Raw genomic sequence first — 144,179 nt, 5'->3', positions numbered from 1 at the left:
CTCCCACATCCCAAAAACATGCTTGGTAGGCCAATTGAGCACTTCAAATTGTTCCTAGGTGTGAGTGCAAGTGCTTTTGTGGGTTGTTTGTCTCGGTGTGTCCTGCGATCGGCTGGCAACCGGTTCAGGGTGCCCCCCACCTACTGCCCGATGACTGCTGGGATAGGCTCCAGCACGCCGGTGACCCCCGTGAGGACAAGCGGTATAGAAAATGGATGGATGGAATTCTTATTCCACAAACATGATCCAGCTGAAGCTTACTTACTTCAATTCTATGCAACTTCCTGTCGAACGCAGTTTCGTCATGGACCCCAACATTTTTCATTGTAAATACATTTTCAAGTGTTATTTTAAATGGATGGCGGCATGCTGGAGCACTGGTTAGCACGTCCGCTTCACAGTTCAAAGATTATGGGTTCGATTCCACCTCCGGCCCACCTTTTATTGAGTTTGCATGTTCTCTCCATGCCTGTGTCGGTTTCCCCCGGGAACTCCAGTTTCCTTCCACATCCCAAAAACATGCTTGGCAGGCCGAGCACTCTAAATTGCGAGTGTGGATGTTTGTTCGTCTCTGTGTTGTCTGTGGTTGGCTGGCAACCAGTTCAGGGTGTCCCCCGCCTACTGCCCAATCACTGTTGGGATAGGCTACAGCACAACTGTTGGAATAATTAGATGGTCGGCCTGACCAAAGGCCTCATTATTTACGAGTTGGGAGTCCTTTGCTTCAACAAAGGACTCTGTTTAGCCCCAGAGAATTATTTTACCTCCCTTCCTTTTTTATCTCACTAGTTCTTTGTTTAATTCATAAGAACTTCTCTCCCTTTAAGCCAACTCTGTAGCTTTTATCTATGGGTTGTTGTTGATTGAGACTGTTTGTCTTTAAGTGTTACGGAAAAAACATATATGTTGAAGTAGTTGCATATACAGTATCCCATATTTACTGGATATTAGTATTGTGTGAAACTTAGCAAGAAAGTTGCATTGTTTCACAGGAAAATGACACAACACACTTCGAGATATCTACACCAACGATTTCTCCGCAAGTGACTCTTCCGTGAAGCTCCTGAAGTATGCAGACGACACCACTCTCATCGGACTGATCCAGAACGGTGATGAGACTGCGTACAGACAGGAGGTGGAGCGGCTGGTCCACTGGTGCAGCCAAAACCACCTGGACCTGAACCCGCTCAAAACCGTGGAGATGACAGTGGACTTCAGGCGAGGCCCTTCACCACTTTCACCCCTCACTATCCGCAGTAATACTATTCTCTCCACAGACACCTTCAAGTTCCTGGGAACCACAATCTCTCGGGACCTGAAATGGACCGGCCACATAGACTCTGTCCGGAAGAAGGCCCAGCAGAGGCTGTACTTCCTGAGACAGCTCAAGAAGTTCAACCTGCCACGGGAGCTGCTGAAGACCTTCTACACTGCCATCATCCAGTCTGTCCTCTGCACCTCCATCACTGTCTGGTTTGGATCGGCCTCCAAACAAGACAAGCACAGGCTGCAACGGACAATAAGGACTGCAGAAAAGATAATTGGAATCAACCTCCCATCTATCCAAGACTTGTACCTGTCCAGGACCAGGAAACGTGCAAGTAACATCTCAACAGACCCTTCGCACCCAGGTTGCAGCCTGTTTGAACTACTCCCCTCCGGACGCCGTTATAGAGCTCTGTACACTAAAACCAGCAGACACAGAGACAGCTTCTTCCCCCAGGCTGTCGCTCTGATGAACTCACACCACTCTTAGAGTCTCAGAGTCATTACTGTGCAATAACATCCCGCTTGCCACACCTTTTTTGTCTACACTGTTTGTACTATGTGTCCTCTCTGCATCCATTGCAGCCTGGTCATCCTAGAAGAGGGACCCTCCCATCTGTGGTCTCTTCTCAAGGTTTCTCATTTCCCCTAGCTGGAGTTTTGAGTTTTTCCTTGCCCTCTTGGGAGTTTAAGATCAGGGGGTGTTTGAGAATATCTTTCGTTCTTCACATGTCCTGAGTGTTGTTGTTAGTCACCTAAATGTTGAACAGAGGCTGTGATTTACCGAAGTCAAATTCCTTGTTTGGCACGCTCAAACATGGCGAATAAAAAACTCTTGAATCTTGAATCTTGAATCTTGAATCAAGGATGAGTCAGCCAACCGGCTGCCAACCAGCTGAGGAGTAACAGGACAGACTCTGCATTGCTGGAGTCATGAATCGGCCAAGGCCTCGCACCACATAACATTCGTTAGCTAATCAGCGTTGCTACAGCCACAATCTCCCTTTAGTGTAGCAACGCCTTTTGTAACCAGGGCAACCCAAAATGAAGAGAAGATAGCGGAAGAGGAGCTCAGAAATCGTGGACCGTAACTGGGCCTTCTACATAATTCTCCTCGCAAGTAAAATGAATGCTGGTTGTCTTCTCCTCTTTGGTATAGTGTGTAAAATAATGTCTGATGGTAATTCGACCTGACAACAACCGTGACCCCAGTGGGGACAAGTGGTGTGGTATGGTATGGTATGGTATGGTATGGTATGGTATGGTATGGTATGGTATGGTATGGTATGGTATGGTATGGTATGGTATGGTATGGTATGGACGAATGGATATTTTAAATGGACAATATAAGGACCGTATAAAGCAGAATGAAATGAAATTTAATAAATAAATTTAATATCTGTGACCAATTTAAAGGCGTTTGATCTGAAGTACTGGGGCTGTTTGATCTTTGACCGTTTTCTACAGTGTTGCGGGTAGCCAGGACTGTATATGGGTTCAGAAAAGAGGACGTTTGCCGGTGCACCTCATTTACACAATCACAAGTCAGAGAGCGTGGGCGGACACAGTATAGTGGGTCCTTTAATCTCTCATCCATCCAATTCACAGAGCATCAAAATGACTTACTCAGTCTGCCTTATATTGTCATCTGCATATTGCTTCTCTTTCCAAGTAAAATCGAGCTTTAGCTGTAATGTGTTTAGACTACCAACTGTGGCATAGAACAGGGGTTTCCAACTCCCGGTCTGCGGGTCACTTGGTTGCCGCCAAGCCGCACAGGAAAAAAAAAAAATTATTGACGATCAATTCATTCTGGTCAAGACGCTCGTCCCGGTAACGTGACATGTTTTCCCAGTCGAGCCCGCAAAGCTAGCAAAAATGAGTGAGAATGTATTTTGAAAAATATAAAAACAATTGACAATTCTCTCCCAATTACATCCGTCGCTGTGTCGCTTGACACAAGACGCTCGTCTCGGTCACGTGAAATGTCACGCCAGTCGAGCCCGCGAGGCAAGCAAAAATAATCAAGAAACAGATGTTTGGAAAGCTTCTTCGGAAAGGGAAAAAAGCCCAATGAGGAGACTGACGAAGAAGAGGCTACCACTTCTAAGAAAAGGAAAGCTGCATTTAAAAGAACATTTCTGGAGTCCTACTTAAAATATGCATATATTGCCACAGGTGACTCATGTGGTGACAGGCTAGCTAACATGGCAGTGAAGCCTTCGGCACATGGGGACCAAGCATCCTGCATTAAAAGACAAACATTAACCACTCCGGGTGTCATTGTTTCCGATTACGCCTAGATGGGACCGTTTCTGAGAAACAAGCTCGGTGCTCCCAATAATTCAACGTAATATTTTTAGGTGGTTTATATTTGTTTTTATGCCAGTTGTATCATTTTATTTCCATCCATCCATCCATCCATCCATCCATCCATCCATCCATCCATCCATCCATCCATCCATCCATCCATCCATCCATCCATCCATCCATCCATCCATCCATCCATCCATCCATTTTCTGAACCGCTTAGTCCCGGGGGTCGCGGGTGTGCTAGAGCCTAACCCAGCCGTCAACGGGCAGTAGGCGGGGGACACCCTGAGCCGGTTGCCAGCCAATCGCAGGGCACACAGAGACAACCAACCATTTGCACTCGCATTTACACCTAGGGACAATTTGGAGTGCTCAATCGGCAATCATTTTATTTCATCGTATTTAAATATCTATTACAAATGTATTATTTATTTATATAAATGTATTATTTATTCATATAAAGACTGGTCCGCAAAAATATTTCTGACGCATAACTGGTCCGTGGCGCAAAAAAGGTTGGGGACCACTGGCATAGAATATTTTATTGCAAAGATTTTTTTGTTGCCTTTTCCTTTGAATGTTTAGTTAGTAGTAGTTTATCTTGTTAATAGTCTGATAAACTGCTGCTGGTATGAGCACAAAAGAGTTCTTTCTCCTCTTCCATTGATGAAGTCACAGGTTCCACTGCAAGTTCACACAATCTGTGATATTCATGAAAAATGCATTTCAACTCATTGCAAATGATTCAATTGACTTTATTAAATTGGAAAGATTAAGACACTGTGTTTTTATTTCCCCCCGTGTCTCTACAGTGGGTCTAAGCTGTGTTGGGAGGTTTCGCTGTGGCTTTTCATCTCAGTGCATCAGAAACTCAGCACAGTGTGATGGAGAAGTGCAATGTGACAATGGAGAGGACGAACTTGGCTGTGGTGAGACACACAATCAGTAGTAGGACTGCCTCAAAGGTCCCATGACTGAAGGAGTTAAATCTAACGGCACTGAAATGATGCAGCTGAGAGATTTTTTTTAACGGTACCACACATATACACCGAGACATATTGGGCCTGACTTGACATTTTTCCATTAGCCCCCAAAAAACCCCACACCACACTACTTTGCGTGGCATTTCACGGCCTTCATTGCTTTTTTCATTACAACAGGTGGTCAAATGAACTGTGCAAGCCTGCTCTGCACAACAAATATGTTTGACCATTTTCTGCATTTCCCCCAATACATTGTCGGCAGACTTCTTGAAAGGCTAGCCCCGACTATTTGCAATGGCAACATAATCATACGATCAAGGTAATCTGGAAACCCTAACAGGCGCCATGTGCGTAAACATTCCGACAGGAGTGTATGGAGGTAATGAACCTTGTCATCCATATTGTGAACAAAATAATTGCAAAAGCAATAAACCACTGCCAGTTCCGTGAATTGCTAGCTGAAGTTGACAGCGTATATGCCAATCTCCTGCTGCACAACAAAGTCCGCTGGCTATCCAGGGGGGACATTTTGTTGCTTGCATTTGTAGCCTACTTAATTATTTTAATAGTAGGCATACAGCTCATGTATTGACAGTCTATGTAGTTGGGTTGCCGACCCCTGGTATAGGGGTACATTCTCCTGGCGTGTGTGGGCAGCGGGAAATCGATTCCCTCTCAGTGGCGGTGTGCATGTGAGTGTGGCTGATTGTTTGTCCGATATGTACCCTGTGACTGGGTGGCGACCAGTTCAGGGTCTGCCCATTGCCCAATTTAAGATGGGATAGGCTCCAGCGCCCCTGCAGGATAGGCGGTATTGAAAATGAGTGAACAAATGAATGAGTCAATGAATTAATTAATGAACACCAGAATCATGCCATTCAAATGATTAACAAAAATGCGAATTGTGTGGCGATTTCAATATTGATTTGTTATTACCAAATTGACTCAGAAAACAAGTAATTTCATCAATACAATGTATAGTTATGCTATTTTGCCTGTAATTATGAAACCACGTAGAATAACACTCTCAACTGTTATTCTACAAGGTTTCATTATTACAAACCGGATTCAGTTGAAGTTGGGAAATTGTGGAAAATGTAAATAAAACCAAAATACATCCATCCATCCATCCATCCATCCATCTTCTTCCGCTTATCCGGGGTCGGGTCGCGGGGGCAGCAGCTTTAGGAGGGACTCTGTTAGGTTCAGATTCAGCAAAAGGATATAATATTTGGAGTACTGTGTTGGTCTACATAGGTCATGGGCCTAGTTTATTTGGTTTTGATTGTGGTTTGGGTTTATTTTTTTTATTGTTATTCTCTTATCCCCTGCATTGCAAATGTCTTCTTGATGCAGATAGGTTAACAGCCAGATCAGGCTGGGACTTTAGTGAGGAGATAATTTGTCGATTGATGGGGGTTAGTAATTGTCCAAATTCTAGTCACATGTTTTGAGGGACCACAGCAACAACATTATATTTAATTTCCAGGCCATTATTTAGTATGATATGACGGTGTCTAGCTAAGTAGACTGTTCTATCAAAAAGAGGCTGTGTTCTTTGCTAAACGAGTGACTTTGAAAAATCAGGGCAAAAGCCTCCTTTTGTCTCTTACACTCGCTGATGGTCAAATTCTTCCTCCAAATGCCACCTTGTTTAACACTTCTTGTTGGGGTTTTCAACTGTGGGCTTGGTCCTCTGGAATCGATCCTCGCTTTCCTATTGCTATTTGCCTTAATAAAACAATGTCGATCGCTGACCGTCCCGTTACAAATGATTACACCCTGTCAGCAGGAGCATAAATCACAAGTATGCTCCTCACTGATGTAGACGGCTATTTTGTAGCCTCCACAGGAATAAGCGGTCAAACCAACAACTGGCTTCTTCTGGCTGAGCGGGCCGCGAAGATGGCTAACACCAGTTGCATTGCATGCATGGGTCGAAGACCTCTTTTGAAAATCATACCTGCAAATATAGTTCCTAAGTGTGCTGTTGCTTTAATGTAAAACTCATCCATTTCACCCACTCATGATTGTTTTAAATGTGATAAGGTTTACCCTGTTCCCTCTATGACAAAGTATAAACCCCTTTTTTTCGTTCTATGTAGCTAAGGGTAATTTTGCTTGCATTAGATTACCTGGTACCGGTGAGAAGCTCGGCGCTCGACCTGCTCCATGGTGTGGGTCCATGACCGATGTCACTGCCCCTTTTTTGCCCATTGCTCGTAGTGATATTTGGTTTTGGTGTAATAGTAACAAACTTTATGATAGGTTGCCTTTCAACAGCTCCAGAGTTTGCGATTTGGTAACCCTATTGCTACCTGTTCATTTGATACCGATGTCCTCTTATGATCTAACATCTTTTGCTAAGTCCGTGGTTCCCGTATTCTGGCCGAGAACGAAACGAGACGCCGAGTGGCGGGGCGCGGCTAATCAAACTTACATTGACGCCATTGGTGTTCCTAGAGGAGTACCGGATGAGTATAAGCTGGTGAATCAGATAGCAGCTGGTTTTGAATCCGCCCTGTGTTGGTGGTGTACTATTAACAAAAATGTTGACAGGATTAACTACGTCCATTACAACGTGCAGAGGCTTGGAAACTGGTCCGAGGCGGGTTTCAAGGCGGTCCACTCCCAACTGGCCGCTACTTCCCTCATGGCTTTCCAGAATCGAATGGCCCTTGACATGCTACTCTCAAAAGAGGGCGGTGTCTGCGCCATGTTCGGTGAGCAATGTTGCACGTTTATTCCGAATAATACTGCAGCCGGCGGAAGCCTGTCCCAGGCCCTTGAGGGCCTGCGGACCTTGAACGGGAAGATGAAGGAGCACAGTGGGGTGAACACTGAGGTTTGGACCGACTGGTTGAACGTGTTCGGAAAGTACCGCACCCTGGTTTCCTCTGCCCTGGTCTCCATTGCCGTTGTCTCTGCCATTTTGACCTTGTGTGGATGTTGTTGCATTCCTTGTCTCCGATCCCTAATTAACAGGCTAATTACAACTGCTATCTCTCCACCAGCTGAGACTTTCCCGTTGCTCCAAAGGGATGACCTTTCGATCGACGCGGGTTCCTTCTCTAGTGACGACCCGGTCGGCGACTCTATTGTGGTAAACCTGTCCGGTTTGTTTCTTGACCCTAGCTTTGCCGATTATGACTCAGTTTCCTCCTGAGTGTAAGTTAGTTCTTGCGAAATGTGATCCCTTGGCTGAAAATCTTTTTGAAGTGGCCATATGGGTGATGGGTTGTTCCCCGGGAACTTATGATAAAACGGGGGAATTGTTAGATAAATTGTATATATATGTTATCATGCGTTCCCTAATGAGTACATATTAATAAAGTTATTGCGCAGAATGCTTGCTGTTTCTTCTTGCAGACATCACCCAGTCCACAACAAGTCAAACGATGCTGTCTGGAGCTTCCTGACCTTCTACACATCTGGGAATCCAAGAAATATAGAACCAAATATCACTACGAGCAACGGGCAAAAAAGGGGCAGTGACATTGGTCATGGACCCACACCATGGAGCAGGTCGAGCGCCGAGCTTCTCACCGGTACCAGGTAATCTAATGCAAGCAAAATTACCCTTAGCTACATAGAACGAAAAAAAGGGGTTTATACTTTGTCATAGAGGGAACAGGGTAAACCTTATCACATTTAAAACAATCATGAGTGGGTGAAATGGATGAGTTTTACATTAAAGCAACAGCACACTTAGGAACTATATTTGCAGGTATGATTTTCAAAAGAGGTCTTCGACCCATGCATGCAATGCAACTGGTGTTAGCCATCTTCGCGGCCCGCTCAGCCAGAAGAAGCCAGTCGTTGGTTTGACCGCTGATTCCTGTGGAGGCTACAAAATAGCCGTCTACATCAGTGAGGAGCATACTTGTGATTTATGCTCCTGCTGACAGGGTGTAATCATTTGTAACGTGACGGTCAGCGATCGACATTGTTTTATTAAGGCAAATAGCAATAGGAAAGCGAGGATCGATTTCAGAGGACCAAGCCCACAGTTGAAAACCCCAACAAGAAGTGTTAAACAAGGTGGCATTTGGAGGAAGAATTTGACCATCAGCGAGTGTAAGAGACAAAAGGAGGCTTTTGCCCTGATTTTTCAAAGTCACTCGTTTAGCAAAGAACACAGCCTCTTCACTGGAACCAGAGAGCGGGGTGACCATTTCGAAACCTTTCAAACTCTTCATAGGTAAAATAATAGAAGAAGATGTATTAGGAGCCACAGTAAACATTAATGACTTATTGTAAGTCCAAGACAAAAGCCATGGTACGCAAGTTGGAACGCAGATGGTTCCTGGAATACAAACAACCTGATCAAAAGGGGATTTAGTGTCGCGGCTATGTCTAGCAATGTTTCCCCCATGAGCCATATCAATTAGAATTAGCGTTGGTAGCTGCCTGAGAAAAGAATGTTCGAGGCTCATGGTACTCTATCCCTCCAAATAAAATAACCCCCGAAAAAAACACAATGGTAACACAAACCAGCAAAAGCAACCAAAAACACATGGCAGACTTAGCGCAGGCCACAGCCTGATTAAAGCACACACCAAATGACTCTCTAATGCTCATGTTTTTTGGATCTCCTCAGAGTCAACACCCTGAGCTTCGGGTTGGTGTCTTGGAAATTGGCTTCTGCTAGCTTTCGTGTCAACCCTGGATCTTGGCACCAGGATCAGGCACTATTACCAGACTTTGCTCACCTTCCGTACTTTAGGTTGGGTCTGCAGAGATCACCTTTTTACAATGAGATAAATGAATCCACGTGTTGCGTTCGGCTATTTTCAAAGCATTAGGTGTCGTGAGTAGTACCAAAAAAGGACCTTCCCTCTTGGGTGAATGCCAATTCTTCCTCTTGATACTCTTGATCAAAACCCAGTCTCCCGGTACCACTTTGGGGTCTTCCTGCGGAGAAATGGGTTCACCCTCAGTGTTATTGGTTAGATTCTTTTGACGTTCTAACATTTTTCTCATGTAATCAGCTAACGTGGCTTCCTCGGGGATCTCCCATGTGGTCTTGAACTGAGGAAGCCTGTAAGGCCTTCCAAACATTGTTTCATAGGGAGTTAGCCCTGTTGTACTTGTAATATTTATGTACATTTTGACCAGGTCTAAGCACTGAGTCCATGGTCGTTTGGTTTCTTCCATACATTTCTTTAATCTGTTTTTTATAGTTGCGTTAGATCTCTCAACAACTGATTGTGAACGATAGGAACAATGGTTCTTTAGATTTATGTGGAACATTCTCCCAATGTGATCTGATTTACAAAATGTGGACCATTGTCGCTGTAAATTTTTCTGGAATACCGTATCTTGGAATGATGTCTTTGCATAAGGCTTTTGCCACTGTGAGTGCATCAGCATGTTTGGTAGGAAATGTTTCTACCCATTTAGAAAATGCGTCTATTATGACCAAACAATATTCTTTCCCTTCACATTTATGTAATTGGATATAATCCATATGTATTGTCTGAAATGGATACAATGGAGTCGGGAATTTCCCTCTCTGAGGTCTTAAATTGCCTTGTGGGTTATGTTTAGCACAGATCAAACACGCTCTGCAAAATTGTTTTGAAAAAGCTGCAAAGCCGTACGTTGTATAAATAGCTTCAACTTGACGTTGTATAAATAGCTTCAACTTGTTTCACCATACCCCCCGTCGAGACATGGGTGACCCCATGACTCGAAATAGCAGCCCATTTGAACAAGTTACGAGGCAAGACAGGTTTGCCCAAAGGTCACACAAAATGACCAACAGTGTTTTTAGTTGCACTCCGTTACCCCAAGAGAGCCGTTCCTGGGAGGGGCTCTGAGACTGCATGTCAAGCAACACATCAGGGGAGATGTGTGACATCGAATCATGAGCTGTGAGAGACGAGAGGACACGGAGCAGGCCTTCGCAGCGGCCTTCGCGGATTTGTCAGCAAAAGCATTACCGAGAGAAACAGGATCAGAGCACGCAGTGTGAGCAGCACACTTGCAAACCGCTACCTTTAAAGGTAGCTGGACAGCGTCCAAAAATTGAGTCAGTAATGTGGAATGGGCGACGGGCTTCCCTGCAGAAGTTATCATGCCACGGTTGCTCCACTGCTGAGCAAACACGTGTACTGTAGCAAAAGCATACTGACTATCAGTCCAGATAGTGACGGATTTGTTTACAAACAATTTGCAGGCCCCAGTCAAAGCAATGAGCTCAGCGGCCTGTGCAGACATATTGGATGGCAGTTTAGCAGCCTCCAAAACCATGTCGGCAGTAACAATGGCATACCCAGTAAGGGTCACACCAGATTCATTTTTCTTAGAAGACCCATCAACAAAAAACACATGACCATCTGGCAGAGGCGTATCTTCAAAATCAGGCCGAGCCTTTGCAATTTGTTGGGCAGCATCGACACAATCATGGAATTCGCCATCGCCAGGAAGGGGAATGAGAGTGGCAGGATTGAGTGTCGTGCATCTTTCAACGGTCAGATGTGGCTGAGACAGCAACGTAGCCATGCAAGAAAGATGACGCGCAGGCGACAGAAAAGTCACTTACTCACTCACTCACTCACTCACTCACTCACTCACTCGCTCGCTCGCTCGCTCGCTCAATCAATCAATCAACCAATCAATCAATCAATCACACAGGTGTTAATTAAATCGCAATTAAATTGCAAGCAATTTAAACTCTAATGGAATATGTGGATGTCCATAACCGTTTCATCAAATTCCAATCCAACTTTACCTTTGTATAAGGCACAGGTGTCAAATTGTGCTTCATATACATGCGCCATCACTCGAATCGCAAATTATCTTCACTTTTAGTAATATGTTAAATTTCAAATATCAGACCAGTTTTTACTTGTCTGATTTGAAAGCGAGGTACTCGTCAGCTTGTTCCGCAGCCCCCACAATATGAGGCGCTCACACATCTACTCGGGTATGACAGTCATACCGGCCCTCCAAAAGAAGCCATGACTAAACCTCGGCCCGCGAACAAATGAGTTTGACACCCCTGGCACAAGGGTCTTCCCATTGATCAACCGCGTATCTTAAATCATGCTTTTCCTCCTTTGAAGCGACTATGTACTTCAAACCCAAACGGCACCATTTTATAGGGAAAAAATTGTCGAATTTATTCGTTGTCGACATAATACTGGTCGCAAATTTGCATGTAGAGCATTTTTGAGTTGTTGATCATAGACATCAGTTGAACACTCTTTCTGGTCTGTGTCTAAAGTCTTCAAACAACTTATCTTGTTTTTGTTTAGTCCGGCCAATGTCTGTGTAATTTGCTCTACGTTGAAATATTATTTCTATCCTGCAATAGTTGGTCAATTTGTATTTGTAATGGCGCCTCGTTATAGTCCAATGGACGGCCCTGGAGATCAAAAGGACTCCAGGTGTCTTTAACGCTTGCCCAATGTTTGGTTAAGGATGCCATGAAAACCTGTTGTATTTCATCACCTCTCAAATTATAGGAAGCAATGAGTTGTTTAATTTGGGGTACAAAGACGGAAAGGATGGTTCGCTTTGCCGTGCCACAACATCTGTCTCTGTAATTTGATCATTTTTCTCATTTTCATTCATCACATTCTCAGCTGCGGGTCTTAAGCGAGCTCGCGCTGACACTGTGTCATCATCTTCCTGTCTGTGCAACAGCAAGTTCTTTCTTATCTTTTCTTTGTCTTCCTTATCTTTAGATTTTCCTCTCATCTGGGAAAATGAGAATGTAATTTTGCTTTTTAATTTTTAATTTTAAGTCTTGCAAAATTTCTATATCCTTACTGCACCGAGATAAACTGTTAAACATATCTTAAAAAAAAAAAAAAAAAAACAATCTATGCTCTTCAAAAATGGGACCCAAATGTCAGATTACAAATCAAACCTCCTCCTTCACTCTCACATTTTTTGATAGAACAGTCTACTTAGCTAGGCACCGTCATATCATACTAAATAATGGCCTGGAAATTAAATATAATGTTGTTGCTGTGGTCCCTCAAAACATGTGACTAGAATTTGGACAATTACTAACCCCCATCAATCGACAAATTATCTCCTCACAAAAGTCCCAGCCTGTTAACCTATCTGCATCAAGAAGACATTTGCAATGCAGGGGATAAGAGAATAACAAGGGACACCTTAACAATAAACAAAATAAACCCAAACCACAAACAAAACCAGACTTCCCTCTTCCCAGCCACTTCATCCAGCTCATCCCGGGGGATCCCAAGGCGTTCCCAGGCCAGCTGAGAGACATAGTCTCTCCAGCGCGTCCTGGGTCGTCCCCGGGGTCTCCTACCGGTAAATAAAACCAAAATACAACGATTTTGAAAATCCTTCTCAACCCCTATTCAACTGAATACACTACAAAGAGAACATATTTATTGTTCAAACTGATAAACTGATAAATTGTTTTTTGCCAAATAATAATTAACTTCGAATTTAATGGTTGTAACACTTCCAGTAGAAGTTGGGAAAGGTGCCAAAAAATACAGAGAAACTTGAGAAAAGCTCATCAAACTCCTATTTGGAACATCACACATGTGATCAGGCTAATTGGGTACCATGATTGGGTATAAAAGGAGTCTCCCCAAACATGCTCAGTCATTCACAAGCAAGGATGGGGCGAGGTTCACCACTTAGTCCACAACTGCGTGAGAAAATATTTCTCAAAGCAAAATTGCAAGGAATTTAGGGTTTTCAACATCTACGGTCCATAATATCATCAAAAGGTTCAGAGAATCTGGTGAAATCACTGTATGTAAGCGCCACGGCTGGAAACCAGGACTGAATGACCGTGACCTTCGATCCTTCAGAAGGCACTGCCTTAAAAACCGACATTAGTGTGTAAAGGATATCACCAAATGGGCTCAGGAAAACTTCAGAAAACCACTGTCAGTAAATACAGTTCATCACTACATCAGTAATTGCGGGTTAAAACTCTACCATGCAAAGCAAAAGCCGTTTATGAACAACATCCAGAAACGCCGCCGGGTTCTCTGGGCTCGAGCTCATGTAAAATGGACTGATGCACAATGAAAAATTGTTTTGTGGTCTGATGAGTCCACTTTTCAAATTGTTTTTGGAAACACTGGATGTTGTGTCCTCCGGACCAAAGAGGAAGCGGACCATCCGGACTGTTATCAACGCAAAGTTTAAAAGCCAACATCTGTGATAGTATGGGGGTGCATTAGTTCCCATGGCATAGGTGACTTACATTTCTGTGAAGGCAACATAAATGCTGAAAAGTACATACAGATTTTGGAACAACATAGGCTGCCGTCCAAGCGACGTCTTTTTCATGGTCGCCGGTGCTTATTTCAGCAAGATAATGCCAAGCCACATTCTGCACGTGTTACAACAGCGTGGCTTCGAAGTAAAAGAGTCCAGGTTCTCCCCTGGCCCGCTTGCAGTCCAGACCTGTCTCCCATTGAAAACGTGAGGCGCATTATGAAGCGTAAAATACAACAGGGAAGACCCCGGACTGTTGAACAACTGATGCGGTTCATCAAGCAAGAGTGGGAAAGAATTCCACATGAGAAGCGAAGAGAATTAGTCTCCTGTCTTCCAAAACGTCATTTGAGTGTTATTAAAAGGAAAGGTGATGTAACGAAGTGGTAAACATGCCCTTTCCCAACTTCTACTGCACGTGTTGCAGCCATGAAATTCCAAGTTAATTATTATTTGAAAAATAAAATAAAGTTTATGAGTTTGAGCATTAAATATGTTGTCTTTGTAGTGTATTCAGTTGAATATAGGTTGAAAAGGATTTTCAAATCATTGTATTTTGTTTTTATTTACATTTTACACAATTTCGTAACTTCATCTGAATCTGGTTTGTAGATAACACATTCATAAATAAGATCGATCATGAAATAGAAACCGTTTAAAAAAAAGGCGAACAACTGACATACAAGAAATAAAACTAAGAACAAAATGTTCTACTACTACTTTTAAGTTGGTCGGAGAAAACCAAAACTGGTCTGAGGTCTGTTCAAATGAAGACTCAAATATTCGGTGTCATGCTTTTAGTCAACCATAATCTCTTCATACAACGCACATTAAGTAAAGTCACTAGGAAGTATACAAATTTGAATAAGTCATGGATGACGAAAGGGATAGATGTAAAAAGAATAACATTTCATATAAAAATTTACAAAACGATGCTGGAATAAAATATAAGACCAACAAAAATAAATTTGTAAATATTCTAAAGAAGCAATAGAGATCATATTCATGCATTATTAGAGCACAACGAAAGCAACACTGAAGAAATATGGAAAATAAATTATGTAGGGTCGTTTTTTATTTATTTTTTATTTTTTTAAGCGTGTTATTAATTTGGATCTCCATTAGCAACACCATGTATGTTGTTATCTTTCCGCGGGTCCAGAAAAGTTGTCACGTGTCGGCGCCACATGCATCCCAGCCGGTAAATTTCATTTACGCAACTCATTCTCAGCCACGCCCACATAATTTCTTAGTTGGCATATGAATTTCAGAAATATTACATTACTATTATCTTCTACATAGAACGAGACATGCAAAAACCCACTTAAATGCTCATGCTGGGGAAAAGTAGAGGCAAAGAGGTCTTCATTTTCAGTATGAGATATTTGTGGAGACGAATGTGAAGAGGACATACGATACAGGGTGGCTGATTTTAAGGGGTCGAGGTCATGCCAGAAGAGGCCTGTTTAGCTTATGAGGTAGGTGGCGACTCCTCATCTTAAAGCACCTAATGAGCAGGGGAGGCGGGTGGCTTATCCTGACCAGTACCAGAGGATGCTCCAAAATATTTTAGAAAAGCCCCTGTAACGAGAACAGATGGACAGGGCGACGAAATTCGGAAAAACTGTTTATTGGGGAAAGGCATAGAGCTCAATGGGCAAGACAGTCGTGGTCAGTGATTGTGCATTCGGTCAAGGCTGGCGGCGTTCAGGCTTGGTCGGTCAGTACACGGAAACAGGTCGGCAACTGGAAGGCAACAAGATCAAAAAGCAAGGGCACGGATGGGGAGCATACTGTTAGAGATTTGCTCACTCCAACTTATTTTGCAAGAACCACACAGGAGACAAGGCAAGTTCTTTTAGACACCTGCAGGTGGAGAGATCACTCGCTACAGGAATGAAATCTGGAGCCTCTCCCAACTGCAAAGGCATATTTATTAAGAGAAAGAGTGGGGGTATGAGTGGGCTGAATAGAGAGCCCTTGTCCTCTAGTCTAAACATCTCAGGGGATGTTTTACGATCTTGTGATAAGGAGGACAAGGTAAGGTATTTATTACCTGTTGCATTCCAACATAATCCTATGATAAAGATAACCTGGAAAACCCTAACATCTCCCTCCTGTTTTATCATATGATTATGCTACCCCAAATAACAAAGACAAGTAAGAAAAAAAACACATATATATGTATAATGAAGAAAGAAGAATAGGAAAAATAAAAACAACAAACAATGATAGCAACACTTTCCAGTGAAGATGAGGCATTACCTTAATACCCCAGATCAAACTTATTGTGTAAGCGAAAAACCTGCTGGCCAGATGTTATTAGCAGGAAAATTCTTACACGGTCCCTTTGCCTTAAGGCGACCAGAATGCTATCAATAAAAACAAAAAGAAAAACAAAGAAACAGTACATCAGCGTATCCATTACTTGTGAAGCATTTTCGATGGTCAAATCAACAAGTTTCCGTAATACATGCTCAACAGAACAGCATCTACGCAATCCACATCTCATCTCACATCTGTCACGTCTAAGAAGTTGTATATGTGCTTGTGTTTTCGTCAGCTGATGATGTTCTAGTCTGTAGGTGAGGTCTGTCACACACACTGGCGCACACACTCGTGTCCAATTGGCAGGCAGCATCGGACAACTCTTGTGACCACAAAACCATGATCCGTACTGAACAGGCACGTGCACCCATAGGATGCAGGTGAGGCAGTGCCTCTGAACTTCTGGATGAAGTAGGTCCCGTCCGATGGTGCAGCCATGTTGGTAGTAGAGCCCTTACACCTTGAAAACGGCTCTCTCATCCTGGCACACAGCGGTGATGTCCAAAGCTCCCATCCAGTTTCCTCCTGGAGAGCAGTCGTCGTTAATGCATTTGTGGGTCCTGCAACCTTGGATGCAACATGTGAGACATGTGTCTCCAAATGTAGCTGCTTCCATCAATTTGCTGGTAACGTTTGTTTACCAAACTTCAAATTCTTCTAATAACAGCGGTCTCGTTTTTATATCGTAAATCCTGCAACTCATCCTATTTTTTTTTTTTTAGCTACATTTTATTTATAGTTCCAATTTAATCGGACAGTATGTTATCTTCAGTATCATTATTGAAAATCAACTCATCGAGGTCTGCTTTCCACATCAAGCCCTGATCTGTATGTCTTGACCTCTCACATGTTATTGTCATGCTTGCTCAAAAATGTGACTTAGAGTATGGTGCTGTGAATTCTCAATCTCCCCAATGAAATTGGATCCCACCTCGTAGTTCTTATCGTTCTCATGTTCCTGTTAGCCTGCAATTGTCCAAATCAAAAATGTTTTCTTTTAACTGTCTTTCTTTTGAACCTCTAAATCTCTCGTGTTGCTAACCTATCTACACCAGAACAAAAAATTTACCACAATGTAACACCAAATGTATTCGAAAATTCATTGTCATAAAGTGTTGTATTATTTCTATCTTCCACTATCTGTCCTACTCACTCCCCCCTTTTTGAGGCTTGGCAACGCCCATGCCTCACACCTTGACAAACTTTTTGGGAGAATGCGTTCTTTACTACATATGATTCCATCATCATTTAATTTGACTTTCTTTCCAAAACGCTTCTCAATTTCTCAGTTCACACATCTTCTACATGTGTTACTGGTTCTCCCGTTTTTTTCTCTAGTTAATTATCAATCCAAAAGCTGCGTGTTTCTTTCTAACATTCAACCTGCTCAAAATCACTCTTTCATCAAAATCGCTCTACTAATTTTCCATAGTAGTCGCCAACAACTTCAACCATTCAACCTGTAATTTCTTTTCATTCAGGCTATCATTCATCAATGTTCATTTGCATCTCACACACAGTCTCCAAAAAGGAGTCTTTCTATCACATTGGTCCCAATTCATCCAAGCTCACCACACAACATTCATATATCATTTTCAACTCAGGTTTCCTGGTAGAACAATCCACCAATTCAAAAAAAACTTAACTACAACAAACAATTGGCAAATTAATCTGAATTTTTTTTCTTTGTTTTTAAATTTGAAGAACTCAATCTCTCAGATTTAGCTTGCATTTAGAATTTTGTATAATCTTATAACACAACCAATCAATTATTCCTATTAAATGTAGCATTGCAAAATCTTAAATTCACAATTTAGCTTCTCCCAATTCTTGAAAGCATGTTCTGTCGTTGTTTTTTTTTTTCTTCGAATTTCTCATGTGGGCTCGACACTTTACATGCATTAGTGTGGATTAGTTTCTGCTCGCAAACAGACTTCTCTCTTTTTCCTCTCATTTTTATCTTTCAAAATCATTTCTGTTCTGCGGTGCAAATTGGATAGACCACAGTCTAAAACTTTAGCCAATGTTCATCATTTTAACATATACGCACACACATGCACAGCTCTCGCATGCAAAAGGTAGTTCCCAGCACCAATGATTCGTCACAGGCTGGCCATTTCCTGTGGTCGATCATGAGCTGGTCCCTCCCATGCACACGAGGACAGCACATTCTAATTTTATTTATTTATCTTCTAGAAGCAAGTTGCATTCCTTTACCACTTGATTTGCATATTTTAACTTCAGTGTAACACAATTTGAGCTCTAGTCATTTGTAATTTGGGCATACAAACAGCATTGTCATACTTCTTGGATGGACAGGACTTCTAATAATCTAAAAGAAATTCTAATAATCTGACAATGACATGTTTTGCTGTCATATGGGCATCTATTCTTTCTTTCTCTGTATGAGCATAAGCGGTCAAAGAGGAGGAAGCTTGTCATGCCAAAAATATGGCTTTTCCTCTGCTCCTTCCTCCACCCTTTGATTGATATTGTTTTGCAAAACGACACTCTCGTGTGAAGTGTCCTCGTCTCCCACAGTTCCAACAGTTGTCAGAATCTCGTGGGGGTTTTGAATTATATGGCGGCCTGCGACCTTGTTGGCCTCTACCTCTTCCTCCGCCTTGCTGGGACCCTTGGAAGAAGACTGTTGTATCTTCATTTAGTTCATCATCATCATTATCTAGATGAAATACATCAGAACTTTTGCCTTTTTTGATCACTTTTTCAGCATGTCTGGCCCATTGCATAGTTGTTGTCACACTTGCAACATCCACTTCCACCAAATGTTTCCTCACCCAGTTGCCTATTTCAGGGCGGAAATTAGTGAGGAGCGCATTTTTAAGCTGTTGTTGATAAGCACTCTCAGCTGTATCATTGAATGGGATGCCACTATGCACCCTGAATTCTTTTTCAAATCTCAATTGAATGGCGGCCTCATCACTTTTCAACTTTCTATCTTTTGTCTTTTGGATTTGTTCTCTTCTTTCTTGTGAAGCTTTCAACCACATTTTAGCACAATCCAATTCACTCTCTTTTCTTTTCTTTTTCAGTCCATTTTTCTTTCTATCCACACTCTCTTCTAAAACATCAACTACTATCTTCCACACTTCAACTCTCAACTTCCCTTCTACTCCATACTTTTTCTTCCACTTCGGCATATATTGCATACAATTAAGAAATCTACTCACCATGTACTTCTCATCTCCGTCAAGAGGTAGAGATTTACCGTTTTTATTCCCCATATTAATTCTAGTAGTTTTAGGTTATGCAATTTCTTTTTCTCAAAAATATTATTATTATTACTTATTTATTTATTTAACTATGTCTTTGAGGATCCTCAATGCAGGTTTAAATTGACCTTTCAACAAATTACTAGACTGTATCAATGCTAGAACTGCTATTTAGTCAATTTATCCTACCAGTCACACTCTCAATCACACAAACTCCAGCACTTTTTTTTTTTTTTTTTTTTTTATTTAGGCCTCATAGCTCGGACAAACCAAAGCCGTATCTCATAGCTCGGACAAACCAAAGCCGTATCCCATAGCTCGGACAAACCAAAGCCGTATCTCATGGCTCGGAGAAACCAAAGCCGTATCTCATGGCTTGGACAAACCAAAGCCGTATCTCATAGCTCGGACAAACCAAAGCCGTATCTCATGGCTCGGACAAACCAAAGCCGTATCTCATAGCTCGGACAAACCAAAGCCGTATCTCATAGCTCGGACAAACCAAAGCCGTATCTCTCGTGCACCTGTGTTTTGTTTTTTTTTTTTTTATATACGCCTTTCACAAACAACAACACAATCACACAACTTCAGGCCTTTAACTTACTTGTCCCCTGGTTCGTTGCACTGCCGGGTCCCGTCAATCCACCTCTGTCAGACGAAGGCAGACCTAAGATGCTGGCCCAGCGAAGAATTACCTTCCCAGGTCTTTCTTTACCAGGTCCGGCTAGTGGACGCTGGCCCGTCGACGGTGTACAGCGCGTCGTCCTCCGTCAGCCAGATGATGGGTATGAGAGGTCCCGGGTTTCGGCACCAAAATGTTAGAGATTTGCTCACTCCAACTTATTTTGCAAGAACCACACAGGAGACAAGGCAAGTTCTTTTAGACACCTGCAGGTGGAGAGATCACTCGCTACAGGAATGAAATCTGGAGCCTCTCCCAACTGCAAAGGCATATTTATTAAGAGAAAGAGTGGGGGTATGAGTGGGCTGAATAGAGAGCCCTTGTCCTCTAGTCTAAACATCTCAGGGGATGTTTTACGATCTTGTGATAAGGAGGACAAGGTAAGGTATTTATTACCTGTTGCATTCCAACATAATCCTATGATAAAGATAACCTGGAAAACCCTAACACATACTGGGATGAACTGACAAGGGAGTGACTGGTGTGTGGCGTTTAAATAGTGGACCGGTGACACACAAGAACAGGTGTGGGCGATTGACTTAATAGAAGGGGCGTGGGTGTGAATGTGTCCATGGTGACTGAGTGACAAAGAGTTACCGGTTGATGACAGGTGGCATGGCTTGATATTGTCACGTGCCAATCAGTTGAATCACCCACACCTGTCACCTGTTAGCCTCTCTATTTGAATCCTGTCATCCGGTCACTCCCTGTCAGTCTGTCTTGTGATGCCACTAGTTCGCGCACCGGTCCTCGTACATCTGACTCCGCTTGCCTATTTGGCACGTTCCTTGTTCCGTCTGCCTCGATCACCCGCTTGCGTGGTCGATCGTTTTACTTGTGTTCCAGCACGCAGCCAGCCTGTCCCACGGAGGAGCGCAGCTGAACGCTGCTCCACCTGGTCCGTCATCCAGCCACTCTCCCGTAATGACAACCCTCCCGTCCGATCGCTGCTCCAGCACTCCACTGCTCCCTTCCTTCCCCACAATAAAGTCTGTGTCGCTCTGCATTTGGCTGTACTGCCTGCTCCTTCACAGTACATACTGACCATCACAATGCAGCCAACGAGCGACCAGACGGCATTGTGCCGACTGGAGGGGACGGAGACCGCAGTTAGCAGTCTGTCAGCAGACATCCGAACTCTGATTGAGGTGGGTCAGCAACAGCAGCATCAGCTGCAGCAACAGCAACAGCAGCAGCAAATTGAGCAGCAGCAACAGGAGATGGCCCTAGCCCTCGGCGCCCTCCGTGTGCTGTCAGCGAGCCTCGCTACTCCAGCTGCTGCTGCGTCCACCACCACACCCACACCCTGCCCCGTCGTGGAGGCCAGGAGGCTCGTGGACATTCCAAAACCCCGTATCGGAAATCTGGATAAATTCAACGGAGAGCCCAACCACGTCAGAGCAATTGTGACAAATTGCTGCATCATGTTCGCCCTCTAACCTGTCATGTTTGCCACTGAACCGGCCAAGGTGGGGTTTGCCTTGACCCACCTCACGGGCGAGGCACGGCGGTGGGGAATGGTCGAATATGAGAGGCGGACCCTGGCCTGTGCCTCGTTTGATGCTCTTGCGAACAAACTATTATGCCTGTTTGAGTTGGGCTCCGCCGCCGAGGATGCCAGCGAGGAACTGGTGACTCTACGTCAGGGCAACCGATCGGTAGCAGAGTACACCCTGAAGTTCCAGACGTTGAACGGCAGCAGTGAGTGGAACACCCCGGCGCTGGTGAGCACCTTCCTCCACGGGCTCTCCGACTATATTAAGGACAAAATGGTGTCCTATGAGCATCCACGGACCTTGGAGGATGCGATGGACCTGGCGGTCCAAGTGCACCGACGGATCCGAATCCGGCGGCCTGATCGTGAACGGAGATCACTACGGGACTCGTTCAGCCACCCTCTCCCACCTGTCCAAGATCCGCCAACTGAACCCAGCTGCGGCAAGCTCACCTTCCCAGCAAGGAGCGCATTTAACGCCTCACACAAGGCCTGTGCCTGTATTGTGGAGGGGAGGGACATCGGGCAGCAAAGTATCTTTTAAAGGGCCAGAGCCCCCGCGGTGTCGGGGGATTCCGCGTGAGCTCGACCGGCACCAGCTTCCCCAGTCCCAGCGCATTCACGCTGCAGGCTCGTGCCCAACTTGCGGCTGGCGAGCGGAATGTGGCAGCCCTGGTGGACTCCGGGGCGGAGGGCAACCTCATTTACATCGGTCTGGGCCATCAGTGGGGTATCAAGTTCTTGCCTCTGAGCACCTCTATTCCGGCCCGTGCCATTGATGGTCGGCTGATCGGTGAAGTGACCTCCATCACTGAACAGGTCAGGTTACTCCTTTCTGGTAATCACAATGAATTTATTCAATTTCATCTCCTGTCCCTTCCAGAGTGGCAGCTCATTCTGGGGCACCCCTGGCTGTGAGAGCACATTCACGTTCTGGACTGGGAGGTGGGAGCCGTGTGGCAATGAAGCGAATGCTGCCATCGTCAGTGCCTGAAGGCAGCAACCAGCCCGCTCAGGAGATCCGCTCCCAGCTCAAACCCGGACATCTCCAATGTTCCTGCGCAATATCCTGAACTCAAGGACGTTTTCAGTAAGGCCAAGGCCACTTCTCTTCCCCCACACCGATCTTACGATTGCACCATTGACCTGTTACCTGGCACCTCACCTCCCAAGGGTCGCATATACTCCCTGTCTGCTCCTGAGTGCAAGGCCATGGAGGAGTACATCCAGGACTCTCTTGCTGCCGGTATCATTCGGCCATCCTCCTTGCCCGCGGGAACCGGGGTTTTTTTTCGTCGGAAAGAAGGATGGCACGCTCCGCCTGTGCATTGACTACCGGGTAATAAATGAAATCAATCAAGAAACGCGACCCCCTGCCTCTCCTTTCTTCCAACTTCAAGAGTTTCCAGGGAGCCACCATCTTCACTAAGTTGGACCTCCGAAACGCCTACCACTTGGTGCGCATTTGGGAGGGGGACGAGTGGAAACGGCGTTCAACACCCTGAGCGGGCCTTATGAATACTTGGCGGTCTCGTTTAGACTCACCAACGCCCCCGCAGTTTTTCAAACACTCGTCAATGAAGTACTTAGAGACATGCTGAAGAGGTTCGTATTTGTCTACTTAAACGACATCCTCATCTTCTCCCACTCGCTCCCGGAACACATCAAACATGTCTGGGCGGTGCTGCGCCGCCTCCTGGAGAATTCCCTGTACGTGAAGAAGGAGAAATGAGAGTTCCACACCCCATCGGTCAAGTTCCCCGGGTACATGGTATGGGAGGGCTCCATCGAAATGGATCCTGAAAAGGTGAGGGCGGTCACATCATGGCCCGCCCCCGAGACGCGCAAGCGACTGCAACAATTTTTGGGCTTTGCGAACCTTTTATCGCTGCTTCATTTGCGGTTACAGTACGGTGGCTGCTTCCCTCACCGCCCTTACCAGCCCCGCCTCCCCGTACAGAGCAGGTAGAACAAGCATTTCTTGAACTAAAGAAAAGATTCACATCCACCCCTGTCCTGCGAATGCTCAACGCCCAAAGGCAGTTCGTGGTCGAGGTGGATGCCTCAAACTTGGGAGTCGGGGCAGTGCTGTCACAGCGAAGCAGCCACGACTCCACCCGTGTGCCTTCTTCTCTCGCCGCCTTGTCGTCCGCTGAACGAAATTACGACATAGGCAATCGGAAACTCCTTACAGCTAAGCTGGCCCCGGAGGATTGGAGACAGGGGCCACCACACCGTTCATCGTCTGGACGGACCATCGAAACTTGGAGTACCTGTAAACAGCTAAAAGCAAGGCAAGCTAGGTGGTGTCTCTTTATTGATCAGTTTAATTTCTCACTCTCCTACAGACCGGCTTACCGCAATGCGAAAGCGGACACTCTGTTGCGTGTATTTTCTGGAGGGGAGGAGGAGCGGGGGCCGGCTTCCACGATCCTCCCAAGCTCAGTTCGGGTTGCTGCCCTTTCATGGGACATTGAGCGCCAGGTGAAGGCAGCCTCACACGACCAACCCAGCCCCAGCAACTGCCCGTAGGGTCTCCTGTTCGTACCGGAGGACTTTCGGGCATCCGTCCTGCAGTGGGCACACAACTCCCATCTTGCCTGTCATCCTGGGGGTACCCGCACGAGGTATGTGGTGGCCCGACATTTTTGGTGGCCCACCTGGTAGGAGGACACTCGCAATTACGTCTGTGCCTGCCCCATCTGTAACCGCTTTAAATCATCTAACCATCCTCTGCTTGGCTGCTCCAACCCTTGTTGGCGTCCCTGGTCCTATTTGTCTGTCGACTTTATCACAGGTCTCCCACCCACAGAAGGGAACACAGTAGTCCTCACGGTCGTGGACCGTTTTAGCAAGATGGCATATTTTATTCCCTTGCCTAAGCTCCCCTCCGCGAAGCAAACAGCGTCAATTTTGCTGCGGGAGGTGTTTCGGGACCACGGTCTCCTGCAGGACATTGTCTCGGACCGCGGTCTGCAATTCGTTTCCGCCTTCTGAGCGGAGTTCTGTCTTTCACCCGCAGTCGGGCAAGGTCCTCTACGGCCGGTCGTGTACGGCACCCTCCGCCAGCATCATCCACTCCTGCACCTTCTGCACCAGCTTCCGACATCGAGGAATTGGACGCTTCGACAGAGTATTGAGCCTCCCCACCCGTCCGTTCGGTGTTGGGGGGGCATTTCTTGGGGACGTCAGGAGCCGTCCCTAGTGGGGGGGGGGGGTTCTGTCACGTGCCTGCCTCAACTGCCACTTGGCCATGCCCCCAATCAGTGGAATCACCCACAGCTGTCACCTGTTAGCCTCTCTATTTAAACCCTGTCATCCGGTCACTTCCTGTCAGTCTGTCTCGTGACGCCACTAGTTCGCTCACCAGTCCTCGTACATCTGACTCCCATTGTCTATTTGGAACGTTCCTTGTTCCGTCTGCCTCGATCGCTCGCTTGCGTGGTCGATCGTCTTACTTGTGTTCCAGTCAGCAGCCAGCCGTCCCACAGAGGAGCGCAGCTGAACGCGACTCCGCCTGGTCCATCATCCAGCAACTCTCCTGTGACGAAAACCCTCCCGTCCGATTGCTGCTCCAGCGCTCCACTGCTCCCTTCCTTCCCCGCAATAAAGTCTGTCGCTCTGCATTTGGCTGATCCTTCACAGTATACCACAATATAAATATTTTACAAAGGTTCTCTCCGTGAATTATAAATCCAAATAAACATGCATTCACGTGCTAAATGTCACTAATGTAACTATTATTATAATGTAAGAAATAATAATAATAATAATAATATATTATCATTATTTCCATTAGGGCGGCACAGTGGGCCACTGGTTTGCATGTCTGCCTCGCAGTTCGGAGGGTGTGGAGTCGCCTCCACCTCTGGCCCCCCTTGTGTGGATTATGCATGTTCTCTGTGTGGGTTTTCTCCAGGCACTTGGGTTTTCTCCCACATGCCAAAAACATGCATGGTAGGCTGATTGAGCACTCCGAATTGTCCTTAGGTGTGAATTCGAATTGTCTTTATTGTAACCTGCCATTGGCTGGCAACCGGTTCAGGGTGTCCCCCGTCTATTGCCCGATGACTTCTGGGATAGGCTCCAGCACGCCAGCGACCCCTGTGGGGACAAGCAGTACAGATATTGGATGGATAATTTTATCCCAAATCAATTACTCCAATCAATGAGCTAGGAAAGGTTAATTAGAACACCCCCCTCTGGCGTTAGCTCGATTATTTTGTTCCTCCCCTACAAGTTGTCAAGTTGTATATCTGTATGCTTCTCTTTGTTTCTTATTTTATTCATTTATTCATTCATTTATTCATTCATTCATTCATGCATTCATTCATTATACAAAAAGTTCCTGATTCTGTCACATCGTCCAACACTCATCCTTCATTCATGCATTCATCTGTGGAGGCACATCTCCTGCCAAGCATCATTGATATTTCATCTGGCTAAAAGTAGGCAGCTTCCTACCTAAACTTACACTACGGCTGTAAAGAGTTTCTGCCTAAATTTTCCATTACTGCATCATATAATTCCATCATTTCTTAGCCATTACAGTCACGCTTATATCAAAATTTGAAAACCCTAACCTTCTTCATAAACCTTCTTCCCTTAAGTATCCTTCAAAGATCCTTTTAGAAATCTTAATCCCTTAGCAAATGTTTCCATAATCAGCCACTTGAATCCGTTGTGTTAACATTACAGTGTCAATAGATTTGTTATTTAAAGCCCTATCGCATTTTTATCTTGTTAACTGTCGCCCTGTGTGACTTTTATGTATAATTATTTAAGATTCCGGAGTTCTTACGGCTGTTACTTCTTTAAGCTTGAACAAGCCTCATACAACTTAATTGCCGTTGAGGTGAAATTAATTTCTGTCGTATTGATTGAGACAAGTTGAGCAAGGTAGTAATCCAGCCTTCTCCTGAATCCCTGACTGAATCCCAAAGTTCAATGTTAAATCCCAAAATTCCAAGTTTCTCATTATTAAATTTCTACCTATTAAGATTCATTGAGCACAAATATCTGACCCCGCTGTTTATTATCTACTGCAGGGGTGCGCAATATGTCGATCGCGATCGACCGGTCGATCGCCAAGCCACTATTGGTCGATCGCGTGACATTAAAATGTTTTGGGGGCTTTTTCGCACTTGACGCGTGCGCAAACAACGGCGCTAACAACACAACACTAACGCTCGCGGGTTCCCTCCAATTGTCAGATCCCTGTTTTTTCTCTTAAACTTAAGAAAGGGTATAAAAAGGGCAGCTGGACATAGTAAAATCTTTTTAAAAAAGTATCACTTTCATAGGGAATGGGAGGACTTTTTTTTCACGTTGACATATATATATATACGTATATAAAATTTTTAAAACAATGTGAGTAGATCTTTGTGACTTGGTCATTTCAAAAGTAGCTCGCGAGCTGAAAATGTTTGGGCACCCCTGATCTACTGTATTAGTAGCGTAATTTCTGGACTATAAGCCGGACCCGATTATAAACTGCACCAGCTAAAACTAGGGGGAAATCCTGTTTTGTTCATATATAAGCCACACTGGACTATAAATTGCAGATGTTTTGATGTTTATTTTCCTTATACAGTCAAACCTCGGTTTTCGACCACAATCCGTTCCAGAAGGCGGTTCGGGAAATGAATCGGTCGAATTCCGAATCTATTTTTCCATTACAAATAATGGAAAAACATTTACTCTGTTCCAAGACAAAAAAAAAACGCCTTTTTTAAGCATTTTTTCATTTGCACGTTTTTGTCCGATCACGCAACTGCAGCACACCGCCGAACGCGCAACCGTAGCGCACCGCCGACCGCGCAACTGCACCGCGCTGGCCGCATTATTGTGACAGGTGATTAGGTCCATGGTGGGTTTCTTGTAGGCAGAGAACGTCACACTGAGGATTGTATTAACCCCTAATCATGCCCCATGACCACATGAGAAACACGGAAGCATCATGCTAGCAAAAAATGGGACAATCATCGAATCAACGTCAAAAAGCGATGAAAATGACATTGAAGTCTTAACAACTGAGCTAAGAGGAATTACCATCACCTCAGTATACAAACCACCTCCTATACCTTTTGCCATGCCAGAAATACCATCATCTGGAAAACCGAAGATTGTGACTGGAGACGTCAACAGTCACAGTACACAATGGGGATGCTCTAAAAACAATGAAGACGGACATGCAGTGAAAACATGGGCCGAATCTGATCCACAATGCCAAACAGCCAAAGTCCTTCAACAGTGGGCGTTGGAAAACAAGCTATAACCCTGATATTGTCTTTGTCAGTCATAACATCAGTGGACTGAGCAAGAAGCTGGTGCTGGAGCCACTGCCAAAAACCCAACACCGTCCCATTGGCATTACAGTCAATGCTGCAATTACCCCAGCGACAGTTCCATTCAGAAGAAGATTCAACTTTGGTAAAACGAACTGGCCTGGTTTCCAAGAACACCTGGAAAGAAAGATTGCTCATCTCCCGTCGGACCCCAAAAACTATGACATCTTCACCAAGCTCGTGCACCAGGCAGCTCCGAAGAATATCCCAAGAGGCCGCCGCACATGATACATACCAAGGAAATGATTGTTGACTTCCGGAAGGGTCACACAACACACCTGCCGCTGATCATCGACGGTGCTGTGGTGGAGAGGGTGAGCTGCACCAAGTTCCTGGGGGTGCACATCAGTGAGGACCTCTCCTGGTCCGAAAACACCTCGTCACTGGCAAAGAAAGCTCAGCGCCGCTTGTACTTCCTGCGGAAGCTCAGGCGTGCATGTGCTCCTCAGGCAGTCCTGTCTACATTTTACCGTGGCACCATTGAGAGCGTCCTCACCAGTTGCATCGCTGTCTGGGGTGGTAACTGCACTGAACAGAACTTGAAGGCCCTGCAGCGCATAGTGAATACGGCTGGTAAGATTATTGGTGCTTCGCTACCCTCCCTGAAGGACATTTACACCTCCCATGTCGCCCGCAAGGCAACCTCGATTGCCAGAGATGTGAGTCACCCGGCTCACTCTTTGTTTGACCTTCTGCCCTCTGGGAAGAGGTACAGGAGCCTGCGCTCCCGCACCACCAGACTCGCCAACAGCTTCTTTCTCCAGGCTGTTAGGGCCCTGAACTCGCTACCCCCTTCTGCGTAGCGTGCGGCACTGTTGCACTATTTTCGAGAATGTCTGCTGTACGCGCACTTGCTCCTTTTTTTTCTGCTCCTCCTATTTATTTATTTATTTATTTATTTATTGTTGTGTTATTTATTCATTATTTATTCAGCACGCTTTTGTTATACTTGTTTACTTGTTTGTCTGTTGTGAGCCATGTCTTGTCACCGTGGGATAGGGGGGAACGAAATTTCGGTTTCTTTGTGTGTCTTTGGCATGTGGAGAAATTGACAATAAAGCTGACTTTGACTTTGACTTTGATACCTGGACTTGATGCTCAAAGCAGCAAACTATATGAGCAATGCCAACAGCTCTATGAATCCCACCCCTTTGCTGAAAGTACCATCGAAGTAGGCGAGAGGCTCATGACCTCCCTATCAGAATGTCACCAACGGAAATGGTAAGATCTTCTTGAAGACAACTGATATGACGAAAAACAGCAAAAAGGCATGGCGCCTAATCCGAAGAATCCGACCTCTGTATAACATCACAAGAGACTACGTTTGAAACAGTAGAAACAAACCTCACCTCAGCCCTAGATGAGCAACTCCTCTACTACAAGCGCAACCACCTACAGTGTAGGTGGTCTGGAACACCACTTGAGAACTGCACCAACCCCGTCTACCTTGGTGTAACCCTGGACCGCACCCTCTCCTACAGAGAACATATCCAGAACACCAAACTGAAAGTCAGCTCCCGAAACAACATCCTACAGAAGCTGGCTAACTCAAAGTGGGGAGCCACAGCACATACATTAAGTGATGTCTGTGCTATTCCTCTGCGGAGTATGCATGTCCTGTTTGGGGGAGATCAACCCAGGCTAAGAAACTGGACTTAGCGTTGAACAACACCTGCCGCTTGATAACTGATTGCTTAAAGCCTACCAACGTGAACAATCCGCATCTCCTCGCTGGCATCGCTCCTCCAGATGTGAGAAGGGAGGTCACCAGTCCAGTAGAGAGGACAAAATCTTCCAGCGATGAACGCCACATCCTTCATGGATGCGAACCCCGGCTCAATGACTGAAGTCAAGGAGAAGCTTCCTCAGCTTCCATGTCCAGCCCCTCACAACATCTCAGGAAGAAACAAGACTCCGGCTATGGATGTGCCTCTGATGCGCTTCGAGACTGCTTTGGCACTACTGACTGGGACATATTTAAGCGGGTGGCCACTTGCAACGGTCAGACAGACATAGAGGAGTATACTGACTCTGTTTCCTCTTACATCACAAAGTGCATTGATGATGTGACTCACTCGAAGTCCATCGTCACTCGGGCTAACTGGAAGCCATGGCTGACCGGGGCTGTCCTCAGGCTGCTGAGGGCCAGGGACAAAGTCTTCAGAGCGGGGGATGAGGCTGGCTTGAAGGCAGCGAGGGCCGACCTGTCCCGGGGCATCAAGGAAGCGAAAAGGGCGTTCTCTTGCAAGATTACCGCCCACTTCAAGGACAGCAGGGACGCACGGAGCCTTTGGCAAGGCATTCAGACCATCACGGACTACAAGCCCGCGCCGCAGAGCTGTGAGGGCGACGTCCGTCTGCTAAACAATCTTAACCGCTTCTTTGCTTGCTTTGACGCTCAGAACAGCACTTGCCCACTCCCCGTCCACACGAGCAGCCCCTGTGCCTTTCTGGCGACAGCGTGAGGAGGGCGCTTGCCGCTATCAACACCCGTAAGGCGGCGGGCCCTGACAACATCCCCGGTTGAGCGCTGAAGGACTGCGCTGGGGAGCTGACGGGTGTCTTCACGGACATCTTTAACATTTCCCTGCAGTAGGCCATCGGCCCTTCGTGTTTCAAGGCTGTGCCGAAGAGGCCTGCTCCGTCCTGCTTCAATGACTACCGCCCCATGGCACTGACGCCCATCATCATGAAGTGCTTTGAGCGGCTTGTCATGGAGCACACCCCAGGTATATTTTTACTGACCCAATCTATTCGTTTACCGTTTTTGATGCCCAATTTCTTTAACAATAAGCATTGTTCCCTTTTTATCAAGACACTTTAGTTACTATGTCTAACTCATTTTGTATCTTGTAAGTTCCACAAACTCATCATATTATCAATCTACGTTTTTTTTTCAAATGCTTTCTTTTCCCCTTCTGAGAAATTCAACAATCCAATTAAAGGCATTACAGACAATCCTTTCGACAGCGCTGAACGCATTTTTTTAATAATGCGCATGCGCAGGGACCAGGGATCCCCCTCTCCACCCTTCCGTGTTGTTTTTAGGAAACGCTTCCACACTCATGCATGAACGCCATATTTGAAGTTGGCTTTGCAAAGACGTCAAAAACAGACTTTCTTTTGCAACTGTCATCATCACGACGTTCATCAGCCATTTTAACTCAAAAGTCAAGCAGGGAATGCTACAACAAAGCCAGAGTGGCCAAAATTCGCTGAGTTTTAATCACTTTACGCACATGCGCAGTACTTGGCGCAATCATGTCAGCCAGCACGGATATCGACAATTAAATAAAATATGGAAAACAGATTGATTGACAAGTTAACTGACCAATGTTGCCATCATTTATGTCGACAATGATTGGTTGAGGTTTTTCCGGTCCCACTGAGCGCGTGGTTTATATATATTAATACGTATATTTTAAGATGACCTATTTAACAGTTTAAGATCAGGGGATGTTTGAGAACATTTGTCATTTTTCACATGTCCTGAGTGTTGTTAGTCACCTAAATGTTGAACAGAGGCTGTGATGTACCGAAGTCAAATTCCTTGTTTGGCACGCTCAAACATGGCGAATGAAAACTCTTGAATCTTGAACAGTGGTATGTGGGGAGAAAGTTGATAAATATTACAAAATAAATTTAAAATAAGATCCTCTCTTGTTTGAAATCACTTTTTCTTCAAACTTAGAAAAGTACAAAATTTTAATTGTATTCTGCATCAAATTCTCATATACAACTTGCATTTTCTTGTCATCCTTGCCACATTTGCTTCTCGCAGACAGCCTCCCCACAGGGGGCTCCAAGCGTCATTTTACGTTTTATTCTCCACTTACATTCCCCATCCTTTTCACGTATTTCCCACTTCCAGCCACTTTAATAAATAAAGATTAAAGTTTCAAAATCCTTTGTTAAAAATATAGGGTCCGGCAAAATGATTTGACACATTTGTACGTTTAATAAAATGCAAATAAATTAAAGAAACAAAAACGTTTTTTTTTTTTTTCGAAAAGTACATATAATGCCATTTTGTTTTTGTTTCGTTTCATTTCATTTCCGTTTTGTTTTTGAATAATGTTATTTTGTTTTGTTTCAGTTGCTAACTGGACCGGTGAATATCAAGCTTTCATTGCAGAAACGTTTATCAAGAACGAATCTGTAACTGCAACACAACGAGTATTCCGTTTGCGCTTCAGACTTGGTAGACATGATCCCGTACCTGCTCGTAGCACGATCTTGTTATGGGTTACTAACTTTAGAGCCAGTGGATCAGCATTGAAACGAAAATCAACCCGCCGACCTCGCACTGCCCGAACTCTAGAAAATGTGGCAGCGGGAAGACTAAAATAACATTATTCGAAAACGAAATGAAAACGAAATGAAAATGAAATGAAACGAAAACACCAAAATCGCGACAATAAAATAACTTTTTTGTCTCTTTAAGTTATTTGCATTTTACTAAACCTACAAATGTGTCAGATCACTTTGCCGGACCCTGTATAATGAAATTTACCAGTCAACCAATAGGTTTTTGTGTCTTTAGTATCATTGTTCAGTATTAAATCATTCAGTCTGTGTTCCAAACGAAGCCTTCATTAATGTTTTGACCTCTTAAATGTTATTATTATTGTCAGCAGTGCTTAAATTTCCATCCATCTTGTCACAGCCCCGCGATAACTCCTCCTCAATTGAGATCCGCTCGTTCAGACTAATTTCGCACAACTTTATCCAAAACCCATTTTATTACCAGCTGCGTATTAGACTAGCGGAGTCGAATCGAACCTATCGTAATATGTTACTACCGTTAAGCAGCAGTGACACTTGTGTCTATACTCGCCCAGTCGTTCTTACAGCAAGAGTGCATTAGCCAAACTAATGTCATAACGCGGTTCACTCATCCGTTTGGCACTCTTCAATCCAAACAGCCGAACATTTGCACACACTGACGTCATCTCTTTTCGTCATCTTCATCTCATTCAAACCAGCTAAAATTCACATCTTCGCCAGGATCTATGTTCATTGAATTTCTTTTCATGACCGTATAGGCAGTCCGTTTCAAACTGCTTGATAATACGCAAACACGTCTTGCACCCGGCAGTTTCAGGGTCCCCTTCAAGCGACCTCCAAGATTCGTGATCCATTTAAAGTCACAGTTTTACTTCAGACATTCTAGTTTTACCGCATTCACACTATGTCCAGTTTTTCAAGACTTCATTTCTTTTCTAATTTCTGATATCATCACATTCAAACCAGACATGTCTTTCTCTCATCACCTTGTGCACATTCCCCATTCAAACTCATCCATCCATCCATCCATCCATTAGCTGGCCCACTTGTCCCCACGGGGGTCGCGGGCGTGCTGGAGCCTATCCCAGCTGTCATCGGGCAGTAGGCTGGGGACACCCTGAACTGGTTGCCAGCAAATCGCAGGCCACACAGGGACGAACAACCATACTTGCAGTCACACTTATGGGCAATTTGCCGTCCTAAATCCTACTAAGCATTTTTGGGGATGTGGGAGGAAACCGGAGTGCCAGGAGAAAACCCACACAGGCACGGGGAGAACATGCAAACTCCACACAGGGAGTGCCGTAGGTGGAATTGAGCTCGCACTCTCTGAACTGTGAGGCAGTCATGCTAACCAATGTGTCACCATGCCACCCTATTCAAACTCATATCCCTATTTATTCTATTTTTATTTTTATTCTATTTTATTCATCGTTTATGATATATATATTTCGTCTTTTCGTTTATATCTCGGGGCCTCACCCCTCTTATTATTTAGATCTATTGTAAAACCTAAGTTAGGGAACACATTCCCATGGCGAACTAGCTAGCAGACCCACGTAGAGAAGTTCCTTTTAACTACATCCAAGCTAGGCTACGCAACACAGTAACACGGGCATACCAAATCCGACGTGAGGAAGTAACTTAACTTAGGCAACACATTCCCATGACGAACCAGCTAGCAGGCCCACGTACACAGGTTCCTTTTCAACTACCTCCAAGCTTGGCTACGCAACACAGGAACACCGGCATAGCAAACGTGACATAAGAAAGCAGCGAGCAGCAACAAGCTTATCCACCGGATCGAGAATAGAGTGGACTGGAGGAACATGACCGTCGATGCCTGCACCAGGTCTGACACTGGAAGAAGAAGAATACGCATAACATTTTTCAGTATTACTAATTACTCAATGTCACCTGGAAGACATTGTGGCCAGAAGTGTTCCACGACTACAAATGATTTACCTTTGAAGAAATTCATCATTCTGCTGTCAGTAACGTAGTGAAGCTGGGAAGGCTAGTCAAAGGAGAAGGCTTTTCTGATATGAATGCGGTGTTAAAGGGCTCCTCAATTGCCACAGAGAATTGCTAACGGATTCTGGCTGAGATGACAAAGTCAGCGAGTGACGACGAAGTAGAAGTCAAACAAGATGATTCAGAGGAAGTCAGTCTAACAATTGAACGCCTGGCAACCATAATGCAAATGATATAATAATGATCGGCAAACAAACTTAAGAAGATGGTGGTTGAATGTGACCCAGAAATGATTCGTGTGTTGCAGTTCAGAAATGCAATCGATGTAGCCCTGCACGTGTATAAAAGCATCTTAAATCAGGAGAAGAAAAAAAAGAAAAGCAATGCCAGCAGCAGCCTATCACTATGTTCCTGAAAGAGCCTGTTGCAATTGAGATTCCGAAGAGTGTCGACCTTATGTTAGTAATATATAAGATTGTTTCTTGTCACGACTTGTCTCCGGTCGTCCTATTATGCGTCTATGTTGTCATGGTTTCTGTTCGCGTCTCTTTGTACTTGCCTCTCCCCTCCTGTATCTACTCATAATCAATGTAATCACAGTCACCTGCTTCTTGTTACCTGTTGTGTATTTAAGTCCTGTCTGCGTGTCACTCCCGTCGGATTGTTGTAGTCTCTTTGTCTTTGTCTCTCTGTTAGTTTCTGTTAGTCTGTTTCTGTTCATCCGTCGGTTCCCCCTGTCACTCTGCCTCCACAAGTCATGTTAGTTTGTCGGTTCCTGTTTCTCTGTTCCCCTCATCCTACCCTCCAACACCCTTTTCCCTCAATAAACCCTGGTCCAAGCTGCATTTGGTCACCCTGCTCCATTCTCATCTGTGACAGTTTCTAATAGTCAATTGAACTTTAAAATGTTTAAAAGTTGTTTAAAAATACTAATAAGTGTTTAAAAAAAAGGGTATAAAAGTCTTATCGGAGCTCATTAAATTATTGATCCCACATCGTGGATTTTGGCCTACCGCGGACCCAATTATCCGCAATAAACGAAGGTTACAGTATTCCCCCTTGAATGAAGCAATGCCAGCCAACACCACCCCATCAACCCATTTTCCATACCGCCTCTCCCCACTGGGATCGCGGCCGTGCTGGAGCCTATCCCAGCTGTCATCGGGCAGTAGGCGGAGGACACCATGAATCGGTTGCCAGCCAATCGCAGATCACACAGAGACGAAGAACCATCCGTCCTCGCACTCACACCTACAGACAAGTTGAAGTGCCCAGTCGGCCTACCAAGCATGTCCAACACGATCCCTTCCCACTAAAATGTAAATATTATTTTGGAAAATTATTTGAAAATCAACCGTTAATTGTTTTCATTTCAGTGCGTCTCAGTGGGCGGAGTTCAGTCCTGCAAGTCCAGAAAGGCGGTGTGTGGAGGACAGTCTGCTCAGATGACTGGAATAACTGGCTGGGACTCTCGGCATGCAAGCAGTTGGGATATACCAGGTTTTTCCTTCAATTAAGAGATATTGTTGTGGATGCGCCGTGATGATGCATGACCTTCCGTTAAATGTACTTCTGAAAACTTGCAATGTGTGTGTGTGTGTGTGTGTGTGTGTGTGTGTGTGTGTGTGTGTGTGTGTGTGTGTGTGTGTGTGTGCGTGCGCGCACGCGCGCGCGCGTGTGTGTTCGTGCGTGCGTGCGTGCATGTGTGAGCGCGCATGTGTGTGGGTGTATGCGGGTGGGTGGCGCATGTGATCAATGCCTGCATGCGACATTCTGATAGCATTGTTTGCAATAATACTTGCATGGCAACACATTTCAGCTGAAAACTGGACATAAAAAACAAACATCAATGCCTGCATGCGACATTCTGATAGCATTGTTTGCAATAATACTTGCATGGCAACACATTTCAGCTGAAAACTGGACTGAAAAAACAAACACACAAATTACTTGTACCGTTTTGGCCCGAATACAAGACGATGTTTTTTTTTTTTTTTTTTTTTGCATTGAAATAAGCCGTCTTACATTCGGGGTCTAGACATTATACCCATTTTCACTTGTGCGCAGCGGTAAGTTAAAGGTTGCTGGCATCGACTGAGTATGTTGCTGTGATCGTGTGCGTCTTTGACACAACGTGAGTATATACATTTCATTGTTACTACTGTCCACTGTTGTGCCGTTTGTCCGATCGCGGTTTGTTTCGTGTGCGCGCCGTTTGATTGACAGCTCCGGCGCACTCCTTTAAGTTTGCCTCGCATCGTACGAGTAGCCGTTACGCAGCGGCACTGCGACTAACGGTATCCAGCAAATGTATTTTGTTGTCTCGATCGATGACTTATGTTTGGTATGTTGCCGAAAGTATTTCATTTATGGTTTGTTGTTTTATTTTATTTTATTTTTTTTGCCAATAATTCAGTAAAGCAATCAGTTTAAGATCAGGGGGTGTTTGAGAATATCTTTCGTTCTTCACATGTCCTGAGTGTTGTTGTTAGTCACCTAAATGTTGAACAGAGGCTGTGATTTACCGAAGTCAAATTCCTTGTTTGGCACGCTCAAACATGGCGAATAAAAAACTCTTGAATCTCTTGAATCTTGAATCTTGAAAACTGTTCTGACCGACACCCGGGGGCAAAAAGAGCATAACCATCCAGGCCAGCCCCCTAATACCAGGGGTCGGCAAACCAAAATGTCCCAAGAGCCAAAAAAAACATACTTGCCTGGAGCCGCAAAAATCTAAAAGGCAGCATAGACTGTCAATACATAAGCTGTATGCCTACTATTAAAATAATTAAGTAGGCTACAAATACAAAGCAACAAAGCGACGCAAAATGTCGCCCCTGGATAGCCAGCGGACTTTGTTGTGCAGCAGGAGATTGGCATATTCGCTGTGAACTTCATCTAGCAATTCACGGAACTGGCAGTGGTTTAATGCTTTTGTGATTATTTTGTTCACAACATAGATGACAAAGTTCATTACCTCCATACACTCCAGTGGGAATTTTTACGCACACAGCACCTCTTGGTACAATATGCAATGGAATGCAAGCAAATTTCGATCCAATGCTTTCTGTTGTACAGTCACAAACTTTTCCGACCCTCTCATACTCGGTGACCCGTCTGTAGCGACTGAAATTAGGTGGCCAGTGTGTATCTCTGTCATTTAAACACTGCAGCAGAGCCTCGCAGATGTCCTCCCCCATGCTTGGCCTTTTAGTGGTATCAATTTCTACTTGCAGCCCATTAGAGTTCACGTACCTGCATGGCAGAGCTGTCTGTTCGATATCGGTCGCACGACTCATCACAAGCAATTGAGAAAGCTGGAGCTGAATTGATGTCCTTGATTTGCTGATCGGTGATATTGTTTGCCATTAAAATGACCATTTCCTTCACTGTTTTTGCGGAGAGAGGCATGTCTTTAATTTTCGCATGATCTCAGTTTTGTTTTTGAAGTCCGAAAATAGGCACTCTGATGTTTGAACGAATGAATCCTTCATGTACTCGCCATTGGTGAATGGTTTTCCGCGCTTTATTATCTCCCAGGCTGCAACAAAACTTGCAGTAGTAGTAGAGTTTGGAGATGCAATCCATTTCTTGAAACTGTTTTTTCGTTCCTCAAATTGCACCTTTCCTCTCAGTTCCAACTGGGTGATCGGCAGCAAATTTAGCATGCTTTAGCTAAATATGTCGCTCCAAATTGCTCTTCTTGTTATATTTGACAACTTCTCATTGCAAATCACACATTCAGGCAATCCTTCAGCATTGGCAATGAAAGCAAATAGTTGAATCCATTCTTTCTTAAACCCTCTCTTCTCATCAGCAATCTTTCTCTTTTTGCCTTCTGAATCCATGGCCCGTCACTCACACACCTGTTTGTTTACAAATCGTCTGTGCTGTGTCGCTTGCTATTGCGCAATTTTGCCCCATCCTGAAATTCTGTACTTTTAATATATTTACAACTACATACATTTTCTACAGAATAAGAATGTTTGTGTCATGATTACCATCTAAAAAACATATTTAAGAAAAACAAAACAAAACAAAAAAACAACAACATATTTTTCCATTTCCACGCATTTTTGCAAGAGCTCCAGCGAGCTGCTAGTGGTGTGCTAAAGAGCCACATGCGGCTCTGGAGCCTGCCCTATACAGTCAGGCTCCCCAACAATAGCAACATCGTTTTATTGCAATGTTTTTCCTTATTCAGATTTGTTTCAAAACTACAGTTACAGTTAGAATTCACTTTGATGGTTAATGCAGTTATTGCAATTTTGTTGCTTTATCACAGCATGTATTTACATTTCAAAGACCAGAAGCCATTAATTTACAAATGTGATTGCACTTTAGTTTACATATTTAAATGTTTAGATATTAAGATGTAAAGTTTTTGCATGATTTGAATGAGGCAAAATAACATGCTTTTTCTCTCGAATATATTGTTATAATCTTTTGTTTCAGATGTAATTATTTTCTGTATGAAAATTAAATTTGGTGTTCAAAAAGTCTTTTTTCAAACTTGAGCCTTGAAAAAGATGGGGTCGTCTTATATCCGGGCCAACATGGTACTTTGCACAAACATGAGGGCTGATGAAATCATCAATATGTTATTAGTTTTATGGTACGATTTAAAAATAAAATGGCTCAGTGAAGCTGCCTGAATTTGTTTAATGAAGCAGCCCCAGTTGTACGTTCCACATTGATCTATGAAATTTTGGTCATATAGTACGTACCAGTCCAAGACCTACAAAAAAGTATATTGTGAATCTAACAGGAAGTCAGCCATTTTTAGATGTACTTTAAAATTCAGCATTGCACTGAATACAGGCTGTTTTAACCTGACCCACATGATGATAGCTTGTCAAAATGTTACCCAATTGATGAGAGTCTCATCCTAAAGACATCTACAAACTTGTTTTTGTTTGTTGTAGTAGTAGTGCCACCTACATCTAAAATAAATATGTTTTATTCTTTGATGTTTTTCCTCCAGTGCATTAACCAGTTTCACCTAATATGTGTTCAGAAAAGTGTTTACAGCTTGATGAAGATAAAACACAAAGATAGTGAGTATTTGCAAAACCCTGTTGCCGTGGTAAGATTCTGTTCACCAAGAAAACAATGCTATTTTTGAGGGTCTAAACATGTATGAATGTCAGGCGCAGAGCAGGGAGAGGACTCGAATGCAGAGAGTTCAATGTCCAAAAAGGCTTTTATTGTCGCCACTGACAGTCGAACAAAAAACGCCTCACTAGGAGGGAAAAAAGGGAAAACAAAGGCGCCTCGAACCGAGGGAGAAAAAGGGGAAATCAAAGCGCCTCGAACCGAGGGAAATACAAAAACAAGGTAGCGATGTAACCGAGTTAACATCGGTGATCAAGGTTGCTCAAACAAGGCTTCTACGTGGAACTCGAGGGTTTCGTGATCGCTAGTGTTCTGACAAGGCAAGACGCACTGGCACTGGATACGGGGAAAGACGCGGGTTATATGGACACAGGAGGGGAACACAGGTGAAGACAGTTGGTCATTGGCGCAGGTGCACACACTTGGAATCAGGGGTTCACGTGACCGGACGCACAGGGGAAGGACACACCGACTGGAACGAGAGGAAAATCACACAATAAAACAGGAAGTGATCCGGACGACACATGACAGCATGACAATGAAACTGCAAATCCATCAAACCTGGCAAAATCATTAATATTTGATTAGGTTTTTGTAAGTTTTTTAATGGCTCAGTAGCACCCCTAAATATTTTTAACGATGCAGCTCCGGTTGTACATTTTACAGTTAGGAGGTAAAGTGGAGCCTCGGTTTTCGAACGTCCCGGTTCTCGAACAAATTGGTATTCGAACAAAAAATTCGAGATTTTTTTGCTTCGGATGTCGGACGAAATTCGGTTGTCGAACCTTGCGAGATGAGCCGAGAGGACCCGCATGCCAACTGACTCCATTCATTATTATATTCTCGTTACGCTGAGGATTGCATCAACTCTAATCATGCTTCGAAAGGAGTGGGAGCAGTAAAGCCATCCTAAAACACAAAGACGCTCTTAAAACAATGCGACAGTGAGCGCCCGGAACACTGCGGTTGCGCGATTGGACCAAATTAAGTTCCCTGTGCACGGATGTCCACTTAAATTTTGGAAAGTACATCAGGACTTTAAAAATATTTTCTAAATGTCAGCGACGGCTCTGTCACAATAATGCGACCAGCGCGGTGCAGTTGTGCGGTCGCCGACGCGCTACAGTTGCGCGTTCGGCGGTGCGCTGCAGTTGCGCGATCGGACAAAAATGCACAAATGAAAAAATGCTTTAAAAAGGCGTTTTTTTTTTTTTTTTTTTGCTTGGAACGGATTGTTTTTTTCCCATTATCTGTCCTTATCCTTATCTTGGTTTACTCTCAGCGAAAGGGAGAGCGGGGAACAGGTTATATTAGACACACCACGACCTGTCACGAAGAACAACTGATGTTTTTTTTTTTGTTTTTTTTTTCTGTCATTACTGCAGAGCTTGGGCTCCATGCTATGCTGAACTTGCTAAGTAGCACAACCTCATAGAAAGAAAAATTAAAACCAGACAAACACCCTTCAAAACTAATGAAAGATGGCTGTGAAATGTATCGAAGCGCACCCTTACGGAAACAGTGCTAACGAAAGGTCTGAATTTCGCCATTACACCCAAAAAAATACCCAAAGAAGAATACATACTCGCCACAGAAATAGCATAAAATACAAGACCAGGGATAGAAAGCAGAACTCCGGAACACAGTAGCAGATATCCTAAAATCATCCAAACTTCCACACAGCAACATTACAAAGCAAGAAGAAAAGACAATAAACACACTCAAACGGGACACAACAATCACCATCCTACCGGCAGACACAAGCAGAACCACAGTTAGTATATTGGACACTGAACTCTACGAAAAACAAATGGAACATATATGTTGAATGACGAAGATACATACCAAATACTGAAAAAAAGACCCCACAGAAGTAAAGAAAAGAACACTAAAACAGTATTGAAACCCTTATTAGAAAGCAAGAAAATAACAGGGGAAGACTACGACCACCTCATATACACCGCTAACGGCTGGATATACTATGGTACACCAAAAATACATAAAAAATACATCCCTCTCTGTCACATACAATTTATCAAAAGCACTAGTAGAAATACTCAAACCCCTCCTCGGCACAACAGAACACCACTGCAAGAATTCAAAACAACTGTCACAAGAACTCTACAATATAACAGTACAGAAAGAAAATCCTCATTTTCCATGATATCATTTCAATATTCACTAAAACCCCCGTTGACGTCACATTGCACATTGTACAAAACCGCCTCAAGGAAGACCAGACCCTCAAAAAACACATACCGGACAGTGAGTCACATCAGCACATTATTAAATTTCGTTTCCAAATCCACCTATTTCAAATTCAAAAATACAATATACAAACAGACAGAAGGATTTGCAATGGGAGACCCATATTTGGCAGCATACAATTCACACACGAAGAGGAAATGAACCGGACCATATCTTTCCTGGACATGAACGTCCACCACAAAGACAACAGCAGCATCAAGATCACAGTGTAGAGAAAACCCACTCACGCGGACCAGTACCTCCTCTGGACATCAGAACACCCTACAGTGCACAAACTATCTGTAGTCAGAACATTATACGACAGGACCATGATCATAACCGAAGAGAAAGATAGACAGGAGGAGGAAAGACACATTGAACAAGCACTCACACTCTGCCAGTATCCAAGATGGGCCATAAACAAAGGAAAACAAGTCAAAAACAAAGCGGACAAGACAAGGGAAAGGAAAACAAAATGCACACACACACACACACACCAGACACTGTAATCTTGCCATACATTCGAGGGATAACTGAACCAATACAATGGGCGATGAAAAAGCAACCAGCTCAGTGGGCTAGTAGTAGAGTGTCCGCCCTGAGACTGGAAGGTTGTGGGTTCAAACCCCGGCCGGGTCATACCAAAGACTATAAAAATGGGACCCATTGCCTCCCTGCTTGGCACTCAGCATTAAGGGTTGGAATTGGGGGGTTAGATCACCAAATGATTCCCGAGCGCGGCACCGCTGCTGCTCACTGCTCCCCTCTCCCCCAGGGGATAGATCAAAATCACATGGGGATGGGTTAAATGCAGAGGACAAATTTCACCACACCCAGATGTGTGACGATGATCATTGGGACTTCAACTTTAACTTTATCAACACAGCCATCAAACCATACAGCAAACTCCAACAACTACTCGTACATCCCAAAGATAACACCGGAACAAAAATGCAACATCATCTACGAAATACGAAGACTATTAAGAACCTTTTTTGAAGTGTAAACGTGTCTGCTCTTGCGTGCTGGCCGACTGACACGCCCCGGCGGCTCAGCGCGAGACTTTTATAATTTTATTTTTAAACACTTTATTTTATTTTTAAACATTTGAAAGTGTTAATGTGTCACGGCTTCACTCCGCTCTGCTCTGGCGGTGCTGACCGGCTAACGCACCCCGACACCCCAGTGCAAGGGCACCCGCAAAAGACTTTTATCTTTTTAATTTTATACACTTTATTGTACTTTTAAATACGTTATTGTATTATGTGCTGGCCGATTGACGCACCCCTGCGGCACAGCGCGAGCGCATCCGCACAATACTATTATGATTTTCTTTCTAAACACTTTATTGTATTTTTAATCATTTAAACATTTTAAAGTGTAAATGTGTCACGGCTCCGCTTTGCTCTTGCGGTGCTGACCAGCTGACGCATCCTGGCAGCGCGAGGGCATCCACACATTGCTCAGAGGCACGCCCTGCGCTTAGTGCTCATAACAGGTGTTGTCGCAAACAGGACGATCCGATCGGGAGTGACAAGCAAGCAGACACGCAGTTCTACTTCGCTTGGCAGTTAAGGAGCAGAGACGTGATAGTATGTGTGTAATGAAGAGCAAGTCTGAGGTGCTGCTGATATGTTGATGCAGATGGAGTGAAAAAAGTACGGGAGGCTGAGCTAAAGGGAAAATTTCATGAACTTGCCGGCTGAGAGCGGTGAGTTATCGAAGGTCGGCTGCCGTTGCGTCAGCTTTCCCACCGTATCGAATACCGTAAAATAAGTATTCAGGATTGTTTTTATTGAGAGAGATAATTCGAGAGAAATAATTAATTTTTGCTGAAACAAGTGCTTCTTTGTATTTCAGGTGGCTGTCACACCATGCTTGACGGAAGACCTCAAGTTTAGTTACACGCCATTTGCGCTCAAGCTTCCTGATCCATGAACCATCATAGAGTAAACCTCCTAGGACACATTTTAAGACATAAAGGCACTACTGAATCGAAGGCGTTTATCAGAGCCGCATTGAAGTCATTTGCGAGATTATCAATTGAGCCAACGTATGAGGGAAATGCGGCAGTAACTCAGAGAGCGCAGTCGCGGTTGCAGAGTTAATATTACTGCTGCTATAGCTTTGATTCCGTTTGTGTGGTTGACGGAGCCAAAACTTCAAATTTTATAATATAGCGAGTGGATATAATAGTAGAAGAATAAATAGTATACTGGTATACTGTCACCCAAATTTACCTGTGCTTTACATTCAAATCATTTTGAATGAATAAATTAATGAATTGTATTTTTTTCAAACATGTAAACTATGCATCATCAATCAAATGAAGACAAACAAAATAAAAAGCAAAAGCAAGGTGAAAGTCATTTAAATTATGACTTTGTATAAATACTAGGTACAAACAGAATACAATCTACTGCACAAAATGGGCAGTTTACTTGTCTGAAAAGGAGTGGGAAGAAGTAAGGTTTATTTAATCCCACCCCCATCCAATTTAAAACAAAAAATCAAATTGGTAATTACCGTAATTTTCAGACTATAAATCGCGTTTTTTTTCATAGTTTGGGTGGGGGGGTGAATTGTAATAAGGAGCGACTTATGTGGTTTTTTTCAAAAATTTTCAAAAAAAAAAGTGAAACTGTGATAAACGAACCGCGATGTAGCAAGGGATTACTGTAATTTGAATTTCAAGTGACGTCAGCAGCGCGACGCGACGCGGCGTGGCGGTTGTTTCCAAAAAGGACAAAGATTGATCACGGGATGACGAAGATGACAAAGTACTACCGGCATCATCAGTGGCTTTGTTTCTAAGTGACACGGAGAACAAAGACTTTGAAGGATTTAAGGATTTGGAGTGACACAGAAGGTTTGAAAAAGTAAACATCAACATACTTGAGCATTGTTTTAGCAATGGAGATACAAAATACTAAATGTTTTGTAGGTGAAAATGCTTTTGAATATTTTTAGGCAAACAGTTTTGCTTCAATTTGAGCACGATTTGAGCAGTTTGATAATCTACCAAATGTTTTAATTTAAATATTTGTGATTTAAGAAATAGCATGTTAGTATGTTCAAGGTAGTCGGATTTGTTCATAATTCTAATGGCCTTCTCTTGTAAACACGCAAGTCCTTCTGAGCTTTTGTTTCCCCATATCTCTGTGCAGTAGCTCAAGACTGGTGATATTAGAGAGCAATATAATATATGCAGTGATTTGTGGTCAAGAAAATACTTTGCCTTATCTGAGATAGCAATGTTTTTTGCTAGTTTGTTTTCAATGTGTTTAATATGATCTTTCCAATGTATAAGTTCATCTATAATTACACCATGAAATTTTATTTTTGGGATTATTTCAATTATGGTTCCATCTATTTGTATTTAAACATCAGTTAGTTTGCAACGATTACCGAAAATCATGAGTTTAGTTTTGGTCAAGTTAAGTGTTGATTTATTGGACTCAAACCATGTTTTTTCATTTTCGTATTCATCAAATTTAAAAGTTCCTCCAGATTTTCCCCTGAACAAAACATATTTGTATCATCAGCAAAAAATATATATTTTTTAAAGTTCTGCAACATTACATAGGTCAGGGGTCGGCAACGCGTGGCTCCAGAGCCGCATGCGGCTCTTTAGCACACCGTAGCAGCTCCCTGGAGCTCTTGCAAAAATGCGTGAAAATGGAAAAACTTGTTTTTTTTTTTGTTTTGTTTTGTTTTTTTAAATGTGTTTTTTAGATGTTAATCATGACACAAACATTCTTATGCTGTAGAAAATGTATGTACCGTAATTTTCGGACTATAAGTCGCATTTTTTTTTCATAGTTTGGGTGGGGGGGCGACTTATACTCAGGAGCGACTTATATGTGAATTTTTTCGCAAATTTTCAAAATTCAAAAATCCGTGATGTAGTGAAACCGCGATAAATGAACCGCGAAGTAAAGTCAAAGTCAAAGTCAAAGTCTCCTTTACTGTCAATTCCTCCGCATGTCAAGACACACAAAGAGATCGAAATTACGTTTCTCACTATCCCAGGGTGACAAGACAGAGTTCACAACGCACATACAAGTAAACAACACAGGAAAAATAACACAATAAGTCAACATCAATGAACAATAAGCGTGATAGCACGCTAGCCGCTCCCGATGCACGGCAGACTCCGGTAAGATGACAGTCAACCAGGCCACTGTGAACACGAGCACACAGCAGGCACGCACTGTCCGGTTCGTGGATCCTATCAGGCGAACGCAACCCATCTTGTCCCGCGAACGAACGTACGCCAGGAGAATGGAAGGCACGGCTCAGCGAGCTGGGTTGGCCGCAAGCCTGGCCCGACGTCTCCGCGCTGGCCCCTCTCCCGCTGCCTCGCAGACCAGCTGCCGACGCATCCCAACAATGCTCCAGGACGGAGCAGTCCGAGCTCAGGACGCAGTCCAACCGGGGGAGGAAGAGCAGGCCAGTCCGGCGTCGCTCCATGACGAAGCAGTCCGAACGCCCTTAATCTCTCTGCACCAAAGTCCAGAACGCCATAAAACCCACTTCCGCCGATGTTGAGCAGAACATGCCCGCCGCACTAGTAGCACGACGTATCACACGAGACGAATACACACAAAACTGCCGGACAAACACTCAGTAAACACTCACAAAACACTGAACGGGACAGAGAGTGGCCGCTGCGTGTGCACGCGCCGCCATCTTGAACTAGCAAGGGATTACTGTTATTTGACCTGCAAGTGACGGCGGTTGTTTACATAAGGACAAAATATTCTATTACGGGATGACGAAGATGACGAAGGGCCCCACATTTGAAGGATTTAATGATTTGGAGTGACACAAGGTTTGAAAAACGTATTTATGTTATAGTTATTTGATATATTTTATTTCGTGTAGCAACTTGTATATGTCTTTATCGTTACAGTTCAGTAGTTGTTGGCTCGTTGAACTCTTGTTAAATAAAGAGCCGTTTACCAAACCCACGTGTTTCCTGGTACTTTGATAACGCTACAATATAGTTGTATACTAGATCTGTGCGGCGCGCACGCGGCGTTGTTGACATAAAGGACGGGGAATTTGATCGATGGATTTAATGATTAGGAGTGACACAGATGGTTTGATAATATTGTTGTTATATGATAGTTATTTGAAATATACTTTATATATCGTTATATGGGTCTGTGGAATAATTAGAAATGCAACTTACGAGTCCGACGTCATCAGCGCATATGTGGCGCATACGCGGCATTGTTTACATAAAGGACAATCGATGGATTTAATGAATTGGAGTGACACAGATGGTTTGATAAATATGTTATTTATGTAATACTTATTTGAATAATTCTGAATGTTACTCAGGCTCGTTCTCAGCTCCTCGTTTGTGTATATGTCACGTTAGCATACCGTATCGTTTAGCCTGTTGTTGCTGGCTCATGTCTGTTCTTGGTGTTGGATTTTGACAAATAAATTTGCCCCAAAAGTGCGACTTATATATTTTTTTCACTGTATTGTGCATTTTATGGCTGGTGCGACTTATACTCCGGTGCGACTTATAGTCCAAAAATTACGGTAGTTGTAAATATACCGTATTTGCCGGTGTATTGGTCGACCTTTTTCGATCCAAAATCGACCGAAAAAAATCGACCTCGACTTATACACCGAGTCATAAAATTTAACTTCAAATGTGATGATAACCAAGGCCCTTTCTCATGCATCTCATTGTGCGTTGCACTTGGAAAATTTGAACCGGGCGGCGTGCGCGAGTGCGCGGCCAGCTGGAAGTCGAATGAGGCTCCGCGATCTCCTCCGCGGTGCTTATAAACAGCCGATCCGCTCGGGGGGGGGGGCTTTTTTCGGCCACTTGGCGCGTGCGCACGGCCTCCCGGATGTGCCGGGCGGGTGCGCGAGCTCGCCGGCCGCTGGAAGTCGAATGAGGCTCCGCGATCTCCTCCGCGGTGCTTATAAACAGCCGATCCGCTCGGCGGGGCTATTTTCGGCCACTTGGCGCGTGCGCACGGCCTCCCGGATGTGCCGGGCGGGTGCGCGAGCTCGCCGGCCGCTGGAAGTCGAATGAGGCTCCGCGATCTCCTCCGCGGTGCTTATAAACAGCCGATCCGCTTGGGGGGGCGCTATTTTCGGCCACTTGGCGCGTGCGCACGGCCTCCCGGATGTGCCGGGCGGGTGCGCGAGCTCGCCGGCCGCTGGAAGTCGAATGAGGCTCCGCGATCTCCTCCGCGGTGCTTATAAAGTGCCGATCCGCTCGGCTTGGAGCTATTTCCGGCCTCCCGTTGGTGCCGGGCGGCGTGCGCGAGCTCGCCGGCCGCTGGAAGTCGAATGAGGCTTCGCGATCTCCTCCGCGGTGCTTATAAACAGCCGCATGCGCACGGCCTCCCGGAATTTGAACACATTTCGTCAATAAATTTCGCATATTGAATTTGGAAGTTTAATATAATGCAACAATTGAGCTCGACTTATACAAAGGATATATCATAAAATCGTAAATTTCCGTCGAATTTTAGGGGGTCGACTTATACACCGAGTCGACCTATACACCAGCAAATACGGTATTAAAAATAATAATTAAATAAAAAATAATGAAATAATGAATTTCAGAATGGCGCAAAATTGCATCATAGCAAGCGACAGAGCGAGTTGTAAACAAACAGGTGTGTGAGTGACGGGCCATGGATTCAAAAGGCAAAAAGAGAAGATTGCTGATGAGAACAGAGGGTTTAAGAAATAATGCATTCAACTATTTGCTTTCATTGCCAATGCTGAAGGATTGCCTGAATGTGTGATTTGCAATGAGAAGTTGTCAAATATAACAAGAAGAGCAATTTGGAGCGACATATTTAGCTAAAGCATGCTAAATTTGCTGCCGATCACCCAGTTGGAACTGAGAGGAAAGGTGCAATTTGAGGAACGAAAAAACAGTTTCAAGAAATGGATTGCATCTCCAAACTCTACTACTACTGCAAGTTTTGTTGCAGCCTGGGAGATAATAAAGCACGGAAAACCATTCACCAATGGCGAGTACATGAAGGATTCACTCATTGAAATATCAGAGTGCCTATTTTCGGACTTCAAAAACAAAACCGAGCTCATTCTGAAAATTAAAGACATGCCTCTCTCCGCAAAAACAGTGAAGGAAATGGTCATTTAATTGGCAAACAATATCACCGATCAGAAAATCAAGGACATCAATTCAGCTCCAGCTTACTCAATTGCCTGTGATGAGTCGTGTGACGTGACCGATATTGAACAGACAGCTCTGCTATACAGGTACGTGAACTCTAATGGGCCGCAAGAAGAAATTTATACCACTAAAAGGCCAAACACGGGGCGAGGACATCTGCGAGGCTATGCTGCAGTGATGAAATGACACACTGGCCACCTGATTTCAGTCGCTACAGACGGGTCACAGAGTATGAGAGGGTCGCAAAAGTTTGTGACTTTACAACAGAAAGCATTGGATCAAAATTTGCTTGCATTCCATTGCATATTGCACCAAGAGGTGCTGTGTGCGTAAACATTCCGACCAGAGTGTATGGAGGTAATGAACCTTTTCATCCATATTGTGAACAAAATAATCGCAAAAGCATTAAACCACCGCCAATTCTGTGAATTGGTAGATGAAGTTGACAGCGAATATGATGATCTCCTGCTGCACAACAAAGTCTGCTGGCTATCCAGGGGCGACGTTTTGCGTCGCTTTGTATTTGTAGCCTACTTAATTATTTTAATAGTAGGCATTCAGCTCATGTATTGACAGTCTATGTTGGCTTATAAAAAGCTTTTAGGTTTTTGCGGCTTCAGACAGGCATGTTTTTTTTTTGGGGGGGGGGTGTCAATATGGCTCTTTGAACGTTTTGGGTTGCCGACCCCTGACATAGGTCATTGATATAAAGATTAAACAGTTTGGGGCTCAAAACTGACCCCTGGGGGACACCGCAGAGAATGTTTAAATATGAAGCAGTGTATTGACCCATTTTCACTGTCTGTTAATAATATAACTTTTGACTCAGTTCAGAGCAATTCCTCTAATACAGGGGGTGTCCAAACTTTTTGCAAGGAGGGCCAGATATGATAAAGTGAAGGGGCCCGGGGGCCTATAGTTTTTTTGGACATGTTTTAACTACAAAAAATTCATGCAAATACACACTGTTATAAACTAATTTCATTGTCGCAATTGTCTTTATTTTTCAAATGACAAAATAACCAAATATAAGCCACTCAGGCAGATGTGAACAACTCTAAAAACACAAATTCTGCCTTTCATTCATATCTGAAGAGTCAGATAACATTGGACAAACTGTTTGAAATACCTCAAATTTACATAAGTTTAAAATTATTTTTGCCTCATGAACATTTTAAAAATGAGTTATAAGTAATGCAAAGTTGTCTGTTATTGTTCAAACTTAAAACAAGTGAATTTTGCTCTTGTCATTTACAATATCTTTCAGAAAGTAATAGTTTGTGTCTCGTCTACAGGTTCATAACATCGACAGTATTAACATGGCCACTTTGTAGCTGGCTTTAGTAATATTTACTTTTGACTCACAGCATCGTGTAAAGAATTGCTGTTGTGATGCCAGTTCAGCTTTGAGCTGCTTCATTTTATCAGCATGGTCACTCCCTGTTGGCTTGTCGTATGTGTTAGCATGTGTCAAATGCGCACTTTTTATCAAAGTGGCATCGGCTTCCCGGTAACGGGTTCGATGAGCCGGGGTGAAGGGACTCGTCCGTATCTAACCACCCGAGTTAAATTAATTCTACCAGAATCAATCTAATTTCTTTATGACGCCAATCCCTCTCAAATCAACCGACGCTCGAGCCGAATAACTAATTCGAGGAAAGTCGTCGAATTGACCACGCCATACCATGCTGGCTCCCTTCGGTTGTTTGATGCTTTTGTTATGTTACGGATATTTTTAGATGTCTTTGTTAAGACCTCAAGGATTCGTTAATTTACTAGAGCGCCCTCGCCCTAGCTGAGCTCAAGATAACTACTTCGAACCAGATCTAACAATTCCTAATGTTAAGGATTAAATCTGTCTTCACTTTAAAAAGAATTGAACGGATTTAAAGAATGACCATGATAGGGGAATAAAGACATTTTAAAGTTGTAATTACTGCATATAAAACCATGCTCAACATAGTTACTATGAAATAATCAATAACCGTTAAGGCTTAAGAAGAGATTTAATGAATAAGCAAGCAAAAGATTTACAAGTCGAAAAAAAAAAAAAAAACAAGACTCACCCACTCAGAACAAAAGAGGAGACTAAAGGTCTAAAAACCTATTTGGTTGAACAAGTCGAGTGATCGGCTCTCCTTTGTTCCAAAATCCGAATTCTGTTTAAAAAAGAGGAAAGGTCTGGCCGTGAGGAGCCTAGACAAAAAGTAAAATTGGCGACTTCCCCTTTCTGCCCGGAGTGGCTGTCTCCTCTGCCTTCCTCGAAGCTTAAAATTTGACCAAGTCCAATTCAAAGACTCTGGAAATTCATCTTAGTAGATTTTGGTTCAATCTCAAAAAGAATGAAAAATCCATCTTCGTTCTTTTAGTCCGGGCAGCGTCACAGCCATCGCCCTGACTAGGAAGAAGCGCCCCGCTCTGCATTCGGGCAACATATTTATAGGCTTCTGGCATTACCTCATTGGAATATGTAGGTGAAAGGTCAGAATTCCTGCACCACTGCTTCAAGCAGCAACCACTGCGCCTGACAGCAATCGGCCACCGGATGCAGATGTTTCCTGTTTTGCTCGTTCTTTCCCTATTAGCCCTTGATGTCTCCTCTCAACTTAATACATTCAGGTATGGATGGAACACCAATGTTAAATACAGGTTGGACAAAACATTCCAACATTAATCACATATATCTTGTCTAATAAAGATCAATCTCAACCCATAATAGTACTTAACATAATAATGTTAACTTAAACAGATATATTGATATTGCTCAAGCTGTTACATCTTAAAATTATGGCATAGCAAACTCATATTCCAAAATTGTGCATTGCTACGTGTTTGAACAGGTCATGTCTTCCCGATTGCTAACAATTTAATTTATTACATTTGTTAATTTCCATCAGGTCACCCCTATGTCAAGCTTTAACACCATCTCCTCATGAAATTTTGGAACTACTACATGTTTTGGGATAGCCAATGTGCCTGGGCCAAATTCAATACCTAATTTTACACCATCTTGTACCACCATGCCACTTCACACATGTTTAGTCTGATAGTGTCTCTTTAGGTTGAAATCCTTAAACAAGGCAACCGTTTCTTTACAAATTAGACAAACACAATTGCTTTGATTTTCAGTAAAGAAGTATTACAATTCCCATTTCTCTTGAAAGCGACGGTCCTCAATGTCAACTTTCCTCGTTTTCTTTGCAGTCACCATGGCAGAAATGAGTGGAGAGGGGTGGTGCTGCCACCTTTTGGTAATAGGAGGAATTGCAGTTTCATTTTTTTTTTTTAATTCAGTTTGCCAGGACAGGCGTGCCATAAATAATACATTATAAGACCAAAGCTGCGGGCCATATGAAATTTGACCCGGGTCCGGATTCTGCCCGTGGGCTGGAATTTGGACATGTCTGCTCTAATACTGTAATGTTCCAGTTTATTGTCTAAAATGTTGGGCTCTATGGTGTCAAAAGCTTTTTTTAAGTCAATGAATATTCCGGCAGTGTGTTTATTACTGTCAATGGAGTTCATTTCCTCTATTGTGTCAATTATTGCCATGGAAGTTGAATGGTTTTTCCTGAAACCATATTGGCTATCTGTTAATATGTTGTGTCAATGTATGATGGACTGAAGTCTGGCATCAAATATTTTTTCTTGTAGTTTTGAAAATTGTGACATGATAGAGATGGGTCGGTAGTTTGTGAAAAGGTGCAAATCGGAGTTTATATAAAGTGGAATTACAGTAATCCCTCGCTACATTGCGGTTTGTTTTTCGCGGTTTCACTTCATTGCGGATTTTTTTTCCAAATTAAAAAAATATATATAAATCAAAATTAAACTTCTAAATTGAGGAATTATGGCACGAAACTTGCCCACACACCAGCAGAAGGCAAGGAGTGCCCGAACAATTGCAGTGCGTACACTTTTACCTTTTTATTAAAAAAAAAATATATATATACCGTATTTTCCGGATTATAAGGCGTACCTAAACACCTAAAATTTTCTCAAAAGCCAACAGTGCTCCTTATAGTCAGGTGTGTCATATATATGGACCAAATCCGGCCCGCGTCTAAATTTAAACTAGGGCAAAGCATTGTTTCATAAAATCAATCATAATTGGCCTGCTGAAGACTATGAATAATGAATCAAAAAGATGGATCATTATTTTGTGATTATAAAGTAATTTGTTGTGTCTGAAGTTGAAATAAAAAAGATAAATTGGAGAATGGTTTGATTTGGATTAAAAATCTAATATGATGCAACCTTGCCTGTTTACTGCAGTCACAAACACCAATATCACCCTTTTTATTCATACAACAATAACAACAATAAAACAAACTTAATACATCTAATAAAAAAATCATTCAATCCATCTATCCATAAATCTTCTTCCGCTTATCTGGGGTCGGGTCGTAGGGGCAGCAGCTTTAGGAGGGACTCCCAGACTTCCCTCTCCCCAGCCACTTCATCCAGCTCTTCCCGGGGGATCCCATGGCATTCCCAGGCCAGCTGAGAGACATAGTCTCTCCAGCGCGTCGTGGGTCGTCCCCGGGGTCTCCTACCGGCGGGACATGCCCGGAACACCTCCCCAGGGAGGCGTCCAGGAAGCATCCTGATGAGATGCCCGAGCCACCTCATCTGGCTCCTCTCAACGTGGAGGAGTAGCGACTCTACTCCGAGTCTCTCCCGGATGACCGAGCTTCTCACCCTATCTCTAAGGGAGAGTCCGGACATCCTGCGGAGAAAACTCATTTCGGCCGCTTGTATCCGGGATCTCGTTTTTTCGGTCACGACCCATAGCTCGAGACCATAGGTGAGAGTAGGAGTGTAAATCGACTGGTAAATTGAGAGCTTTGCCTTTTGGCTCAGCTCTCTCTTCACCACGACGGACCGGTACAGAGTCCGCATTACTGCCGAGGCTGCACCGATCCGCCTGTCGATCTCGCACTCCATCCTCCGTTCACTTGTGAACAAGACTCCAAGATACTTGAACTCCTCCACTTGGGGCAGGATTTCATCCCCGATCCGGAGAAGGCATTCCACCCTTTTCCGACCGTTGGACCATGGACTCGGATTTGGAGGTGCTGACCCTCATCCCGATCGCTTCACACTCGGCTGCGAACCGCTCCAGTGAGAGCTGGAGATCACAGCTTAAAGGAGTCAACAGCACCACGTCATCTGCAAAAAGCAGAGACGCGATGCTGAGGTCCCCAAACTGGTCCCCCTCAACGCCTCGGCAGCGCCTAGAAATTCTGTCCATAAAAATGATGAACAGAATCGGTGACAAAGGGCAGCCTTGGCGGAGTCCAACCCTCACTGGGAACGAATCCGACGTACTGCCGGAAATGCGGACCAAACTCTTGCATCGGTGATACAGGGACCGAACCGTGTTCATTCACTCACTTAATTCATTCAACTTTAATAAAATTGTTAATTCGTTATTATTTTAATCTTTAACTTTTAAAGTTTACTGATCTATCTGACTGTTTTGTTTTGTACTTATTAAAGTAAGCTTTACATGTTTATTTTGTGTGTTGTGTGATATTAACATTATTGATATATTGTTATTGTTTTCACTATTTCAAGTTATTATCAAAGTCAAAGTCAAAGTCAGCTTTATGGTCAATTTCTCCACATGCCAAAGACACACAAAGAAACGGAAATTTCATTCCCCGCTATCCCACAGTGACAAGACATGGCCCACAATACACAATCAAGTAAACAAGTAAACAACAGCGTGTTGAATAAATAATGAATAAATAACACAACAAATAAATAAGAGGAGCAAAAAGAAGCAAGTGAGCGTGCAGCAGACATTCCAGAAAATAGCGCAACAGTGCCACATGCTACGCAGAAGGGGGTAGCGAGTTCAGGATCCTAACAGCCTGGAGAAAGAAGCTGTTGACGAGTCTGGTGGTGCGGGAGCGCAGGCTCCTGTACCTCTTCCCAGAGGGCAGAAGGTCAAACAAAGAGTGAGCTGGGTGACTTACATCACTCGCAATCGTGGTTGCCTTGCGGGCGAGATGGGAGGTGTAAATGTCCTTCAGGGAGGCGAGCGAAGCACCAATAACCTTACCAGCCGTATTCACTATGTGCTGCAGGGCCTTCAAGTTCTGTTCAGTGCAGCTACCACCCCAGACAACCCCAGACCCCAGATGCAACTGGTGAGGACGCTCTCAATGGTGCCACGGTAGAATGTAGACAGGACTGCCTGAGGAGCACATGCACGCCTGAGCTTTCGCAGGAAGTACAGGCGGCGCTGAGCTTTCTTTGCCAGTGACGTGGTGTTTGCGGACCAGGAGAGGTCCTCACTGATGTGCACCCCCAGGGACTTGGTGCAGCTCACCCTCTCCACCACAGCACCGTCATGTTTTTTGTGACCCATCCGGAAGTCAACAACGATTTCCTTGGTCTTGTTTACATTCAGCAGGAGGTTGTTGTCCTTGCACCACGTGGTCAGAAGGTCAAATTCCGAACTGTACCGAGTCTCGTCGCCCTTCGTGATGAGACCCACCAGAGTCGTGTCGTCAGCAAACTTCACTATGCGGTTGTCGCTGTAGGTCGCAGTGCAGTCATGCGTCAGCAGGGTGAAGAACAATGGACTGAGCACGCTGCCCTGGGGGGCCCCCGTGCTCAGAGTGATGCTGGCGGAGATTTTGTCGCCATCACGCACCACCTGAGGCCTCTGACAGAGGAAGTCCAGTAGCCAGTTGCAGAGGGAGGTACAGAGGCCCAGCTCGTCGAGTTTGCAGATGAGTCGCTGCGGCACAATGGTGTTGAAGGCAGAGCTGAAGTCCACAAACAGCAATCTCACATATGAGTCCTTTCTCTCCAGGTGGGTGAGGGCCGAGTGAAGGGCAGAGCAGATGGCATCCTCAGAGGACCGTTTGGCACGGTACGCAAACTGGAAAGGGTCAATGGTGGGGGGGGAGCACGGATTTGATGTGCTCCATGACAAGCCGCTCAAAGCACTTCATGATGATGGGCGTCAGTGCCACGGGGCGGTAGTCATTGAAGCAGGACGGTGCAGGTTTCTTCGGCACAGGAACGATGGTGGCAGCCTTGAAACACGAGGGGTTGATGGCCTGCTGCAGGGAAACGTTAAAGATGTCCGTGAAGACACCCGACAGCTCCCCAGCGCAGTCCTTCAGCGCTCGACCCGGGATAATGTCAGGGCCCGCCGCCTTACGGGTGTCAATAGCGGCAAGCGCCCTCCTCACTCCGTCGGCAGAGAGGCGCAGGGGCCTTATAGTCCGGTGCGCCTTAGATATGGACAAAGTTTTAAAATGGGCCATTTATTGAAGGTGCGCCTTATAGTCCGGAAAATACGGTAATAATAAGAGTTCTAAAAACATATTTACAGTGTTGTACCTTGTTATAGAAACAATGTTATAATATTAAGAGTTCTAAAAACATATTTACAGTAGGTACACTTGTACCTTGTTATAAAAAATATAATAATAATAAAAGTTGTTCTAAAAACATATTTACAGTATGTGTTAAGAATTCTCCATGTTATTTATGTTATTCAGCCGTGCTTTGATTTGAGGTAGGGTGATTTATTTTGAAGACTGTTTTCAGGCGATACCACTTCCTGTTTTACGTTCGTGTACTTATGTCGGTTAAAGTGGTACAGGAGTCATTTACGATGTAAGTGGGTCTCCTAACGAGAGAAATGAACGATCACATGTGACTAACCTTTAGGACAATGTATTATTGCTCCAAATGTTCGTTTACATTCCTTTAGAGGTCCGTTTTCGCGTGTTAGCACGATCGCAAATTAGCATCTTTCCGCTAACTCGTTAGCCTGCTCAGTACTTCTTGTTAACATGTTTCACGCACAGACGTATAATGTTTATATTTTCAATATTTATACAAAATGTTCTGTATGTTATTTATACTATTAATATATTATTTACATGTTTGAAACAATGATTTAATGTTCTAATAATAAAATCTATACATTTATTGACACACAAAAATGTACAGATGAGAGGGTTAGCTGATTTCAATTATCACGGGTGGTTTTTGAAACCAATTATCCGCGATAAATGAGGGATTACTGTACTTTTGCTTTTTTCATCTCATGAAGGAATTTGCCAGACATAAATGATAAATTAAAGATGTATGTTAAAGGCTTCCTTAAACCCTCAATAAACCATTTTACAGTTTTCATGTCAATTTCATCACAATCAGTGGACAGGTTTTGCTTAGATTTGGAAACAATGTTGATGACTTCCCTGTCATCTAGTACATCTGAAAGAAACATAGAGTTGGTTTTCCCATCTATTAAAAAATAATCAGGACTTTCAGTACCAGTGATTTCTCCAGCTATTTTTTTTTTAACCAATGTCCACAAAGTACTTGTTAAACTTATTAGCGATTTCATTCATGTTGTCAAGTGCTTCTTTATTCTCAGTAAAGTAAGAGGGGGTAAGTTTTTTTGTGAAGTATTTTGATTTTTGATTATGGATTTGAGGATGTTTCACATGCCTCATACATTGTTCCTGTTATCTTTTAGAAATCTATGGTAATAATCTTTCTTAGCAGTCAGTATGATAGATGTCAATTTATTTTTGTATTTTGTGTTTTTGCTTTTAGTCTCACAGTCAACATTTCCACACTCTGGTCATTCATATTTTTCTTAGACTATTGTGCACAAAGTAAGGTTGATACATGCACTAAAGAGGCTACATTTCACATTCAATTACCAATTAATGTTTCTTGTTTTGTTTTTTTTGTCTTTGGCAGTTATGTCGAGTCATTCTTCATTTCCTTGACCTCCATTGAGCAGGACCTTCAGTACAATATGGTGTCCATGAATCTGAACCAATCACAAATCATTAAGCTACAAAACATCACAACCTACAGGTAGGTACAGAGCATATAACTGCTTTATAATAATGCATTTTAAATATGTGTAAGCATTATACTACAAGCTGATAGCTAATTTATTTATAATAATAATAAAAAAAATAAAAATAATAATAATAACAGATCGGTTTTATATAGCGCTTTTCTAAACACTCAAAGCCGCTTTACATAGAAAATTCTCACACACACGCACACACACACACACACACACACACACACACACACACACACGAAGAGTTAGGGGTTATATGGAGAGTTGAAGAGGTGGGTCTTGAGATGGTGTTTGAAGGAGTGCAGGGAATCAGCATTACAGATGGTCCGGGGGAGAGAGTTCCAGAGAGTGGGGGCAGCAATGGCAAAGGCTCTATCCCCAATAGTCCGGTATTTGGTCGAGGTAATGGGGGTGAGCAAGTTGGCGTCAGCAGAGCGGAGTCGGCGGGTGGGGGTATAGCGTTGCAGGAGTTCAGATAGGTAGGGGAGGCAAGGTTGTTTAGGGCCTTTTATGTGGTGACAAGAATCTTGAAATGCATGCGCTGTTTTATGGGGAAACAGTGAAGATGACGGAGGACAGGGGTGATGTGCTGTCTGCTGGGTGAGCGGGTGAGCAGTCGGGCAGCAGAGTTTTGAACATATTGCAGTTTGTGAAGAACAGTTGAGGGGAGACCGTACAGGATGCTGTTGCAGTAATCCAGTCTGGAGTTAATAAATGCATGAACTAATGTCTGCTGCAGGGGTGGAGAGAAAGGGACGTAGGCGAGCAATGTTTCATAGATGGAAGAAGGATGTTTTGGTGACGTGGTTGATATGTGGTTTGAAGGAAAGTGTGGGATCCATATAAAGTCCAAGATTTCTGCCTAGAGGGGAGGGAGTGACAGAGTGGCCATCAATGCAGTGTGTGAAGTTGTGGTAGGTGGGGAGGCTGGATTTAGGACCGAAGATGATGAATTCCGTTTTGTTACTATTTGGTTTGACAAAGTTTTGGGTCATCCAGTCTTTAATGTCTGTGAGGCAGCGAGTGAGGGTGGAGAGAATGGCAGGGGAGATGGTTTTGGTGGAGATGTAGAGTTGAGTATCGTCAGCGTTGCAGTGGAATTTGAAACCATGGCGGCGGATGATGTGTCCAATGGGAAGTATGTACAGAGTGAAAAGAATGGGGCCCAGAACTGACCCTTGAGGGACTCCGTGTGCAATAGGGGTGGTGTAGGATTTGTGTTGGTCAATTGTGAGTGAAATCTGTCAGACAGGTAGGATTTGAACCAGGAGAGGGCAGTGTTGGTGATGCCGATGGATTCTAGGCGGTTGAGAAGAATAGAATGGTTTACTGTGTCGAAGGCAGCACTGAGGTCACGGAGGAGGACAGTGAGAGAGCCAGAGTCAGAGGAAAGCAGGAGATCATTAGTGACTTTAAGTAGGGCCGTTTCAGTGCTGTGGTGTGTACGGAAACTAGATTGGAATGGTTCATACGGGTTATTTGAAAGGAGGTGGGTCTTGAATTGAGATGTGATGGCTCTTTCCAGTAATTTTGATAGAAATGTGAGATTAGAGATGGGTCCGTAGTTGTTGGGGTCCTCAGGGTCAAGGCCGGGGATTTTTGAGTGATGGCTGCAAGCTTATGAGGTGAGGGGACTGTGCCAGAGGTGAGGGAGGAATTGATGATGTCTATGATGAGTGGGGCATGGGGGTGAGGCAGTCTTTAACTAGTTGGGATGGCATGGGGTCCAGGGGGGAGATTTCATGGTGGAGAGTATTTGGGAGAGGTCAGCAAAATGTATGGGGGGAAAAGTTGATAGCCGGGGGACGAATGATGAAAAGAATGTGGATTCAGGTTGTGGGGTACTAGAGGGGGAGGATAAGAGCTGGTGGTGGATGTTTTCTATTTTAGAGTTGAAAAATGACAAAAGAGTGTCGCATTTCTCTGTGGTGAATGATGATGAAGTATCGTCGTGGGGTTTGAGGAGTTTGTTTATGGTCGAAAACAGGGAACGTGGGTTTGAAAAACCAGAGTGGATGATACCAGAGTAGTAAGATGAGCGGGGTGGAGAGAAAGGGACGTAGGGCTTTGTTAAGGGCTGTTTATAGTGATGCATAAGGTCTTTGAAAGCGAGGGCATGGACTGTGAGGCTGGTTTTCTTGCATAATCGTTCTAGCTGTCAAAGTTGTTTCTTGAGTTTATGGAGTTCCGGGTTGAACCAGGGTGCGGAGTGAGTAAAGGTTACTGTTTTGGTTTTCAGAGAAGCCACTGTGTTGAAGGAGGTAGACATTATGTTGTTGTAAGTGTTGACAAGGTCCGTGGGCGTTGTTTTTTCTGGGGGGTGAGGGCGGAAAGGGTTTCTGATATGCAGGTGGAGAGAGTGTCTGAGCAGATGGACTTAAGGTTGCGAAAGATGATTGTGTGGTTTTGTTTTGGTTCGCGGGTGGGGTGTCAATATCAAATAAGATGGCTAAGTGGTCAGATATGGGGTGGTCGACGCTAGAAATGTTGTGGATGTGGAGGGCAGTGCTGCAGACCAGGTGTAGGGTGTGTCCATGCTTGTGAGTAGGGAAAGTAATGTGTTGAGTGAAGCCGGAGCAGTTGAGGAAATCCAGGAAGTCCATAGAATGATTGCAGTCAGGGGAATCAATTTGCAGGTTAAAATCACCAAGAAGCAGGAGGGACGATGAAACAGAGAAAAGTGCAGTGATGAATTCTGAGAGGTCAGATAGGAAAGATGGGTTTGGTTTGGGGGGGGCGGTAAATAATAACAGTAATGAGGGGTTTAGGTCCTGGAAATTTAAAAGCCAGAATTTCGAATGATAGGGCAGAGGGGAGGGACAGGGCGTGGGGTTTGAGGTTTTGATTAAAAATAGCAGCGATGCCACCCCCTCTGCCCTCAATGCGTGGGTTGTCCAAGTAAGAGTATCCTGAAGGGGTGGTTTGATTTAGTGAGAAATAGTCCAGGGGTTTTTGCCATGTTTCATTTAGGCAGAGCAGATCAAGTTTGTTGTCTATGATGAATTCGTTGAGGATAAGGCTTTTATTGCTGAGGGAACGTGTGTTGAAGAGGGCGATTTTCAGGGGCTTTTGTTTTAAAGCCGGTGAGGAGGTGGTTGGGATTGTCAGGAGGTTGAAAGGGTTCGCAGAGGACACGTTCTGATGACATGAGTTGGTGTGATGTTGTAAGGAGGAAGTGTGGAAGCCGTTGTGTGAGCTGCAGGCAGTCCAAATTGTTGGAATACATTTTTCGGTATTTGAAGAGTAAATTAATTTTCGGCGAGATCCGCGGTGGATGTAGGTGGGTCGGCGAAGAAGGGCAAGGTCTACGAGTGCGCTGACCAACACCCCGGAAGGAGGAAGCGCGCGAACGAGTCGGCAAGTAATGGAGTACCATGACGGATGTGGAGAAGTGGTGGATCCTGGAGATGAGTGGAGGCGTTAGCTGCAGCCGAAAGCCAGATGGTGCAAAGCGCGAGCGGCAATGGCATCGTACTCAACGGCAGCGTCCTCAACGGCGTCGTCCTTGACGGTGTCGTTCTCGACGGCGGCGAGCTGGGCAAAGCCTTGGGCGCAGGAAGCCGCGGCAGCACCGGCCGGCGATGCAGGGCCGCCACGGAACCCACCACGTCCACGTAGCGTCGATGGCTCCCACGCCAAGCCTCACGGCACCAACAAGTCCAGCCAGCACACAGCGGACACAGATCATGCCGAGGTTTTTGAAGCTGTAACCTCGGTATTTTGGCGGGTAATCCGGCTTGAGATCGAGGTAGAAATCTGTCGGAGTCGAAGCAGCGAGAAGCGGCAGCCAGGTGCACCCACGTCCTCACGCATGCTCAGTCGTTGTTAGGGAAGGTATTATATTATATTATATTATACTTCATTGTATTATATTATATTATATCAGTGGTTCTTAACCTTTTTGGAGGTATCAAACCCCATTAGTTTCATATGCGCATTCACCAAACCCCTCTTTAGTGGGGGGAATGACATACCAGCAAATCAGTGTGACTTCTGCTGTTGCCTTTGCAAGACCAGTGCAGATATGCGTTATCGCGAATTTACACGACATTCAGGTGTGTTCGGCCATCTGCGCGGGGGGGGATGACATACCAGCTCTGCCGAACCCCTGAAGCCGTCTCACCGAACCCCTAGGGTTCGATCAAACCCAGGTTAAGAACCACTGTAATATATTATATTATATTATATTACATTATATTATATTATATTATATTATATTATATTATATTATATTATATTATATATCCATCCATCCATCCATCCATCCATCCTCAATACCATTTGTCTCCACAGGGCTCACGGGTGTGCTGGAGCCTATCCCAGCAGTCATCGGGCAGGAGGCGGGGGACACCCTGAACCGGTTGCCAGCCGATCACAGGGCACACCGGTCGAACAACCATCCGCACTCGCACTCACACCTAGGGTCAATTTGGAGTGCTCAATTGGCCTACCAAGCATGTTTTTGGGATGTGGGAGGAAACCGGAGTGCCCGGAGAAAACCCATGCAGGCACGTGTAGAACATGCAAACTCCAGACAGGGAGAGTCGGAGGATCCACGCCACCGAAATATGCTGCTAATGGCAACCACATGTCTTGTGCCGGTGCGTGGCGACCATGCCGCCATTACAGGAGTCGGTAGTGATTCTTGGTCCAGGTGTTGGTCGCTGAAGTGGTCGATGTCTTCTGTCATGAAGGAATGGAGCAGGCCGACCATGTGCAGCGAGTACCAGAGTTCATTGAGAGGAAAGGGGGCAGTGGAGAACAGAGACACAGTTGGGGCAGAGGCTCATGGACAACGGGCAGGGAACAGAAGTCCACTCGGACGTGACAAACACAAACGAGGAGCTGAGAACGGGCCTGACCTAACATTAACAGTTATCCAAATAACTATAACATAAATAACACTTTCATCAAACTATCTGTGTCACTCTAAATCATTAAATTCATCGATTGAATTCTTCGTCCTTTATGTAAACAACGCCGTGTGTGTGCGCCGCGCCGCTGATGTCGAACTCGTCGTCAGTTGCAGTTCAAATTATTCCACAGGTCCATATAACAATATGTAAACTATATATCAAATAACGATTATATAAACAACAATATTATCAAATCATCTGTGTCACTCCAAATCATTAAATCCATCGATCGAATTCTTCGTTCTTTATGTAAACAACGCCGCGTGTGCGCCGCACCGCTGACGTCGAACTCGTCGTCAGTTGCAGTTCAAATTATTCCACAGGTCCATATAACGATATATAAACTATATATCAAATAACGATTATATAAACAACAATATTATCAAACCATCTGTGTCACTCCAAATCATTAAATCCATCGATCGAACTCTTCGTCCTTTATGTAAACAACGCCACGTGTGCGCCGCGCCGCTGACGTCGTCAATTGCAGTTCAGATTAGCGATTAATCCCTCGCTGCATCGTGGTTTGTTTATCGCGGTTTCACTACATCGCGGATTTTTGAATTTTGAAAATTTGTGAATAATTTCACATATGAATCGCCCCCCACCCAAACTATGAAAAAAACGCGACTTATACTCCGAAAAATACGGTAATTTAACTTTTAAAATGTATAACAATTTACAAGCAAGCACTTCCACTTCACAGTTCAAAGTTGCAGGGTGCAAATCAGGCTCTAGCCTACCTGTAAGGAGTTTGCTTGTTCTCCTGGTGCCTGTGTGCGTAGGTTTCCACCGGGTACTCTGGTTTCCTCCCAAATTGATAAAAAAAACACGGTAGGCCGATTGATTGCTCCAAATTGTCCGTAAGTGTGATTGTGTGCGTTGATGGTTGTTCAATTTTATGTGCTCTTCGATTGTCTGGCTAACATGGTGTACCCCGCCTACCACCCAAAGACTGCTGTGATAGGCTCCAGCATGCCCATAACCCTCATGAGGATAAAGCGGGTCAGAAAATGGATGGACGAACGGATGGATGGCCTGTTTTCAAACTTGAAGTCTGTTCTGCAATGCGAAGCAGTGGAAACGCTCACATCAGAAAACAATTCTCTTGGTATTTGCGCTTCAGTGCTATAATGATAATGTGACACCCTGTATATTGACATTTCATAAGGACGAATAACAGGCTGTGTAGAGAGTGATGACATATAATAACTTAATCTTATGTCCTTGTCAGACGACACAACTTTTTTTTGTTCACGACTGTTGTGGTCAGATGACAAGATAAATATAATTGTGTTTCTTGACCGGCGGATATGTCAAAATTGCCATGTCAGCATTCTGCTGGCTGGGTTTTGATGTACATTTCTCTAACCTGCTTGTCTTTTTGTGCCCACAGTAAAGCCCGTTGCAACTCAGGAAAGGTGACAACCCTGAAATGTCTAGGTGAGACACTTAAGTGTGGTAATGTACACACATACCACTTTTTCATGCACAGGACCCTACTCGCCATGTGAAAAATAGCATGTTTACTTAAGCCAAATCCGGCCCCCGGTCAGGTTTCATACGGCCCGCAGCTTTGGTCTTATAATGTATTATTTATGGCCCACCTGCACTGTCAAACTGAATTAAAAAAATCATGAAACTTGAAACTGTAATTCCTCCTATTACTAAAACGTGGCTGCTCCACCCCTATTCACTCATTTCTGCCATGGCGACTGCAAAGAAAACAAGGAAAGGTGACATTGAGAGCCGTCGCTTTCCAGAGAAATGGGAATTACAATACTTCTTCACTGAAAATCAAGGCAATGGTGTTTGTCTAATTTGTAAAGAGACGGTTGTCTTGTATAAGGATTTAAAGAGAGACAATATCAGAGACAAAAAAAAAGAGACAATATCAGACTAAACATGCTAACACATACAACAAGCTAACAGGAAGTGACCGCGCTGATAAAATGAAGCAGCTCCAAGCTGAACTGGCATCACAACAGCGATTCTTCGTGCGGGGCGGTGAGTCAAAAGTAAATATTACTAAAGCAAGCTATGAAGTGGCCATGTTAATACTGTTGATGTATACCTGTAGACGTGACACAAACTATTACTTTCTGAAAGACATTGTAAATGACAAGAGCAGAATTCACTTATTCTAAGTTTTAATAACTTTGCATTACTTATAACTCCTGTTCAAAATGTTCATGAGGCAAAAATAATTTTAAACTCATGTAAATTTAAGGTATTTCATACAGTTTGTTCAATGTTATCTGACTCATCAGATATGAAATAAAGGCAGAATTTGTGTTTTTAGAGTTGTTCACATCTGCCTGAGTGGCTTATGTTTGGTTATTTTGTCATTTAAAAAATAATGTCAATTGTGACAATGAAATTTGTTTTATGACTGTGCATGAAATTTTTCCATCTATCCACCCATCTTCTTCCGCTTATCCGGGGTCAGGTCGCGGGGGCAGCAGCTTTAGGAGGGACTCAGACTTCCCTCTCCCCAGCCACTTCATCCAGCTCATCCCAGGGGATCCCAAGGTGTTCCCCAGGCCAGCTGAGAGACATAGTCTCTCCAGCGCGCCCTGGGTCGTCCCCAGGGTCTCCTACCGGCGGGACATGCCGGAACACCTCCCCAGGGAGGCGTCTAGGAGGCAACCTGATAAGATGCCCAAGCCACCTCATCTGCTTCCTCTCAACGTGGAGGAGCAGCGACTCTACTCCGAGTCTACCCTTTTCCGATCGAGGACCATGGACTCGGATTTGGAGGTGCTGACCCTCATCCCGATCGCTTCACACTCGGCTGCCAACCGCTCCCGTGAAAGCTGGAGATCCTGGCTTGAAGAAGCCAACAGCACCACGTTGTCTGCAAGAAACAGATGCTGAGGTCGGGCACCCTAAACATCTTGGCTGCGCCTAGAAATTCTGTCCGAAAAAATTATGAACAGAATCGGTGACAAAGGGCAGCCTTGGCGGAGTCCAACCCTCACTGGGAACAAATCCGACTTACTGCCGGAAATGCGGACCAAACTCTGGCATCAGTGATACAGGGACCAAACGGCCCTTATCAGTTGGCTCGGCACCCCGTACTCCCGAAGCACCCTCCACAGAACCTCCCAAGGGACACGGTCGAACGCCTTCTCCAAGTCTACAAAACACCTGTGGACTGGTTGGGCGAACTCCCATGCCCCTTCAAGGATCCTGCCGAGGGTGTAGAGCTGGTCCACTGTTCCACGGCCAGGACGAAAGCCACACTGCTCCTCCTGAATCCGAGGTTCGACCTCCCAATGGACCCCTGAATAGACCTTACCAGGGAGGCTGAGAAGTGTAATTCCTCTGTAGTTGGAACACACCCTCCGGTCCCCCTTCTTAAAAAGGGGAACCACCACCCCAGTCTGCCAGAGGCCCCGTCCCCGATGTCCACGCAATGTTGGAGAGGCGTGTCAGCCATGACAGCCCCACAACATCCAGAGCCTTTAGGAACTCCGGAGGGATCTCATTCACCCCCAGGGCCTTGCCACCGAGGAGTTTTTTAACTACCTCAGTGACTTCGACCCCAGAGATTGGAGAGTCTGCCTCAGAGTCTCCAGGCCCTGCTTCTACAATGGAAGGTGTGTAGGTGGAATTGAGGAGGTCTTCAAAGTATTCTCCCCACAGCATTTGGGTCTGCCAGGTCGGACTGGTGTCTTCCCCCACCATCGGAGCCAACCCACCACCAGGTGGTGATCAGTTGATGGCTCCACCCCTCTCTTCACCCGAGTGTCCAAAACATGCAACCGCAAATCCGTTGACACGACTACAAAGTCGATCATCGAACTGCGGCCTAGGGTGTCCTGGTGCCAATTGCACACATGGACATCCTTATGCTTGAAAATGGTGTTCATTATAGAAAATACGTGTCGAGCACAGAAGTCCAATAATAGAACACCACTCGGTTTCAGATCGGGGGGGGGGGGGGGGGCGTTCCTCCCAATCACGTCCTTCCAGGTCTCACTGGCATTGCCCACGTGAGCATTGAAGTCACCCAGTAGAACGATGGAGTCCCCAGAAGGAGTGCTCTCCAGCACTTCCTCCAGGGACTCCTAGAAGGGTGGGTACTCTGAGCTGCCGTTTGGTGCATAGACACAAACAACAGTTAGGACCCGTCCCCCCACCCGAAGGCGGAGGGAGGCTACCCTCTTGTTCACCGGGGTGAACCCCAATGTGCAGGCGCCCAGCCGAGGGGCAATAAGTATGCCCACACTTGCTCGATGCCTCTCTTGTACCAGAGCCCAAACTATGTGTGGAGGCAAGTCCGACTATGTCTAGTCTGAACTTTTCTGCCTCAAACACCAGTCGGGCTCCTTTCCAGCCAGAGAGGTGACATTCCATGGCCCAAGAGCCAGCTTTTGCAGCTGGGGATTGGACCGCCAAGGTCCCCTCTTTTGCCCGCTGCCCATTTCACTTTGCACCCGACCCCTTTGACAGGTGGTGAGCCCACGGGAATGGGGACCCACGTTTTCTTTTCGGGCTGTGCCCCATGGGCGAAGGCACTCGCCTTCGAGCCCCACCTCCAGGCCTGGCGCCAGAGGAGGGCCCCGGTGACCCGCGTCTGGGCGAGGGAAAACTAGGTCCATATATTTTACTCGTCATAAGGGGCCTTCTGAGCCGTGCTTTGTCTGGCCCCTCACCTAGGATGCTTTTGCCATGGGTGACCCTACCAGGGGCATAAAGCCCCAGACAACATGGCTCCTAGGATCATAGGGGTACGCAAACCCCTCCACCACAATAAGGTGATGACTCACAGAGGGGCATGAAATTTTTGTAGTTAAAAAAATGTCAGAAAAAACTATTGGCCCCGGGCGCCTTCACTTTATCGAATCTGGCCCTCCTTGCAAAATGTTTGGACACCCCTAACTTAAGTAGACCAACATACGAAGCACGCACGCATGAATGCACGCACGCATGCACACACACACACACAAACACACACACACACGCGTCAAAACCCATAGAGATCTTTCCATCTCCTTCCCCCAACCAAATAATTTTCATTATACCAAGGTTAAACTGTTAGAGGCATAGGCATCATTGTTGCAAATTCTTTCCCTTGTGGGCCCCATGGGCGAAGGCCCTCGCCTTCGAGCCCCACCTCCAGACCTGGCGCCAGAGGAGGGCCCCGGTGACCCGCGTCTGGGCGAGGGAAAACTAGGTCCATATATTTTACTCGTCATAAGGGGTCTTCTGAGCCATGCTTTGTCTGGCCCCTCACCTAGGACGCTTTTGCCATGGGTGACCCTAGCAGGGGCATAAAGCCCCAGACAACATGGCTCCTAGGATCATAGGGGCACACAAACCCCTCCACCACGATAAGGTGATGACTCACAGAGGGGCATGAAATCTTTGTAGTTAAAAAAATGTCCGAAAAGACTATTGGCCCCCGGCCCCTTCACTTTATCAAATCTGGCCCTCCGTGCAAAACGTTTGGACACCCCTAACTTAAGTAGACCAACATACGTAGCACGCACGCACGCACCCATGCACACACACACGCACCCACGCACGCACGCACACACACACACACACACACGCGCGCGCGCGCGCGCCAAAACCCATAGAGATCTTTCCATTTCCTTCCCCTAACCAAATATTTGTCATTATACAAAGGTTAAACTGTTAGAGGCATAGGCATTATTGTTGCAAATTCTTTCCCTTGTGGTTTTTACTGTGGTAAATTATTAGAAACTTAACCAAATCTGTGGCTTATCCTTTTGAGGATAGCACAAGCTTCAGGACACTTCCTCATTGGCTATCGTTTTATTGTCCGATCGGCTGGCCTGTGTGCTGAACAACCATATGGATTTGCGAACAAAATTATTAAATTACTGTATTATATCTACCGTATTTTTCAGACTATAAGTCGTGTTTTTTTTTCATAGTTTGGGTGGGGGGGTGACTTATACTGAGGAGCGACGTATATGTGAAATTTTTAAATAAATTTTCAAAATAAAAAAAAAAAGTGAAACCGCGATAAACGAACCGCGATGTAGCAAGGGATTACTGTAATTTGAATTTCAAGTGACGTCAGCAGCGCGGCGCGGTGGTTGTTTACATAAAGGACAAAGATTCGATCACGGGATGACAAAGATGACGAAGGGCCCCACGCACTACCGGCATCATTATAGCAGCTTTAGTTGTAAGTGACACGGAGGACGAAGAGTTTGAAGAATTTAACGATTTGGAGTGACACAGAAGGTTTGAACAACTATTATGGCTTTTAGGCACGCACAGTCCAACTCTACAGAGCTCTCTTTCACCTCCGTGGATGGAAGTCGGGGCCGGTGCTCGGCCGGGTGCCTGTCCGGGGACGGTAGCTGGGGCTCGGACATGGCTTTTACACACGCCCGGTCCTATTCTATGGAGCTCTCTTCCACCTCCGTGGCTGGAAGTGCCACCTCCGGGGATGGAAGTCCACGCCGCCACACGCCTGGAAGTCGACGCCGGTGCTTGGGGCTGTGTGGCGGCGAATTACCGTATTTCCCGAACTAAAAGTCTCTCCGGTATATAGGTCGCATTAGCATAAAATGCACAATAAGGTGAAAAAAAACATATATAAGTCGCTCCGGAGTATAAGTCGCATTTTGGGGGAAATTGATTCGACAAAATCCAACACCAAGAACAGACATGAACGAGCAACAACAGGCTAAACGATAGGTATGCTAACGTGACATAAACACAAACAAAGAGCTGAGAACGGGCCTGACGTAACATTCAGAGTTATTCAAATAACTATTACAAAGATAGCACGTTTATAAAACAATCTGTGTCACACATGCAAACTCTACACAGGGAGGGTCAGAGGTGGAATCGAACCGGCACCCTTCTAACTGTGAGGTGGATGTGCTAACATGTACACCACCGAGCTGCCCAACAGAATGTTTAAAATACTTTAAGACTTCCATCATCACATCTCAGAATGCTTTATCGGGTGTTCTCTTACAGTTCATGCTGACTTTGTAAAACATGCAGGCTGTTCACTGAGAGTGGAATTTGTGCTTAACAATGTCGGTTACCTGTATGTATGCAAGTAAATTATATAAATACAGTAATTCCTCGCCGCTACATTGCGGTTGATTTATCGCGGCTTAAGTGCATCGCTGATTTTTTTCCACAAAAAACAATAAAAAATTCTAAATAAAAATTCTGAATTGAGGCATTATGGCACGAAAGTTGTCCACACACCAGCAGAAGGCAGGGAGTGCCCACACAATTGCAGTATGTACACTTGTACCTTGTTATAAAAAAGGTTGTTATAATAAGAGTTCTAAAAACATATTTACAGTAATATACCTTGTTATAAAAAATTGAAGTAATATAATATATAAGATAATAAAGACCCCTTATGATGATAAATATATATGGACTTCCCTCGCCCGGAAGCCGGTCACCGGGGCCCCCCTCTGGAGCTAGGTCTGGAGGTGGGGCTCGAAGGCAAGCATCTGGTGGCCGGGCTTTCACCTATGGGGCACAGCCCGTAAAGGAAATGTTGGTCCCCCTTCCCATGTGCTCACCACCTGTGGGAGGGGACAGAGGGGTCGGGTGCATTGTAAGCTGGGCGACGGCCAAAGGCAGGGACCTTGGCGGTCCGATCCCCGGCTGCAGAAGCTGGCTCTTGGGACATGGAATGTCACCTCTCTGGTTGGAAAGGAGCCCAAGCTGGTGTGCGAGGCAGAACATTTCCGACTAAACATAGTCGGACTTGCCTCCACTCACAGTTTGGGTTCCGGTACAAGTCCTCTCGAGAAGGGCTGGACTCTCTTCCAATCTGGAGTTGCCCACGGTGAGAGGTGTCAAGCAGGTGTGGGTATACTTATTGCCCCCCAGCTGGGCGCCTGTACATTGGGGTTCACCCCGGTGAACGAGAGGGTAGCCTCCCTCCTCCTTCAGGTGGGGGGACAGGTCCTGACTGTTGTTTGTGTCTATGCACCAAACAGCAACTCAGAGTGCCCACCCTTTTTGGAGTCCTTGGAGAAAGTGCTGGAGAGCGCTCTTTCTGGAGACTCCATCGTACTACTGGGTAACTTCAATGCTCACATGAGCAATGACAGTAAGACCTGGAAGGGCGTGATTGGGAGGAACGCCCCCCCGAGCTGAATCCGAGCAGTGTTCTATTATTGGACTTGTGTGCTCGACACAGATTGTCAATAATGAACACCATGTTCAAACATAAGGGTTTCCATGTGTGCACTTGGCACCAGGACACCCTAGGCCGCAGTTCGATGATCGACTTTGTCGTCGTGTCATCGGATTTGCAGCCGCATGTTTTAGCCACTCGGGTGAAGAGATGGGCGGAGCTGTCAACTGATCACCACTTGGTGGTGGGTAGGCTTTAATGGTGGGGGAAGATGCCGGTCCGACCTGGCAGGCCCAAACGTACTGTGAGGGTCTGCTGGGAACGTCTGGCAGGTTCCCCTGTCAGGAAGAGCTTCAACTCCCACTTCCGGCAGAGCTTTCCTCACGTCTCGGAGGAGGCGGGGGACATTGAGTCAGAGTGGACCATGTTCCGTGCCTCCATTGTTGAGGCAGCCGATCGGAGCTGTGGCCATAAGGTCATTGGTGCCTGTCGTGGCGGCAATCCCCGAACCCGCTGGTGGACACCAGCGATAAAGGATGCCGTCAAGCTGAAGAAGGAGTCCTATCGGGCCGTTTTGGCCTGTGGGACTCCGGAGGCAGCTGACGGGTACTGAATGGCCAAGCGAAACGCGGCTTCGGCGGTTGCTGAGGCAAAAACCCGGGTGTGGGAGGAGTTTGGCGAGGCAATGGAGAATGACTTCTCGAGGAAATTCTGGTCTACCATCCGGCGTCTCAGGAGGGGGAAGCAGTGCACGGTCAACACTGTTTACAGTGGAGATGTCGTGCTGCTGACCTCGACTCGGGACGTCGTGAGTCGGTGGGGAGAATACTTCGAAGACCTCCTCAATTCCACCTCCACACCTTCCATTGTGGAAGCAGGGCCTGGAGACTCTGAGGCGGACGCTCCAATCTCTGGGGTCGAAATCACTGAGGTAGTTGAAAAACTCCTCGGAGGCAAGGTCCCGGGGTGGATGAGATCTGTCCGGAATTTTAAAAGGCTCTGGATGTTGTGGGGCTGTCATGGCTGACATGCCTCTACAACATTGCATGGACATCGGGGACGGTGGTGGTTCCCCTCTTTAAGAAGGGGGACCGGTGAGTGTGTTCCAATTACAGGGGAATCACACTCCTCAGCCTCCCTGGTAAGGTCTATTCAGGGGTGCTGGACAGAAGGGTCCGTCGGGAGGTCGAACCTTGGATTCAGGAGGAGCAGTGTGGCTTTCGTCCTGGCCGTGGAACAGTAGACCAGCTCTACAACCTCGGCAGGATTCTCGAGGGCGCATGGGAGTTCGCGCAACCAGTCCACGTGTGTTTTGTGGACTTGGAAAAGTGTCCCTCGGGAAGTTCTGTGGAAGGTGCTTCAGGAGTACGGGGTGCTGAGCCAACTGATAAGGGCAGTTCGGTCCCTGTATCACCAATGCCAGAGTTTGGTCAGCATTTCCGGCAGTAAGTCGGATTCGTTCCAAGTAAGGGTTATGGTTTGGGTTAGGGCCAAGGCTGCCCTTTGTCACCAATTCTGTTCATAACTTTTATGAACATAATTTCTAGGCGCAGCCGAGGCGTTGAGGGTGTCCGGTTTGGGGACCTCAGCATTGTGTCTCTGCTTTTTGCAGACGACGTGGTGCTGTTGACTCCTTTAAGCTGTGATCTCCAGCTCTCACTGGAGCGGTTCGCAACCGAGAGGTAAAGCGGTCGGGATGAGGGTCAGCACCTCCAAATCCGAGGCCATGGTCCTCGGTCGGAAAAAGGTGGAATGCCCTCTCCAGATCGGGGATGAGATCCTGCCCCAAGTGGAGGAGTTCAAGTATCTCGGGGTCTTGTTCACAAGAGAAGGCAGGATGGAGTGCAAGATTGACAGGTGGATCGGTGCAGCCTCGGCAGTAATGTGGACACTGTACCGGTCCGTCGTGGTGAAGAGACAACTGAACGAAAAGGCAAAGCTCTCAATTTACCGGTCGATATACACTCCTACCCTCACCTATGGTCACGAGCTATGGGTCGTGACTGAAAGAACGAGATCTAGGATACAAGCAGCCGAAATGAGTTTCCTCTGCAGGGTGTCCGGGCTCTCCCTTAGAGATAAGGTGAGAAGCTCGGTCAGCCGGGAGAGACTCGGAGTAGAGCCGCTGCTCCTCCACGTTGAGAGAAGCCAGATGAGATGGCTCGGGCATCTCATCAGGATGCCTCCAAGACGCCTCCCTGGGGAGGTGTTCCGGCCATGTCCCACCGGTAGGAGACCCCGTGGACGACCCAGGACGCGCTGGAGAGACTATGTCTCTCAGCTGGCCTGGGAACGCCTTGGGATCCCCTGGGATGAGCTGGATGAAGTGGCTGGGGAGAGGGAAGTCTAGTAGTCCCTCCTAAAGCTGCTGCCCCCGCGACCCGACCCTGGATAAGCGGAAGAAAAAGGATGGATGGATGGAATAAAAGAGTTCTAAAAACATATTTACAGTATGTACACTTGTACCTTGTTATAAAAAAAGTTGTTATAATAATAAAATAATTCTAAAAACATATTTACATTATGTATACTTTAGGTACATCTACATGTGTTACACACACACACACACACACACACACACACACACACACACACACACACACACGTATCATATTTGTATTTATTATATTTATACATTATTTTCTGTATGCCATTTTGTCAGGTCTAAGTACCATCAGACATTATTTTGCACAACAAAGAGAAGACAACTACCGTAATTTTCGGACTATAAGTCGCGTTTTTTTTCCCCATAGTTTGGGTGGGGTGGCGACTTATACTCAGGAGCGACTTATATGTGAATTTTTTCGCAAATTTTCAAAATTCAAAAATCAGTGATGTAGTGAAACCGCGATAAACGAACCGCGAAGTAGCAAGGGATTACTGTAATTTGACCTGCAAGTGACGTCAGCAGCGCGGCGGTTGTTTACATAAGGACAAAGGATTCTATCACGGGATGGCGAAGATGACGAAAGGCCCCACATTTGAAGGATTTAATGATTTGGAGTGACACAAGGTTTGAAAAACATATTTATGTTATAGTTATTTGATATATTTTATTTTGTGCAGCAACTTGTATATGTTTTTATTGTTACAGTGCAGTAGTTGTTGGCTCGTTGAACTCTTGTTTTGTTAAATAAAGAGCCGTTTACCAAACCCACGTGTTTCCTGGTACTTTGTTAACGCTACAATATAGTTGTATACTAGATCTGTGCGGTGCGCAAACGGCGTTGTTGACATAAAGGACGGGGAATTTGATCGATGGATTTAATGATTAGGAGTGACACAGATGGTTTGATAATATTGTTGTTATTTGAAATATACTTTATATATCGTTATATGGGTCTGTGGAATAATTAGAAATGCAACTTACGAGTCCGACGTCATCAGCGCATATGTGGCGCATACGCGGCATTGTTTACATAAAGGACGATCGATGGATTTAATGAATTGGAGTGACACAGATGGTTTGATAAACATGTTATTTATGTAATACCTATTTGAATAACTCTGAATGTTACTCAGGCCCGTTCTCAGCTCCTCGTTTGTGTATATGTCACGTTAGCATACCGTGTCGTTTAGCGTGTTGTTGCTGGTTCATGTCTGTTCTTGGTGTTGGATTTTGACAAATAAATTTGCCCCAAAAGTGCGACTTATACTCCGGAGCGACTCTTTTTTTTTTTCACTGTATTGGGCATTTTATGGCTGGTGCGACTTATACTCCGGTGCGACTTATAGTCCAAAAATTACGGTATTCGTTTTACTCGCGAGGAGAATTACATAGAAGGCCCAGTCACAGTTCTCCACCAATTCTGAGCTCCTCTTCCGCTATCTTCTCTTTGTATTTTGGGTTGCCCTGGTTACAAAAGGCGTTGCTACACTAAAGGGAGGGGAGATTGTGGCTGTAGCAACGCTGATTAGCTAACGAATGTTATGTGGTGCGAGGCCTTGGCCGATTCGTGACTCCAGCAATGCAGAGTCTGTCCTGTTACTCAGCTGGTTGGCAGCCGGTTGGCTGACTCGTCCTTGATTAGATATCTCGAAGTGTGTTGAGTGTCGTTTTCCTGTGAAACAATGCAACTTTCTTGCTAAGTTTCACACAATACTGATATTGAGTAAATATGGGATAACTTATATGCAACTACTTCAACAGATATGTTTTTTCTGTAACACTTGAAGACAAACAGTCTCAACAACAACCCATAGATAAAAAATACAGAGTTGGCTTAAAAGGAGAGGAGTTCTTATGAATTAAACAAAGAACTAGTGAGATAAGAAAGGAAGGGAGGTAAAGGAATTCTCTGGGGCTAGACAGAGTCCTTTGTTGAAGCAAAGGACTCCCAACTCGTAAATAATGAGGCCTTTGGTCAGGCCGACCAACTAATTATTCCAACATTTCCCTTCTGTTTATCACATATTTGCTCAAATTTACACATCACCATAAACAACCCCTTTTCTTGACTTTCAGTTGTTGGATCACATTCATGAGGACAAATATGTTAACCCTCAAAGGATAAACGTCGCGATGTCATCATTCAGAATCACAGATCTGGGAAAAGTCTGGTAACACAGATGCAGGAATTTTACCATCATCATCATATTGCCGCTCAGACATTAAGTACATCTGAGCAATCTCATCCTCCATGGGCGATATTGCTTTAGTGATGAGACGATTAAACAGAGCAACAAGACATGGTATACAACAACATCCATACAAGGTGAGCATAGCAGCAAACACTGCAACTGATGTTAAAATTGAGGACACAAGGGCTTTATACTTCCCAAAAGCAGTCATCCACTTGTAGTGCTCTTTCATCCTCATGTTGAGGGATTGCAGGCCTGCAATCGCCTCCGTCAGGCTCCCATCAGGGGCGGTGTCGTTCTGGATGAAGGCGCAGCATTGTTCTCCGAACATTGCGCAGACCCCTCCTTTCTCAGACAACAACATAACAAGAGCATTGCGGTTCTGGAAGACGTGGCTAGCTGTTCGTGCACTGCCTCAAGTCCCGCTCGTGTCCAATTGCCCAATTTCTGCATGTTGTAATGGATGTAATTTACCTTGTCTACGTTCTTGTTCATCGTACACCAGCAGCAAATGGAGGACTCCCATCCCGCTGCAATTTGGTCAATTAATTCTTATTAATCAGGAACTCCTCTGGGGACTCCAAATGCATAAATTTCAGTCAGATCATCGTCGCCTCTCAAATTTAAAGACATTTTGGTTTTTACCAGCTTTTCCACAGATCTTGGCATGTCGATACATGTACAATTTCGCTTGACTACATTCTCTGAAAGCAATGGTTTCTTTTCTTTTTTTTCAACGGATATTATATAGAACGCTCTGTCGCACATTTCACAATCAGTAGACGTGACAGATTTCACACAATCTTTGGTCAATGGCAACGGTACAACAAAGAATCGGTCGCAAACCTATAGGTATGACAGCTTGTACTGTACTTGTACCGCGATGTACTGAAGCCGCGATAAATTAACCACGATCAGTGACGTGCAGTGAGGTTCATGACTGGGGAGGCACTGACGTCATCACCCCCCTCCCCTGGAAAAATTCGGCCGACACCTAACCGTGTCACAAAAATGGTTGGGGAACGCTGCTCTAGAGTGGCTTCTTTATTATTTAATTTGAACTACCTTATTTTTTGGACTAAAAATCGCTCCGGAATATACGTCGCATCAGCCATAAAATGCACAATAAAGTGAAAAAAACATCTTTTAAGTCGCTCCGGAGTATAAGTCGCATTTTGGGGGAAATTTATTCGACAAAATCCAACACCAAGAACAGACATGAACGAGCAACAACAGGCTAAACGATACGGTATGCTAACGTGACATAAACACAAACAAGAAGCTAAGAACGGGCCTGATGTAACAATGACAGTTATTCAAATAACTATAACTTAAATAACACCTTTATCAAACCATCTGTGTCACTCCAAATCATTAAAGCCATCAATTGAGTTGATCCTCCTTTATGTAAACAAGTCCGACGTCAGCGGCGCGTTGCAGTTCAATGTTTTCTACAAGCCCATATAACAATATATAAACTATGTATTAAATAACAATATAATATAAACAACAATTTTATCGAACCTTCCGTGTCACTCCAAATCAATAAATCCATCACAATATTCATCGTCCGTGTCAAAAAATAAAAAAAACAGCTGTTGACGCTAGAAACTTCCCCTAGCTGGAGTTTTGAGTTTTTCCTTGCCCTCTTGGGAGTTTAAGATCAGGGGGTGTTTGAGAATATCTTTCGTTCTTCACATGTCCTGAGTGTTGTTGTTAGTCACCTAAATGTTGAACAGAGGCTGTGATTTACCGAAGTCAAATTCCTTGTTTGGCACGCTCAAACATGGCGAATAAAAAACTCTTGAATCTTGAATCTTGAATCTTGAAAGACTACGTGCGCCGTGGACGTCAGACTAGATATATCAAATGAATGTGATATAAACAACAATTTTATCAAACCATCTGTGTCAATCCAAATCAGTAAATTCATCAGAATCTTCGTCTTCCGTGTCACTTAAAAAAAAAAAAAACACAGCTGTTGACACCGGAACTACGTGCGCTGCTGACGTCAGACTAGATATCTCAAATAAATGTAATATAAACAACAATTTTAACGAACCATCCGTGTCACTCCAAATCATTAAATCCACCAGAATATTCATCCTCTGTGTCAAAAAAAAAAAAAAAAACGAAAAAAAAAAAAAAACAGCTGTCGATTTCGGACCTACGTGTGCGCTGACGTCAGCCTCGTTGTCAGTTGGCGGCTCCAATTATTCCACAGATCTACGTATATAACTATATTGTAGCGTTACCAAAGTACCAGGCAAGACATGGGTTTGATGACCGGCTCTTTATTTCACAAATCAAGAGCTCAACATGTGAGCCAACACACGCAAGCGCCCTGGATCGCTCCCCCCCCCTTCACGGCCTCCCTAAAAAATCGGAAACTACTGAAGTCTAACAACATACATGCTGCTACTCTAAATAAACTATATGTCAAATAACTATAACATAAATAACAAGTTTATCAAATAATCTGTGTCACTCCAAATCATTAAATATAATATCCCGACTTCGGAAGTCAGTGAATGGAACTCATTGTCAGTGAGGCTCCAATTATTCCACAGCCATACTGCGCCCTCATGCAGTTTAAAGTGAAAATAACATGTGAAGTGATCAACTATACTCGTGAGTAAGTAAAGTGTTAATGATCTAGTAAAAATTCACATATCAAAGTCAAAGTCAAAGTCAAAGTCAAAGTCAAAGTCAGCTTTATTGTCAATTTCTCCACATGCCAAAGACACACAAAGAAACCGAAATTTCGTTCCCCCCTATCCCACGGTGACAAGACATGGCTCACAACAGACAACAAGTAAACAAGTATAACAAAAGCGTGCTGAATAAATAATGAATAAATAACACAACAACAACAATAATAAACAACAATAAATAAATAGGAGGAGCAGAAAAAAAAAGGAGCAAGTGCGCGTACAGCAGACATTCCCGAAAGTAGCGCAACAGTGCCGCACGCTACGCAGAAGGGGGTAGCGAGTTCAGGGCCCTAACAGCCTGGAGAAAGAAGCTGTTTGCGAGTCTGGTGGTGCGGGAGCGCAGGCTCCTGTACCTCTTCCCAGAGGGCAGAAGGTCAAACAAAGAGTGAGCCGGGTGACTCACATCTCTGGCAATCGAGGTTGCCTTGCGGGCGACATGGGAGGTGTAAATGTCCTTCAGGGAGGGTAGCGAAGCACCAATAATCTTACCAGCCGTATTCACTATGCGCTGCAGGGCCTTCAAGTTCTGTTCAGTGCAGTTACCACCCCAGACAGCGATGCAACTGGTGAGGACGCTCTCAATGGTGCCACGGTAAAATGTAGACAGGACTGCCTGAGGAGCACATGCACGCCTGAGCTTCCGCAGGAAGTACAAGCGGCGCTGAGCTTTCTTTGCCAGTGACGAGGTGTTTTCGGACCAGGAGAGGTCCTCACTGATGTGCACCCCCAGGAACTTGGTGCAGCTCACCCTCTCCACCACAGCACCGTCGATGATCAGCGGCAGGTGTGTTGTGTGACCCTTCCGGAAGTCAACAATCATTTCCTTGGTCTTATCGACGTTCAGCAGGAGGTTGTTGTCCCTGCACCACGTGGTCAGAAGGTCAACTTCCGACCTGTACCGAGTCTCGTCGCCCTTCGTGATGAGACCCACCAGAGTCGTGTCGTCAGCAAACTTCACTATGCGGTTGTCGCTGTAGGTCGCAGTGCAGTCATGCGTCAGCAGGGTGAAGAGCAATGGACTGAGCACGCAGCCCTGGGGGGCTCCCGTGCTCAGCGTGATGCTGGCGGAGATTTTGTCGCCAACACGCACCACCTGAGGCCTCTGACAGAGGAAGTCCAGTATCCAGTTGCAGAGGGAGGTACTGAGGCCCAGCTCGTCGAGTTTGCAGATGAGTCGCTGCGGCACAATGGTGTTGAAGGCAGAGCTGAAGTCCACAAACAGCAACCTCACATATGAGTCCTTTCTCTCCAGGTGGGTGAGGGCCGAGTGGAGGGCAGAGCAGATGGCGTCCTCAGAGGACCGCTTGGCACGGTACGCAAACTGGAAAGGGTCAATGGTGGGGGGGAGAACGGACTTGATGTGCTCCATGACCAGCCGCTCAAAGCACTTCATGATGATGGGCGTCAGTGCCACAGGGCGGTAGTCATTGAAGCAGGACGGTGCAGGTTTCTTTGGCACAGGAACGATGGTGGCAGCCTTGAAACACGAGGGGACGATGGCCTGCTGCAGGGAAACGTTAAAGATGTCCGTGAAGACACCCGACAGCTCCCCAGCACAGTCCTTCAGCGCTCGACCCGGGATGTTGTCAGGGCCCGCCGCCTTACGGGTGTCAATAGCGGCAAGCGCCCTCCTCACACCGTCGGCAGAGAGGCGCAGGGGCTGCTCGTGCAGGGGGGGAGTGGACTTCAGTGGACAAGTGCTGTTCTGGGCGTCGAAGCGAGCAAAGAAGCGGTTCAGATCGTTCAGCAGACGGACGTCGCCCTCACAGCTCCTCGGCTCGGGCTTGTAGTCCGTGATGGTCTGAATGCCCCGCCAAAGGCTACGTGCGTCCTTGCTGTCCTTGAAGTGGGTGGAGACCTTGCACGAGAACGCCTTCTTTGCTTCTTTGATGCCTCGGGACAGGTCGGCCCTCGCTGTCCTCAAGCCAGCCTCATCCCCCGCTCTGAAAGCCTTGTCCCTGGCCCTCAACAGTCTGAGGACAGCCCCCGTCAGCCACGGCTTCCAGTTCGCGCGAGTGACGACGGATTTTGAGCAAGTCACATCATCGATGCACTTTGTGATGTAAGAGGTAACAGAGTCAGTATACTCCTCTATGTCCGTCCAATCGTTGTAGGTGGCTGCCTGCTTAAAGAAGTCCCAGTCAGTGGTGTCGAAGCAGTCACGAAGTGCATCGGAGGCACCCTCAGGCCACACTCGAACCTGCCTCCGAACCGGCCTGGATGCCTTTACCAATTGTCTGTATGCGGGCAAAAGCAAAACGGTGAGATGGTCAGAAAGCCCCAGATGGGGGAGGGGGGTGGCTTTGAAAGCTCCCTTTTGCGCCGAGTAGACTAGGTCCAGGAAGCTGTCTCCACGTGTCGGAAAGGGAACATGCTGGTGAAGCCTCGGGAAAACAGACTTCAGGTTGGCATGATTGAAGTCTCCAGCGAAGATGGTGAAACCGTCAGGGTGCGCTGTTTGCTGTTCACTGACAGCCTGGTACAGTTCACCAAGCGCCGCGATCTTGTCTCCTTCGATGTTGGAAGGCGGGATGTATACCGCGACTAGCAGAATCGCGGTAAATTCCCTCGGCAGATAAAAAGGACGGCACTTAATGATCACAAACTCCACAAGCGGCGAGCAGTGCTTACACACCACCACAGAGTCCCGGCACCATTCTTCTCGGATGTAGACGCATATTCCACCTCCACGCGACTTTCCCCCTCGTACAATGGCACGGTCCGCCCGATAGCACATATAAGTCGCTCCTGAGTATAAGTCGCCCCCCCACCCAGAGTATGAAAAAAAACGTGACTCATAGTCCTAAAAATACGGTATTCCAATTAAAATCTCATATCAGCAGTCTTCACACGTAAAAACACTCAATAAAGCACATGGAATCAAAAACTTGTTTTCGATCGTGCGTACCACTCCGTTTGAAAAGACATGCTCCTAAGTCCCGTTGTCCGAATCAAACCTTTTAGCTCCGGAGTTGCTCTTCCTTTACTGATCACCTCCTGCTTCGACCGAAAATCCATAGTTGAAAATTGTTTGTATATGTAATCCTCCATTGTAAAACGAAATGTAAAAACGAAAAAAAAAACCGAATGTAAAACGAAATAAATGGACGACTGCTCCTCAGTTGTTCACTTTAAATTTCAACTGGAGATCACTTATTCTACAGGTGGGCGCATGAAGCATCCCGGGATCACTAGCACCCTCTGCCATAAGGCTGGAGAACCTTTTTTTCGTTGCCTCCGTAAGGTGTCTTTTCAAAGCCGTTTTGTTCATCTAAAGCACAGGTGTCAAACTCAAGGCCCGGGGGCCAGATACGGCCCGCCACATCATGTTATGATGGCAGGGGAGGCCTCCTCTGACCGCACTTCACTGGTGTCTTAGAATAACTGGAAAAAGCTGGCAAAATCTCTCCAATTGAATCTTGAGGCAGTGAGACAGAAATGTTTGTGCATTTGCATCCTCTCTGTCATTGTTGCACCTGTAGCCTGCACCCGGGTAGCAAAATGAAGTAAATTAACGGATGACTTCATTTGACAAGAGTTAAGCATTTAGTTGAATGTAAAGCAAAATCCATGAGGCCACTTTCATTCAACAATTATATTGGACCGGTGCAAAGTTTAGAATAACACTCCATTTATTTTATTTAGGATATCTAGAGACTGATTGTATTAAAATATGGACTCAGCAGTTTGTGTGGACCATAAACTGTCCATAAACCATCCAAAGTCACCATGCCACTTGGCACTTTACTCTTGCACCTTATATACAGTTATACACTTTTTCACTTTACTTCTATGACCACTGATTGTACTTCTGCTGCTGTGTATGTATGTGTGTGTGTGTGGGTCTGTATTGTCAATACTCTTATTACACACCGTGTGTGTGTGTGTGCGTGTGTGTGAATGTGAGAGAGAGTATTTTATTGTATAGTACTGCGCATGTTTATCAGCATGTTAGTGTTTGAATGACTGCAATGTGTAAGTGTGCATTGTCTATGTTTATGTTGTGAATGAATATGTCAGAGAAAGAAATTGTAAATTCAGTATGAGTAAGTTAGCTGTGTGTGTGTGTGTTGTGTGTGTTGTGTGTATGTGTGCATGAGAAAGAAAGAGATTTATGTCAATGTCTTATTTAAATGTTTTTAGTTAAACTGCACATTGGAGACTGGTCAAACGCAATTTCAAACTTCTGTGGTAACCCTGTTACATAGGATTTTTGACAATAAAGTAAACTTGAACTTGAACTTGAACTTGAAACTCAGACGATCTCTAGTCATAAGCAATGCTCATTGATAATATGTTTTGGCCAAATGGGCATTATAAAATATACGTTGTCTTAGTGAAGTTTGTGACTCCTGATTATAAACCTTAATACACAGTATATGAAAATCCATTTGAACCATATTTGTATTAGTCTATCATAATTTCATGGCTCAGGCACGAAAGACACACCGAATCACATGGCTCACAGACAGAACAATATTGCTGATGTGCACAATTCTGTCCACAGAGTGTGGCTCCAGACCTAAGCACTTAACTCGTATCGTTGGAGGAAACATCTCCCAGCCAGGCCAGTTTCCCTGGCAGGTTAGCCTTCATTTCAGCAGTGAACACATCTGTGGAGGTTCTATCATAACATCACGTTGGATTGTCACAGCAGCACACTGTGTGTTTGGGTAAATCAATCTCTCACACACACACACACACACACACACTCGCACACACACACACACACACACACGCACATGCTCACACACACACACACACACACACACACACACACACACACACACACACACACACACACACATAACATGCACGCACGCGCACACACAAAATCTGACCGGAAAATATTGGCGTCCAACACAGGTAGCAGAACGATGAGGCACCGCAGCAATTTTGAACAAATGTATTCACCTTTTCCCTCAACATAGAACTTCAACAATAGAGTATGCTGTCATTTTAAGTAAAAGTAATGGTATCTCAAGACATGAATGATCATGTCCTGACATGAGTCCTGTAACATTATTGTCGTGCGTCCAACACAGGTAGCAGAGCTGGCCGGAAAAGCCGAGGAGGCACGGCAGCTAATTTGAACAAATTTAATTACCTTTTCCCTCAACGTAAAACTTCAACAATAGAGTATGCTGTCATTTTATAGTAAAAGTAATGGTATCTCAATACATGAATGATCATGTCCTGACATGAGTCCTGTCACATTATTGTCGTGAGTTAAATTTTATGTGTGCTAATTAACAGACATGCTCATATTGAAGCATTCTGTCAATTCTTCTCAAAGATGCATGATATAGCAGATCTTATTACCTTTCCTATTATCTGTTACCAGATTTGCAGACCCTTCCTTGTGGGTAGTCCATGTGGGAGAGATAGAGCAACCAGTCCATGGAGCCCTGTCTCTTGCAGTGGCGCAAATCATACATCATGCTCGTTATCACCCCAAAGGACTGGATTATGATGTTGCACTTGTGAAACTCACCAAGCACCTTGTTTTCAATGGTATGGGGTTATTTTGCGCACTTTTGTGCACCCGGTTCACACGGCAGGATAATTGGCCTCGACAAACGTAGGACAGCTCTGATTCTCGTAATGGCTCCAAAGATAATCCGATCAGATATTCCTTTCATGTGTGGTGTGCTCAGACCGTTCTCAATCGGTCGGGAGAATGTTTTGGCTGCTCCAATGTCAAATCGGAGATCTTCAACACGTTGGACTGTTTTGGCTTGACTTTTCATCGTATGTGGTTTGCCCAAGGACAAATAAGCATGCAAGTTGACAGTGATGGGCAGCCAGTCAGAAAGTGAGGTGACAAGGTGGCACAGAATCACGGTGGGTAATACAAAATCAAATCACTCATGGTGCAACAGAAAGTTGGTGCTCGCGCTGTCTCAGCCATGTTTATTTACATCATGTCTTGGGAGGTTTTGCAGGATATGGAAATATTCATGAATGAAATCAGTTTGTGTGTGATGTGATATATTGAGTTTGCCATGTGGCTATACACTACGTTCAAATCTTGCCGTGTGACCCAGGGTTTTTGATTTGATTTGAATTCAATTAAAAACTTTTTTTCACTGAATTGGTTGTCAACTTGTAGAGAGTGATGCGTATGTATTTCAAAACATAAACAAGAAGAATATGAATTTTAACAGACTCTAAAAAGCAAATCAAAATTAGGCAAAGACGAAACATGTATCTGTCAAACCTTATTCAGAAAAATGGGCATATTGCACATGTTCTCTTTAAAGCTATTGATTCCGCAATTAAAATCCAACAGCCTATTTGCACTGGAAAGCCCTGAAATGAGCAATACATTTCTGCAGTTTTTCTGTGACAAGGTTGCAACAGCTAGGGCACTTAAGTCAAACGCCACACGTGACCCTTTTATCCATGATCCTTGGTCCGCTGTGTTTTAAAATCCTTTGAAGCAGATTATGATTTACGGATTATGGTTCACCAGTTGTGTAGCTGGGTTTTGCCCATTATAAACAGCAGTTTTTTTCTGCTGTAGTCCCCTAACATTTTAAACACACCGTTTAACAAATCTGGCCTTGATCAAAGTGTGCTGTCTAATTTTAATCCCATCTCCGAGATTTATTTCTAATATTCTGGAAAAAGTGGTACACACCGTTTAAATCATACTTGGATAAATATAATGTCATGGAGGTGTTCCAATAAGGTTTCAAAATAATGCACAGTCATCCGTTTTACGAGTTTTTAATTATATGCTGCACAAATGAAACTGAAACAGGTTTTTCACTCATACAATAACTTTGGACTGGAGTATTGAGGAACAAAAAACTCATCTTCACTAGAAATGATTGCTGTCATTGTGTTTTCTTAATTTTGTTTGATTGATCGGGGTTGACATAATCATATGATAAACAGGAGGGATATGTTAGGGTTGATAGATTAGTTTGATCCTATGCTTATGTTGGAATGTAACCTGTAATAATTAAACTCGCTTGTCCTGTCTTAACAAAAGTAGTAGAACAAAGTGCTAAGATCTTTTGGACTGATTGACTAGCTGCAGAGGAAGCAGTCAAAGTTGTTTTGTTCACACAACATCATGAAAGACCCCCTGCTGTGCTTTGATCAGCAGGCCAGGGGCTTCGGCCCCATCCTGTCTACTCTGACCCCCACTCTCACCCCCGCTCTGTTTCTCTCAATAAAAATGCTCCTGCGAGAGGCCTGAGTCAGACTTCATTCGATCATCGCTGTACACACAGCGACGAATGGACTCTCCACCTGCAGGTGCTTAAAAGGACTTACTTCTCTCCTGTTTGGTTTTTGCAAAATAAGTTGGAGTGTGCACAACTCTAACACTGACACTATGCGTGCCTGGTTTTGTTGGCTCTAACTACAGTGGGCCACAGTATTCTGCCAACTTGTTTGCAGCACCAGTTTGGAATTACTGGTTGCTCTCTCGGGTGGTTTGGATCCTATATGGTTGGCAGGACATTCTGGATTAGCCTTGGTCACTTTGAGTCCCGTTCTGACCCTCTGTCGTATGAAGTTCCACAAGGGGCCTTGCTATTTTTTTGCATTTGCTATGTAAGCATGGCATTTCCTTCCAAAGCTATGTGCAGAACTGTTAGATCTATATCCCACTGAGCACAAAGGAGCATTCTCCTTATGACAAATCTTGTCCTGCTTAGAGGAATTTTCATTGAATTTTCTGAATTTCATTGACAGGAAAACAGAAATTATGGTTTTTGGTTCCAGAGGTCCCACCATCTTGACCTGTGTTAGAGATTTGCTCACTCCAACTTATTTTGCAAGAACCACACGGGAGACAAGTAAGTCCTTTTGGACACCTGCAGGTGGAGAGTCCATTCGTCGCTGTGCGTGCAGCGATGTTCGAATAGAGCTCTGAACTCTCCTTCCTGCAAGAGGATATTTATTAAGAGAAACAGAGTGGGGGTTGAGAGTTGACAGGTTTGGTGAACCCCTGGCCTCTGGTAAGACCAGAGCAGGGGGTGTTTTACGATGTTGTGGGAAACAGAACAACTTTGATTGCTTCCTCTGCAGCTGGTCACTCAAGCAGAGGAAGCAACCACTTCATTTTACTGCATTGTGAGAGCAAGACAAGATTGGTTAATCATTATAGTCTACATTCCAACATAATCCTATGATAAAGATAACCTGGAAAACCCTAACAACCTGGGCCACCTGGCATCTTACCTTAAATCAGTGCTTCTCAATAATTTTCTGTGATGCTTTCGTATAGCTCTCAATTCTCTTATCTCCGTCTCTCTCGGCCATTCTTTTCAACCCTGTTCAATATTTTTCCATGGTGTCCCACTGCACTTTTTATCGCCTGCTCTGTGCTATGTGTGTGCATGTTCCGTGCGCTCTGCACTGTAGAGCAGGGGTCACCAACACGGTGCCCGCGGGCACCAGGTCGCCCATGAGGAGCACATGAGTTGCCCGCAGGACTGTTCTAAAATTAGCTCAAATAGCGGCACTTGTCAGTGAGCGGCATGTATTTATTTTACAGTCAAACCTAGGTTTCCGATTGTCCCGGTTCTCGAACAAATCGGAATTTGAACAAAAATTTTGAGATTTTTTTTGCTTCGTTTCGTTTTGTTGAACAAAATTCGCAGGTTGAACCTTCCGGGATGAGCCGGGAGGACCCGAGAAAACCTGACCGCGCTGCCCGGATGCCGACTGACTCCGTATTTATTGTATTTTCGTTACTTTGAGGATTGTATTCACCCTTAATCATGCCTCCAAAGTAAGCAAGTGGGAGCAGTAAAGACATCCTAAAACACAAAGGCGCTCTTAAAGCAATGCAACAGTGAGCGCCTGGACCAAATTAAGCTCCCTGCGCACTGAGGTCCACTTAAATTTTGGAAAGTACATCAGGACTTTTAAAAATATTTTCTAAATTTCAGCGACGGCTATATCACAATAATGCGACTAGCGCGGTGCAGTTGCGCGCTCGGCGACGCGCTACGGTTGCGCGTTCGGTTGTGCGCTGCAGTTGCGCGATCGGACAAAATTAAACTCCCTGCGCACTTAGGTACACTTAAATTCTGGTAAGTACATCAGGGCTTTAAAATTAATTTCAAATTTTCAGCGACGGCTCTGTCACAATAATGCGTCCAGCGTGGTGCAGTTGCGTGGTCGGCGACGCGCTACGGTTGCGCGTTCGGTGCGCTGCAGATGCGCGATCGGACAAAAATGCGCAAATGAAAAAATGCTTTAAAAAAAATGCATTTTTTTTTTTTTTTGTCGTGGAACGGACTAAAAAAAATGTCTATTATTTGCAATGGGAAAAATAGATTCGGAATTCGACCGATTCGCTTCTCAGTCTTTAGAGGTCTTGTGTGTGCATTGGGAAACCACCTTTATAATTTCTTTCTCATCCGCTGCAGTAAGGAACATTGAACTCAGATTCCTGTCTATTAAACTATTACACTGCTCCTCAGATGTTACTGGATCTGGGATTTGTTTGGCCAGATCAGGTCCCACACTTACAAAGAATTTATTAAAGTTGTTAGCCACTTCTTGCATATCATGCTTCTCAGTGTTATTGATACTAAAATATTTAGGATAATTTATTTTTTTAGAGTCATTTTTATTACAGTATTCATTATATTCCATATTTCTTTGGTGTTATTTTTATTATCATTTAATATTTTATTATAGTATTCTTTCCTAGCAGCTATTTTAATATAAGTCAGTTTGTTCTTATATTGTTTGTATTCACTGACTCTTTAGTTCTCTGTCTCATAAATGCTCTGTAAAGTGTATTTTTCTTTTTACTGGCATTTTGTAAGCCCTTTGTGATCCAGGGATGATCTACATAATTTAGTTTCCTATTACTTTTACAGTTCTTGTCATATAACCTTTTGAAATGTTTTAAGAATTCCTCATATGCACAGTTAATGTTATTTTTTATTGTATATAGTATCCCAGTTTTGTGACATTAACCCATTTTTAAATGTGTTTATTGTTTCTTCTTTTTTAATTCTTCTGTATTCCTGTTTTTTGGCCGGTTGAGTAATTTTATAGTTGTCATCAAAAACCATAAAAACTGCCAAATGGTCACTGATGTCACTGACTAATAACCTACATATTGTGCTGTTTATAATGTCATTTGTGAATATATTATCAACAAGAGTGGCGCAGTGAGAAGTTATTCTGGTTGGTCTAGTGATTTTTGGATACAAGTTCATGCTATATATTGTCTTAACAAACTCTTCAGTCAGTTTGTGGTTGTTTGGATTGAGTAAATCAATGTTGAAGTCTCCATAGATGAAAATTGTTTTGTAACTGATTTTTGAAAATACCATCCATTCTGTGAACAGTTCAATACTAGAACCTGGTGTCCGATATATGCAGCTAATGATTACATTTTTCTTTTTCTTTAAGTATTTCAATTGTTATGCATTCCAATATGTTGTTAACAACCATTGACATGTCCTTTATCACCCTGACGTTTAATGTCTTTTCCACATAGACCACAACTCCTCCTCCACCTTTGTTTTGTCGATCTGTGTGTATAAATTCATATCCCTCCAGCTCAAAGTCTGCCCCTTTTACTGTGTTGATCCATAATTTCGTTATTGCAATAATGTTCAATGGGCAAGTAAACTGATGCAGATAATCCTTAATGTTTGTGAAGTTGGCATACAGACTCCTACTGTTAATATGTATAATGGACAGTTTGCTATCTTTATTGATTCTATTAAATTCTTCATCAGTATAGTAACTGCAGTTATTGTTGATTGAGTTGAAGAAGTTGTTATCCGGGTCCATATCATGTTCCATATCCAGTGAACTGTGGTCAGTATATTGAAATGATTGGAGTTCCAGTTTGTCGTGTTCACTAATCCTCTGAGTTATGTTACTATTGTCTTCAAGTGTAGATGCTTGACTTCTTTCGGTGTGTGTCATGGTTGTGAGTAGAGTTTACCTTACCGTCCTGCATGATGATCATTGGTATCTGCAGAAAACCCGACCGCGCGGCCCGGATGCCGACTGACTCCGTTCGTTATTGTATTTTCGTTACTTTGAGGATTGTATTAACCTCTAATCATGCCTCCAAAGAAAGCAAGTGGGAGCAGTAAAGCCATCCTAAAACACAAAGACGCTCTTAAAGCAATGCGACAGTGAGCACCCGGCGTGCTGCAGTTGCGCGATCGGACAAAATTAAGCTCCCTGTGCACTGAGGTCCACTTAAATTTTGGAAAGTACATTAGGACTTTAAAAATAATTTCAAAATTTCAGCGACGGCTCTGTCACAATAATGCGACCAGCGTGGTGCTGTTGCGCGGTCGGCGGTTGTGCGCACTGCAGTTGCACAATTGGACAAAAATGCACAAATGAAAAAATGCTTAAAAAAGGCGTTTTTTTTTTTTTTTTTTTTGTCTTGGAATGGATTTTTTTTTCCATTATTTGTAATTGGAAAAATAGATTCAGAATTTGACCGATTCAGTTCTCAAACCGCCTTCTGGAACGGATTGTGGTCGAAAACCGAGGTTTGACTGTAGTCGCATTACACAGGGAGAAACAAATGCCTAAATGGTCCCAATTTTGGCTTAATTTTGAGATTTTCAGTTGGGGCTTACTCACTTTTGTTGCCAGCATTTTACACATTCATTGTTGTATTTTGAGTTACTTTGAAGTAACAATAAATTACTTTGCTATCTAAGCTCGACAGTGACTACTTAAGATTGTATCAAAGTGTCATTTCTTCAGTGTTGCCCCATGACAAGATATAATTAAAACATTGCAGAAATGAGAGTGGTGTACTCACTTTTGCGAGATACTGTATATCGGGGGTGGAAGCCTCGTGGTATTAACGTTCTCGCAGACTCCGAGATTAGCCTGTTGAACCTTAACATATTTTCCTGTTTGGCGGGTATTTTCTATGTATGCTGTGAAACCATCCCATTTTGCGGGTCTCAAATTCCAGCAAGGTTTCTGGAGGGTGTGAGCGATATGGATTTTTGTGATCTTGACAGGCCTGTGTTGGCTGTGGGGAAAGTGCGGTAGTACTTCACAGTTTGCTGGGAGAGGGTTGTATGTATTGGATTTGGCAACAAATACCAGGTCAGGTGTGTATTCTCTTTGCTATCGTGCTGAGAAAAAGGTGCCTCTGTCCCTTAGACCAGGGGTCCCCAACCCCTGGTCCGCAGACCGGTACCGGGCCGCAAAGCCAAACAGGAAAAAAAAAAAAATATATATATATTTTTTTTTTTTTACCGATGATCAATTCATCCTGGTCAAGACGCTCATCCCGGTCACGTGACATGTTTTCCCAGTCGAGCCCGCAAAGCTAGCAAAAATGACTAAGAATTTATTTGGAAAAATATAAAAAAATTGGCAATTCTCTCCCAATTACATCTGTTGCTGTGTCTCTTGACACAAGACGCTCGTCTCCGTCACGACATGTCACCCCAGTCGAGCCTGTGATGCAAGCAAAAATGAGCAAGAAATAGAGAAGTTTGGAAAGCTTCTTCGGAAAGGGAGCAAAGCCCAATGAGGAGACTGAAGAAAAAGAGACTACCACTTCTAAGAAAAGGAAAGCTGCATTTAAAAGAACATTTCTGGAGTCCTACTTAAAATATGGATTTATCGCCACAGGTGACTCTGGCCTCAGGCTAGCTAACTAGGCAATGAAGCCTTCAAAACAGCTTTGGCACATGGACACCAAGCATCCTGCATTAAAAGACAAACCTTAACCACTTCGGGTGTCATTGTCTCCGATTACGCCTAGATGGGACCGGCTCGTTTCTGAGAAACAAGCTCGGTGCTCCCAATAATTCAATGTAATGGTGAGTTTTATTTTTATGTGGTTTATATTTGTTTTTATGCCAGTCGTATCATTTTATTTCATCATATTTATACCATCCATCCATCCATTTTCTGAACCGCTTAGTCCCCACGGGGGTCGCGGGCGTGCTGGAGCTTATCCCAGCCGTCATCGGGCAGTAGGCGGGGGACACCCTGAACTGGTTGCCAGCCAATCGCAGGGCACACAGAGACAGACAACCAATCGCACTCACACTCACACCTAGGGACAATTTGGAGTCTTCAATCGGCCTACCAAGCATGTTTTTGGAATGTGGGAGGAAACCGGAGTGCCCGGAGAAAACCCACGCGGGCCCGGGGAGAACATGCAAACTCCACACAGGGAGGGCCGGAGGTGGAATCGAACCCGCACCCTCCTAACTGTGAGGCGGACGTGCTACCCAGTGCGCCACCGAGCCGCCCCCGTATTTATACATTTATTATAAATATATTATTTATTTATATAAATATATTATTTATTTATGTAAAGGCCGGTCGGCAAAAATATTTCTGACGCGTAACCGGTCCGTGGTGCAAAAAAGGTTGGGGACCACTGCCTTAGACTGTACAAAAGGTAGAGGTTACTATCGTTTGCCCATGTGTGCAGGTCTTCACCCTCAGTGTTGTTTGTACAGTATCGCCACGAAGTGTGTTAGCTATTGAAATCGCCTGCCAGGATGGCTGGGTGGCTTGGAACTGTAATTATTCCAGCTGCCCACGCTTCGTTTGGTTGTTTGTCGATATTGGCCAGAGTGACGTCTCCGTAGTATGTAAAGGTAGTCTTAAAACTGCAGTGATGGCCTAACATCGACAATACAGTAATCCCTCGCTACGTTGCGGTTCATTTATCGTAGATTAAGTACAGTTTTTTCCACAAAAAAATAAAAAATTCAAACATCTAAAATAAAAATTCTCAATTGAGGAATTATGGCACGAAAGTTGCCCACATGCCAGCAGAAGGCAGGGAGTGCTCACACAATTACAGTACGTACATTTGTACCTTGTTATAAAAGTTGTTTTAATAAGAGTTCTAAAAACATATTTACAGTATCATGCCTTGTTATAATAAAATATAATAATAAAAGAGTTCTAAAACCACATTTACAGTATGTACATGTGTACCTTGTTATAAAAAAGTTGTAATAATAAAATAGTTCTACCTTGTTATAAAAATTATAATAGTAAGAATTCTAAAAACATATTTACAGTATGTACACATGTACCTTGTTATAAAAAAGTTGTTGAAATAATAAAATAGTTCTACCTTGTTATAAAAAAATTATAATAGTAAAATAGTTCTAAAAACATATTTACAGTATGTACATGTGTACCTTGTTATAAAAAAGTTGTTATAATAATAAAAGAGTTCTAAAATCATACTTACAGTATGTGTACTTTAGCTACATCTACATGTTACACACACACACGCACGCACGCACGCACACACACACAAACGTATCATATTTATAGGTATACATTATTTTCTGTATGTCATTTATACTATTGATTTAGTATTTACATGTTTGAAACTATTATTTAATGTTATGATGATAACATATGCACTTATTTGGTTTAATATACATTTATTGATACACAGAAAAATGTATGTACCGTAATTTTTGGACTATAAGCCGCACTTGATAAGTCGCACGAGCAAAAATTAGGGGAGAACCTTTTTTTCATACATAAGCCGCACCGTACTAAAAGCCGCATGTGCCCGCGAGTTATTTACAAAGAAAGACGGTACACAGAAAGCGTTTTCAAAGTTTTTGTAGCATACCTTCACTTTTCTTTCCAAACAATGCCTGTGACGCGGCAGTAACACAGCAGCAACACGGAAGTAACAGAGCACTAATAGGGCTGGATAAAAAAACATACCGGTAAAGGGCACTGAGACGCGGCAGTAACACAGCAGCAATACGGTAGCACAGCACTAACAGGTAAAAGTAAAAAAAAAAAAGAGCCAGTAAAAGAGCCGTCTTCATCTACCTCCTGTGCACTGAAACCATCGAAGTCTTCCTCGTCAGTCTCGGATTGGAATAGCGTCAGATATACTTCGCCACACACTTTCTCAGTCTCTCTTTAGTTGTCGCTTTTATGCATTTCTTCTAGCATTTTCCATGATGAGGGTCTGTTCATGCTAATTTTATTCATTTTCAAAGTGCTAAGTCACATTAAAATAGTGAGCAACACGAGTGGACGTGACCGGGAAATAAAGAAAAGGGTGACGCAACAAGATGTCATCAGATGTTGATCAGTGCCCCCTAGTGACCGGAAGAAACCTCTACAGTGCATGAGCGGCTCTAATTTCTTAGTTAAGAGCCAAATCGACTGCCTTTAACTTAAAAGTGGCATCATATGTGTTAGAGTTGTGCACACAAGTTGGCAGAATACTGTGGCCCACTGTAGTTAGATCCAACAAAACCAGGCACGCATAGTGTCAGTGTTAGAGTTGTGCACACTCCAACTTATTTTGCAAGAACCAAACAGGAGACAAGTAAGTCCTTTTAAGCACCTGCAGGTGGAGAGTCCATTCGTCGCTGGGTGGACAGCGATGATCGAATGAAGTCTGACTCAGGCCTCCTGCAGGAGCATTTTATTGAGAGAAACAGAGTGGGGGTTGAGAGTGGGGGTTGAGAGTGGGGGTGAGAGTAGACAGGATGGGGCCGAAGCCCCTGGCCTGCTGATCAAAGCACAGCAGGGGGTCTTTCACGATGTTGTGTAAACAAAACAACTTTGATTGCTTCCCCTGCAGCTCGTCAATCAGTTCAAAAGATCTTTGCACTTTGTTCTACTACTTTTGTTAAGACAGGACAAGCGAGGTTAATTATTACAGGTTACATTCCAACATAATCATAGGATCAAACTAATCTATCAACCCTAACATATCCCTCCTGTTTATCATATGATTATGTCAACCCCGATCAATCAAACACAATTAAGAAAACACAATGACAGCAATCATTTCTAGTGAAGATGAGTTTTTTGTTCCTCAATACTCCAGTCCAAAGTTATTGTATGAGTGAAAAACCTGCGGCCAGATAATTGTAGGAAAAGCCTCACACGGTCCCTCTGCCTTAGGCGACGAGAATGTTATCAATAAAAAAAGTAAGAAAAAGAAAAACACAGAAACAATACATCATTGTACCCATCACTTGCAAGGCATTTTCGATGGTCAAATCATCAAGTTTCCGTAAAATCTATGCAACCCACTTTTCACAGCACATTATAGTCATCAGATCCGTCATGTCCTAGAAGTTGTATATGCACTTGTGCCATGGTAGAAGATACAACCCTTGTCACAGCAGACTTCAAACATGGGATAACACAGGCCGTAAATAAGCACAACAATACCAGCACAGCAAGCACAGGAGTCACAAGTTTCAACAGCAACTGCCACCAAGCGCCAGAGAATAGCCATGAAAACAAATCCCATTGATGTGGGATTTTATCCTCCGCCATGGCCTGCTGTAAATTCTTCAATGAGTTCATGGCATCTTTGATGTGCGTGTCGTTATCTCCTGGAATGTATGTGCAACAGGAAGTTCCAATGATGTGGCACACACCACCTTGTGCTGCAGTCATCAAGTCCAGAACCATCCTGTTTTGCAAGACCATCAGCCTGATAGCCTGAATCTCTCTATTTTGTCCATTGTTGACTTGCAGTGAGAGATTCACAAAGGATTGAAAACGATAGTTCAGTGTCTCGATGAAGAGAGATTGTTTTCCAACTCCGATCCAAGGAAAAAGCGCATGAACAACTTTGTCTCCAGCGGACCATACTTCGTCTGGAACATTCGCACCCCAGACTGGGTCGTGGGGGTCAAAGGTTGCAATTGCCCTGTGTCGACATCCAGAAGAGTTGTGTGCTTTCGTTAGCTGATGATGTTGTATTCTGTAGGTGTGGTCTGTCACCCACACTGGTGCACACACTCCTGTCCAGTTGGCGGGCAGCATCGGATAAACCTTGTGACCACAAAGCCACCAGCCATTCTGTATGAAGTATGTTCCGTTTGATGGTGCAGCCATGTTGGTCGGAGAGCCCTCACCACCTGAAATGGCTCTCTTATCCTGACACTCAGCGGTGATGTTCAAAGCTCCCATCCAGTTTCCTCCTGGAGAGCAGTCACTGTCAATACATTTGTGGGTCTCATTTCCTTGTATGTAACACGTATAGTTCACTCCAGGTGGCCGGTCTGTGTAGGCCACCTGCTGCAATGTTCGTCCTTTAACAGTCACATTGAGATTTGTCCAGAAAAGCTGATCACGGGTACCTTCCGCAAGTCCAGGGCGGGGAGGGTCGGCATCACTGACTGTGACAGCACGGTGCTGATGTCCAACTCCTCCCATGGATGCCATACATTTTGCTTCCGTGACATTCATTGCTCTGGCCTCCAAGTGAACTTGTGTAGAGGAAGGAGGAAGTTTGGAACACACATAGCAACCCTCCTGTGTGTGTGATCTCACAGTGAACTTGACGTACCGGTACCAAGTGTTGGTTTCGTATGGGTTTTTGGGGTCCCATGACCAGTCCTCAAAGTTCTCATCGTGTGACCATCGTTTTCCACGGTCAACATTGTCACTTGGTCTGTTCAGATGAGTCCATAGACCATAGCACGCTCCAACCACAACGCAGCAGAGGATCCATCTGGCATATGGAGCCCCGTTGCTACTAGGATGGCAGAGACACCGGGACATCCCCTCGCCTAGCGGAGTGAGGATCGATGGATTCTTCACCAACATTGAGACGCCCCACCCTAAACGATGAGGCCCCTTTGTAGTCAGCGTTCCCCACCACTCCGAATTAGGGGTCCAGCACTCTCTGCAACTTGCAGTGGCTGAGGTGAATCCAATTGGGCCGGTTGATGCAGACAGCAAGGCTTGGAATGGTCCCTCCAACCATGGCTGGCCCAGTTTGTTCCTTTTGATGACTTTGATGTAGACCCAGTCTCCTGGCCTGATGGGGTTGTCAACCTGTGAGGAGGAAAGATCAGGCGGCAGTAAATTTGCATTTGACACCTTTGTCAGTCTAAGCGTTCTGATCATGTAATCTGCCAAGGACTGTTCTTCATCTGCCTTTTGTAACTCTTGTAGTCAATCTTATTGCCCTTTTTGAAATGGGCAGATAGGAGTGTTTGCAGGAAGAGTTTCAGCTCTTCCTAATGATTCTTCCGAACCAAAGACCATTTATGACAGGGGTTATCCCATTTATTGCCTCCTGTTTTAAAGGAGACTCTCTAGTCTTGGTCGGATTTGGGCTGGGGGAATGGATGTTAAAACCTGTAGCAAATGGTTCCTTTGATCAGTCAAACAAATGTTGATTAGCCAGGGAAGCGCATAAGCGCGTGCCCTTCCAAACACATACACCACTTCCTCATAGCTTCTTTAGTCAATAATCTTCCAATTGTTTACAGCAAAACTTTGAAAAGCTTCAGAAAATTTTTACTTAATGGTATGACGCCACATGTATTAGAGAATCCATATGTCGTAAAGTGTTGTATTTTTACTATCGTTCACTATCTGTCCTACTCCCTCCCTCCTTCTAAGGCTTGGCAACGCCCATGCCTCACACCTTGACAAACCTTTTGGGAGAACGTGTTCTTTACGACATATGATTATATCATCATTTAATTTGAAGTTTTTTCCAAAACGCTTCTCAATTTCCCAGTTCACACATCTCCTGCATGTGTTACAGGTTCTCCAGTTTTTTTTCTAGTTAATTATCAATCCAAAAACAACCTTTTTTTTCTCAGCATTTAACTTACTCAAAATCAGTCTTTCTTTAAAGTCGCTCCACCAACCTTCCATAGCAGTCACCAACAACTTCAACCATTCAACCTGTATTTTCCTTTCATTCAGGTAATCATTCATCAATGCTCATTTGCATCTCACACGCAGTCTGTCTATCACATTGGTGCCAATTCATCCAAGCCCCCCCCACACAACATTCATATACCATTTTCAACTCAATGTTCCTGATAGAACAATCCACCAATCCAAAAAAAACTCAACACAAAAAACTGCTGGCAAATTATTCAGAATTTTTCTTTGTTTTTAAATTCAAAGAACTCAATTGCGATTTAGCTCGCATATAGAAGTTTGTATAATCTTATAACACAACCAATCAATTATTCCTATTAAATGTAGCATTAGAATGTCTTAAATTCACAATTTTGCTTCTTCCAATTCCTGAAAGCATGTTCTGTTGTTTTTTTTTTTCCGAATTTCTCATGAGGGCTCAACACTAACATGCACTAGTGTGGGTCAGTTTCTGCTTGCAAACAGATTTCTCTCTTTTCCTCTCATTTTTATCTTTCAAAATCATTTCTGTTCTGCGGTGCAAATTGGATAGACCAAGGTCTAGCAATTTCTTTGCACTAAAAGTTTAGCCAATTTTATCATTCTAACACATACGCACACACATGCACAACTCTCGCGCGCGAAAGGTAGGTCCCAGCACCAATGATTCGTCACAGGCTGGCCATTTCCTGCGGTCGATCATGAGCTGGTCCCTCCCACGCACACGAGGACAGCACATTCTATTTTTTTATTTATCTTTTAGAAGCAAGTTGTATTTATTTACCACTTGATTTGCAAATTTTAACTTTAGTGTACACACACAATTTGATCTCTGGTCATTTGTCATTGGGCATACAAACAGCATTGTCATACTACTTGTATGGACAGGAGCTCTAATAATTGTATTACTGTTTTACAAGCCCCGGTATCACACAAAAACTCTACTTCACGTCCTCCAATGTTTAAGGTAACATATGTTTTTTCTTTTAATGCATTTAAAATGTCCCATGCTGCATGGATATCCACTATCTCTTCCTCTGTGGGAACACAGGAGATCAAAGGGGGGAATCTAGTCATGCTGAAAATTTGGCTTTTCCTCTGCCCCTTCCTCCACCCTTTGATTGGTATTGTTCTGCAAAACGACGCAAAGTGTCCTCGTCTCCCACAGTTCCAACAGTTGTCTGAATCTGATGGGGGTTTTGATTTGAATGGTGGCTTGCGACCTTGTTGGTATCTAACTCTTCCTCTGCCCCTTTGGGACCCTTGGAAGAAGACTGTTGCATCTTCACCTAGTTCATCATCATCATCATCATCGTCTAGATGAAATACATCAGAACTTTTGCCTTTTTTGATCACTTTCTCAGCATGTCTGGCCCATTGCAAAATTGTTGTCACACTTGCAATATCCACTTCTTTCAACCACATTCTAGCACAATTCAACTTTCTCTCTTTTTCTTTCTTTTCCAGTCCTACCATCCTAGCTACACTGTCCTCCAAAACGTCAACCACTATCTTCCACACTTCAACTTTCAACTTCCCTTCTACACCATACTTTTGCTTCCACTTTGGCATGTATTGCATCCAATTAAGAAATATACTCGCCATGTACTTCTCATCTCCTTCAAGAGCTAGAGATATATAGTTCCTTTTTCCCATCTTAATTTTAGTAGTTTAAGGTTTTCCAATTTTATTTCATTTTTTTTTTCTTTGAGGATCCTCAATGCAGGTTTAAATTGACATTTCAACAAATTACTAGCCTTTTTTATTGCCGTGGATCAATGCTAGAACTGCTATTTAGTCAATTTATCCTACCAGTCACACACTCAATCGCACAAACTCCAGTGCTTTTTAGGCCTGTCCAGGGATGGGTGTAAAACCCTCCCAAACAACTTGGAAAAATGGACAAAAGAAAGAATCTACGCCCTTCTTCAATTAAGAAAAAGAAGCTCTGTTTTTTCTTAGCCCGTTCCTTCCACTGGGACTTGAACCCAAGTTGTTCTTTGGCCGGAAAAACATACAAAGAAAAATCTACGCCCTTCTTTGATTAACAAAAAAGAAGCTCTGTGTTTCTTAGCACGTTCCTTCCACTGGGACTCTAACCCAAGCCAGATCCCTCAGCTCGGAAAAACGGACAAAGAAGAGTCTACGCACTTCTGCGATGAACGAAAAAGAAGCTCTGCTTTTCTTAGCCTGTTTCTTCCACTGGGACTTGAACCTAAGCTGTTCTCGTGCACCTCTACGTTTTCTTTAGAGCTTTAACTTACCTGTCCCCTGGTTCGTTGCACCGCCGGATCCCGTCAATCCACTTCTGTCAGACGAAGGCAGACCAAAGATGCTGGCCCAGTGAAGAATTTCCTTCCCAGGTCTTTCTTTAAAGTCTCAAGTTAAAAGTCCCAATGATCATCGTCACACACACATCTGGGTGTGGTGAAATTTGTCCTCTGCATGTAACCCATCCCCATGTGATTTTGATCCATCCCCTGGGGGAGAGGGGAGCAGTGAGCAGCAGCGGTGCCACGCTTGGGAATCATTTGGTGATCTAACCCCCCCCAATTCCAACCCTTAATGCTGAGTGCCAAGCAGGGAGGCAATGGGTCCCATTTTTATAGTCTTTGGTATGACCCTTCCAGTCTCAGGGCGGACACTCTACTACTAGGCCACTGAGCTTTACCAGTCCCTCTAAAAGGACGCTGGCCCGTTGACGGTGTACAGCTTGCTTTCCTTCACTGGCCAGATGGTAGGTATGAGGATCCCGGGTTTCGGCACCAAAATGGTGAAAAGGTATACCTTCTTCTGGAAAGGGGTCCCTGAAGGCACTCACCGTAATCATGGAGTTGGTTTTGCTGTGAAGTCCAAACTGCTGCAGCGCATCCCGGAATCCCCTATTGGCATCAATGAAAGGCTGATGACATGGCGCATTCCCCTGGCAAAGAAACGCTTCATCAGTGTTTACATACCAACTCTGGATGCTGAGGATAACACAAAGGCTTTCTACAGAGCTTTTGACACAATCCTACAGAAAACACCGGCTACGGACAAGCTCATAGTAATGGGAAACTTCAATGCTAGGGTGGGCACGGAACACCTAGTATGGAGTGAAGTGATTGGCCAGCACGGAGTGGGGAAAATGAACAACAACGGACTTCAGCTTCTCTTCCTCTGTGCAGAACATCATCTGGTCATCACTAACACCATCATCCAGATGACGAACATGTTTAAGAACACCTGGCAACACGCCCACTCGAAAAACTGGCATCTCCTGGACTATGTGATTGTCCGTCAAAAGGACATGCAGGATGTCCTCATCACCTGTGTCACGCGTGGTGCTGAGTGCTGGACTGACCACCTCATGGTCAGATCCAAACTCCGCATGAGCATTCAATACCATGGTCCTAGGACAGCTCCAAACAAAATGCTCAACTGTGCAGCACTGAACAGCCCCACCACCAAAGCTAACCTTCGGCAGCTCCTTGCTGAAAACCTTGCAAAGATCCCAGAGGAATCAGCTAACTGAAAACCCTGCAAAGATCCCAGAGGAATCAGCTAACTGGCCAGCTCTGCGCGAGGCCATTTATAGTGCAGCCTCAGAGGTGCTTGGCCAATCAAAGAAACACCACCAGGACTGGTTTGACTGCAACTCAATTGAGATAGTCACTTCTAAAAACAAAACACAAGGCCCACAAAGCTCTCCTGTCCTGCCCCACATCTCTCAACCTGAAGGACACCTTTATTGCAGCAAAAACAGCAGCCCAGGTTCTCAAACACGAAGGGTATCTTCTCACACGCCGCCTGCACCTCCAGATCCAAAACATCTGGGAACATGGGACCCACCCACAGGATTGGAAGGATGTCATCTACAAGAAGAAAGGGGACAGAGCAGCCTGTGGTAACAGCCGAGGAATCTCTCTCTCCTCTCCGTTGTAGGAAAGCTTCTGACGAAGATCATGCTCAGCAGGCTGGTCGAGCACATCTCGGAAGCTGTGCTCCCGGAAACTCAGTGTGGCTTCCAGAAAATTAGATCCACCACAGACATGAGCTTTGTCTTAAGACAGTTAATGGAGAAGAGCAGAGAACATCACCAAGACCTCTACATAGCCTTCATCGAACTCAGCAAAGCATTTGACACCATCAACCGTGAGTTGCTCTGGAAACGCCTCTCCAAACTAGGTGTATCACGTAAGTTTCTAAGTATCCTCCAGCAGCTGCATGTTGGGATGGAAACCAGAGTGCTCATAGGTGGGCTCCAGTCAGAGCCCTTCAAGGTGAATGTTGGGGTGAAGCAGGGCTGTGTCTTGGCTCCAGTGCTCTTTAACATCCTCCTGTCCGCCATTATGTGCCTCTTCCATCATGGCACGGGTCATGAAGATAGTGTCCAGGTGGAGTACCGTCTAGATGGAAGCCTCTTCAACATCCGACGGCTCCAGGCCTACACAAAGACCAAGACCTACCAGATCTATGAGCTTCAGTATGCTGATGACTGCGCTGTATTAGCTCACACCCCTGACTCTATGCAGCATGCCCTGAACACCATTTTCTGCCTGTACCAATCCTTTGGTCTCCAGGTCAACATTCAAAAAGCTGAAGTCATGTCCCAACTCGCTACCTCTACCTCCTCACCCCCCAGTTTCGATATAAATGACATTCCACTCAACACAGTCGATCGCTTCACTTACCTTGGCTCCACTTTGTCCTCATGCTGCTCCCTTGATACTGAACTGTACACCCGCATCAATAAAGCCTCATCATCCTTTGGTCACCTACGCCGCAGAGTTTTTGAAAACAGTAAGCACGAAGATCGCCGTGTACAATGCAGTATGTCTCTCCACTCTCCTCTATTGAGCGGAGACATGGACCCGATACCGTCAACACATCAACAAGCTGGAGGCCATCCACATACGCTGCCTGCGGAAGATTCTTGGCCTTTCCTGGGAGGATCTAGTCCCCTATACAGACAACCTCAAAAACACCAAATCCAGCTGCATGGAAGCGGCCATGGCTAAGAAGCATCTTCGGTGGATTGGACACACCATACGTATTCCTGACGACTGTTAGAGATTTGCTCACTCCAACTTATTTTGCAAGAACCACACGGGAGACAGGCAAGTTCTTTTAGACACCTGCAGGTGGAGAGATCACTCGCTACAGGAATGAAATCTGGAGCCTCTCCCAACTGCAAAGGCATATTTATTAAGAGAAACAGAGTGGGGGTAAGAGTAGGTTGAACAGGAAGGCCTTGTGCTCTAGTCAAAACATATCAGGGGATGTTTTACGACCTTGTGGAGGATGGGACAAGGTAGGTTATTTATTACCGGTTGCATTCCAACATAATCATACGATAAGGATAATCTGAAAAACCCTAACATCTCCCTCCTGTTTTATCATATGATTATGCCACCCCAAACAACAAAGACAAGTAAAAAACATATATACATGTATAATGAAGAAAGATGAATAGTAAAAATAAAAAACAACAAACAATGATAGCAACACTTTCCAGTGAAGATGAGGCATTACCTCAATACCCCAAGATCAAACTTATTGTGTAAGCGAAAAACCTGCCGGCCAGATGTTACTAGCAGGAAAATTCTTACACGGTCCCTTTGCCTAAGACGACCAGAATGCTATCAATAAAAAACAAAAACACAGAAACAGTACATCATTGTATCCATCACTTGCGAAGCATTTTCGATGGTCAAATCATCAAGTTTCTGTAAAACATGCTCAACAGAACAGCATCTACGCAATCCACGTCTCATTATCATTATCACGTCTGTCACGTCTAAGAAGTTGTATATGTGCTCGTGTTTTCGTCAGCTGATGATGTTCTAGTCTGTAGGTGAGGTCTGTCACACACACTGGCCCACACACTCGTGTCCAGTTGGCAGGCAGCATCGGACAACTCTTGTGACCACAAAACCATGATCCGTACTGAACAGGCACGTGCACCCATAGGATGCAGGCGAGGCAGTGCCTCTGAACTTCTGGATGATGTAGGTCCCGTCCGATGGTGCAGCCATGTTGGTAGTAGAGCCCTTAAACCTTGAAAACGGCTCTCTCATCCTGGCACACAGCGGTGATGTCCAAAGCTCCCATCCAGTTTCCTCCTGGAGAGCAGTCGTCGTTAATGCATTTGTGGGTCCTGCAACCTTGGATGCAACATGTGTAGTCAGCAAGACTTGGAATGGTCCCTCCCGTCGTGGCTGGCCCAGTTCCTTCTTTTGATGACCTCGATGTAGACCCAGTCTCCTGGATTAATGGGGTTGTCGACCTGTGAGGAGGAAAGATCAAGCGGCAGTAAATTTGTCTTTGACACAGTTTGAGCGTCCTGATCATATAATCTGCCAAGGACTGCTCTTCATCTGTTGCTTGCAACTCTCGTAGTCAATTGTAGTGCCCATTTAACTGGCAAATAGGAATGTTTGCGGGAAGAGTTTGAACACTTCCTAATGATTCCCTTTAACCAAAGACTATTTATGACAGGGGCGTTCCCATTTATTGCCTCCTGGTGTAAAAGAGATTGTCTTATCCATGCCTTCTTTCTCCTCACACGCTCGCACCCACACAGGGTGTGAACACACACACACACACACACACATCTGCACGCACACATACACAAAACGGCATACAAAGTTCAGACGAACGACAACAATTTTACAGAGATTACTCACAAACAGAACACACAGACAAAGAGATTCTAATCCATCTCTCATGTAGCTTCTTTTGATAGAATCTCCTATCGGTAACTGTATAGCAGACGTTTTAGCATATAATCCCATACTCTGCTCTCTCACTTCTACTTTTTCATGTCGGTGCAGTCGTAGGTGGCCCCTATTGCAGTCATTGTCTTGTTAACTGTCGCCGTGTGGCTCCTATGCATGATTGTGTGATTGTCAAAAATTGAACGTACCTAACTTTCTGACCATCCAACCTCCACTGTGGTGCAAAAAAAACTTACTATTGTATTGAGTAGGTACATTGAGCAACCTAGCTTCCTCCTGACTGCCAAATGTCCTGTTCTAAAATTTGTATAACTCGACCTCTACGTCTTAAGCTTGATGAGCCAAAATATAAGATCTTGCTCTTGTTTCCTACCGTTTTAGCCTATTTGTTTTATCCAAATCCGTTCAATCTCTGATTATAATCTGTAGTCCTACGTATTTTTCAAATTTTTATTTATTTATTTATCAAATCTCCTCAGTTCTGTCAAACTCAGTGCACAATGAACCTCCCTTCCACTTTGAACCAAGCTCCACCAAATTTGGTAACGCCAAGGAGTGCGATTTGGTTGTCGGACACTCCAAGTCCATTTCTTTTTGCCGCACTTCACCCTCTCACGTTGGTGTTCTTTGGCTGTTGCTTCAGAGCGACCCCATCCATCACTCTTGAATGAGTCCATTGTTCAAATGAGTCAATTTTCATCATTGTGAGTTCCTCCGCTTTTCACTGTCTTTTCTCGTCCCCGAGGATGTTGTCTGTCCTCCGGAGTGTACTTGTCCTTCTCCAAGCACAACAGCAGTCTTTTGTTGTCCTTCGCCAAAGGTCAAAGGTGCTTCAGAGCCAGGCACCATTTTGTGGTTGTTCACGGCTGTAGGCGAAGTCTCGGATTGGGTTTCAGGGACTCTGACACTGAGAATGACAGGCTGGGACGTCAAACTTGTAAGACTATCTCCAAATGTAGCTGCTTCCATCAATTTGCTGGTAACATTTATTTACCAAACTTCAAATTCTCCTAATAACAGCGGTCTCGTTTTTATATCGTAAATCCTGCAACTCATCCTATTTTTGAGCTACATTTTATCTATAGTTCCAATTTAATCGGACAGTATGTTGTCTTCAGTATCATTATTGAAAATCAACTCATCGAGGTCTGCTTTCCACATCAAGCCCTGATCTGTATGTCTTGACCTCTCGCATGTTATTGTCATGCTTGCTCAAAAATGTGACTTAGAGTATGGTGCTGTGAATTCTCAATCTCCCCAATGAAATTGGATCCCACCTCGTAGTTCTTATCGTTCTCATGTTCCTGTTAGCCTGCAATTGTCCAAATCAAAAATGTTTTAACTGTCTTTCTTTTGAACCTCTAAATCTCTCGTGTTGCTAACCTATCTACACAAGAACAAAAAATTTACCACAATATAACACCAAATGTATTCGAAAATTCATTGTCATAAAGTGTTGTATTATTACTATCTTCCACTATCTGTCCTACTCACTCCCCCCCTTCTGAGGCTTGGCAACGCCCATGCCTCACACCTTGACAAACTTTTTGGGAGAATGTGTTCTTTACTACATACGATTCCATCATCATTTAATTTGACTTTCTTTCCAAAACGCTTCTCAATTTCTCAGTTCACACATCTTCTACATGTGTTACTGGTTCTCCAGGTTTTTTTTTTTTTTTAGTTAATTATCAATCCAAAAGCTACGTGTTTCTTTCTAACATTTAACCTGCTCAAAATCACTCTTTCATCAAAGTCGCTCTACTAATTCTCTATAGTAGTCGCCAACGACTTCAACCATTCAACCTGTAATTTCTTTTCATTCAGGCTATCATTCATCAATGTTCATTTGCATCTCACACGCAGTCTCCAAAAAGGAATCTTTCTATCACATTGGTCCCAATTCATCCAAGCTCACCACACAACATTCATATATCATTTTCAACTCAGGTTTCCTGGTAGAACAACCCACCAATTCAAAAAAACTTAACTAAAAAAAACAATTGGCAAATTAATCAGATTTTTTTTTCTTTGTTTTTAAATTTGAAGAACTCTTTAGCTTGCATTTAGAATTTTGTATAATCTTATAACACAACCAAGCAATTATTCCTATTAAATGTAGCATTGGAAAATCTTAAATTCACAATTTAGCTTCTCCCAATTCTTGAAAGCATGTTCTGTCGTTTTTTTTTTTTTTTCTTCGAATTTCTCATGCGGGCTCGACACTTTACATGCACTAGTGTGGATTAGTTTCTGCTCGCAAACAGACTTCTCTCTTTTTCCTCTCATTTTTATCTTTCAAAATCATTTCTGTTCTGCGGTGCAAATTGGATAGACCACAGTCTAGCAAATTTTTTTTTATACTAAAACTTTAGCCAATGTTCATCATTTTAACATATACGCACACACATGCACAGCTCTCGCATGCAAAAGGTAGTTCCCAGCACCAATGATTCGTCACAGGCTGGCCATTTCCTGTGGTCGATCATGAGCTGGTCCCTCCCATGCACACGAGGACAGCACATTCTAATTTTATTTATTTATCTTCTAGAAGCAAGTTGTATTCCTTTACCACTTGATTTGCATATTTTAACTTCAGTGTAACACAATTTGAGCTCTAGTCATTTGTAGTTTGGGCATACAAACAGCATTGTCATACTTCTTGGATGGACAGGACTTCTAATAATCTAAAAAAAATTCTAATAATCTGACAATGACATGTTTTGCTGTCATATGGGCATCTATTCTTTCTTTCTCTGTATGAGCATAAGCGGTCAAAGAGGAGGAAGCTTGTCATGCTAAAAATTTGGCTTTTCCTCTGCTCCTTCCTCCACCCTTTGATTGATATTGTTTTGCAAAACGACACTCTCGTGCGAAGTGTCCTCGTCTCCCACAGTTCCAACAGTTGTCAGAATCTCGTGGGGGTTTTGAATTATATGGCGGCCTGCGACCTTGTTGGCCTCTACCGCTTCCTCTGCCTTGCTGGGACCCTTGGAAGAAGACTGTTGTATCTTCATCATCATTATCTAGATGAAATACATCAGAACTTTTGCCTTTTTTGATCACTTTTTCAGCATGTCTGGCCCATTGCATAGTTGTTGTCACACTTGCAACATCCACTTCCACCAAATGTTTCCTCACCCAGTTGCCTATTTCAGGGCGGAAATTAGTGAGGAGCGCATTTTTAAGCTGTTGTTGATAAGCACTCTCAGCTGTATCATTGAATGGGATGCCACTATGCACCCTGAATTCTTTTTCAAATCTCAATTGAATGGCGGCCTCATCACTTTTCAACTTTCTATCTTTTGTCTTTTGGATTTGTTCTCTTCTTTCTTGTGAAGCTTTCAACCACATTTTAGCACAATCCAATTCACTCTCTTTTCTTTTCTTTTTCAGTCCATTTTTCTTTCTATCCACACTCTTCTAAAACATCAACTACTATCTTCCACACTTCAACTCTCAACTTCCCTTCTACTCCATACTTTTTCTTCCACTTCGGCATATATTGCATACAATTAAGAAATCTACTCGCCATGTACTTCTCATCTCCGTCAAGAGGTAGAGATTTACCGTTTTTATTTCCCATCTTAATTCTAGTAGTTTTAGGTTTTACAATCTCTGTCTCAAAAATATTATTATTATTATTATTACTATTATTACTTATTTATTTCTTTGAGGATCCTCAATGCAGGTTTAAATTGACCTTTCAACAAATTACTAGCCTGTATTATTGCCGTGGATCAACGCTAGAACTGCTTTTTAGTCAATTTATCCTACCAGTCACACACTCAATCACACTAACTCCAGCGCTTTTTTAGGCCTCATGGCTCGGACAAACCAAAGCCGTATCTCATAGCTCGGACAAACCAAAGCCGTATCTCATGGCTCGGATAAACCAAAGCCGTATCTCATAGCTTGGATAAACCAAAGCCGTATCTCATAGCTCGGACAAACCAAAGCCGTATCTCATAGCTCGGACAAAACCAAAGCCGTATCTCATAGCTCGGACAAACCAAAGCCGTATCTTTAGCGCTTTAACTTACTTGTCCCCTGGTTCGTTGCACCGCCGGATCCAGTCAATCCACCTCTGTCAGACGAAGGCAGACCTAAGATGCTGGCCCAGCGAAGAATTCTCTTCCCAGGACTTTCTTTTCCAGGTCCTCCTAATGGACGCTGGCTTGTCGACAATGCAGCACGTCCTCCTTCGCCGGTCAGATGGTGGGTATGAGGATCCCGGGTTTCGGCACCAAAATGTTAGAGATTTGCTCACTCCAACTTATTTTGCAAGAACCACACGGGAGACAGGCAAGTTCTTTTAGACACCTGCAGGTGGAGAGATCACTCGCTACAGGAATGAAATCTGGAGCCTCTCCCAACTGCAAAGGCATATTTATTAAGAGAAACAGAGTGGGGGTAAGAGTAGGTTGAACAGGAAGGCCTTGTGCTCTAGTCAAAACATATCAGGGGATGTTTTACGACCTTGTGGAGGATGGGACAAGGTAGGTTATTTATTACCGGTTGCATTCCAACATAATCATACGATAAGGATAATCTGAAAAACCCTAACAACGACCGTCTGCCCCGCCAAGTCCTCTACAGCCAACTGAGAGGTGCAAAGCGCTCTGTCGCGGGGCAAAAGCGGTGCTTTAAGGACTACACCAGAGACCTCTTAAAGCTTTCCAACATCAAGACTACGCAGCTTGAAACTCTGGCACTCGACAGATCAACCTGGCATATCACTTGTGCCACTGCAGTTTCAAAAATACACCAAACCAATCAAGACAGATGATCCAAGAAGTGCATTCAACGACACCAGCAGGCAGCTGGTAACCCCCTGGTATTCGGGTTCCCCTGCTCCATCTGTAAGCAGTTATGCGGCTCAAGGATCGGACTCTACGCCCACGGGAAGTGGCACCAGCGACATCGTCGCTGACCCTCTCTCCCCCTTGGAGCAAGCGTCATCATCGAACGCGATGGACAGCTAAGAGTGTGTGTGTCTGTGCGCGTCCATGCACGTGTGTGCACACATGCACATGTGGAAACATGCATGTTTCCCAAAATAAAAATCGAGATGTTTATTATGTATTCTAATTCTAGACCTACTTTCCTTTATTAAATTATGTTTATTTATTTAATTTTTAAGAAGAAGCTCATAATTTACAACGTTAAGCAGTTTCAGTGTTGGCAGGTTGGAATCACTAGTTTTGAGAAAAAAGACATTAAAATTTTGGCATTTACATCTTTCAAAGATCCATACTAGCAATTAGTCATGCAGGAAAAAGACATCGAGCTCAAACTTCCAGGAGGACCACTGGAAAATAAATTTCAATAGTAAGGACATCATCTGATATCTTAACCTTTAAGATGTTTGACATATCAACATGTACAATTGAGCAAAATAATAATTAGGCCTTAACCCTAAAACATCTTTGAAGATCCCATTAAGCTTGCCATTTCCTGAGGTAGCATCTGCCAAAGTTTGCTTCTTTTATTATTGCTACTTGTGCATGTTTTTTTTTTTCTTTCTTTTCTTAATAAGGTCTAATTACTGCAGTGGGACATTTACTTGAAGATTTGTTGATATTTTATTATGGATATTATATCTAAAATGTATTTGGCCACATAAAGAAAAGAAACATGATTCGATGGCTCTACACTTTTTTGCGTTCACCGTAATACAAACACATCAACAATTTACTGACTGTACAGGTCTCCAACATACTGACAAACAGGCAATGCATGCATTCCTCTAAATAGACATCGAAATAATGAGTAATGAAAACATTACAAATTTACATACATTTGACTTCTATTGGTTGCTTTGGCCACACGACTGCTCATATCAAAGAGAACACCTTACCAACCAACAATAAAACATCCAAGATATGAGTTTGTGTACACTTGGGCACATTATTTCCATTTTTCCCATTTTTACTTCCCTTTGAGATATTTGTTTGACTAAATTGAGCTGCTTTTGAGAGGCTAGGTGTAGAATTTTCATATCCACTGTATTTGGAATATCTGATGTCATAAAGCTAAAGCTCATGCAATTCCGTTTTCTTCAGGACTTGTTGAGCCTATCTGCCTGCCTAATTATGGGGAAGAATATGACGAGGGTACCATGTGCTGGATCTCTGGATGGGGAGCAACGGAGGACAAAGGTGAGCCTTACAAATCTGACTGCATGGAAAAACCTAATGTACAAATAATTTTACCCTTTAAAGGAGAGACCAGTGTGGTTTTGCAATCTGCTATGGTGCCCCTCCTGTCCACAAAGACCTGTAACCAGCCACAGGTTTACCAGGGCTTCATCTCACCATGGATGATCTGTGCAGGATACTTAGGGGGAGGAACGGACTCCTGTCAGGTGATAATTCATCTTATATTCTTGTAATATATTATATAATATCACTGTATTGTTTCTCATCTTTAAGTGATTACAGCTGGTGTACACAAAAACCCAGCCAAACATTTTGTAAGCCAGGATGGGATATTCCAGTAGTAAAACTTAAAAGAACCATACATTCCATTCGGAAAATATTCACTGCTTCACTTTTTTCATTTTGTCATGTAACAGTCTTATTTTAATAGGGAATTATTTTTTCCCTCAAAATTCTATACAAACACCCAGACTCAACATAAAAACGTTTGATAGAAAATACTTGCAAAGTCTAGATGTAAAAAAGTAAGGGCGACAAAGAGAGAAGTTAGCCTCCTAACAGAGCGAAGCAAAAATGTGAAGCTGAAGAAAGAACTGGCCAAGGAATTGATGTGAATGCAATCTCAAACCGTGTGTTTCAATTAAGTTAAGATTCAGTTCTTGCTGTCAATGTCAATCAAATTCATTACTTTCCCACAATAGCAAGCAAACATGGCCAAGAATTGTTTATCATACCATCCACAGTCACTGTTGCATAGAATAAAATTCATACGTATGCCAATTTCATGCACGCACGCACGCACGCACGCACGCACACACACACACACACACACACACACACACACACACACATAATACAAGCTGGAACAAATGTAAATTTTAAGCAACATTTAGAATTCAAGAGACTTTTGTGTTATTGTGATACCAACTGATACCAATACCAAGCACCACGAATACCTTTGATACATAAAATTTCCTCCAAAGACAATGACTCATAATTTAATAAAAATACTTTAATATCCCAAAATAGACATTTCCCTTTAAATTGCATGAAATTAATAGCAATTTTATATTCTTCTAATATGTAGGTCCTGATAGTAAAATGGCCACAATAGGGCAGCCGATACTGGTATCAGTTAATAGCGAGTACCAAAACCGTGAATTAAGGCTGGTATCGACACTGATACCGATACTTAGTATTAGTACTCGCCCATCCCGAGGTTGGGGTGATTAAAGCTGTAGAAATATTTAAGTGATCAGTCCAAACGGGAACAAATGCTGTGAACACCTACACTTGCAATGTCACACATTATCACACAGGCTAGGGAGAGTCTCCCCTTTGTGGACGGGTGGCCAAGATTACTAGTAGGAATCCTGAAAGTAGGGGTTAGACCAGGTATGGGCAAACTACGGCCCGCGGGCCACATCCGGCCCACGGGACCGTTTAATCCGGCCCGCCAACCCTAAATAAATTGTATTATTAAACTTTTTTTTTTTTTTCGGTAATTTTGCCTGCAATGACTGCGTTTCCCCAGTAGATGGGGAACCACTCGCCTGCGCATTTACTACCGGAAGCCGTGTCAGAAAGCTCGGTGCACACTCACAAGTGCGTGTACGTACTCAGTAGTACGGAAATGGCGCACTCGCGCTCTATTTGTATCAGTGCCGAATTTAGAGCGTGGGCTGTGACGACAGCATTCTTGTAATTTGCGCGCCGAGCTTTCGGATACAGTTTTACGCTAAAGCCACCCACAAATCCTTCCATTAAAATGAGTCGCCCAAGGAAAAGCAAGGTGGACACTGAGTGCTGAGTGTTTAAAAAGAGTGGCCAATTTGGCTCGACGTACGCGACGTGACGTTCAGCCACATGAACATCAACATCAACCCGTCACAGATCTAGGTAAACGGACCAACACCTCGGATCTCTCCTAAGAATTGCCACCACAAATTTTACTCCAGACTATGACACACTAGCAAAAAAAGGGAGACCAACAACACTGTTCCCACTGAAAATGAAGGGGAGGCTTTCAAGTTTGTTGTAAAAAAATGCATTTTGAATATGATCTGTACAAATAGTAGGGATTGAAACTAGCGACCATTCTCATTTTCAAACAATGCAGGATGCTCAAGGACATTGATGCACCACCTGTTTGTGACTAATCTTAACCTGTAAAGTTCTTAAGGCTTACTTTAAGGAAGTGTTTCCCGTTTGCTCACCTCTGTTACCAGGTGTTTGTGAGTTAAAACTCTGCTCTGATTTTCAGATACCCCTCACCGTGTTGCCGTTTTGATTACTTTATTTGGATGTATGCTTACACCGATTCTTCAAGATGATATACTTGGTCAGAATGTTTGCCGTTTGATGTGATCTCATAAGATAAACATCTTTCATTAATCTGACCTGCAGGCACTGAAGTGATGGAGACTGTTATTCATAATAACAGTGTCGTATTTTATGAGAATCACTGATTCTCACACAAACACTACATCCATCTGCTCCTGGTTTGGCCCCCCGGTCAAAATTTAGAACCCAATTCGGCCCGCAAGTCAAAAGGTTTGCCCACCCCTGGGTTAGACCAAACATGGGCAAACTAGGGCCCGCGGGGCCGTTTAATCCGGCCCGCCAAACCTGAATAAATTGTATTATTAAACATTTCTTTTGGTCATTTTCCCTGCAATGACTGTGTTTCCCCAGTGTACCAATGGGATTGTTTATTAGTGAGCATTGTGTTCCATGGGAACCACTTTTGAGTGCGACACAGTCCGTCAGAAAAAGATGACCGAGCTGTAATCTGTAACATGTGGAGAGAGGAATAAATAAAGACGTTCAAGTAAGCAAGAACAACTGCTTTAACCTTCCATTATGTACAGTCGAGAACAGAACATAATGTAACACCCAGTAGACGGGGAAACGCTCGCCCGCGCATTTACTCCCAGAAGCCATGTCAGAAAGCTCAGTGCACACTCACAAGTGCGTTTACGTACTCAGTAGTACGGACCCGGCGCACTCTGCGCTCTATTTCTATCAGTGCCGGAATTCGAGTGTGGGCTGTGACGTCAGCAGTCTCATAATTCGTGCGCTGATCTTCAGATACAGTTTTACGCTACAGGCACCCACAAACCTTCCCCTGGAATCCTTCCAATTCAATGAGTAGCCCAGGGAAAAGAAAGGTGGACACTGAGTGGCGAGTGTTTAAAAAAGAATGGACAATTTGGCTCGACCTATGAGTGTGAGCAGATGTTCAGCCACATGAACATCAACAAAGCCCCGTCACGGATCTAAGTTAATGGACGAACACCTCAGCTCTATCCTAAGAATCGCCACAACAAATTTAACTCCAGACTATGATGCACTAGCAAAAAAAGGGAGACCAACAACACTGTTCCCACTGTAAATGAAGGGGACTTTCTCGAGTTTGTTGTTTTGATTTCTTTATTACTTTATTTCGATGTATTCTTTCACTGATTCTTCAAGATGATGTATTTGGTCAGAATGTTTGCCCTTTGATGTGATTTCGCCTCATAAGATAAACATCTTTCATAAATCTGACCTGCAGGCGCTGAAGTGATGGAAACTGTTATTCATAATAACAGTGTCGTATTTAATGAGAATCACTGATGGTAGTTTTTTGGTGAAATATATATTTTTTTAATGCTGTTAATGAATGCATTTGTTTTCAAAAAGCTTTTTTTGAATATCCATGCTTTACTACCTACTAAAGGCCAAAACATTTTATGCAATGACCTTTACATGTCATTTGTATTACTTCACACAAACACTACATCCATCGGCTCCTGGTTTGGCGCCCCGGTCAAAATTTACAACCCAATTCGGCCCGCAAGTCAAAAAGTTTGCCCACCCCTGGGTCAGACCTTCGCAGAAAAGGATTAACCGCCGTGTCTTGATCTTTTTGGCATACAGTATTTTCCGCAGGCGCACTTAAAAACTTAAACTTTACTCAAAAAACCACAGTGCGACTTATAATGCAGAGCGCCTTATATATGGATCAATTGATGAATTTGTTGATCCATACTGGTTGTATACAGCGCTCTGCCAAAATGTTTCAGTACGTTTTAGTAAGACTGGTAAATTACAAGGTCGCATCGCTTCCCAGCATTACGGCAACCATGGAGGGGGCGTCACTGAATAGCTGTTGTACCCGCGAGGCTATTTCATTTCAAAATAGGCTGTTCCGTTAATGTTTTCAAGTACGTTTACGGATCAATATCCAGCGGAATCATAAATAAGCAGCACCAATGTGTTAAATCAGTCTTGAGTCGGTTCCGATCACTTTTATGGGAGAAAGTTTGAGAAACGTGATTGTTTACAGGGGGCTTCCACGACACTTTGCTGAGGATCATGGGAGTTTGCGAGCTGAGGCTCATGGGAGTTTGCGGGTGGCTAATGCTATAATGATAGCTGCTATACGCACAAGGCTATTTAATTTCAAAATAGGCTGCTCCGTTAATGTTTTGAGTAAATTTACAGATCGATATGGAAGGGAAACATAAGTAAGAAGTACCAATGTGTTACTTTAGTCGAACTTTAGTCAGTTCTGATCATTTTATAGGAGATAGTTTGAGAAACGTGATTGTTTACAGAGGGCTCATTGGTTATTGGCTAGTGGATGCATACCACAACCCTAGTCAACCTCAGTTTGTTGCAGTATATCTTCTATTTTATGCGCCTTTAAATCCGGTGCGCCCTACATATGAAATAATTTCTAAAATAAAAAATTCAATGAGGCAGAACCTTATAATCCAGTGCACCTTACGGTGCGAAAAATACGGTACATTAAATAGTTAAACTGAAAATGCAGCCTCCTGGTAATTATTATTACAACATAGCAAGGACACCAAGATAATGAACTGTGAAAATATAACAGTATTATGTTTGTACAATACAATATTTGGAAGTATTTCTGCAGGGGGATAGTGGGGGTCCTCTTGCTTGTGAAGACTCATCTCTATGGAAGCTGGTGGGGACAACAAGCTGGGGCATTGGCTGTGCTATAAGAAACAAGCCAGGCGTATACACCAGGATCACACAGTCACTTCACTGGATCCGGCAACAGATGGAGGTCAGTGCATGAAACTACTGTCTTTATTCTAATTATCGCCCATATTCTAATAATTGCCCAGTGTGTGTTAGCGATGACATAAATAAAAAACATTGATACCTCTAATTATCGCCCATGCTGCTAAAAATTCCCCCCAAAACTTTTCCTCCGCAACCGCATGCCGACGTCATTGTGCAAGTTTAAATATGACTGATTTGACAGCACGTCGAATGTCCCTTTTACATTGTTTTTCTCCATAAACTATGATACAATTACACTCGTCACTCCACTACAATATCCTCACACAATTACATTATCGGGGCGTGCGCTCGAACAAGACGATCGCGATAACATGACGTGCGCAACATGTGATGTGCGACAGTAACGTGTCGCATCGATGGAGCGTTAATTGACGCACCCCGCTGTTAGAGGTAGATCAAGACAGCCGCTGTTCTAGTGTTAAGAACAGCAGTGAGATGCAGGTATTGCATACTACATAAGGAAAATATATGTACATATTATCGCCCATTTCAGTGCCCCTTGGCGATCGGACAAAAAGTGTTCTGTATTAATCGCCCCCCTGTTGGACATAAACCTTCTCTAATTACCACCCTGGGCGATAATTTGAATAAATATGGTAATTCAACCGGGGATATAGACTGCGTACAACTCACCACCTCAATCATAATACCACATAGTATATATACTATGAGAATATAGCTCACAAGCAGTGTTGGGCTACTTTCAAAATGCAACACATTACATTTTATGAGCTCATTGCATTTTAAAGTAATATGTTTCTTTACAATATTACTGTCTGAGTAATGTATACATTACTTTTGAGTTACTTTTTGAATCGGGATGAATTCAATTAATAATGATTTTGACACTTTAAAAAGAAAATGCAAAATTGTTAAATTGCTAATTGCTAAAGTTAACTCCATTGTCCATCCATCCGCCCAACCATCCATCAACCCATCCAACCCTCTGTCAGGGAACGAGCCGGAGTTGGTGTGTGACGCAGATAAGTTCTGAATAGACATAGTATATAAACTTTGCATCTCAGACTTTCCTCCACACACAGTTTGGGATCTGGTAACAGTCCTCTCTTCCACTCTGGAGTTGCCCACGGTGAGAGGCACAGAGCAGGTTTGGGCTACTTATTGCCCCCTGGCTTGCCGCCTGTACATTGGGGTTCACCCCCAGTGGACGAGAGAGTAGCGGAAGAGCCTTCGGGTGGGGTGACAATTCCTGACTTGCCTATGCACCAAACAGCAGCGCAGAGTAACCACCCTTTTTGGAGTCCTTGGAGGGTGTGCTAGAGAGCGCTTCCTCTGGGGAACCGTTCTACTAGTTGACTTCACTGCGAATGTGGACAATGACAGTGAGACAGAGGGGCAGGAACTCCGCCAAGGCTGCCCTTTGTTGCCTTGACGAAATCCGTCGTCACTCGAGCGAACTGGAAGCCGTGGCTGACAGGGGCTGTCCTCAGACTGCTGAGGGCCAGGGACAAGGCTTTCAGAGCGGGGGATGAGGCTGGCTTGAGGACAGCGAGGGCCGACCTGTCCCGAGGCATCAAAGAAGCGAAGAAGGCGTTCTTGTGCAAGGTCTCCACCCACTTCAAGGACAGCAAGGACACACGTAGCCTTTGGCGGGGCATTCAGACCATCACGGACTACAAGCCCGCGCCGAGGAGCTGTGAGGGCGACGTCGGTCTGCTGAACGATCTGAACCGCTTCTTTGCTCGCTTCGACGCCCAGAACAGCACTTGCCCGCTAAAGAACACTCCCCCCCCCACACGAGCAGCCCCTGCGCCTCTCTGCCGACGGTGTGAGGAGGGCGCTTACCGCAATTGACACCCGTAAGGCGGCGGGCCCTGACAACATCCCGGGTCGAGCGCTGAAGGACTGCGCTGGGGAGCTGTCGGGTGTCTTCACGGACATCTTTAACGTTTCCCTGCAGCAGGCCATCGTCCCCTCGTGTTTCAAGGCTGCCACCATCGTTCCTGTGCCGAAGAAACCTGCACTGTCCTGCTTCAATGACTACCGCCCCGTGGCACTGACGCCTATCATCATGAAGTGCTTTGAGCAGCTTGTCATGGAGCACATGAAATCCGTTCTCCCCCCCCGCCATTGACCCTTTCCAGTTCGCGTACCATACCAAGCGGTCCTCTGAGGATGCCATCTGCTCTGCCCTCCACTCGGCCCTCACACACCTGGAGAGAAAGGACTCTTATGTGAGGTTGCTGTTTGTGGACTTCAGTTCTGCCTTCAACACCATTGTGCCGCAGCGACTCATCTGCAAACTCGACGAGCTGGGCCTCAGTACCTCCCTCTGCAACTGGCTACTGGACTTCCTCTGTCAGAGGCCTCAGGTGGTGTGTGTTGGCGACAAAATCTCCGCCAGCATCACGCTGAGCACGGGGGCCCCCCAGGGCTGCGTGCTCAGTCCATTGCTCTTCACCCTGCTGACGCATGATTGCACTGCGACCTACAGCGACAACCACATAGTGAAGTTTGCTGACGACACGACTCTGGTGGGTCTCATCACGAAGGGCGACGAGACTCGGTACAGGTCGGAAGTTGACCTTCTGACCACGTGGACAACAACCTCCTGCTGAACGTCGACAAGACCAAGGAAATTGTTGTTGACTTCCGGAAGGGTCACACAAAACACCTGCCACTGATCATCGATGGTGCTGTGGTGGAGAGGGTGAGCTGCACCAAGTTCCTGGGGGTGCACATCAGTGAGGACCTCTCCTGGTCCGCAAACACCTCGTCACTGGCAAAGAAAGCTCAGCGACGCCTGTACTTCCTGCGGAAGCTCAGGCGTGCATGTGCTCCTCAGGCAGTCCTGTCTACATTCTACCGTGGCACCGTTGAGAGCGTCCTCGTCAGTTGCATCGCTGTCTGGGGTGGTAACTGCACTGAACATAACTTGAAGGCCCTGCAGTGCATAGTGAATACGGCTGGTAAGATTATTGGTGCTTCGCTCCCCTCCCTGAAGGACATTTACACTTCCCATCTCGCCGGCAAGGCAACCTCGATTGCGAGAGATGTGAGTCACCCGGCTCACTCTTTGTTTGACCTTCTGCCCTCTGGGAAGAGGTACAGGAGCCTGCGCTCCCGCACCACCAGACTCGCCAACAGCTTCTTTCACAAGGCTGTTAGGACCCTGAACTCGCTACCCCCTTCTGCGTAGCGTGCGGCACTGTTGCGCTATTTTCTGGAATGTCTGTTGTACGCGCACTTGCTCCTTTTTTGCTCCTCTTATTTATATATTTATTTATTTATTTATTGTGTTATTTCTTCATTATTTATTCAGCATGCTGTTGTTATACTTGTTTACTTGTTTGTTGTGAGCCATGTCTTGTCACCGTAGGATAGGGGGGAACGAAATTTCGGTTTCTTTGTGTGTCTTTGGCATGTGGAGAAATTGACAATAAAGCTGACTTTTTGACTTTGACCTTTGTCACCAATTCTGTTAATAACGTTGAGTGTTGCTGATGATGTGGCCGTGATCTCCAGCTCACACTGGAGCATTTCGCAGCTGGTTATGAAGCGGTTGTGATGAAAATAAGCACCTCCAAATCTGAGACCATCGTCCTCAGTCGGAAAAGGGTGGAATGCCCTCTTGGGGTCAGGGATGAGATCTTGCCCCAAGTACATAGAGTAATTCAAATATCTTCACGAGTGAGGGCAGAATGGAGCATGAGATCGACACGAGGATCGGTGCAACATCTGCTGTGATGCAGACTGTGTACTGGTCTGTTGTGGTGAAAAAGGTCACGATTTACCAATTGGTCTACGTTCCTACCCTCACCTATGATCATAAGCTATGGGTCATGGCCGAAAGAACAAAATCCCGGATTCAAGCAGCCGGAATGGCTTCCCTCCCGTAGAGATAGGGTGAAAAGCTTGGTCATGTGGTCACTGAGTTGAGCCGCTGCTCCTCTGTGTTGAGAGGAGCCAGGAGGCGTCAATGAGGCATCTCAATAATTTCACATATAAGTACCTCCTGAGTATAAGTTGCACTCTGTCAAGTGGCATGGTGGTACAAGATGATGTAAAATTAGGTATCGAATTTGGTCCAGGCACATTGGCTATCCCAAAACATGTAGTAGTTCCAAAAGTTCACCAGGAGATGGTATTAAAGCTTGACATAGGGGCGACCTGATGGAAACTAAAATCTAATAAATTGTTAGCAATTGAGAGGACACGACCTGTTCAAACACGTAGCAATGCACACTTTTGGAACATGAGTTTGCTATGCCATAATTTTAAGATGTAACAGCTTGAGCAATATCAATATAAATGTTAAAGTTAGAAGAACCCATTATTATGGCTAAGTAAGATTGATCTGTACTAGACAAGATATATGATTTTAATGTTGCAATGTTTTGTCCAACCTGTATTTAACATTGTTGTTGCATTGATACATTAATGAATTAAGTTGTGGGGAGACAAAAGAGGCTGTTTGTTACACTATTGGAATCGACCAGATATTCACCTAGATATTTTTATGACCTGGTGCAGGGATTCTGACCTTTCACCTAGATATTCTTATGACCTGGTGCAGGGATTCTGAACTTTCACCTACATATTCCGATGAGGTAATGCCAGAAGCCTATAGTTATGTTTTCCTGACACAGAGCGAGGCGGTTCTTCCTAGTCAGGGCGATGGCCGTGACGCTGCCCGGAGTAAAGAACGCCATTTAGACAAAGATGGATTTTTCATTCTTTTTGAGACTGAACCAAAATCTACTAAAATGAATTTCCAGGGTCTTCGAATTGGACTTTGTCAAATTTTAAGCTTCGAATCGGACTTTGTCAAATTTTAAGCTTCGGGCAGAAAGGGGAAGACGCCAATGTTACGGCGTTGGCTAATCTCCTCATGGCCAGACATTTCCTCTTTTTTAAACAGAATTCGGATTTTGGAACGAAGGTGAGCCGATCACTCGACTTGTTCGACCAAATAGGATTTTAGACCTTTTGTCTCCTCTTTTGTTCTGAGACGGGTGAGTGTTGTTTTTTTCGACTTGTAATTCGATGGGTTCAGTGTATGGGTTCAGTGCATTTAGCTGACACGAACATCAGTTGAGCAGAATTTCTAACAATATATTTATATACTTGGTTATTTTTGTAACCTTACAAATCTCTTCATAGTGATGTGTTACAAGGAATATTTATTTTCAATTGACATGGACCTGAACTATTTTGATCTTGTTTTTCCAGAGGGAAGACGGTCCTAACTAACCCAGCAACTGAATCACCTTTTCGATGGAGACTGCAATCCCTTTGATATAGAGTAAATGATGCAATTAGTTTAGATATTCTTTCTATTCTATTCCAAAATAAAAAGCTCTAAGTCAAACCAGGCAAGACAAAACATGAAGCTTTATAAAAAGAAAAACAGGCATGGAAAGAGATGTTTGCATTCCCACATCTTGGGTTTTCCTGGACATTTTAGGAAACTATCTCTTACTCAGAAAAGTAAACACACACAGGCGCACGCACGCACGCTGAACTCACACAGGTGCACGTGCACACACAGGCACATACACGCACACACACTAGAGATGGGCGGTATGCATCGTTTGTGAAATGATCGTGAATGTTGTTTTGCCGATGTGTAATTTTTCCGGGTATGGTTTTATTTTTTAAGTCGCCAAGAATCAATAAAGTGCAGCGCCAGTGGTCCTCTCTCTTTACTACGGCGCCAGACTTAAAAAGAAAAACAGTCCCTCACGGATTTTGCGAAGTTGTGCAATTATTAACGCAAAATAAAGAAAATTGCATTGACCCCCAATTTTGTACAAACACCGCAACTTTCCCTACAACAACAATCTAAAAATGCACATTTCAGGTCAATTTTTAAGTGATGTCTCCTGAAATGGCTCTCTACTATGTAGTGTTTCTTATACTAGAGTAACATCACTGAGCTGACCAGTCTTTCCTTGATTTCTTTGCTGCTTTATTCACACTCTTCCCGGTACACGTCATTGCGTGTTTTACGTCATCACGTATGTAATGTATGGAAATTTCTGTGCTACCTGAAGTACACACACAGCTAAGTAACTCTTGCGAGTATAAGGAAATGTTAAGCCGTGTTTTGACAATGAGAAGTGTATAGTTAATGGCCGTCGGTGTATGTGAAGTTGCATGCTGGATATATTAAAACCCTGTTCTTGGGAACCTACAGATTTATTTGTTTGATGTCAGCAAAACATCACATGGTGTCAGAAGTGACGCGACTAGAAGAACACGATTAAGATGTCGAAGTTTAGTCCACTGGAGGAGTTCAAATTCACGAGCCCAGGAGAATGGCCGGAGTGGAAACAGAGATTTTCGTGCTTTTTGGCGGCGACGAAGCTGAATAAGGAGGACGGCGAGGTCCAGGTCATTACATCATTTACGCCATGGGACATAAAGCGGAGAAAATTTTCAGCTCCTTCGAATTTGAGGAAGAGGGACCCAAAAAAGACTACAACGTCGTGCTAAGGAAGTTTGACGATTACTTCATTCCAAGACGGAACTTAATACACGAACGAGCCTGCTTTTATCAGCAAAGTCAGCTGGCCGGGGAAAAGGCAGAAGCATACATCAGAGTTTTATTCGATCTGGCGGAGAACTGTGAGTTCGGCGACAAGAGAGATGAACATATCCGGGATAAACTAGTTGCTGGCATTCGAGATAAAGAATTATCTCAGAAGTTTCAGCTCACGGCAGACCTGACGCTATCACAAGTCATCCAGCAGGTGCGATAAGCTGAGGAGGTGGCAATACAAATTGGCCTCCAGTCCCAGCTACCGGACATACAAGTGGCTCATGTTGACGGCAGTTGGAGGGGGACGCAGCAAAAGGCACAGAAAAGAACACAAGGTGGCGCCACAGGCCAGAAAAGGGACAAGAGCTGTGGCAGGTGTGGCACTCAGCATCAGGAAAAAGGAAAATGTCCTGCTTACATAAGTACATGTAGAAAGTGCAACAAAATAGGACATTACGAAAGAAGTGAAGGAAGTCACTGAGAACACGGGACAGTTCCAGTTTTTGGGTGAGGTCATCAAGGAGGCCAACTCAGACAATTGGACTGTTACACTTGAAATAGAGAAAATGTCACTTTCATTAATATTGATACAGGGGTTGATGTGACTGTTATAAATGAGGTTACTTTTGTGAAGCTCCCCACATCCCTGAAATTAAATAAAGCAGATAGACCATTTGTCGGTCGAGGCGGGTGGCTCAGATGTAGGGGGTGGTTCACAGTTAAAACAGTATACAAGGGTAAATAATACACTTTTCCTGTGTATGTAATGAAAGGTAACTGCTGTCATCTACTCAGCTGGCAAGAAGCTGTGGAAATGGGTCTCGTTCAAAGAGTAGACCAAGTGAAGGCAGTTTTTGGAACAAGTGGCCTATTAAAGACGGAACCTGTGGAAATCATACTAAATGAGGATGCCCAGTCTTATGCAGTCCATTGCGCTAGAGGAGTACCACTGCCACTAGTACCGCTAGTGAAGGAGCTACACCAACTTGAAACAGAAGGCATCATAGAGAAGGTTACACAGCCTACAGAGTGGTGTGCTGCCATGGTTCCAGTCCTAAAGCCAAAGAAAAAGGAGGGTCGATGTTGTGCAGATTTGAGAAGATTGAATCGAGCCGTAAAGCGTGAAAACTATGTGCTGCCAACAGTCAAGGAAATTATGATGATGATGATGATGATGATGATGATGATGATGATGATGATGATGATGATGATGATGATGATGATGATAGAACTTTATTCATCCCACAGCGGGGAAATTTACTTGTCACAGCAGCGTGCAATAGTGCAATAATACAAGTGCCAAATTTAAAAAAGGATAAATAACAGACAAGGACAAAGACAAGTGAGAGGGGAACGTCACTGGTAGAAGGACTGATCACCAGAGGAAATCGTATTAATATTCCCAAATCAATGAGGAATGAGATCATAGACAAAACTCACGATGGGCACCAAGGGTTGGTAAAATGTAGAGAAAGAGCTAATCAGTCAGTATGGTGGCCGAGAATCTCATAGGACATCAAGAAAAGAGTAACTCAATGTAACTTTTGCAGAGAGAACAGAGCCACACAGAGAAAAAAGCCTTTAAGGCCAAGTGAGTTACCATCCAGGCCATGGCAAAAGGTAGGCATAGATCTGTGTGAGCATAGGAAGCAGTCATATTTGGTACTGACTGACTACTATTCAAGATATATTGAGATTTTACATGTGCTGTTGATCACAAGCAAGCAAGTCATTGGAAAGCTGAAAGCCATATTTGCACGTTATGGTATTCGAGAAGTGTTAGTCAGCGACAATGGACGTCAATTAGTGTCAGAGGAGTTAGGGCAGTTCAGTAAAGAATATGACTTTATCCATTTGACATCTAGTCCACATTATGCTCAAAGTAATGGACAGGCAGAGAGGGCTGTGCAGGTAGCAAAAGCTATTCTTAAACAGGAATATCCTCTCCTGGCCTTGATGATATACAGAGCTACACCATCATCATCCACGGGAGTGAGTCCTGCCGAGCTGTTGATGGGTCGGAACATCGGAACAACTCTCCCAACCTTGTCCGAGAACCTGGATCCAGGATGGCCAGACAAAGACAAAGTTGGACGGAGGGATGCAGCTGCTAAGCAAATGCAAGCTTATTACTATGATTGCAGGAATGGAGTTAGAAATCTTCCGGAGATGAGTCCAGGGGACAAAGTTCTCATAAAACTGGATGATGAAATACAATGGACAACCCCAGGCACAGTAGTAGAAGCCAGTTCTACTCCAAAGTCCTACTTGGTGGAGTCTACTGATAGAAGACAGTATAGACGGAACAGACGTCATCTACAAAAAGCACCTACATTATCTACAGGCTTCCACAACGATTCACAGCTGAAGGAACTGGTGACTTAGGGAAAAATGTGAGTATGAATCCCAGTCAGGTAGAGACACCTGCCACTGGATCATCTGTTTCACCCAATCGGGAAACAGTCACCATCACGCGTTCAGGAAGAGTGAGTAAACCAGCCAACAGACTGGATTTATGAGAACATTATTGATGTTGTGATAAAAGGAGAAGAAAATGGAAAAAAAAAACTGTTCAGAAGTGGTTGTACGATGAGTGATTGAAAATATGTTTTGAAACATTTTTCTAGAATATGAAAAGAAAACGGTTACATTTATCTGATCTGGATGTAAATTTGACATAAGGAATAGGATTGATTTTGATGCATGGAGTACGTTTTTTTTGTTATACAGTCTGTACTGGAAGCATGTTATGGCTTTAAAAGGAGGAGTTGTAATGTATGGACATTTTTATGGTACCTGAAGTACACACACAGTTAACTCTCGCGAGTATAAGGAATGCTAAGGCGTGTTTTGACGACAAGAAGTGTGATAGTTAATGGCCGTTGGTGTATGTGAAGTTGCGTGCTGGATGTATTGAAACTGTGTTCTTGGGAACCTACAGATTTATTTGTTTGATGTCAGCAAAACTTCACAACGCAAAATGAGCGCATACTGAGAAATGCCATGTACTACATCCCTCCTTTCTTTAGATAAATGTGAAACGCATGAAAAGTGTTGAAACAAATGTGCTGTCTCGACAAATCAAAGTCAAAGTCAAAGTCCCAATGATCATAGTCACACACACATCTGGGTGTGGTGAAATTTGTCCTCTGCATTTAACCCATCCCCATGTGATTTTAATCCATCCCCTGGGGGAAAGGGGAGCAGTGAGCAGCAGCGGTGCCGCGCTCGGGAATCATTTGGTGATCTAACCCCCCAATTCCAACCCTTAATGCTGAGTGGCAAGCAGGGAGGCAATGGGTCCCATTTTTATAGTCTTTGGTATGACCCGGCCGGGGTTTGAACCCACAACCTTCCAGTCTCAGGGCGGACACTCTACTACTAGGCCACTGAGCTGGTCAAATCACACTCACGGAGGCGATATGGTCAAGGTCTGTTGGGAGCACGGAACAAATTCAGGTGAGGAAAGTACAGCAGTAAAAGGGTCCTTTTTTGGGGGAAAAAAAATCATTAACGTGAAAATCCTAAAAAATTCGATTTTTTTTTTTTTTGCTCTTATCACCCACCCAAACAACTAACCAATCGACCAACCGACCAAACAAACAAACAAACAAACAAACTACCGTATTTTCCGAACTATAAGGTGCACCTAAAAACCTAAAATTTTCTCAAAAGCTGACAGTGCGCCTTATATATGGATCAATTGATGAATTTGATGATCCATACTGGTTGTACACAGTGCTCTGCCAAAATGATTCAGTACGTTGAAATGGACGTCAATTAGTGTCAGAGGAGTTAGGGCAGTTCAGTAAAGAATATGACTTTATCCATTTGACATCTAGTCCACATTATGCTCAAAGTAATGGACAGGCAGAGAGGGCTGTGCAGGTAGCAAAAGCTATTCTTAAACAGGAATATCCTCTCCTGGCCTTGATGATATACAGAGCTACACCATCATCATCCACGGGAGTGAGTCCTGCCGAGCTGTTGATGGGTCGGAACATCGGAACAACTCTCCCAACCTTGTCCGAGAACCTGGATCCAGGATGGCCAGACAAAGACAAAGTTGGACGGAGGGATGCAGCTGCTAAGCAAATGCAAGCTTATTACTATGATTGCAGGAATGGAGTTAGAAATCTTCCGGAGATGAGTCCAGGGGACAAGGTTCTCATAAAACTGGATGATGAAATACAATGGACAACCCCAGGCACAGTAGTAGAAGCCAGTTCTACTCCAAAGTCCTACTTGGTGGAGTCTACTGATAGAAGACAGTATAGACGGAACAGACGTCATCTACAAAAAGCACCTACATTATCTACAGGCTTCCACAACGATTCACAGCTGAAGGAACTGGTGACTTAGGGAAAAATGTGAGTATGAATCCCAGTCAGGTAGAGACACCTGCCACTGGATCATCTGTTTCACCCAATCGGGAAACAGTCACCATCACGCGTTCAGGAAGAGTGAGTAAACCAGCCAACAGACTGGATTTATGAGAACATTATTGATGTTGTGATAAAAGGAGAAGAAAATGGAAAAAAAACTGTTCAGAACTGGTTGTACGATGAGTGATTGAAAATATGTTTTGAAACATTTTTCTAGAATATGAAAAGAAAACGGTTACATTTATCTGATCTGGATGTAAATTTGACATAAGGAATAGGATTGATTTTGATTTTGATGCATGGAGCACGTTTTTTTTGTTATACAGTCTGTACTGGAAGCATGTTATGGCTTTAAAAGGAGGAGATGTAATGTATGGACATTTTTATGGTACCTGAAGTACACACACAGTTAACTCTCGCGAGTATAAGGAATGCTAAGGCGTGTTTTGACGACAAGAAGTGTGATAGTTAATGGCCGTTGGTGTATGTGAAGTTGCGTGCTGGATGTATTGAAACTGTGTTCTTGGGAACCTACAGATTTATTTGTTTGATGTCAGCAAAACTTCACAACGCAAAATGAGCGCATACTGAGAAATGCCATGTACTACATCCCTCCTTTCTTTAGATAAATGTGAAACGCATGAAAAGTGTTGAAACAAATGTGCTGTCTCGACAAATCAAAGTCAAAGTCAAAGTCCCAATGATCATAGTCACACACACATCTGGGTGTGGTGAAATTTGTCCTCTGCATTTAACCCATCCCCATGTGATTTTAATCCATCCCCTGGGGGAAAGGGGAGCAGTGAGCAGCAGCGGTGCCGCGCTCGGGAATCATTTGGTGATCTAACCCCCCAATTCCAACCCTTAATGCTGAGTGGCAAGCAGGGAGGCAATGGGTCCCATTTTTATAGTCTTTGGTATGACCCGGCCGGGGTTTGAACCCACAACCTTCCAGTCTCAGGGCGGACACTCTACTACTAGGCCACTGAGCTGGTCAAATCACACTCACGGAGGCGATATGGTCAAGGTCTGTTGGGAGCACGGAACAAATTCAGGTGAGGAAAGTACAGCAGTAAAAGGGTCCTTTTTTGGGGGAAAAAAAATCATTAACGTGAAAATCCTAAAAAATTCGATTTTTTTTTTTTTTGCTCTTATCACCCACCCAAACAACTAACCAATCGACCAACCGACCAAACAAACAAACAAACAAACAAACAAACTACCGTATTTTCCGAACTATAAGGTGCACCTAAAAACCTAAAATTTTCTCAAAAGCTGACAGTGCGCCTTATATATGGATCAATTGATGAATTTGATGATCCATACTGGTTGTACACAGTGCTCTGCCAAAATGATTCAGTACGTTGAAATGGACGTCAATTAGTGTCAGAGGAGTTAGGGCAGTTCAGTAAAGAATATGACTTTATCCATTTGACATCTAGTCCACATTATGCTCAAAGTAATGGACAGGCAGAGAGGGCTGTGCAGGTAGCAAAAGCTATTCTTAAACAGGAATATCCTCTCCTGGCCTTGATGATATACAGAGCTACACCATCATCATCCACGGGAGTGAGTCCTGCCGAGCTGTTGATGGGTCGGAACATCGGAACAACTCTCCCAACCTTGTCCGAGAACCTGGATCCAGGATGGCCAGACAAAGACAAAGTTGGACGGAGGGATGCAGCTGCTAAGCAAATGCAAGCTTATTACTATGATTGCAGGAATGGAGTTAGAAATCTTCCGGAGATGAGTCCAGGGGACAAGGTTCTCATAAAACTGGATGATGAAATACAATGGACAACCCCAGGCACAGTAGTAGAAGCCAGTTCTACTCCAAAGTCCTACTTGGTGGAGTCTACTGATAGAAGACAGTATAGACGGAACAGACGTCATCTACAAAAAGCACCTACATTATCTACAGGCTTCCACAACGATTCACAGCTGAAGGAACTGGTGACTTAGGGAAAAATGTGAGTATGAATCCCAGTCAGGTAGAGACACCTGCCACTGGATCATCTGTTTCACCCAATCGGGAAACAGTCACCATCACGCGTTCAGGAAGAGTGAGTAAACCAGCCAACAGACTGGATTTATGAGAACATTATTGATGTTGTGATAAAAGGAGAAGAAAATGGAAAAAAAACTGTTCAGAACTGGTTGTACGATGAGTGATTGAAAATATGTTTTGAAACATTTTTCTAGAATATGAAAAGAAAACGGTTACATTTATCTGATCTGGATGTAAATTTGACATAAGGAATAGGATTGATTTTGATTTTGATGCATGGAGTACGTTTTTTTTGTTATACAGTCTGTACTGGAAGCATGTTATGGCTTTAAAAGGAGGAGATGTAATGTATGGACATTTTTATGGTACCTGAAGTACACACACAGTTAACTCTCGCGAGTATAAGGAATGCTAAGGCGTGTTTTGACAACAAGAAGTGTGATAGTTAATGGCCGTTGGTGTATGTGAAGTTGCGTGCTGGATATATTAAAACTGTGTTCTTGGGAACCTACAGATTTATTTGTTTGATGTCAGCAAAACATCATAACGCAAAATGAGCGCATACTGAGAAATGCCATGTACTACATCCCTCCTTTCTTTAGATAAATGTGAAACGCATGAAAAGTGTTGAAACAAATGTGCTGTCTCGACAAATCAAAGTCAAAGTCAAAGTCCCAATGATCATCGTCACACACACATCTGGGTGTGGTGAAATTTGTCCTCTGCATTTAACCCATCCCCATGTGATTTTAATCCATCCCCTGGGGGAGAGGGGAGCAGTGAGCAGCAGCGGTGCCGCGCTCGGGAATCATTTGGTGATCTAACCCCCCAATTCCAACCCTTAATGCTGAGTGCCAAGCAAGGAGGCAATGGGTCCCATTTTTATAGTCTTTGGTATGACCCGGCCGGGGTTTGAACCCACAACCTTCCAGTCTCAGGGCGGACACTCTACTACTAGGCCACTGAGCTGGTCAAATCACACTCACGGAGGCGATATGGTCAAGGTCTGTCGGGAGCACGGAACAAATTCAGGTGAGGAAAGTACAGCAGTAAAAGGGTCCTTTTTTGGGGGAAAAAAAATCATTAACGTGAAAATCCTAAAAAATTCGAATTTTTTTTTGCTCTTATCACCCACCCAAACAACTAACCAACCGACCAACCAAACAAACAAACAAACAAACAAACAAACAAACAAACAAACAAACAAACAAACAAACAAACAAACAACCGTATTTTCCCAACTATAAGGTGCACCTAAAAACCTAAAATTTTCTCAAAAGCTGACAGTGCGCCTTATATATGGATCAATTGATGAATTTGATGATCCATACTGGTTGTACACAGTGCTCTGCCAAAATGTTTCAGTACTTTTTAGTACGACTAGTAAATTACACGGTCGCATCGCTTCCCAGCATTACGGCAACCGTGGTCAGTGGGCGTCACTGAATAACTGTTGTACCTGTGAGGCTATTTCATTTCAAAATAGGGTGCTCTGTTAATGTTTCGAGTAAATTTACGGATCGATATGGAAGGGAAACATAGGTAAGCAGTACAATGTGTTCGATCGAACTTTAGTCAGTTCCGATCATTTTATAGGAGATCGGTTGAGAAACGCAATTGTTTACACTTTGCTGAGGCTCATGGGAGTGTGCGAGCTGAGGCTCATGGGAGCTTGCGGGTGGCTAATGCTATAATGATAGCTGCTATACGCACGAGGCTATTTCATTTCAAAATAGGCTGCTCCGTTAATGTTTCGAGTAAATTCACGGATCGATATGGAAGGGAAACATAAGTAAGCAGTACCAATGTGTTAGATTGAACTTTAGTCAGTTCCGATCATTTTATAGGAGATAGTTTGAGAAACGCGATGGTTTACAGGGGGCTGCCACGACACTTTGCTGAGGCTCATGGGAGTCTGCGAGCTGAGGCTCATGGGAGTTTGCGGGTGGCTAATGCTATAATTATAGCTGCTATACCCACGAGGCTATCTCATGTCAAAATAGGCTGCTCTGTTAATGGTTTGAGTACCGTATTTGCCGGTGTATTGGTCGACCTTTTTCGATCCGAAATCGACCGAAAAAAATCGACCTCGACTTATACACTGAGTCATAAAATTTAACTTCGTAATCATCGCTTCAAATGTGATGGTAACCAGGGCCGTTTCTCATGCATCTCATTGTGCGTTGCACTTAGAAAATTTGAACCGGGCGGCGTGCGCGAGTGCGCGGCCCGCTGGAAGTCGAATGAGGCTCAGCGATCTCCTCCGCGGTGCTTATAAACAGCCGATCCGCTCGGCGGGGGCTATTTTCGGCCACTCGGCGCGTGCGCACGGCCTCCCGGATGTGCCGGGCGGCGTGCGCGAGTCCGCGGCCCGCTGGAAGTCGAATGAGGCTCAGCGATCTCCTCCGCGGTGCTTATAAACAGCCGATCCGCTCGGCGGGGGCTATTTTCGGCCACTCGGCGCGTGCGCACGGCCTCCCGGATGTGCCGGGCGGCATGCGCGAGTGCGCGGCCCGCTGGAAGTCGAATGAGGCTCAGCGATCTCCTCCGCGGTGCTTATAAACAGCCGATCCGCTCGGCGGGGGCTATTTTCGGCCACTTGGCGCGTGCGCACGGCCTCCCGGATGTGCCGGGCGGGTGCGCGAGCTCGCCAGCCGCTGGAAGTCGAATGAGGCTCCGCGATCTCCTCCGCGGTGCTTATAAAGTGCCGATCCGCTCGGCTTGGAGCTATTTCCGGCCTCCCGTTGGTGCCGGGCGGCGTGCGCGAGCTCGCCGGCCGCTGGAAGTCGAATGAGGCTCCGCGATCTCCTCCGCGGTGCTTATAAAGTGCCGATCCGCTCGGCTTGGAGCTATTTCCGGCCTCCCGTTGGTGCCGGGCGGCGTGCGCGAGCTCGCCGGCCGCTGGAAGTCGAATGAGGCTCGCGATCTCCTCCGCGGTGCTTATAAACAGCCGCATGCGCACGGCCTTCCGGAATTTGAACACATTTCGTCAATAAATTTCGCTTATTGAATTTTGAAGTTTAATATAATGCAACAATTGAGCTCGACTTATACAAAGGATATATCATAAAATCGTAAATTTCCGTCGAATTTTAGGGGGTCGACTTATACACCGAGTCGACCTGTACACCGGCAAATACGGTAAATTTACGGATCGATATGGAAGGGAAACATAGGTAAGCAGTACCAATGCGTTAGATCAAACTTTAGTCAGTTCTGATCATTTTATAGGAGATAGTTTGAGAAACGCGATTGTTTACAGAGGGCTCATTGGTTATTGTCTAGTTGGATGCATACCGCAACCCTAGTCAACCTCAGTTTGTTGCAATATAGCTTCTATTTTATGCACCTTTTACTCCGGTGCGCCCTATATATGAAATAATTTCTAAAATAACAAATTCAATGAGGGTGCGCCTTATAATTCAGTGCGCCTTTTGGTGCGAAAAATACGGTACTGCTCCAAAGAATTTTCAGTATAGAGAAGTTTCAAATTTTGGAGTTATCAGCTTTATTGATTTTTTTTCACATTATTGAGCCTCACCATTTCATCCTTTGTATTGCGACTATCTTAAGAGTGTGCGATTTGTAGCTCTTAATATACATACTTTAAGACAACTTGTTTAACAGTCGGTCAGTTGCAGAGATGGGGACTCGAGTCACTGTGACTTGGACTCGAGTCGACTCGAGTCGCTGTTTTGATGACTTGTGACTTGGCTTCACAAAAAATAAAAAAACTTGAGACTCGACTTGGAAGTTAAAGACTCGGGACTTGACTTGAGAAACGATGACTTGAATGACTTAAGTGTTAGTATTTTTCAGTTTGAATATAGAATTAATAATACATTTAAAAAAATAATATCGATAATACAGTAGGAGCGCAGGCTGAAAATGGCGTTGTCATGATTGGATCACTAACCTGTCAATCAATCAGTCATGCCCTCTCTACGAACCTAATGTGTTTATTGGAGAATCACGTCCCTTTATATCAGACATGGATAAACATGTCAGCGGGAGCGGTACCTTCGGCTATCCTAATTACCTTTGTGACGGCAAAAGACGGACAGCACAGTGCAAGATATGCAACAGAAACATTTCAGACAGCCAGATGACAACTTCAAACTTTGTCCGTCATTTGAAGAGCCATTCTGCCCAGTAAGTGCTTTTCGTTTATCTAACTAGGTGTGCATATATAGCTTCAATGCAATGAATATGATGATGAAACTGAGACTATCCACACCAATTCTACTACTGTGTGGTATATGTTTGGTAAGACATTTTCTCAACAATCTGCTAGGAAAATACCGTATTTTTCGGACTAAAAGTCGCTCCGGAATATAGGTCGCATTAGCCATAAAATGCACAATAACGTGAAAAAAAAAAACATATAAAAGTCACTCCGGAGTATAAGTCGCATTTTGGGGAAATGTATTCAACAAAATCCAACACCAATAACAGACATGAACGAGCAACAACAGGCTAAACGATAGGTATGCTAACGTGACATAAACACAAACGAAGAGCTGAGAATGGGCCTGACGTAACATTCAGAGTTATTCAAATAACTATTACATAAATAACACGTTTATAAAACCATCTGTGTCACTCCAATTCATTAAATCCATCGATCGTCCTTTATGTCAACATAAATGCGCGCCACTGACGGCGGTTGCACTTCAAAATATTCCACAGGCCCATATAACGATATATAAATTATATATCAAATAACTATTATATAAGCAATAATATTATCAAACCATCTGTGTCACTCCAAATCATTAAATCCATCGATCGTCCTTTATGTCAACAATACCGGCCGGGTGCACGCCGCTGACGGCGCTTGCACTTCAAAATATTCCACAGGCCCATATAACAATATATAAATTATATATCAAATAACCATTATATAAGCAATAATATCATCAAACATCTGTGTCACTCCAAATCATTAAACCCATCGATCAAATTCCTCGTCCTTTGTCAACAACGCCGCGCTTGCGCCCTGATGTCAGCCTCGTTGTTATTCCACAGATCTACTATATAACTATATTGTAGCGTTAACAAAGTTCAAGGAAAGACGTGGGTTTGGTAAACGGTTCTTTATTTAACAAAACAAACTTCCAGGCGTGTGGCGGCGTGGATTTCCTTCGCACTTGGTGGCACTTCAAGCCACGGAGGTGGAAGAGAGCTCCATAGAATAGGACCGGGCGTGCGTCAAAACCATGCCCAAGCCCCATCCACCATCCCCGGACGGCCACCGGGCCGAGCGCCAGCCCCCGACTTCCATCCACGGAGGTGAAAGAGAGCTCCGTAGAGTAGGACCGGGCGTGCGTAAAAGCCATGCCCGAGCCCCATCCACCGTCCCTGGACAGCCACCCGGCCGAGCGCCGGCCCCGACTTCCATCCACTGAGGTGAAAGAGAGCTCCGTAGAGTAGGACCGTGCGTGCGTAAAAGCCATAATAGTTTTTCAAACCTCTGTGTCACTCCAAATCATTAAATCCTTCAAACTCTTCGTCCTCCGTGTCACTTACAAACAAAGCCGCTAATGATGCCGGTAGTACGTGGAGCCCTTCGTCATAGTCGTCATTCCGTGCTCGAATCTTTGTCCTTTATGTAAACAACCGCCATACCGTTGACGTCACTTGAAATTCAAATTACAATAATCCCTTGCTACATCGCGGTTCGTTTATCGCGGTTTCACCTTTTTTTGGGGGGGAATTTTGAAAATTTGTGAAAAAATTCACATATAAGTCGCTCCTCGGTAAAACTATGGAAAAAAACGTGACTTATAGTCCGAAAAATACGCTAAATATGATTTAATATGGAGCAAGTTAATAAATAAAAACTACAGTTAAGCATCAAAGAACCTTTTTTCACCATATACTATGTTGCATGTCTTTAGCCATGGTGGGATCATCATGAGGCCACATCGTGCTCGGCTTGCAGACAGGACCCTCTCAAATCTAATATTTTGCACGTGCAATAACTTGTAAAAAGGGAATGACCTATTGATATACGTACTCTGCAAACAGACAGAGACAAGTGGAATTCTACAAAGTTGAATGTCGTATCCTTGCTGTGAGGGAATCTATTTCTAAGAACAAGCTGTTATTTTTTCTGACAATGTTGAAAATTGAAGTTTATAGAGCTCTGGTGTCTCCAGATGTTACAGATTAAACATAAGAAGTTTCTAATGCTCTTTAATGTGTTTCTTCTTTCAGATTGTTTTCAGATTCTTTTTTCATATTTGCAACTCAAATGTGTCAGACACTGTCGGCAGAGGTTAATTTGTTTAGATTGAGCTGTCAATAAATCATTGTATGAGGTACCGTATTTGCCGGTGTACAGGTCGACTCGGTGTATAAGTCGACCCCCTAAAATTCGACGGAAATTTACGATTTTATGATATATCCTTTGTATAAGTCGAGCTCAATTGTTGCATTATATTAAACTTCAAAATTCAATATGCGAAATTTATTGACGAAATGTGTTCAAATTCCGGGAGGCCGTGCGCATGCGGCTGTTTATAAGCACCGTGGAGGAGATCGCGGCCGGCGAGCTCGCGCACGCCGCCCGGCACCAACGGGAGGCCGGAAATAGCTCCAAGCCGAGCGGATCGGCACTTTATAAGCACCGCGGAGGAGATCGCGGCCGGCGAGCTCGCGCACGCCGCCCGGCACCAACGGGAGGCCGGAAATAGCTCCAAGCCGAGCGGATCGGCACTTTATAAGCACCGCGCAGGAGATCGCGGCGCCTCATTGGACTTCCAGCGGCCGGCGAGCTCACGCACCCGCCCGGCACATCCGTGAGGCCGTGCGCAAGAGCCAAGTGGCGGAAAATAGCCCCCGCCGAGCGGATCGGCTGTTTATAAGCACCGCGGAGGAGATCGCGCCGCCTCATTGGACTTCCAGCGGCCGGCGAGCTCACGCACCCGCCCGGCACATCCGTGAGGCCGTGCGCACGAGCCAAGTGGCCGAAAATAGCCCCCGCCAGGCGGATTGGCTGTTTATAAGCACCGCGGAGGAGATCGCGGCCGGCGAGCTCGCGCACGCCGCCCGGCACCAACGGGAGGCCGGAAATAGCTCCAAGCCGAGCGGATCCGCACTTTATAAGCACCGCGCAGGAGATTGCGGCGCCTCATTGGACTTCCAGCGGCCGGCGAGCTCACGCACCCGCCCGGCACATCCGTGAGGCCGTGCGCACGAGCCAAGTGGCCGAAAATAGCCCCCGCCGAGCGGATCGGCTCTTTATAAGCACCGCGGAGGAGATCGCGGCGCCTCATTGGACTTCCAGCGGCCGGCGAGCTCACGCACCCGCCCGGCACATCCGTGAGGCCGTGCGCACGAGCCAAGTGGCCGAAAATAGCCCCCGCCGAGCGGATCGGCTGTTTATAAGCACCGCGGAGGAGATCGCGGCCGGCAAGCTCGCGCACGCCGCCCGGCACCAACGGGAGGCCGGAAATAGCTCCAAGCCGAGCGGATCGGCACTTTATAAGCACCGCGCAGGAGATCGCGGCGCCTCATTGGACTTCCAGCGGCCGGCGAGCTCACGCACCCGCCCGGCACATCCGTGAGGCCGTGCGCACGAGCCAAGTGGCCGAAAATAGCCCCCGCCGAGCGGATCGGCTGTTTATAAGCACCGCGGAGGAGATCGCGGCGCCTCATTGGACTTCCAGCGGCCGGCGAGCTCACGCACCCGCCCGGCACATCCGTGAGGCCGCGCGCACGAGCCAAGTGGCCGAAAATAGCCCCCGCCGAGCGGATCGGCTGTTTATAAGCACCGCGGAGGAGATCGCGGCCGGCGAGCTCGCGCACGCCGCCCGGCACCAACGGGGGGCCGGAAATAGCTCCAAGCCGAGCGGATCGGCACTTTATAAGCACCGCGCAGGAGATCGCGGCGCCTCATTCGACTTCCAGCGGGCCGCGCACTCGCGCACGCCGCCCGGTTCAAATTTTCTAAGTGCAACGCACAATGAGATGCATGAGAAACGGCCTTGGTTACCATCACATTTGAAGCGATGAATACGAAGTTAAATTTTATGACTCGGTGTATAAGTCGAGGTCGATTTTTTTCGGTCGATTTTGGATCGAAAAAGGTCGACCAATACACCGGCAAATACGGTAATTTCTTTTTTGTTTGATTCCATGGTGTCTTTTACAGAATATCAGAAATTACAGTGCAAATCCAAATTATTGTCATATTTTTTAAACAGGTCAGACACATTGGAAAATGATGGTTACTTAAAGTTTCTTATATCTTGTCTTTTTACGTTACTAAAATCATATTATGCAGGTAAAATTGCAATAATAAGGTGACTTGACTCGGACTTGACTTGATCTATTTAAGGAGTAGACTTGACATATTCTGTGACTTGACTTGACTTGCCCAAGAAAAAATTAACTTCGGACTTACTTGAGACTTTAAGGTTAAGACTTGAGAGTTGCACATGTGTGACTTGGTCCCAGCTCTGGTCAGTGGTATGTGCGGAGAAATTTGAGAAATATCCATCCATCCATCCATCCATCCATCCATCCATCCATCCATCCATCCATCCATCCATCCATCCATCCATCCATCTTCTTCCGCTTATCCGGGGTCGGGTCGCGGGGGCAGCAGATTTAGGAGGGACTCCCAGACTTCCCTCTCTCCAGCCACTTCATCCAGCTCATCCCGGGGGATCCCAAGGCGTTCCCAGGCCAGCTGAGAGACATAGTCTCTCCAGCGCATCCTGGGTCGTCCACAGGGTCTCCTACCAGGCGTTCAGGAAGCATCCTGATGAGATGCCCGAGCCACCTCATCTGGCTCCTCTCAACATGGAGGAGTAGCGACTCTACTCCGAGTCTCTTCCGGATGACCAAGCTTCTCACCCTATCTTTAAGGGAGAGCCCGGAGATCCTGCGGAGAAAACTCATTTCGGCCGCTTGCATCCCGGATCTCGTTTTTCGGTCACGACCCATAGCTCGTGACCATAGGTGAGTGTTAGGGTTTTCAGGTTAGTTTGATCCTATGATTATGTTGGAATGTAACCTGTAATAATTAAACTCGCTTGTCCTGTCTTAACAAAAGTAGTAGAACAAAGTGCTAAGATCTTTTGAACTGATTGACTAGCTGCAGAGGAAGCAATCAAAGTTGTTTTGTTCACACAACATCGTGAAAGACCCCCTGCTGTGCTTTGATCAGCCAGGGGCTTCGGCCATTTGTCTACTCTGACCCCCACTCTCACCCCCACTCTGTTCCTCCTAATAAATATGCCCTTGCAGGAAGGAGATTTTTCAGACTTCATTCGATCATCGCTGTTCAGACAGCGACGAATGGACTCTCCACCTGCAGGTGTCTAAAAGAACTTGCTTGTCTCCTGTTTGGTTCTTGCAAAATAAGTTGGAGTGAGCAAATCTCTAACATTTTGGTGCCGAAACCCGGGATCGTCATACCCACCATCTGACCGGCGAAGGAGGACGTGCTGCATTGTCGACAAGCCAGCGTCCATTAGGAGGACCTGAAAAAGAAAGTCCTGGGAAGAGAATTCTTCGCTGGGCCAGCATCTTAGGTCTGCCTTCGTCTGACAGAGGTGGATTGACGGGATCCGGCGGTGCAACGAACCAGGGGACAAGTAAGTTAAAGCGCTAAAGATACGGCTTTGGTTTGTCCGAGCTATGAGATACGGCTTTGGTTTGTCCGAGCTATGAGATACGGCTTTGGTTTGTCCGAGCTATGAGATACGGCTTTGGTTTATCCGAGCTATGAGATACGGCTTTGGTTTATCCGAGCTATGAGATACGGCTTTGGTTTATCCGAGCCATGAGATACGGCTTTGGTTTGTCCGAGCTATGAGATACGGCTTTGGTTTGTCCGAGCCATGAGGCCTAAAAAAGCGCTGGAGTTAGTGTGATTGAGTGTGTGACTGGTAGGATAAATTGACTAAAAAGCAGTTCTAGCGTTGATCCACGGCAATAAAACAGGCTAGTAATCTGTTGGAAGGTCAATTTAAACCTGCATTGAGGATCCTCAAAGAAAAAAAAAATTGAAAAAAAAAAAATTGTAAAACCTTAAACTACTAAAATTAAGATGGGAAATAAGAACGGTAAATCTCTTGCTCTGCTCTTCTTTAAAACGAGAAGTTCATGGCAAGTAGATTTTTTAATTGTATACAATACATGCTGAAGTGGAAGAAAATGTATGGAGTACAAGTTAATTTGAAATGTGGAAGAAGTGGTAGAAGTGCTAGAGTGTGGTTGAAATCTTCACAAAGAGATGAGAACGAATTCAAGAGACAAAAGCTAGAAAGATGAAAACTGATGCGGTCACAAGTGTTTGTCAGACCAGGAGACAATAAGGCCCCTGTGAGCAGGTGCAAGGCCGCAGCTCAAGCTGCGGCTCAAGCAAGGGGCAAGAGGAGTTTCCGGTCCTATGCAAATCATGTATCGAAATTTAAAAGATCTGAAACCTCTCCCATATGACAGCAAAACATGTCATTGTCAGGTTATCAAAAATCGTTTTAGATTGTTAGAGCCCCTGTCCACACAAGAAGTATGACAATGTCAGGAATGAGTTGAGCCAGGGCGACCAAATGCAGCTTGAACCAGGATTTATTGCAGGGAAAAGGAGTTGGAAGGGAGGCAGGTGGGGAACGAACGACACAGACGGGAGGAAGACTCACGGCCAGCAAAACAGACAGACTGACCGACATGAAGTCCCCTTGGACAAGATTAAAATTCTGACCGTGAGCCTTCAGACAGACCGGGGGAAAACCAGATGACACGAACAGGAACACTGGGCACGAACAGGAACGGACACAACAGTAGACACCGACCGGGAGAAACACACGGGCAGGGCTTAAATACACAGGGTAACAATAGGAAGCAGGTGACAGACATTATGGTAACGAAAGGGGTGTGGCCGAGTGAAGTGCAGGCCGAGCGTGCTGTGGCACGGGCGTGACAGTACCCCCCCCACAAGGGACGGCTCCCGACGTCCCAAAAAAGAAAAAGTCCAAGACTGTCCAACAAGAGCCGGGAGGAAATGGGGAGGTGGCCGCATGTCACACACCGCCGAAGGCCGACTGGGTGACGGCCGCTGGATCCACGCCGCCGGAACTGGTGGCGGCCGCAGCATCCGCGCCGTCGGGACTGGATCGGGGGGCGGCCGTGCGTCATGCGCCGTTGAAGCCGACTGGGTGACGGCCGCTGGATCCGCGCCGCCGGAACTGGTGGCGGCCGCAGCATCCGCGCCGTCGGGACTGGGTCGGGGGGCGGCCGTGCGTCATGCACCGTTGAAGGCCGACGGTGACAGCCGCTGGATCCGCGCCGCCGGAACAAGTGGCGGCCGCAACATCCGCGCCGTCGGATCTGTTTTGGGGGGGGGCAACCGTGCATCTTGCGTCGCTTGAACTCATCTCCTTGGCGACCATGCAGCAGTTGCGGGAGCCGGCAAAGGTTTGGTCCAAGCGCTGGTCGCTGTGATGTTCGGTGTCTTCTGTCAGGAATGAGTTGAGCCAGGGCGACCAAATGCAGCTTGAACCAGGATTTATTGCAGGGAAAAGGAGTTGGAAGGGAGGCAGGTGGGGAACGAACGACACAGACGGGAGGAAGACTCACGGCCAGCAAAACAGACAGACTGACCGACATGAAGTCCCCTTGGACAAGATTAAAATTCTGACCGTGAGCCTTCAGACAGACCGGGGGAAAACCAGATGACACGAACAGGAACACTGGGCACGAACAGGAACGGACACAACAGTAGACACCGACCGGGAGAAACACACGGGCAGGGCTTAAATACACAGGGTAACAATAGGAAGCAGGTGACAGACATTATGGTAACGAAAGGGGTGTGGCCGAGTGAAGTGCAGGCCGAGCGTGCTGTGGCACGGGCGTGACAGTTTGTAGGCCCAATTACAAATGAATAGGGATCAAATTGTGTTACACTAAAGTTAAAATATGCAAATCAAGTGGTAAAGAAATGCAACTTGCTTCTAGAAGATAAATAAATAAAATTAGAATGTGCTGTCCTCGTGTGCATGGGAGGGACCAGCTCATGATCGACCACAGGAAATGGCCAGCCTGTGACGAATCATTGGTGCTGGGAACTACCTTTTGCATGCGAGAGCTGTGCATGTGTGTGCGTATATGTTAAAATGATGAACATTGGCTAAAGTTTTAGTATAAAAAAAATTTGCTAGACTGTGGTCTATCCAATTTGCACCGCAGAACAGAAATGATTTTGAAAGATAAAAATGAGAAGAAAAAGAGAGAAATCTGTTTACAAGCAGAAACTAATCCACACTAGTGCATGTTAGTGTCAAGCCCACATGAGAAATTCGGAGTTAACAAAACAACAGAACATGCTTTCAGGAATTGGAAGAAGCTAAATTGTGAATTTAAGATTTTGCAATGCTACATTTAATAGGAATAATTGATTGGTTGTGTTATAAGATTATATAAAATTCTAAATGCAAGCTAAATCTGAGAGATTGAGTTCTTCAAATTTAAAAACAAAGAAAAAATTCAGATTAATTTGCCAATTGTTTGTTTCAGTTAAGTTTTTTTTAGATTGGTGGATTGTTCTACCAGGAAACCTGAGTTGAAAATGATATATGAATGTTGTGTGGTGAGCTTGGATGAATTGGGACCAATGTGATAGAAAGACTCCTTTTTGGAGACTGCGTGTGAGATGCAAATAAACATTGATGAATGATACCCTGAATGAAAAGAAATTACAGGTTGAATGGTTGAAGTCGTTGGCGACTCCTATAGAAAATTAGTAGAGCGACTTTGATGAAAGAGTGATTTTGAGCAGGTTGAATGTTAGAAAGAAACACGTAGCTTTTGGATTGATAATTAACTAGAGAAAAAAACTGGAGAACCAGTAACACATGTAGAAGATGTGTGAACTGAGAAATTGAGAAGCGTTTTGGAAAGAAAGTCAAATTAAATGATGATGGAATCGTATGTAGTAAAGAACACATTCTCCCAAAAAGTTTGTCAAGGTGTGAGGCATGGGCGTTGCCAAGCCTCAAAAGGGGGGAGTGAGTAGGACAGATAGTGGAAGATAGTAATAATACACTTTATGACAATGAATTTTCGAATACATTTGGTGTTATACTGTGGTAAATTTTTTGTTCTGGTGTAGATAGGTTAGCAACACGACAGATTTAGAGGTTCAAAAGAAAGACAGTTAAAAGAAAACATTTTTGATTTGGACAATTGCAGGCTAACAGGAACATGAGAACGATAAGAACTACGAGGTGGGATCCAATTTCATTGGGGAGATTGAGAATTCACAGCACCATACTCTAAGTCACATTTTTGAGCAAGCATGACAATAACATGAGAGGTCAAGACATACAGATCAGGGCTTGATGTGGAACGCAGACCTCGATGAGTTGATTTTCAATAATGATACTGAAGACAACATACTGTCCGATTAAATTGGAACTATAGATAAAATGTAGCTCAAAAATAGGATGAGTTGCAGGATTTACGATATAAAAACGAGGCCGCTGTTATTAGAAGAATTTGAAGTTTGGTAAACAAATGTTACCAGCAAATTGATGGAAGCAGCTACATTTGGAGATAGTCTTACAAGTTTGACGTCCCAGCCTGTCATTCTCAGTGTCAGGGCCCCTGAAACCCAATCCGAGTCTTCGCCTGCAGCCGTGAACAACTACAAAATGGTGCCTGGCTCTGAAGCACCTTTGACCTTTGGCGAAGGACAAGAAAAGACTGCTGTTGTGCTTGGAGGAGGACAAGTACACTCCGGAGGACAGACAACATCCTCGGGGACGAGAAAAGACAGTGAAAAGCGGAGGAACTCACAATGATGAAAATTGACTCATTTGAACAATGGACTCATTCAAGAGTGATGGATGGGGTCGCTCTGAAGCAACAGCCAAAGAACACCAACTTGAGAGGGTGAAGTGCAGCAAAAAGATATGGACTTGGAGTGTCCGACGACCAAATCGCACTCCTTGCTACGGCGTTACCAAATTTGGTGAAGCTTGGTTCAAAGTGGAAGGGAGGTTCATTGTGCACTGAGTTTGACAGAACTGAGGAGATTTGATAAATAAATAAATAAAAATTTGAAAAATACGTAGGGCTACAGAGAAAAGCATTATAATCAGAGATTGAACGGATTTGGATAAAACAAATAGGCTAAAACGGTAGGAAACAAGAGCAAGATCTGATATTTTGGCTCATCAAGCTTAAAACGTAGAGGTCGAGTTATATAAATTTTAGAACAGGACATTTGGCAGTCAGGAGGAAGCTAGGTTGCTCAATGTACCTATTCAATACAATAGTAAGGTTTTTTGTACCACAGTGGAGGTTGGATGGTCAGAAAGTTAGGTACGTTCAATTTTTGACATTCACACAATCATGCATAGGAGCCACACGGCGACAGTTAACAAGACAATGACTGCAATAGGGGCCACCTACGACTGCACCGACATGAAAAAGTAGAAGCGAGAGAGCAGAGTATGGGATTATATGCTAAAACGTCTGCTATACAGTTACCGATAGGAGATTCTATCAAAAGAAGCTACATGAGAGATGGATTAGAATCTCTTTGTCTGTGTGTTCTGTTTGTGAGTAATCTCTGTAAAATTGTGACAGTCTTGTTGTCGTTCGTCTGAACTTTGTATGCCGATTTGTGTATGTGTGCGTGCAGATGTGTGTGTGTGTGTGTGTGTGTGTGTGTGTGTGTGTGTGTGTGTGTGTGTGTGTGTGTGTGTGTGTGTGTGTGTGTGTGTGTGTGTGTGTGTGTGTGTGTGTTCACACCCTGTGTGGGTGCGAGCGTGTGAGGAGAAAGAAGGCATGGATAAGACAATCTCTTTTACATTAGGAGGCAATAAATGGGAACGCCCCTGTCATAAATAGTCTTTGGTTAAAGGGAATCATTAGGAAGTGTTCAAACTCTTCCCGCAAACACTCCTATTTGCCAGTTAAATGGGCACTACAATTGACTACGAGAGTTGCAAACAACAGATGAAGAGCAGTCCTTGGCAGATTATATGATCAGGACGCTCAAACTGTGTCAAAGACAAATTTACTGCCGCTTGATCTTTCCTCCTCACAGGTCGACAACCCCATCAATCCAGGAGACTGGGTCTACACCGAGGTCATCAAAAGAAGGAACTGGGCCAGCCACGACGGGAGGGACCATTCCAAGTCTTGCTGACTACACATGTTGCATCCAAGGTTGCAGGACCCACAAATGCATTAACGACGACTGCTCTCCAGGAGGAAACTGGATGGGAGCTTTGGACATCACCGCTGTGTGCCAGGAGGAGAGAGCCGTTTTCAAGGTGTAAGGGCTCTACTACCAACATGGCTGCACCATCGGACGGGACCTACTTCATCCAGAAGTTCAGAGGCACTGCCTCACCTGCATCCTATGAGTGCACGTGCCTGTTCAGTACGGATCATGGTTTTGTGGTCACGAGAGTTGTCCGATGCTGCCTGCCAACTGGACACGAGTGTGTGCGCCAGTGTGTGTGACAGACCTCACCTACAGACTAGAACATCAGCAGCTGACGAAAACGCGAGCACATATACAACTTCTTAGATGTGAGATGAGATGTGGATTGCGTAGATGCTGTTCTGTTGAGCATGTATTACGGAAACTTGTTGATTTGACCATCGAAAATGCTTCACAAGTGATGGATACAATGATGTACTGTTTCTGTGTTTTTATTTTTATTTTTTATTGATAGCATTCTGGTTGCCTGTGGCAACGGGGCCGTGTAAGAATTTTCCTGCTAATAACATCTGGCCAGCAGGTTTTGCGCTTACACAATAAGTTTGAGGTAATGCCTCATCTTCACTGGAAAGTGTTGCTATCATTGTTTGTTGTTTTTATTTTTACATTCTACTTTCTTCATTATACATATATATGTTTTTTTTCTTGCTTGTCTTTGTTGTTTGGGGTGGCATAATCATATGATAAATCAGGAGGGAGATGTTAGGGTTTTCAGGTTAGTTTGATCCTATGATTATGTTGGAATGTAACCTGTAATAATTAAACTCGCTTGTCCTGTCTTAACAAAAGTAGTAGAACAAAGTGCTAAGATCTTTTGAACTGATTGACTAGCTGCAGAGGAAGCAATCAAAGTTGTTTTGTTCACACAACATCGTGAAAGACCCCCTGCTGTGCTTTGATCAGCCAGGGGCTTCGGCCATTTGTCTACTCTGACCCCCACTCTCACCCCCACTCTGTTCCTCCTAATAAATATGCCCTTGCAGGAAGGAGATTTTTCAGACTTCATTCGATCATCGCTGTTCAGACAGCGACGAATGGACTCTCCACCTGCAGGTGTCTAAAAGAACTTGCTTGTCTCCTGTTTGGTTCTTGCAAAATAAGTTGGAGTGAGCAAATCTCTAACAGTGAGGGTAGGAGCGTAAATCAAACGGTAAATTGAGAGCTTTGCCTTTTGGCTCAGCTCTCTCTTTACCATGACGAACCGGTAAAGAGTCCGCATTACTGCCGACGCTGCACCGATCCGCCTGTCGATCTCGCGCTCCATCCTCCCCTCACTCGTGAACAAGACCCCAAGATACTTGACCTCCTCCACTTGGGGCAGGATCTCATCCCCGATCCAGAGAGGGCATTCCACCCTTTTCCGACCGAGTACCATGGACTCGGATTTGGAGGTGCTGACCCTTATCCCGACTGCTTCACACTCGGCTGCGAACCGCACCAGTGAGAGGTGGAGATCAAGGCCTGAAGAAGCCAACAGCACCACGTCGTCTGCAAAAAGCAGAGACGCGATGCTGAGGTCCCCAACCCGAACCCCCTCATCGCCTCGGCTGTACCGAGAAATTCTGTCCATAAAA

At 44.5% G+C, this 144,179-nt stretch overlaps 1 protein-coding gene and 1 long non-coding RNA gene across 7 annotated transcripts; one reads left to right on the top strand and one right to left on the bottom strand.

The window, feature by feature from the left end:
* The first annotated feature begins 35,831 nt into the window (after positions 1-35,831).
* On the top strand, positions 35,832-120,109 carry tmprss3a (transmembrane serine protease 3a). Of its 6 annotated transcripts, none has more exons than XM_068651551.1 (9): positions 35,832-36,267; positions 57,427-57,546; positions 63,854-63,900; positions 82,364-82,529; positions 83,201-83,370; positions 109,259-109,354; positions 109,418-109,560; positions 114,282-114,434; positions 119,648-120,109. In XM_068651551.1, exons 2-9 carry the CDS (start codon positions 57,485-57,487, stop codon positions 119,666-119,668), a joined length of 858 nt encoding a protein of 285 aa, XP_068507652.1. In that variant the 5' UTR covers positions 35,832-36,267; positions 57,427-57,484; the 3' UTR covers positions 119,669-120,109. The 6 variants fall into 6 exon arrangements, with proteins under 6 accessions (XP_068507652.1, XP_068507650.1, XP_068507653.1 ...); XM_068651549.1 differs by lacking the exon at positions 35,832-36,267 and adding an exon at positions 56,270-56,325; XM_068651550.1 differs by lacking the exons at positions 35,832-36,267; positions 57,427-57,546 and adding an exon at positions 62,049-63,568.
* LOC125973855 (uncharacterized) lies at positions 101,579-109,267 on the bottom strand. The gene is made up of 2 exons (XR_011087202.1): positions 107,237-109,267; positions 101,579-102,742 (listed from the first exon to the last, which is right to left on the bottom strand). It is a non-coding gene; the product is annotated as an uncharacterized lncRNA (long non-coding RNA).
* Positions 120,110-144,179: the final 24,070 nt, after the last annotated feature.

This window comes from Syngnathus scovelli, chromosome 8 (genome assembly GCF_024217435.2).
Source record: "Syngnathus scovelli strain Florida chromosome 8, RoL_Ssco_1.2, whole genome shotgun sequence".
Lineage (NCBI taxonomy): Eukaryota > Metazoa > Chordata > Actinopteri > Syngnathiformes > Syngnathidae > Syngnathus > Syngnathus scovelli.
Note: the sequence above shows the minus strand (reverse complement) of the source record. Positions and strands in the feature narration are given on the sequence as shown.

Coding starts and splice junctions, on each gene's coding strand:
- tmprss3a (XM_068651549.1), top strand. CDS start 56,291: ATGTCGGTTAAAGTGGTACAGGAGTCATTTACGAT. Junction 56,326..57,426: donor GTACAGGAGTCATTTACGAT/GTAAGTGGGTCT, acceptor TGTCTTTGGCAG/TTATGTCGAGTCATTCTTCA. Junction 109,355..109,417: donor GGGAGCAACGGAGGACAAAG/GTGAGCCTTACA, acceptor TACCCTTTAAAG/GAGAGACCAGTGTGGTTTTG.